This window comes from Scardinius erythrophthalmus (genome assembly GCF_964197995.2).
Source record: "Scardinius erythrophthalmus genome assembly, chromosome: 3".
Taxonomy (NCBI): domain Eukaryota; kingdom Metazoa; phylum Chordata; class Actinopteri; order Cypriniformes; family Leuciscidae; genus Scardinius; species Scardinius erythrophthalmus.
The window spans coordinates 52,878,344-53,022,522 of NC_138223.1; the positions used below are offsets into that span (position 1 = coordinate 52,878,344).

Below are 144,179 nucleotides of genomic sequence, written 5' to 3' on the forward strand. Positions count from 1 at the left end.
TCACTCACTCACTCACACACACACACTCAAACACTCAAACACTCTCTCTCACTCACTCACTCACTCACTCACTCACTCACTCACTCACTCACTCACTCAAACACTCTCTCACTCACTCTCTCACTCACTCACTCACTCAAACACTCTCTCACTCAAACACTCACTCACTCACTCATTCACTATAAAAATGTATCTTTTATATCTTGTTTCTTTTTACACAGCTGACCCAGACCTGTCAGCCCAACCCTCTAGATCTGCAGAAGGCTTTGCACTACAACAGGGTAACAAATTCAAATTTTTGCATGATTTCTGACTCACTCACTCACTCAAACACTCTCTGACTCACTCTCTCACTCAAACACTCTCTCACTCAAACACTCTCACTCACTCACTCACTCACTCACTCACTCACTCACTCACTCACTCACTCACTCAAACACTCTCTCACTCAAACACTCTCACTCACTCACTCACTCACTCATTCACTATAAAAATGTATCTTTTATATCTTGTTTCTTTTTACACAGCTGACCCAGACCTGTCAGCCCAACCCTCTAGATCTGCAGAAGGCTTTGCACTACAACAGGGTAACAAATTCAAATTTTTGCATGATTTCTGACTCACTCACTCACTCACTCACTCAAACACTCTCTGACTCACTCTCTCACTCAAACACTCTCTCACTCAAACACTCTCACTCACTCACTCACTCACTCACTCACTCACTCACTCACTCACTCACTCACTCACTCACTCACTCAAACACTCTCTCACTCAAACACTCTCACTCACTCACTCATTCACTATAAAAATGTATCTTTTATATCTTGTTTCTTTTTACACAGCTGACCCAGACCTGTCAGCCCAACCCTCTAGATCTGCAGAAGGCTTTGCACTACAACAGGGTAACAAATTCAAATTTTTGCATGATTTCTGACTCACTCACTCACTCACTCACTCACTCACTCACTCACTCACTCACTCACTCACTCACTCACTCACTCACTCACTCACTCACTCAAACACTCACTCAAACATTCTCTCACTCAAACACTCTCTCACTCAAACACTCTCTCACTCACTCAAACACTCTCTCACTCACTCTCTCACTCACTCTCTCACTCAAACACTCTCAAACACTCACTCATTCACCATAAAAATGTATCTTTTATATCTTGTTTCTTTTTACACAGCTGATCCAGACCTGTCAGCCCAACCCTCTAGATCTGCAGAAGGCTTTGCACTACAACAGGGTAACAAATTCAAATTTTTGCATGCTTTCTGACTTGACTTAACTGAACTTTGGCTGTATCTCATTTACACTACCATAGTCACTTCACCTGGGACAGCCAATTTGTTTTTTTAAGTATTCCATTCATAAATTATGTTGGTCAGTGCACTGTAAAGCCAAGAGAAAGCAGGTCAAAGCAAAGCCAAACTTTGCCCTGGTTCTCAAATATGGTCTATACAGACTGCGTCTCGTTTACTGTAGCTTAAAGACAATATGTTGCCTAACTATGCTGTTTCTAACAACATTATTCACCTTAAACAAAAATCTGTTATTTTGACCAAATCTATTAGCTCTATAAACTTTCTCTATTTAATTGTACATTTAATTCAACATTTATATAGTTTAGTTTGCTGCAATGATGTGCATGTTTGATAATGTCTGGAACACCTAGGAGGGTCTGAGTTCAGTTTGTTTATATATTAGAAACAAGTATTGTTTACTTGCTCTGCCCTGGGACATAGAAAGAACAAACATGTATTTCAATTATTATAAAGGCGTGACATTCCTCTTCAATTGATGGAAAGGTTTAAACATTGTAAACATTGTAAACCTGTGATGTTGACATGAGTTCTGACATATTTTTTGAACAGAAGAGACTGTTATGTCCATGTTGGAGGCCATAGGAAAACCTATGGCCATTTGCAGTGAGGAAGAAATGGAGGAGGACAAGGAGGAAGAGATGCATGAGCAACACAACAAAGAAAGACATAGGGAAGATGAGGGTGTGGAGGAAAAAGAAAGGAAAGTGTACAAAGTTTTAGGAAGGCTAACAGCGCAAGGAAAGAGCTACCAGGTAGATGAAGATGAGTTGAGGAGGAGGGTCAAAGGAGAAAACATGTCTACAAACATGTTCCGAATGTTAATAAGGGTTTGTATTTCTATTATATGCATACATTTAAGTTTAAAAGAAGATAGAAAGTCATATGGGGTTTTCCACTCTGCCCCTCATGGCTATTGATAGGCATGGTGCAGTACAGTACATGATTGATATTTAGAAAGCCCTGCTCTCATGCTTTACATCTGTGACACTGTACTTGTTCATACATAGGTTGGCAAAAAAGATGTTCCACCCAATGTGCTGCAGCAGCCTAGAAAGGCAAAGACAAAGCTGACAATATTCAGCACTTTAACAGAGGGAGAGGCGGAAGACCTAGCCAAGGGGTTTGGCATGGCACTGGCCAAACATGTGCCAAAAGAGAAACTACTTGCTGGTATACCCGAAGAGGACATCCCAGCAACACTGTAAGTGTGTCAACATGTTTATGACATCAAAGTAACACGAGAGCAATTCAAAAGCATACGGAGCCGTCTGCTCTCGGTCATTCACTGATCGGCCTGTGCAGCGCCGGTTCAAGTCGAACAAGCCTTTCACATGACACATCGATATTACATGTCTTTACGGGATCTTTACGGGTTGTGTGAACGCACGCACAGATTCCGGAAAAATACTGGCAGTGAATGAACCAAAATCCAACAATCCCGGGACAAATCCCAGGTCACATTATCCGTGTATTTTCCGGAATCTCTGTGTGAGAGGGGCTATATATAGTGTATAGGATTGCTGGCCTCTGAGGTCATATTAGGATATTATGGTAGGTAGCAGCGTGGATCAGGACAGATCTTAAAGTACAAATGTAGGGTGCATTGACGTTCTAGAACTGTTTGGTTGACAGAAAATATAATCTTTTTGGAGATGTCTTTGACCTTTGTTAAACTTAATTGGCCTAATATGCATTTTATTCTAACATTACCATTGTACAAATTTTTCGGCCTGCTGTCTGACCCTGTATCAAGAGGTCAATTAATCAACATGAGAATAATAATGTCATGCGTATTGCAATTCCATAATGTCCTCAAGTCTAGGTCACCTTCCTTCATTTATATAGCACTTTTAACAATATGGGGCTATGGCTATGATGCAACAGAGTAACAATCCCAGGTAGTAACATGAACATTTTAATTTATTTACAGGAGGAGCATTGAACAAATGAGAATTAATGTGAAAAACCTTGGTCCTGAATCAGAGCTGGATTTGGCCACCCATCGCTTTGGGCCTACAGCGGCTGAGGTTTTCTTTTCCTTTTTAGAGGACTCTTTAAAATGAACAGTACCCATGTTCCTGCACACATGTTATTTGACAAATATATTTGGTATTATTTGATATTTTATTTTATTTTCGTAGTCAATTGTTTTGTAGTAACTTTTACTGGAGGACTCATAGTGTAGAACAAGTACTGCATTTGAATAAAAAGTACTTTTCAAACCTAATTTGTATTATCTTTTTGGACCACTGATTGCTCTGTGTTTTCTTCTTGATTTAATAGGAAAACTTGATGTGACATCTGTCCTCGTCTCTGAGGCAGTGTTTCTGTCAGTCTTTCTTTTTCTGTTTGCAAATAGTGGGCGTATTTTACGTGACTTGTCCTCATCACAAACTCGCACAAATCTTTTAAAGTTTATATTTTCTTCCTTTGTTTGCACTTCTAGTTCATTGACTTTATGGGCAATGTCCTCAGGAATTCTCCCCCATGTCTGTAGAGTCTTCAATATGCTTTCCAGTTTCCTGATAGTTGTACTACGCCTATCTTCATCTGCAATTTCATCCTGTATAAGCTCCACCGAAATGTTAATTGCATTTTTTGATGTTGTCTCACTCATCTCATTTAAAAGTCCCTTTGCAAGTAGTAGACAAGCACATTTTTTATGATATGAAAAAGTACAGCAGTCACATACATTCGTCACTATACATGGTTTTGATACTGCTCTTCCAAATAAGCTTTCAACCTCTACTGTTTTGTTAGGCTTTGTAGAAATGCTATACTTATTCTTTTGAATCAAGTTGTTGGCATGGGCTTGCAGTTGTGTGTCCATATCTGGAAAGGTCTCACCATCACCACAAGTGAGAAGACTTAATAAAATGAGATGTTTACATGTACGTCCCCTTGTGCCAGCAAGACAACTGCAGAACTGCTCTGCGGGGCATACACAGTAAACTACATGTGGATTATTTTCTGATGGAACATTGTATACGTATGTTTCTGTTGAAGCTGCAGTTACTGCTGTGGCCCAACCATTGTCTAGCATCCTCTGGGCAGACTTCTTTATTTCTTCCATTTTACATTCCAGAGGGTTATAGACCCTACCAGCAGACTGCAAATCCTGTATTATGTTGAAGTACTTGTCAGTCTTGTTCAGTAGCACATCAATCAAATGATCCAATCTTCGATTCCGGATGCCACAGAGGAATTGGTATTTTAAACGGTGGAAGAAGCTATAAGGAAATAAAAGCAGAGAGATCAGTATGTTGAATGAGGAGCAGCAACAGGTTTAAAAAAATTACAATGTACTCTTTAACAAATTTAAAAAATATGCAAAACACCATGCTAGCTTTCAGCTAGCCCACTAATAAATAAATAATGAGGTGAACATGCATAAAAATGTATACCGTTCTATTAGATTGTTTGTTTCAGAGTCTCCATGCTTATAACATCTTCCGAAGTTAGACCACAGATGACCAATTGGTTCCCAGTGGTTCCGAAAGTACTTGCAGACATCTTTTAAGTTCTTAAACTGGCAGTAAAACATCTCAGCTTTTTTCTTGAATTCATGTTCCTGTAAAAATGGACAAGGACAATCATGTTGTTTAGTGTTATTAGTGTAAGAACTAAATTTATAGATCATAAAGGTAATCCTCGACATAGACCTCAACCCTAGTGTGTGCAGTTAGTGTACTGAGAATGTCATGTTCTTGATTGATTATACTAAAGCCATTTAGCCTATAGACCCCTTTTACGCCGACGTCACAGTTACATCACGGCGCTAGCTGAAGGCAAAACATAGTGAAACTGGAGGCGGTCAATACAAACCAGCACAGATTCGGCTACATAATAAGGAGCTTAAATAACTATTATTATTATTAAATATCATCCTGTTGTGTTGTTGGGTTCTAGAATCGACGGAGTACAGGCTCCAATTTTACATTTTATCGCATAATGTTTTCTAAATGATTGTGATTATTTGTGAATCATCTATGATTGTTGTTTTGATTGATTGGGACTAGACTTTATGAAGAACCTAGTAAGAAAGGGTAATCAAATACATAGTTAAAAAATGAATATGCTGTATCTGGAATTTTTATATCAAGAAAATATTCAAATAGGAAAATTGCACCGTAATGTCACTCTTTACATTGTCGTCTTCTGGCCTTGGCGCTGGCTAGGCAGAACTGCGGATCGTACCACACAAGTCAGTAACACTTTATTTTGATGGTCCCTTTTGAACATTCTACTAACTATAAGTAACTTTTCAACTACATATCAACTAACTCTCATTAAAGTTTTAGTAGACTGTCTGCTTAATATCTGATAACTATTTCTTGTGTTGGTCCTCCAACAGACACTCTACTGACTATAAGTAACTTTTCAAGTGCATGTCAACTAACTCTCATTTAAGTTTTAGTAGACTGTCTGCTTAATATCTGATAACTATTTCTTGTGTTGGTCCTCCAACAGACACTCTACTGACTATAAGTAACTTTTCAAGTGCATGTCAACTTATTCTAACCATAACCCTACCACTCTACTAATACTCTACTAATACTCTAGTGAGAGTTAGTAGACATGTTGGTGCAACATTAATTATAGTCAACAGAACGTGTTAAAGGGACCATCAAAATAAAGTGAAACCCACAAGGCTTGTATGTGGCCATTCAGCACATATTTATAGGCATCTAAAGATGTATATGCCCTCAGTTTCTCTTTACGTTTAGTTTCTCTGTCGGGCAGGTGTAGAGCAGGCTTCTCAACCGGAGGTTGCGTTAATGTTAATCCTGTCAGATCGTCCATTCATTAACTGAATGTACGGGTCGGCCAATCTGGTTCGTCCGTTAAAATTAACTTTTGCAAATAACAATCGCGACCCTGGACAGTGAGTGACCTTGCACATTAATATAAAATTGTATTTTCTCCAGTCATTGTTAAAAAAACAAGCTAACAAAACTGGCAAACTAGTTTTAGTGAAGCAGCCAGAGGGATCTTTCTGCCTCCAGCTAAGCTGCGCCCACACAAATATGTCACAATGTTTACAAACTGTAAAAGGGTCTATATGAAAGATACTAGAATAAACAAACATACTGATTCTATTTGCAGTAAATAAAACAATGATCCACCTCAAAGTATAGGCTGAAATAATTAATGTTTGTATATTATAACAAAAAATGCAAGGGTACTTATATAAACTTTTGAACCGGGTCATTATTATAAATTTAGCTATTATTTTGTGTTAAGAACTATATGTAAATATCTGTTATGTGAAATATCTTATTCAGGACAGAGCTAAAATAAAAAAAATGTATGATCCCTCTTATTCTCTTTTATATCCCATTCAATCTCGAAATTAAATTTCGTGGTTAGAGAGCACGTAACACAGGGTCGCGCAGGGATGGTAATATGGAACGGAAACTTTTACAGAGGGAGTGCAAATGGATTTTTGACCTAAAATGTCAATCATATGATGTGCGTATTTATATTGTTAGAGTCAGATTCCAGTATATTACATTTATTACATAATAAGCTTATAAATGACTGCAGATGTAGGCTTGGATAAACAAGGCAACGATGAAGGGTTGAATCTGAAAACGTTTTGCGCACCTTGCACGAAAACTGAAAGCTCACAGGATTTTATGGTCCAGAGGTCACAAATAAAGTGTGGCAAATCTTTTATCCTATATTTTGTTTTGTTTTCTTGGATCTACACTCTGCAATAAGTTTTTTATTCATCTGTTTGTGGACTACTGTTTGGCGCTACGCTTTTCCATTCTTTTTTTTCCTCTTATTCTGTTAAAATAATAACATTTTGTAGATACTGCAAGGTGCATGGCCACATATAGATAGCTTGCTACCATTGAAAAAAAACAACAACAACACTACAAGCTATAATTGCTCTATAAAACAAATGAAAAGTAACACACCGTGGAACAGGATTTTAGCTCTGACATTAACTGCATGATGTGTGCTCGCGAATCTGCCTTTTCAGGTCCACTCACACCAGATTCAGATCTTGACAGCCAACGAGTTACTGCCTGTGTGTAATAAATGGTGGGGAAATATAAAATTATTTAGTTAAACTGGTGAGACCTTCAAATAGTCTAATGCATTTGGCAAGTACTATTGTGATCAATTGATGGCAACAATTGTCTACAGTTACAGTGATCTCAAACCACATTAAAAATTAAAATATGTTATTGCTTTAGCAATCCCATATGTTTATAATTCCAAAAATACATTAAAATAATATGGCAAACAATACCAGTTTACAATATCAAGTAGCATTAACATGCTGTTTTGTACATCTAAAAATAACTGGAAGCGGATGACACAAGAAGTCTTGCACCTTTAAATTAAAAACGACTGTTTAAGATTTACAACAAAATGACCTTCATTTTTTGTCCATTCATATTCTCACTAAAACTTATGTGTCATCCAGTAACCAAAAAAATTAACTGTTGTTTTTGATTGAAATTTTAGCACAACAATAATAGATTTATATTGCAAAATGAGCAAAAATCAAAGCAGTCTCCATTTAAATGTTAACTTAGTACTTACTTGGGTTACATGGTACCAACAAAGGAGAACATGTGACTCGTTGAATACCTTACGTATAGCATTGATTTCAGCCTGGTCTTTATCAACCATAAAGCACCTAATGAAAATAAGGTAACACTTAACAATAAGGTTCATTAGTTAACATGTAGATGACACCTACTGTAGGCTAATCATAGAATGTGGTTAAGAAATCAATACAAGTTGGTTCTGGTTCATAGAAGAAAAAAATAATAATAATTCAAGTTGAATTCATAAATTGAATAATGAACCTGAAATAAAGGCATGCATAAAAAGTTTAATTTTAAGGAACTGCGTACCAAAACTTTATGTACCGGTAATAATATTCATTTAATTTGTTTATATCTGTTTGTATTACCTTGGAGCTACAGGAAATGTTGGTTTCAGCTTTTCCAGTGCCAACTGAAGCATGGCCTGCTTTTCATTTCCCAAGATGATATAGGCAATGGGTATGCCATGACCATGACTGTCCCTGACAACTAATGTAAATAAAGGAAAGCCATACTGGTTGACGCCATGTGTTGCATCCATAAAAACAATATCTCTTCCATATTCTTGAAGGTTGTCTCTCATGGATGGTGTTTGTAGAACTATGACAAGATCTGTTTGTGGACTGTAAGGCTGATAAAAAATAACACAGTCTCTGAAAGCGCCCTCAAGAAGTTGTGTTGTACTATTGGCATCATCTTTGTGTTGCTGATTTTTTCGCATCATACATGTTCGAATATTTTCAATGTCTTTTGGGGTAACAAAATATGCTCGGTTGTTGAGATCAGTATGCCCTTGTTCCTTTGACCATTCATGTGATTTTAAGAGAATTGTACCTGGCTTAACACCAAGAGATATTAAATCTTGAATATGCTTGACTAGCTCTTGATTAATTTTTTCTGAGTGGCCCTCAGAAGGACTTGTTGGGTCATGTCCTGAATGAATGCTGTAAATCCTTTCAACTACGACAAGTTTGTTCAGCCAGTCTGTCCTCTTTTTAAAAGAAACATAGGCCTTACATCCTTTGGCCTTTCGACTTTGAGGTGTGCATGTTCCAGAGCGTTTGCATGTAAACAAGAAATATCCATTTTTCTGATTTTGCAGACTTGCAGAATTCACACTCCTGAAGTTGGCATCTTTGGATGTGTTTATGGTAGTGAGCCTTTCTTGAATAAATTCACAAGCATCCAAATCCTTTTCTAAAACATGGACTGTTATATCTGTCTCTTTTCTGTTTCCTTTACATCTCTCCTCTTTGTATACAGATGTCTTTATAAATTCATCCATATTTGATGTACAAAACCTAAAAAGCAAAGACACAAAAAGTTAGATAAAACATAAATAATGTAAAGACCTAAAAATCCATGATAATCTCATGAAAGTTCAGTAAGCTATTTCTTTAAACATAGGAGTAAAACCAAGATGTTAAGTACGTTTGAGGACGACATCATGTAACAGAATAAACCAGTGATGACTTGAGGTCAACATATTCATATGATGGTCAGAGGACGACATCATGTAACAAAATAAACCTTTGATGACTTGAGGTCAACATATTCATATGATGGTCTGAGGACGACATCATGTAACAGAATAAACCAGTGATGACTTGAGGTCAACATATTCATATGATGGTCTGAGGACAACATCATGTAACAGAATAAACCAGTGATGACTTGAGGTCAACATATTCATATGATGGTCAGAGGACGACATCATGTAACAGAATAAACCAGTGATGACTTGAGGTCAACATATTCATATGATGGTCTGAGGACGACATCATGTAACAGAATAAACCAGTGATGACTTGAGGTCAACATATTCATATGATGGTCAGAGGACGACATCATGTAACAGAATAAACCAGTGATGACTTGAGGTCAACATATTCATATGATGGTCTGAGGACAACATCATGTAACAGAATAAACCAGTGATGACTTGAGGTCAACATATTCATATGATGGTCTGAGGACGACATCATGTAACAGAATAAACCAATGATGACTTGAGGTCAACATATTCATATGATGGTCAGAGGACGACATCATGTAACAGAATAAACCAGTGATGACTTGAGGTCAACATATTCATATGATGGTCTGAGGACGACATCATGTAACAGAATAAACCAATGATGACTTGAGGTCAACATATTCATATGATGGTCTGAGGACGACATCATGTAACAGAATAAACCAGTGATGACTTGAGGTCAACATATTCATATGATGGTCAGAGGACGACATCATGTAACAGAATAAACCAGTGATGACTTGAGGTCAACATATTCATATGATGGTCAGAGGACGACATCATGTAACAGAATAAACCAGTGATGACTTGAGGTCAACATATTCATATGATGGTTTGAGGACAACATCATGTAACAGAATAAACCAGTGATGACTTGAGGTCAACATATTCATATGATGGTCTGAGGACGACATCATGTAACAGAATAAACCAGTGATGACTTGAGGTCAACATATTCATATGATGGTCAGAGGACGACATCATGTAACAGAATAAACCAGTGATGACTTGAGGTCAACATATTCATATGATGGTTTGAGGACAACATCATGTAACAGAATAAACCAGTGATGACTTGAGGTCAACATATTCATATGATGGTTTGAGGACGACATCATGTAACAGAATAAACCAGTGATGACTTGAGGTCAACATATTCATATGATGGTCAGAGGACGACATCATGTAACAGAATAAACCAGTGATGACTTGAGGTCAACATATTCATATGATGGTCAGAGGACGACATCATGTAACAGAATAAACCAGTGATGACTTGAGGTCAACATATTCATATGATGGTCAGAGGACAACATCATGTAACAGAATAAACCAGTGATGACTTGAGGTCAACATATTCATATGATGGTCTGAGGACGACATCATGTAACAGAATAAACCAGTGATGACTTGAGGTCAACATATTCATATGATGGTCTGAGGACGACATCATGTAACAGAATAAACCAGTGATGACTTGAGGTCAACATATTCATATGATGGTCAGAGGACGACATCATGTAACAGAATAAACCAGTGATGACTTGAGGTCAACATATTCATATGATGGTTTGAGGACGACATCATGTAACAGAATAAACCAGTGATGACTTGAGGTCAACATATTCATATGATGGTCAGAGGACGACATCATGTAACAGAATAAACCAGTGATGACTTGAGGTCAACATATTCATATGATGGTTTGAGGACGACATCATGTAACAGAATAAACCAGTGATGACTTGAGGTCAACATATTCATATGATGGTCAGAGGACGACATCATGTAACAGAATAAACCAGTGATGACTTGAGGTCAACATATTCATATGATGGTCTGAGGACGACATCATGTAACAGAATAAACCAGTGATGACTTGAGGTCAACATATTCATATGATGGTCAGAGGACGACATCATGTAACAGAATAAACCAGTGATGACTTGAGGTCAACATATTCATATGATGGTCAGAGGACAACATCATGTAACAGAATAAACCAGTGATGACTTGAGGTCAACATATTCATATGATGGTCTGAGGACGACATCATGTAACAGAATAAACCAATGATGACTTGAGGTCAACATATTCATATGATGGTCTGAGGACGACATCATGTAACAGAATAAACCAGTGATGACTTGAGGTCAACATATTCATATGATGGTCAGAGGACGACATCATGTAACAGAATAAACCAGGGATGACTTGATGTCAACATATTCATATGATGGTCTGAGGACGACATCATGTAACAGAATAAACCAGTGATGACTTGAGGTCAACATATTCATATGATGGTTTGAGGACGACATCATGTAACAGAATAAACCAATGATGACTTGAGGTCAACATATTCATATGATGGTCTGAGGACGACATCATGTAACAGAATAAACCAGTGATGACTTGAGGTCAACATATTCATATGATGGTCAGAGGACGACATCATGTAACAGAATAAACCAGGGATGACTTGATGTCAACATATTCATATGATGGTCTGAGGACGACATCATGTAACAGAATAAACCAGTGATGACTTGAGGTCAACATATTCATATGATGGTCAGAGGACGACATCATGTAACAGAATAAACCAGTGATGACTTGAGGTCAACATATTCATATGATGGTTTGAGGACGACATCATGTAACAGAATAAACCAGTGATGACTTGAGGTCAACATATTCATATGATGGTTTGAGGACGACATCATGTAACAGAATAAACCAGTGATGACTTGAGGTCAACATATTCATATGATGGTCAGAGGACGACATCATGTAACAGAATAAACCAGTGATGACTTGAGGTCAACATATTCATATGATGGTTTGAGGACGACATCATGTAACAGAATAAACCAGTGATGACTTGAGGTCAACATATTCATATGATGGTCTGAGGACGACATCATGTAACAGAATAAACCAGTGATGACTTGAGGTCAACATATTCATATGATGGTCAGAGGACGACATCATGTAACAGAATAAACCAGTGATGACTTGAGGTCAACATATTCATATGATGGTCAGAGGACGACATCATGTAACAGAATAAACCAATGATGACTTGAGGTCAACATATTCATATGATGGTCTGAGGACAACATCATGTAACAGAATAAACCAGTGATGACTTGAGGTCAACATATTCATATGATGGTTTGAGGACGACATCATGTAACAGAATAAACCAGTGATGACTTGAGGTCAACATATTCATATGATGGTCTGAGGACAACATCATGTAACAGAATAAACCAGTGATGACTTGAGGTCAACATATTCATATGATGGTTTGAGGACGACATCATGTAACAGAATAAACCAGTGATGACTTGAGGTCAACATATTCATATGATGGTTTGAGGACAACATCATGTAACAGAATAAACCAGTGATGACTTGAGGTCAACATATTCATATGATGGTTTGAGGACAACATCATGTAACAGAATAAACCAGTGATGACTTGAGGTCAACATATTCATATGATGGTTTGAGGACAACATCATGTAACAGAATAAACCAGTGATGACTTGAGGTCAACATATTCATATGATGGTTTGAGGACGACATCATGTAAGAGAATAAACCAGTGATGACTTGAGGTCAACATATTCATATGATGGTTTGAGGACGACATCATGTAAGAGAATAAACCAGTGATGACTTGAGGTCAACATATTCATATGATGGTCTGAGGACAACATCATGTAAGAGAATAAACCAGTGATGACTTGAGGTCAACATATTCATATGATGGTCTGAGGACGACATCATGTAACAGAATAAACCAGTGATGACTTGAGGTCAACATATTCATATGATGGTCAGAGGACAACATCATGTAACAGAATAAACCAGTGAGGACTTGAGGTCAACATATTCATATGATGGTCAGAGGACAACATCATGTAACAGAATAAACCAGTGATGACTTGAGGTCAACATATTCATATGATGGTCTGAGGACGACATCATGTAACAGAATAAACCAATGATGAATTGAGGTCAATATTCATATGATGGTTTGAGTACAACATCAGAATAAATAAGCTAATTCAAACGTTTCTCCCTGTATCTCGCAGCGAATCACACTGTACTGTCTGACCATGCTGAATGGTCAGTGTGACGCAACATACAGAAATTTTAGGAAACTTTTCTGTGGCACCAGTGCGAGGCGAGTGCTAACAAATTGTCGCACCGGCAGAAAATGAGCTCGGTGTAGTTTTTTTCTTTTCTTTTTTTTTTTTGCTAGACACAGTACTATAAAAAATATAAACATCTAAACAGTATTTTCATCTTTTATTGTTTTAATTTTTTTTGAGCCAGAACGTCAGCAATGCTGATTAATTTTGGCTGGCAATTTTACTATTAAGGTTAAATTGAAGTTATTAGCATTACTTCATGGGTGGAAAAATGCTGTTCTAAAAACACATAGCCTATGTTTATCCGTAGTAGAAGACTGATGTTAATTATTAGGAGAATATAAAAAGCCTTTGGTCTTACCTTGTAACTTGTGCGCTTGTTGGCAGCTGGTGGTTTTTTTTTTTTAAATTTGGCGGACTCGACGGGGGGCACACGGTGATGACATCATAAACGTTGATTGGCTGAGGCAGTTGTTGTCCCAGGGTCATCACAAAGATATTGGTCTCAGGACAGCTCCCACTTGGCAAAATCAGGACGTGCTTACGTCCCAGGGCGTAATAATTATGTGTACAATGTTTTGGTGTTTTTTTTTGTTGTTGTTGTTGTGCTCTCTCTCTCTCTCTCTCTCTCTCTCTCTCTCTCTCTCTCTCTCTCTCTCTCTCTCTCTCTCTCTCTCTCTTTCCCCCTCCTGAGTGCAAATGAAGACCAGCTGACACCAATTACAATCATCTCCTGGTTGTCAGTGATTGGCTCTTGATTGAGAAGGCTTGTGGATAAAGCTGGAGAGGAAAACCCAGTTTGCTGAGCTCCTTTGTGACTCCAGGCTGCCAAGACTGTCTTCTCCTGCCTCACAGTTGTAGCATGTGTGCTAGGATTGTCATTGTTGATTGTAACCTGTTGATTACTTGTTGTTGGTGTTGACCTAAGCAGACTTGGACTGCAGTTGAGCTAAGTTTTCTTAACTTCATTTGATTACTGTAAGAGCCTTGAGTTTAAAACATTTACAATTTTGACTTTGATTATACAATTTTGGTTTAGTTAATTTGGGAAGCCGTAGGGAGGTGGATGCCATTTTTGTTCATGTCCATGTTTTCTCCTGTGTTTGGTTAGAGAGGGAGTAAGGTAAGAACTTTGTCATTTATTTTGAATCTTGCTTCGAAAGGTTAAGAAATAATACCCCCTAAAAGGCTAGAACTTTGTTTATTGTTTTGGCCTTGTCCCCTCCTGAAGCCTATTGATGCTTCCCCTTTTTTGTACTTTGGACTAAATAAAGTCATTCTTGAGTGTTACAAAAATCAGTTTTTTTTTTTTTTTTTTTCTCTGTAGAGTGGTGGGACAGGAGATGAGAGTTTTTGGTTGCCTACTCTTTAGTAATTTCCTTGTTACTGCCTCCCTGACCCCCTAGACTGGGAGGCACGTAACAATTGGGGGCTCGTCCATGTTCTACCGATTCGGAATTGTTTTGTTGTAAAAGCATAATTTTGTTTGGCTGCTTTAAACTTTGGTGGGTGAGGAAGTCGCATATTGTTGATAAATATGGATTTCGATTTGATCAAATTTACGCTGTCTCCTACGTTGGAGGAATTCAATCGTTGTAGAAAGAAAGACCTGCTTGTAATTGCTGACTTTTATAACGTAACGGTTGCTAGGACAGCACAGAAACAGGTGATAAAAGATGAATTGTACAAGAAATTGGCAGAGGTAGGTATTTTTCCAAAACTGGTAGTAGAGCATATGGTCGACACTGAAATTAACACAGAAATTGCGTCCAGTGATTCTAGTTCAGGAAGTAGTGTTAAAAAAGAATCTTATCAAGATCCTCAAGTGGTGCTTAAATTAAAAGAGCTTGATCTGGCATTAAGAAAGCAGAAGCATAAGACACAGCTGCTTCGTCTGAGAGCTCTTGAAATTAAAGCTGACCACGACATTCAACTGCGTAAGCTTGATCTTGAGGCGCAAACCTTTCGTGATCGACAAGTTCCTATTCCTCCTTCCTCTACTGATCTTGTTGAGTCTAAATCTGACTTTGAAATGGGCAAGTACATCAAGTTGGTACCTCCTTTTCGTGAAGCAGAAGTAGATTCTTATTTCGTCGCTTTTAAACGTGTCGCCTTTAAATTGAAGTGGCCGAAGGACATGTGGGCTCTACTGCTTCAGTGTAACCTGGTTGGCAAAGCACAGGAGGTGTGTGCGCCTTTGCCAATTGAGGAGTCATTGGACTATGACACTGTGAAAACAGCAGTCTTAACCTGTTAAGCTGCAAGCCCACTTTTGAAAAATCCCCAGAAATGACATACCCACACTGAAACAGATACAGTTCATGAACCCTTTGCACTAAAAGCACAAGTATGATCTCATTTGAAAGCTGACACCTGGCAGTTTATTGTAAATGTAGAATTAATTATTGTCATAATGATTTTTTTTTATAAATAGCTTTAAAGTTTTGTAAAGTTATTAGAAATTTATTTTTATGAAACATCTTCATGAAAATAAAATTGAAGTTGACCCTGTAGCAATCTAGAAATGCACTACAGCTAAAGCCACATGTCTAAACATTTTATGTTTAAAATCTGAAGATGATAAGTCTAAAACTCTGTATTTAGTTCATTTTTTTTCAAGATAGAAGCACCTAGAGCTAGCTAGCATATTAGCTTAGCACACCATCAATACATGACAATTTATGAGATTAAAACCATGTTTGTGCTTCAAACTTACTTTAAAACGCAAGTGAAGTGTTTTAAATAATCTTCTGTGATCTAATTTGACATCAGATAAAAAAAATCTGACAGAAAATATTCTATTTGATCATATTCTGCACAATGATGGTCTATAGATGTCCAATCTAATTGTCAATCTATTATTATTAAAATACCTGGCGTGGCTTGAAAAACACAGGTAACTCGAATATCATTGCAATTATGTTTATTGTCTTCAAAATATCTGTATCTGCATGATACAGCGCTATCTCTTGTTAGCTTTGTGTGTATCTCTGGTATCAGTGACGTCCTGGAATGTCACATGATTATGGCTCTTCTTCATGTCCCATATATGGGTTATTATTGTGCTTATAGCGCCCTCAGGCTTCTGGTATGAATTGAAAACCCAGTAAATGAGAGTGCCAAACGCTCATAAAGATTACATCGACGCATTTGGGTATAAATTCAATAAATATTATTCCTGTCAATAGAAATCTGATGTAAACCTATGAGAATCTATCAATATTTCTCCAAATCTGCACATTTTTGAGCTAAAAGCCCTGAGGGACGTTGTTTTGTGTATCGCTGTCATGACGACAGCACGGGAGTTTTTTATGAATGAAAGCGGCTGACGCGCATAATTCATATTAAAGGTATCGACTCATTTTTTCATTTCATAACTCCTGACAGAAATTTAGAAATAACTGTCGCTATAAGTTTCTCAGAATACAATAGTGGTCAAATACTGAAACTTGAGTATTATATCTTTTTAATGATGTATAGTTTGTCAAGGCATAACATTAAATCTGATAGTAAATTTGAACTAAATAAAAAAAAAAAACGCTTCAGTGCGCGGGCGCACTGGCAAAGGTTAACAGGTTAAGGGCATACGAGTTAGTGCCGGAGGCGTATCGGCAAAAATTTAGAGCATGTTCAAAGCAAGCCAAACAAACCTATGTCGAATTCGCTAGAGAAAAGAAATCACTTTTTGAAAAGTTGTGTCTTGCCAGTAAGACTTCAACTTATGAAGAGTTGCAAGAGTTGGTCTTACTGGAAGACTTCAAGAATTGTGTACCGGAAGGTGTTGTAGTTCATTTGAATGAACAAAAAGTATCAAAGCTTTCAGATGCCGCGGTATTTGCAGATGAGTTTGCGATCACCCACCGAACCGTCTCTTCCACTGGTCGTCAAACAAAAACTTCCTTAGCTACGGAGTCTGTGGTTCAGGACACAGCCCGTGGTAGTGTCAGTAAGCTTAGTGGGGGTAAAACCGTCTCAAAAGATGTGGAAAGAAAGAGAGTCTGCTTTTACTGTCTTGATCCTGGCCATATAATCTCGGACTGTCGGGCTTGGAAACAGAAGACTGCAAATGCAAGACCTAAAAATGTTGCACTCGTACAATCTGTTCCCGACTTATTTGCTACTGACACCGAGTCCTATTCACCATTTCTTGCGGATTTTAAGAGATACTGGGTCGGCTCAGTCCTTCATTCTGGATGGCGTTTTGCCTTTCTCTGATGCTTCATACACTGGTGAAAATGTCCTTGTTCGTGGCATCGAAATGGGCTGTGTTAGTATTCTATTACACACTGTTAACTTAAAGTCTGACCTTGTTACGGGCTTGGTTCAGTTGGGTGTATGTAAAAAAATTGCCAGTAGACAACGTCAGTCTTATATTGGGAAATGATCTTGCAGGTGGTAATGTCTTTCCCAATCCAATTGTTGTCAGTGAGCCAGTTGTGTGCAGCTCAGTTGATCTTTCTGGAAAATTTCCCCTAGCTTTTCCTGCATGTGCTGTTACTAGGTCCCAGTCACGAAAGTTTCAAGATGTTGATGGTCTTTCTGACTCTTTCCTAGCTGTGCAGCCTAATCCAGTAAAATGTGAGTTGTCAGTCGAGACTGAAATGTTGCCTAGTCATGAGTCCCAGCCCATCACTGATCCTCCTCCTGTGTTCGGTAAGGAACATCTGGTTGTTGCGCAGAAATCGGACCCTACTCTCGCAAAGTGCATTAGTGCTGCAGTTGACAATTGTGATCTCTTGATAGCGCGGGTAGGATACTTTTGGGATGATGGGGTTTTAATGCGTAAGTGGGAACCAAAGTCTTCAGAAAGGTATGATTGGCAAACAGTTTTCCAGATCATTCTACCTTCCAGTTATCGTTCCCAAGTGTTAAAATTGGCACATGAAAATGTTCTCGCTGGACACCTCGGTGTCACTAAAACGTTTCAGTGGATCACTAAGCATTTCTACTGGCCTGGGGTAAAATCCAGTGTGTCTAATTTCTGCCATTCATGTGATGTCTGCCAGCGTGCAGGCAAACCAAACTGTCCCAAAAGCTCCTCTTAATCCAATACCTGTTATAGGAGGGCCCTTTGAAAAACTGCTAATTGACTGTGTAGGACCTCTTCCGAAGTCAAAACATGGGCATCAGTATATTTTAACAATAATGTGTACTGCAACCCGTTACCCAGAAGCTGTACCGTTGCGTTCGTTGAAAGCACAGATGGTGCTGAAGGAGGTCGTAAAGTTTTGCACCACATTTGGTTTGCCCAGAGTAATTCAAACTGACCAGGTGTCAAATTTCATTTCAAAGGTTTTTGGACAGATGTTGAAAGAGTTGGGAATAAAGCATCACATGTCTAGTGCTTATCACCCCGAGTCGCAGGGGGCGATAGAACGCTTTCACCAGACCCTGAAGTCTATGATCCGTATCTTTTGTGTTGAAACTGGAAAGGATTGGGTAGATGGCTTACCGCTCCTCATGTTTGCTGCAAGAGAGTCTGTTCAAGAGTCACTAGGGTTTAGTCCTTCTGAGCTTGTGTTTGCTCACACTGTTCAAGGCCCCTTAAAGTTGTTAAAAGAACAGTTAGTAGGTAAGAGTGATGCATCAGTCTCTGTTCTAGACTATGTCAGTTCTTTTCGTGACCGTCTGCACAAGGCTTGTGAACTGGCAAAGACCCATTTAGCCACGACACAGTCTAAGATAAAATCTTGCTTTGACAAAAACACAGTACAGCGCAATTTCCAGCCGGGTGAGTCTGTACTTGTGTTACTTCCTGTTCCTGGCTCAGCTTTTCAAGCTAAGTTTTCTGGGCCATATGCCTTTGAACAGAAACTTAGTGACACAGATTATGTCGTGAGTACTCCTGATCGCAGACGAAAGAAGACAGTATGCCATGTTAATATGTTGAAGCATTATGTTGCACGTGAGGTAATTAAACCATCTCTTCCCTCTGCATCGGTGTCTAAACCCTCTGTTTCAGTAGAGAGTACAGTAGGTCCTGCGAAGAATCGTTGCTGGCTGAAACGCAAACTCCTGAAGTGCGTTTGAACAATTCTGCTATAATGGCTAGTCTAGATTCACATTTGTCCTATCTGCCTAAATTTCACAGAATGGATGTTGTTAGGTTGTTACAAAAACATCCTGTCCTGTTCTCTGATGTTCCTGGAAGAACCCACGTGTTGTCTCATGACATTGATGTAGGTTGTGCTGTTCCCATCAAACAGCATCCATACAGAGTGAACCCTGCAAAGCGAGAAATCATGAAAGCCGAAGTAGATAACCTGCTTAAAAATTCACTGGCGGAACCTAGTCAAAGCCCTGGAGTTCTCCTTGTCTGTTAGTACCAAAGTCGGATGCTTCCTTTCGCTTTTGTACAGACTACCGAAAGGTAAATAGCGTCACCAAGCCTGATTCCTTTCCCCTACCACGAATAGAAGATTGCGTGGATAGAGTTGGTGCTTCAAAGTTTGTCTCCAAGTTAGATCTGCTAAAGGGCTATTGGCAGGTTCCGTTAACAGCACGTGCACGTGAGATCTCTGCATTTGTAACCCCGGACAACTTTCTGCAGTACAATTGTATGGCCTTTGGGATGTGAAATGCTCCAGCAACATTCCAACGTCTAATGCAAAAAGTTTTATCAGGTTTACCTAATTGTGAAGCTTACCTGGATGACATTGTAGTCTATTCAAGTGAATGGAAGACCACCTCTGTAGTTTGGAAAGTCTGTTTAACAGATTAAGTGATGCTCAGCTAACCCTGAATCTGGCCAAGTGTGAATTTGCTAAAGGTGTGGTAACTTACCTTGGTAAAAAAGTGGGTCAGGGTTACGTAAAACCTGTTACAGCTAAAGTAACTGCCATTGTTGAATTTCCTACCCCTAGTACCAAGCGTCAGTTACGCCGGTTTTTAGGCATGGCCGTGTACTATAGAGGTTTTTGTAAAAACTTTGCAACATTAGTGTCTCCCCTTACTGACCTGCTTAGTACTGTGAAGAAATTTGTTTGGACTCCTCAGTGTAAATGTGCTTTTGTTGCTCCTATCAGCTCCAAACTTTTCTCTTCCATTTAAACTACAAGTAGATGCAAGTGCTGTGGGAGCGGGCGCAGTCCTGCTGCAGGAAGACGGTGCTTGGGTCGAACATCCCGTCTGTTACTTCTCTAAGAAGTTCTCCAAATGTCAACGCAACTACAGTACCATCGAGAAGGAAGCTCTGGCGCTAGTGATGGCACTTAAACATTTTGAAGTGTATGTGGGAGGTAGTTGGATTCCTCTGGTTGTCTATACTGACCATTACCCTCACCTTCTTTCTCGCATGTGCAACCAGAATCAGCGTTTGATGCGCTGGTCACTCTACCTGCAAGAGTTTAACTTGGACATTCAATACAAGAAAGGCTCAGAGAACCTGCTGGCAGATGCACTCTCCAGAGCCTGTGACGGAGATTAACGTGTTACGGTACCTGTGAAAGAAACTGTACATGTAAAGTATTTACAAGCCATTGGTTGTAAATTTGGTGATGGGGGTGTTACGTCCCAGGGCGTAATTATTATGTGTACAATGTTTTGTTGTTTTTTTTGTTGTTGTTGTTCTCTCTCTCTCTCTCTCTCTCTCTCTCTCTCTCTCTCTCTCTCTCTCTCTCTCTCTCTCTCTCTCTCTCTCTCTCTCTCTCTCTCTCTCTCTCTCTCTCTCTCTCACAGTGCAAATGAAGACCAGCTGACACCAATTACAATCATCTCCTGGTTGTCAGTGATTGGCTCTTGATTGAGAAGGCTTGTGGATAAAGCTGGAGAGGAAAACCCAGTTTGCTGAGCTCCTTTGTGACTCCAGGCTACCAAGACTGTCTTCTCCTGCCTCACAGTTGTAGCATGTGTGCTAGGATTGTCATTGTTGATTGTAACTAGGGCTGGGCGATATATCGCGCGATATTGTTATGCGCATCTCGTCAGTAAAGCCGGTTCTTTGATTAGTAGTAAATCGCCATCACCTGCTTTCAGATGGAGCGGCATTTACTACAAAGAGCCGTAATTAACTGACAAGCTGAGCCATATCGCATTAATATCGCGGACGTATCGCCAGCGATATTTAATGCGATATGGCTCAGCTTGTCAGTTAACTACGGCTCTTTGTACACAGCGAAACATCCAGTGATAAATTAACACTCCTGGGAGTGTATGAGTCCACACTCAAGAGTGTTTAAGTTAATGAGATAACTAAGTGATTAATTTAGTGATGATTGACTATTATTGAAGACACCTGATGTTAACAAGCAGAATCACAGAAGGAGAAAATCACAAATTGTAAGTTACCATTGTGGTGATGGGTGTTTGCTTTAGTTGGTCTCTTGAGCCTTATGTGTTTAGTTTAGACTTTGTTTGGCTGTTGTATCTGAGTTATAACTGCCAGATGAGCAAAGAAAAAAAAGTGACTTGATGGTGTTGGTTATATTATGACATTCATCAATTGAACTTGATCATTAAACTTAAGATCCTTCTTTCTGACTTCGATGTATGTTGTTGGTTTCAGCATTACTGTGAATCTGCATAAATGCCCAGAATTTTTAATATAATATAAAAGATTTCTTAAAAGTTGTTTTAATTTTTTTTTTTTTTTAGGCACACACAGACGTCAAGATTCAGTCAATGTATCTCAACAATGGTGACGAGCAGAATATTCAATTAGGAAAAGTAAATTACATAGACAATTCTGATCATAATTTAATCATATCGCAATGCATGATGGGAGCCATTAATGAGTTGTGATTGGTGGCAGCCACTGCAACATGCTTTATTATTGTCACCATTGTTGAGATTCACAGGCTGATTATTGATGTCTGTGTTTCTAAATAAATTCATTTGAAAGTCTTTTGATCAGGACAATGTTTATTAAATATTTTTGAATTACAAGTAAACTACTGATAATCGTAAGCTGAAGAATCACAAAACTGCAGCTAACAAATCAAACCAAACTATCGCAATAAATTTCTTTTCCAGATCACAGCATGATTATGTCAAAACATAACCAATACTATCAGATCACACTTTACTTTGTTCATTTAACTAATATAAATCAATAACAGCAGACAAACAACAGTATAAATTAAAGTAAACATGTAATGGTCTAGAGTCCAACTAAAGCAAACACCCATCACAATAATGGTAACTTACAATTTGTGATTTTCTTCTTCAGTGATTCTGCTTGCTAACATCAGGTGTCTTCGATAATGTTCAATCATCACTAAATTAATCACTTAATTATCTCATTACCTTTAACAGTCTTGAGTGTTAATTTAACACTCTTATTTTAACACTTTACACTCTTGAGTGTGGACTCATATACACTCACAGCCCCAGGAGTGTTAATTTAACACCGCTCCATCTGAAAGCAGGTGATGGTGATTTACTAGTAATCAAGGGAACCGGCTTTACTGATGAGATGCGCATAACAATATCGCGCGATATATCGCCCAGCCCTAATTGTAACCTGTTGATTACTTGTTGTTGGTGTTGACCTAAGCAGACTTGGATTGCAGTTGAGCTAAGTTTTCTTAACTTCATTTGATTACTTTAAGAGCCTTGAGTTTAAAACATTTACAATTTTGACTTTGATTATAAAATTTTGGTTTAGTTAATTTGGGAAGCCGTAGGGAGGTGGATGCCATTTTTGTTCATGTCCATGTTTTCTCCTGTGTTTGGTTAGAGAGGGAGTAAGGTAAGAACTTTGTCATTTATTTTGAATCTTGCTTCGAAAGGTTAAGAAAGAATACCCCCTAAAAGGCTAGAACTTTGTTTATTGTTTTGGCCTTGTCCCCTCCTGAAGCCTATTGATGCTTCCCCTTTTTTTTGTACTTTGGACTAAATAAAGTAATTCTTGAGTGTTACAAAAATCAGTGTGATTTTTTTTATTTTATTTTTCTCTGTAGTGTGGTGGGACAGGAGATGAGAGTTCTTGGTTGTCTAATCTTTAGTAATTTCCTTAACGAATTTTCATGGCTAAAGTCTAATTACACTGTATTCAGCAAAAACTCTGCTACAATAATATATCAGCAGCATGTGTGTAAAAGTTTGTTGTTTTGAGATAGACATTTATGCGTGGTTTGTGAAAATACAAAACAAAATTCTCACTGAAATAAGGTCATGAAACCCATACTGATTATTTCTTCACAAGACTTTTGAAAATTGTATGACGTAGCCTAGAATATTTGCTCTAAAACTGTGAAAATCACCCTGACTGTTCATTCAGATAAGACAATATATTTATTTAAAAATTTTACGACGTGTTTTGTGTGAAAAAGCTTTATGGGAGCTCATTAATATGTAAGCTTTTCACACCTGAGAAAGACAAAGACCCTCCCCTAACGGCCCTATTAGGAGCTATCAGGCCCTATCATTCTGAGCAACGTTGCACAAAGAATGAGGAGATTTAAAAAAGAATGGCTTTTAGATTTTTTGGATTTATTTACAACACAAAATAATCCAAAGATACAAAACAAATGACAAAAAAGCACTCATTGAAAACAATTATTCAAAGACAGAGACCTTTGTGCCATTCCTTAAAACATTGCACATACCTTTCATTTCCAAGGTGTTTGATTTTCACTTTACCATGTTCATGTACAGAGACTCATGTGAATGTTGAAGTCAGCAGGACTCAGTGGCATCTGGGCCCTGAAAGAAAAAGAAAAAAAAGTGAACGTGCTGATATCAAGAGAAACTATAGGCCTGCACGATTTTGGGAATAAATTTTTGATTTTTCTGGTTAAAATTGCTTTTTAAAATTCACAGAATACACACATACACACACACATAAATGTTTCCAACATTATAATATAATATAATGAACACCAGGTTTGTTGTGCCTTATAGGCATTGGCTATGCGCAGTGCAATAATAACAATAACCATAGCAGCCTATAAATCTTCCAAAATATTTCAGTAACAACTAAGCTAGAGAAAATATATTGATTATCATGTTACTTCAAATGTTTTCATTTGTTATGATGATATGAAATGAGATAATAGTAAAAACATGAAGCCGTTTGGTGCTTTTCTACGGTGACGCATTGCTGCCACATACATATTATTTTTTTCCCCCAATTATGTCGTAATAACGAGATCTTATGTCGTTTTAACGACATCTTTTTCTCGTAATAACGAGATCTTATGTCGTTAAAATGACATCTTTTTCTCGTAATAACGTGATCTTATGTCGTTAAAACGACATCTTTTTTTGCCCTTATAAGGACATGTCATGTACAAAATATCCACATACAATTGAAAGCCTATCGCGCCTTTATCACACATTCAAAAAGCTTAAGCAAATAGTAGCAGTCCCCAATCATGCAAAATTAATCAATGAGGCCCTTTTTAAAAATATATTTTATATAGGCTAAGTTTTTTTTAATATGATATATTATATAGGCCTAATAAGATTTATTTTTGTTAATAGGCTATATCTTCATTACCTAGAGATATAATTAAACAAAAAGTATTCAAAACACATCTAACAGAACATAGCCTGAGTTGTTTATTTTTTACAACATTGTGTTCTTATTTTGTTTAATTAACGAAATGTCAATCTTCGTCTTTATAAGAAGATACAATAAAATACAAAAATCTTCAAGATGTATAACGGATTGTCACCTTATAAACAGTCCTTTTTTAATGGAATAATACACCCTTATAATAAAGAAAACGCTTCAGTTATAAAGAATATGAACGCAATGCATTTAATTATACATTAAGCGTTTTCTATATTTCCTTTATTATAAAGAAAATAGGTGGCTCTTAACGTGTCTTTCTATGGGAGGGTGGTATTGCGGTGCACAGCGAATATTCAATGCATTCAATGAAAATATTCAATGGTATTCAATGCAAAACAAAAATGAAAAATACAATTAGCCAATAAAATAAACAAATTATTGTGGCATTAATTAGCCCATAAACAATATTTATTTTAAAGTCTAAACGAATTTGTTTAAAGAAAAACACCAGCGTTGGGCGTTTATCTGTAGGCTAAGTGTTTCAGCCACCCTTTTCAAACTGGCGCAATAAAATGCAACAGAATTTGATTAGTTAAACATGAAGAGGATTATCTGTCTGGCATGACCGCTCGCTCTAACGTTAACCTAGATAAATGTTTGCTATTATGAAGCGCATATCCAGTGTTTGTGCGGAGTGTGGAGCGCGCACTAGACATGGATGAAGGCGCCGGTGCCATCACTCGCATTTTCCTATCAACAGTGGAAACAACTTAAAATAGGCTACTTCATTTCTGGTCATACAGAAAATAATAATACATCAGTCGCAACTACTTTTATTTGTGTACTGTAAACTCACAACAACAAGAAAACGGTGTGCCTTTGTAAAACAAAATAAAACGAACAGGGCGCGCTTTCATGATCTCTGTGAATTGGAGCGCGCCTCAAAAATGAACTGAAAAACAGTGTATAGACAAGCCTCACAGACATGAGAAATATAACTATAAAGTTAATAAAAAAAAATGCCCACCAACGAAAAAAAAAAAATCCAATCGAAAGCAAATACTGTAGCTACTATCTGATTAAGTAATCCTGTCCGTAGTAAAGGCGCATCTAGGCTACATTACAGCGGAGATGTATGGAGATATGTATGCAGGCAGCCTACACTGATTTAGAAAAGACTAGTTAATTAATAAACAATTAAAATGCTTCGTTATTTTTTTCAGATACATTTATTATATCATTAGGCTACTTTTGCTGGTGCTTTGCGGCAAGTTTTATGCATGCGCTTGAGCGCGGAATATAGGCTATATAGCCTACATGCACCCAGGATTGAATATAAACGTGCGATTAGTCCTAATTGCTTAAATTAATGACTAGAAAAATCCTTTAGTCTATGGCAACTCTAATCAATAGCCTACATTTAATATTTGACATTATTTCATTAGTAAGTATCCAGCTCGTCACATTTAATTGGCTGAGTTAGCATAATTAATGAACTAAAAAAATAATAAAATAAAATTTAAATTAAGATACTAACCATATATTTCTATATAGCATTGCTTATTCCACCACACAAAGGACTGTTTATAAGGTGACAATCCGTTATACATGTGAAGATTGTAGGCTGTATCTTGAAGATTTTTGTATTGTATTGTATCTTCTGTTATAAAGGCGAAGATTGACATTTCGTTAATTAAACAAAATAAGAACACAATGTTGTAAAATTTTCTTGTTTTGACTACTTTTTGTTTAATTATATCTCTAGGTAATGAATGAAGATATATATAGCCTATTAACAAAAATAAATCTTATTATAATATATTATATTAAAAAAAAAACTTACAGGCATATTTAAAATATATTTTCAAAAAGAGCCTCATTGATTAATTTTGCATGATTGGGGGCTGCTACTATTTGCTTAAGCTTTTTGAATGTGTGATAAAGGCGCGATAGGCTGTCAATTTTATGTGGATAAAGGCATATTTTGTACATGACTACACATGTCCTTATAAGGGCAAAAAATGATGTCGTTTTAACGACATAACATCTCGTTATTACGAGAAAAAGATGTCGTTTTAACGACATAAGATCTCGTTATTACGAGAAAAAGATGTCGTTAAAACGACATAAGATCTCGTTATTACGAGAAAAGATGTCGTTAAAACGACATAAGATCTCGTTATTACGACATAATTGAGGGGAAAAAATAATAAGTATGTGGCAGCAATGCGTCACCGTACTTTTCAAATGCGATCGCGATCCAAAATATGATACATTCAAATGCGATCGCGCTCAAATATAAAACATTATGGTTAACATATCTACATTTGAGCAGATATCCACAAACACAGTAACAGTAAACATGGGTCTAAATATTATAATATTCACCATATATCTAGCAACAGTTCAACTGCAATGTGAAATTTATGCAACAATAACAAACTAATATGTAAGAATTTCTTACCTTACATCTTTCTTGTCTTCAAATCGCGTTCTTCTTCTTCTGAGGTAATTCCAATGTAAGCTCACGGCGCGTCTTTCAAACTCGACGAAAAGCAGAGACTTGTGAAGTTTTTTTGTGCTTTGTTTTTGAGGTAACGAGCGCTTTCGCGTTCCATGTGGAGATTTGCATGTGAATATCTTTTGCGCGAGTGGGCGTGGTCAAATTAAAAAATAATTAGGAAGCGTTTGAGAAGCTGGACATCTTGTTGGTTTTATACAAATTACTTAAACAGAGAATATTTGTTTTCAGTTTGAATCCGATAATTTAAAGGTACACACTTAAATGTTTATAAAGGTATATGGCTCATAAATGTGTGACAAGTATTCGCTGAGTTTTGTTTCAGTTTATAGACGTGCTCAAGAAAAAAAAAGTTCACCAAGACGGAGAGGCAGAACGGACACCCTGTTTCTTTATTTTACAAAAGCACAATGTTTTGATTTGATTGTAAGTGGACACCTACAAAAGTAAAAATATCACAGATTCTTTTTTTATATTTCTTTTTTCTGTATGACCATAAATGACAGAGTAATTTAAGTTTATAGTGCTACAATGTGAAGAAAATCCTCAGAGGGTTAAAAAAACCTCAGAGGGTTAAATACTAGAAACAATAGATTTTTTTTTTTCCTAATAGTTCATAATCATTAAAGCCCCACTAGGTAAGAATTCCATTTTGGTCAAACAACGACCCCTAGAGTCGCTGTGGACTACTTGTATTTAACGTTACTGTCGTAAATACCACTCACGCAGAGCAGTCTCTTCACTCACGGCCTGATCCCCTCCCCCCTGTATACCGGTCCCTGTTCAGTCGGATGGAAGCTGTAAGGAGTGGAAATAAGGTGTGGCCCCTTTAAGAGCTGCGCGCGCCCTGTTGAATGTTGCATTCTGTATTGTATGTGCGCCTCGAACACCCCGTTAGCAGGTTGTTTCTGTTTGATGCTCATTCTTGTCCTATTTTTGTCTATCAGGTAATGCTGTGGACGGTAGAACGTGTGACAGACAGTTACACGAGTTCGATTGGGGAATAAACACAACGCGTTATAAATCGTCGGGCATCGAACAAGCACAGCTAGCCTCCAAAGATGTCTACTAATCAATCAACAAGAACGCCAGGTGCTTTTAAGCTCACACCAACAAATGAAAGCTTGTCCGAGTGATATATATAAGCAATATAACGTTACTTACAAGTCCATCAGCATGTGAGGACGTGTTGAGGGAAGTGAGGTAGCCTATGCCGTAAAGCAGTCGAATTTTGTAGTTCTTTTTGTTCTCGGGTTACTACCCGAAACCCGAAGTTTAAAAGTACGATTGAAAGCGATACAGACCCCGTCAGGCTATGGCAGACGTGTCATTCAACCTATTGTAAGTCGATGTACCATCACAAGAGTCTTGGACAGGCACGTGCACAGGTAGGGCTCAACCTGTGCAGAGCACATGCCCTTTTGCCCTGACACTCCGAAGTGCCCTTTTCTGGGTGGTGTTTTTTTTATTTATTTTTTTATCAATGCTATTGGTTACCATTTACGTCCGTCTGTCTGTTTTACAAATATTTAGCCAATGAAAGTTCTTAAAATGAACTTGTGTAAATCGTATTCAATCCTCAAGCTGTCAGTATGCTGATAACTCCGCCCCCTCTATATTCACTGAATCAACTGAAGTTCCACAGCAGCCGCACAGTAGACGGCAGCTGAACGAAGTTTTGCGAAGGGTAAATAAATATCTTGTTGTTTGAATAAATAGGCTACTACTAAACACTGTCTATAAAGGCTAATATTTTATTTATTTGATGTCTGACTCACTGAGACATGTGGGACGTCGCCTGAGACTGAGAGGTATGGCTAGCATTTGCCATCTAGTCATAGCCAATACATAGACACTTAAATAGCCTGTGCATACAGTAGCCTTTCATCTTTTATAAAATGCGATTTTGGCCAAATGTATTTTACAGAAGGAAAAACTGAGCGCCCATATAGGTACAACAAACTAGTTGGTTATAACCTGTTGATGAAAATGTAATGTGATGCCGCCGGCGCCGTTTTAATGACGGACAAAAAATGCACATTTTCACACATTCGCTTGTAAAAAACTAGATACTGATAAGTAATACAACAACATATAATTTGTTTTTACCATCGGAAAAATAACAGGTGCGCCCCCGCGCTGTTTCGTACTGGAACTTACACAAAGCGACGAGTGATCCTCGTCACCTAGGTAACATATATTTCTAAGAAGTAAGACATTTCTTCTTTGATTTATGATTGCTGATATACACCTAATTTATTAACATTTAGACTAATCATGTTATGGTTAATTCAAGGCTGTTAATATGCACGTATTATCTAGCTAATTTTTTAATCTATAGTATTCTATACTCTCCGCTCGTCCTCGCATGGTTTTACTACAGTAATATTGTAGTAGTGACTTACATTTTTTTTTACAGAAGATCACTGAAATCTTCATATTTTATCATGCAGAATGTAATTCATGATTTAATTCATTCCAAGGCTTCATTTATTTGATCCAAAATACAGCAAAAACAGTAATATTGTGAAATATTTTTACAATTTAAAATAACTGTTTTCTATTTGAATATATTTTAAAATGTAATTTATTTCTGTGATCAAAGCTGCATTTTCAGCATCATTACTCCAGTTCAGTACTCTTCAGTGTTACGTGATCCTTCAGAAATGCTTTTCACTGCAACTGTACTTTTCACACTATTTTTTTTTTTTCATTGCTTTTCATTTTCAGACCTTCAAGAGACCAACATCCCTGGCCCACTGAAGGTTGCTGTTAGGTTTAAAGAAGCCCTTAAAACCATGTTTATCTATATTATTATCATGATGATTGTTATTAATCGTGAATAAATCTAAAGCTTTTGAGACTATTATTTTGTGTTATTGAAAATGGGAGGGGTGTGCCCATGTTTTAGTTTCAGCACATGCCCCTCAAAAAGTCTGTGCACGGCCCTGGTCTTGGAAATATATTATGAAGGTTGAAAAGTTACCTAGTGCTGCTTTAATGTTACCAATACGTCAAATCTGTCAGGAAGGTTATTTTTTCTCTCTTTTATAGTCAATTTAAAAGTGCCGTATTAACTTTAGACTGACTCACATCCAGTCTGTGTGTGTGTGTGTGTGTGTGTGTTTGTGTGGAAGTTTTAAGGTTTGCATCTGACACCTTGGTGTGGAAGAACAGAGGTCCGTTCCTGGCGGTTCTGTTTGTGCCTAAATAGGGTATATTTGTACAAAGTTTGTTTGCAGTGGGTTGGACCCTGGCATATACATATTTCAATATTCAGTAAAAACAAATTAAAAGCTGATGCCATTTCCTCAATGTACTTTATAAGGTCCACTATGCCTTCCTTTTTGCATTAATTTATTTTGTTTCCTATATTGAATGATAGGTATTCTAGTAACCATATATTGATGGTGTTTTGTCTGTGCTACTCACAAATTTGGATGTATTATTGTGCCTCTGTCATTACTTCGCTTTAGAAGACTAGAAGTCCCATTCAGATGACGTTCTCTCTTTTACAGTCAATTTAGCACTTTGTTAACTTAAGTAATAATAATAATAATTCGTTACATTTATATAGCGCTTTTCTCGACACTCAAAGCGCTTTACATAGAAGGGGGGAATCTCCTCAACCACCACCAATGTGCAGCATCCACCTGGATGATTTGACGGCAGCCATATTGCGCCAGAACGCCCACCACACACCAGCTTACTGGTGGAGAGGAGACAGTGATGAAGCCAATCAGTATATATGGGGAGGATTAGGAGGCCATGATGGACAGAGGCCACTGGGCAAATTTGGCCAGGATGCCGGGGTTTCACCCCTACTCTTTCGAAGGACATCCTGGGATTTTTAATGACCACAGAGAGTCAGGACCTCGGTTTAACGTCTACAGGGTTTAAGTGCCTTACAGTGTCTGACATCTGTATTGTAGAAGTTTTAAGATTTACATCTGATACCTTAGTATGAAAAACAGAGGTCCGTGCCTGGTGGTTCTGTTTGTGCATATAGTGTATATTTTAGTTTATTTGCAATGGGTTGGAATGTTTTTTTGTATATACACTAATTTTATATGTTTGCTATATTGATTTGCTGATAGATGTTCTATTAAACATGACTATTAGTGTCTATTAGTGTATATTTGTGTATAGTTTGTTTGCAATAGGTTGGATCCTGAAATATTCAGTAAATACAGGGCTCAACAATAAGGAATGCCCACTGGCCCAGGGCAAGCGTAAAAGACACTCGGGACAGTTGAGGGAACTGTCATTTGCCCAATCTGGCCAGTGCTGCACACCCAAAGCGCGTGTCCAGAATGTCACGTCTCACAGTATGCGAGTACTCTTTCACGTCTTCCTGAGCTTGAACGGACATATTCACACTAAATTATTTCAAAATGCTTGTCTTGTTGAGTATTATCGTAAATATAGTGGTTATATCTTATCTGAATATAAACGTGAGATTAGATGCATGTGTAACAGTATATTGGATCCTTGCAGCTCGTAAAAAGTGACAGTAGCCTAATATTCCTGCTGTTGTCTGTTTTTATGTTAATCAAACAAAAGACAATAAAATCGCTCACTGCTCTTGACTGAATCATTTTAATAAGGGTTAATCTATAGTTATACAGTGAAGACTATGCAGTGATATTTTACAGTTGATTACTATTTCTGTACCTGAGAATCTAGACTTGATCTGAAGAGAACAGGTTTTTTTTATGTTTGATCTTGTGTATTTATTTGTGCCTATTGCTCATATTCTGATTATTTGTTCTTATTTTATTTTATTACTGACTGTCCTTAACCATTTTTTTTTTTACTTTAGACTGGTAGAGTTAGACTAGTAAGTTTTGCTGTCATAACCTTATTTATTAAGGTTACATGGATCAGAAACAACTAAAACAATAACTAGGCCTATTTTATTTATTTATTTATTTACATCCAGAATTTGAGGGATATTTTTTGCATATTGATAATTAATGGGAATCGGCCTAATTATTCTATTATTTTTAATAGAATAATATATTCTATTAATTATTCTAATCGGCCCCACATGCATTATTGGGTGTTTTCCTTTATAGTTTTTGAATTATTTTGCAGAATTCAGTGTGTAGGGCTTCTGTTGGATGCCTGTCCCATCTAGTGTAGCTCTGATCACTGAGTGGACCCCAAACCTCACTTCCATACAGCGCAATGGGCTCAATTACACTATCACAGATTATACACCAGATTGGAATCGGTAATTCAATGTTTTGGAATCATCTTAATTGCGTATAGAGCTCTTCGAGCTTTATCTTTGAGAGCATTCACTGCCACACTGAAACTCCCCGATGCAGTGTTGACCAGGCCGAGGTAAGTGTGTGTGTGTGCAGTGATGACCAGGCTGAGGTAAGTGTGTGTGTGCAGTGATGACCAGGCCGAGGTAAGTGTGTGATTGATTTTATAGTGTCATAAACTTTACCCTCTACACCACTTTGTAAAAGTTTGTAATACAATCTGTTGTGCCAAATAGAATCAAATGCTTTTTTGAAATCGACAAAGCATGCAAATATTGTTCCGTTTTTGGTCTGTTTTACGTGTTTATTGATTAGGGTGTGTAGGGTGTAAATGTGGTCAGTAGTTCTGTGATTTGGAACGAAGCCAATCTGACTCGAGCTCAGGACATTGTGTTCGTAAAGGAAGCTTACAATTCTATTGTTTAAAATACTGCTAAATAACTTCCCCAGATTACTGCTCACACAAATGCCTCTGAAATTATTAGGGTCCAATTTATCTCCACTCTTATGAATTGGGGTATTAAGTCCTTGGCTCCAGATGTCAAGAAAACAGCCTGAACCGAGTACAGTGTTGAACAGTTTGAGCACGGCCGCCTGCAGCTCAGGTGTGCTGTGTTTCAGCATCTCTCCTAGAATGCCGTCAGGACCACAAGATTTCTTTCCTTTTTGGCTTTTTAGTTTGTTTGTCAATTCGTCATGTGTAATTGGGAAGTCAAGTGGATTTTGATTATTTTTAATTGTCTCTTCAAGAGTTTGTAGATTTTGTTTTATCAGATTATAATTATCATTGAGTTGGTTTGATGGGATTTCTTTATATAAGTTTTCAAAATGATTTTTCCAGATTTCTCCATCTTGTATTGGCAGGTCTTGTGGTTTCGTTGTGCTCAGATTGTTCCACATATCCCAGAACGGATTCTGATTTATAGAATGCTCTAATTCTTCTATACTTTTGGTAAGATGGTGTTTCTTTTTCACTCTTTGCCTTTGTATATTTTTAGTTTTGAAAAGTATTCAGTTCTTATCTCAGTGTTGTTTGGTTCTTTATGTTTCAGATTTGATAATTTTCTAAGTTGTTTTCTTAATGTTTTGCATTCTGAGTCAAACCATTTTTCATCTTTTGGAGTATTTTTAGTGTATTTTTTGCCTTTCTTTTTCAATTCACTTTTATGTGCTGCTTTTTTAAATATGTAATTGATTTCATTTGTTGCCGAATTAACACCATCTTTAGTTGTTTCGAATTTCTTAGAAATAAATGTATTTATTAGATTTTTTAGTTCTTCAGAACTGAGGGCTTGGACAAATTTGTCTGCGCTGTCTGAAGCCCATCTGTACCTCTGCTGGACCGGATACATTTGGCAGGTTTCCGGCCTGTTTTGTTCTGGTGTGTGATGTGTTTTGATATAGATGTTAGTTTGGTTATGGTCAGAAAGCGGAGTTTGCTGTTTGACAGTGAATACATTTAAGGAGGAAGGGTCCATGTCAGTGATGGCATAGTCAACTACACTAGCTCCAAGACCTGAACAACACGTGAACCTCCCTAAAGAGTCCCCTCTGATCCGGCCGTTCAGTATGTAAAGGCCTGAGGCTCGGCAGAGCTGCACCAACTCTCTACCGCTTTTATTCACTGTTTGAACCTCCCTAAAGAGTCCCCTCTGATCCGGCCGTTCAGTATGTACAGGCCTGAGGCTCGGCAGAGCTGCACCAACTCTCTACCGCTTTTATTCACTGTTTGATCAAGGTTGTTTCTCGGTGGAAGTTTTCTTGTGAGACTCGGGGGGTTTTGGCCAAACATATATTCATTGCCCTTTGGATCTACTGTATGACATCAGGTTCAGATCCAGTTCTGGCATTAAAGTCTCCACACAGCAGCACGTTTCCCTGGGCCTGGAAACGGCTGATTTCTGTGTGGACGTTGTTGAGGTATTCCTCATCATGGTTAGGGGACTCCGCTGAGGGAATGTAGATGGCACAGAGATATGTGTCTGTAGCTGAAATGCCAATTTGGTTTAATTTTAACCAGCAATGAAATTTCCCAACTCTAATGGTAGAAATGTGTTTGGCCAGATCCTCCCTGTACCACACCAGGATTCCTCCCGAGTCTTGTCCATGATGGACTGTACTTATTTTAACTGAGGGCACAATTACTTCATAATAGCCTGAGGGACAGTAGGTGAGCGCATCATTTCGACACCAGGTTTCAGTGAGGATTATGATATCAACATCATCTATATTTTTTAGAAATTCTGGGTCTGTGCTTTTAGAACCAAATGTTGAAGAGTGAAGACCCTGAATATTCCAGCAACTTATCTGAAATGAACGCATTTGTATTCTAAAAGAAAAACCTATTTGGTGAGACAGAGAGAAGATAAGGTGAAGCTACATGTGAAAACATACATGTGAAACATTTTACATTAGTGCATTTTTTTTTTCTCAGTAGAGCACTGTGTGTGTTCTTATCTGTTCAGGAGCTGGTTGCACAGTGTGTGCAGCATCTCTCGGATCTGGCTCAGCTCGCTGGCAGGCGTGGAGCTGGAGCTGGAGGGTGGAGCGGGGGGCCGGGCTAAAGCTTCAGCGTAGCTCTGTGCTCTCGGATGGAGGAGTTCATCTGGGTGTGGGGGGTTTCTTGGTCTCTTCTTGCTAATGGGGACTTGATGGCCAGCAGGTGGACGTGGGGTTGGTGACTGCAGGCTTACAGGTGTGTAGTGAGCCATAGGTGGGTGGGGATGTGGAGGATGATGTGAGAAGCTCGTCCGGCCGACGTCTCTCCTCGCCGGGGTCGGGGGGTTGTGTCTCGGTGGCGATGGGGTGCGGCCCAGGGCTGCATCTCTAAGGGTCCTTGCAAAAATGCGCACTGCATCTCTGTGCAGGTGGAGTCCATCATACAGGTGCTGGAGGCCGATGTGGTGGTGGTGGACCAGGTGCACGTTTGGCAGTGCAGAGCATCTACGGGAGATTTCAGTGTTGATGTTGTGGATGATGTGTGGTGGTGTGTCATGTTGTGGGAGAAGTGTGGATATAATGATCCGGGATTCTGGGAACTTTTTGCTGGTGATTTCTGCCATTTTTCTGACAGCATCAGCAGTGTTGTTGCACAGCGAGTGAAGGTGTGGTCCCGGTGTGGATTATGACGCATGAGGAGTGTCCTGTGAAGTCTCTGATGATCTGCTGGGCGTGGCCAGTTGTGCTGCATCGTTTTGCAGAGACTTTCTGATGTGGGAAGAGTTTCTGTGGGTCCATGAACTTCCCATTAGAGTCCATGAGGAGGAGAACATCTCGGTCAGGTTCTGGAGGGTGGGCGGGGGAGGGTTGTGTTTCTGCAGGGGTCTGTGTGTGTGTGGCAGGCTCGCTGTCTGTGTTTGTGTAGTCTGTAGTAGGAGCTGTACTGTGGTGAAGTGTGTTGTCTTCTGTGTTTTTCTGGAACTGCTCTCTCATTTCTTGCAGCTGTCTGGAGATGTTCTCTTCTTTTCTCTCGTTGTCCTCCTCTAGCTTGCATATATGTGCGCGGAGAGTTTGGTTTTCTCCTTGCAGTTCTCTGAGAGCTCTGTTGAGTTCAGTGATGGAGGAGTTGGTGTCTTTCTTCAGCTGCCTGAGCTCATCTTTGAGCTCTTGGATGGAGATGTTTGTGTTGCGTGTGTCTGAGAGTTTGACTTGAGTGTGTTCTCTGAATTCAGTGAAGTCCAGTTCCAGCAAAGCTAAACTGTCTCTCAGTCGACGGTCCGATGATGAAGGTGAAATAATGGCTGGGCCTTCCTCCTCAGAGTCTGTGCTGTTTGCGTGAGGCTCGTCTCTCTCCTCCTCTACTTTGGCCTTCAGCAGGGGGAAGATCTCCTCGAATGAGTTCAGGCTTGCCTCATTGCCTTGCAGAAGGAAGGTGCCTTTGGTATAGTAGGTTATGGTGAGGATTGGGTTGTCTGTGTCCAGCATTTCATCTTTGCATATAGTTAATCTTCCACCTCGACCAATTCCTTCTTTAAAAATGTTCTTAAATTCCTCACAGATGGCTGATTTCCATGCATTTATCAAGGTGGTGTAGAAGACAAGGTTGTTCTTGATTCTTCTCCCATTGAGTTGAATGTAGTCAGCATACAGAAGATCAGGGTTGTCTCTTAGAGTTTTCTCTTTGTGTTTTTTTTCGGGCCTGTACACTTCTGCACTTCTCTGGGTAAAGCACCTCCCTGCACTCTGCCTGCGCCGGGGTTGCCATGGTGATCGGGCTGGGGGCTCGGCACGTTTTGGAGGGAAAACTCCAGTTAGCTGTTAGAGTGGAGATCCAGTAGCCAGATGCTAATCCACAGGTTCAAGTCTTCTTTCTTTTATTAAAATGTATTTTCTAGTAAAAAAAATCTGTATTTACCCGAATCCAAGTTGTTCCTCTCTCTCTCTCCCTCTCTCTCCCACTCTCTCCCTCTCTCTCTCTCTTCTCTCTCTGTCTCTCTCTTCTCTCTCTCTCTCTCTCTCTCTCTCTCTCTCTCTCTCTCTCTCTCTCTCTGTGTCCCCAGAGTGTGTATGTGAAGTTTTAGCTCAAAATACCCCACAGATATTTTTATATAGCATGTTAAAATTGTCACTTTTTGAGTGTTCCTTTAAATGCAAATGAGCTGCTTCTCCCGGCACAGGGGGCGGAGCTTCAAGAGCTTGTGTCCTTTTACCTCACACACACATGCACTGAACATTTCAAAAACTTTTAGCCTTTTATGTTCAAACCGGAGTCAGACAATGATGGAGAGACTCAAGAAGAAGTGACAACATGTAGAAGCAACAGGACATTTCTGAATGGTTAGTTGATGAATTTATGCAGCTTATGTGTAGTTATCTTCTAGTCATTAATTATAATTTTCTGTCTTGATAATCTTTAAATCGTGTTCCAGGGCGGGGTTTATGTAAATTTTGTGTTGTGTAGTTCCTACCAGCCGTTTGTTGTAGTCCTTAAAAAGCGATTTCTTTAAAATAAAATATATCCCTTTTCTTTGAACTTTGAGTGTCATAACTTGGCAGATGTTGATTATCATTACACACTAACTCAAGTTAGAAAAGTGAAATCATATTCAACCACCCCTTTAAAGTGTTTTAATGCTGGTTTGTTGTAGGTGTCGTGAGCTCCATGAGTGTGACAGGATATTCAGGAGGAGGAGTCACGATCAAATGCACATATGAGGCAAAATATACAGAGAATGCAAAGTGTAAAGGACAGTGGTCAGAATGCACAGCCAGAATCAGGACTAATAAGAAAGATAAATGGTTTGATGCTGGAAGATTTTCTCTGTATGACAACACAAGTTCACAGCAGTCACAACACAGCAGTCTTCACTGTGACCATCATAGATCTGAGAGAAGAGGATTATGGGACGTACCAGTGTGGAGTTGATATAACTATCATTAAAGATCCCTCCACTGAAGTCAATCTGAAGGTTTTAACAGGTGAGTAACTGAGACCCTCAAACTCATGAAGATCTCTACAACATCACGATACTCAACACTGACTGTAATAACAGACGTTCACATGTGAAACTCATAAAAGATGCAATTTTTAACTCCTGATGTACGATTTACACTCATAATCTTGACCTGCAATGATAAATGTTGCAGCAAAGTGAGCAAAAATGTGTTTATATTGAGAACAAAATGATAAATGATCTGGGTTTGTGTTCAACAGGTCAACAAATCAGGACAGTGAGAGGATATTCAGGAGGAAACGTCATTATAAACTACAAATATGAGATTCAAGAAGAGAATCCTGTGATAGACGTCTGTAAAACTGCAGATCAGTGTTTTACTGTAATAAACACTAACAGAAGAGCTGAATGGAAACATGACAGACGATTCTCTGTTTATAATGACAGATCTGCAGGACTCTTACTTCTGTTTATCAGAGATCTGAATGAGAACGACTCTGGAGAATATAAGATTATAGTCAAAGTTTCTGAAGATTACAGTTTCTTCTCTGAGTTTAATCTGGACATTAAGAAGGGTGAGCTGCTTTCAGTCATTTATGCATTATTTGACAGAATCCATGAATATATCTGGTGATTGTAACATTGCTGCACTTTATCTGGATCTTAAACAGAGGATTGTTGTGTGAAGAGCATCAGTCTATCAGCTTCTGCAGGAGGATCTGTGAACATCAGCTGCAAATACCCACAATCCCACATTCGTGATGTGAAGTTTCTGTGCTGGAGATCTGGAGCTGATCTCTGTGCTAAAGAGACGTCTGTGAAGGAGAGCAGAAGATGGAGGGATGAGGGAAAGATCCGGCTGTATGATGACAGAGAACAGCAGCTCCTGACGGGAAGCATCAGTCATGTGACTGAAGAAGATTCAGAATACTGGTGTGGAGTTCAGTCTGATCAAGGACACAAGATCTTCATCACACGAGTCCTGATCAATGTTACAGGTACAGATGCAGATCACTGTGTGTCATGTGTCATGTTTGCGGCTGATTCTGTTTAAGCAGGTTTAACCACAGGTTTTAATTTGGATGTTATTTCTGTTTAACAAAGCAAAACCACAAACAGAAAGAGGAAGTATAAAAATAAACTACAGTTTGTATGTTTGCAGTTTATGAAGGTGAAAGTGCAGCTTTGTGTAAAACAATGATTCTGTTCTGAACAATGAGAAACTGCACAGTCCTTTTACCACACTTTTACTTTAGTTAACTCCAGTTTAACAGTGTTCATCAGTCACTCTGATATACTGTATTATTCAGTGTGAAACATGTAATGGAAATTTTTATTTTAACCAGCTTAAAACCATATATGGTGTTAAAGAAACTGCAAGTTGCATATCATCTTCTTCCCTACTGCTGAAAAACGAGGTTAAAAGAACATTTGCAGAAAGAACAGTTTGTTCTTTCTAAAAACAGATAAGCTTGCTTGCACTAAGAATGAAAATATATACTTTGGAGTTTTTAGAATGACCTGTGTGTGTATGTGCGTATAGCAAAGGGGTGTTAGACTATGTGTGAAAATAGAAGTAAAGATTAACAACGGTACACCGGGTCAAACACTAGAAAAAGAAGCTCTGGTACTAGGAGAATAAGAAAGGGAGGGGTATATGGTGAGGTTTGGTGTTTAAACTGGGCAAAAAGGAGAAGTCAGCGCGCTTCTCATTTCAGACTCTGCCTATTGTGTGAACTGCCTTTCTTGCAAGAAATAAACTTATACTTGTTAAACTTTTGAGATTTCCGGCTGTCTTCCAATTATTGTTTAAAGTCTAGAAAGAATTTCCACCACAAACCACAGGCTTCAGTTCTGGAAACTCAAACTAACAGCTCGCGATCCTGTGTCTGTGTGTCAGCAAACATGAATTCTGGGTAATGAGTGTGTGATAGACATCAGTAACACGTATCATGAGAAAAGAGATGTCAAGTTCTGTGTGTGAAAAAAAACATCCTTTAGAAATTCATTGTTTTATTGTTTTATATGCAGATGTTTTAGAAACATCACCACCATCCTCATCCTCATCCTCCTCATAATCATCCTCATCATCATCCTCCACCTCCTCCTACAGTATATATATATTTAGGATATGAAGCAACTGTACAAAAAAATTAAAGTCGACTCGAAAAATGGAAGTGGATAATCCCAAATATGTCATATAGAGGTCGAACTTAAGTTATAAATAATTTAGTAGCTTCCTCTTTATGGCATAAGTTAACCTGCATTGATCCTCCTTTGCGTCTCTTAGCAGAGATTCAAGCGATTTTAGTCGATTTTTTTTTCTGGGACAAGTTACATTGGGTTCCTCAGAGTGCATTGTTTTTACCCAAAGAAGAAGGAGGACAAGGATTGGTACATCTTGAAAGTAGAGCAGCAGCTTTTCGTTTACAGTTTTTGCAGAGACTTCTTAATGGTAAAGATGTAAAATACTACAAAATCTTGGAAATTTGAAAATGGACAGAAATCTTTCCTTTATGGACTTGTCAAAACTGAACCTCAATGGAATGTCTATTTTTTATCGGAATGTTTTTAAAGTGTGGAACATGTTCAAAGTACAAAGAGAAGGACATTATGCATCCCTTCACTGGCTCCTTGAAGAACCGCTAATATATGGAGCATGCTTTGATTTAACACACAATAACTGTACGACTCACAGAAACAATTGTGGTTTCCAAAATATGTACAATGGGGAGTCTAGTTAAAGGTGAACTAAGTAACTTTTTTTTACCTTAACTGAACAGCTTCGGAGTCATTGGAATGGTTATATTACTTATTTCAGGTTGAATGGTGGTCGTTTCGCACCCCCCTGGTGCCCGTGAGCGGAAAATACGCACTTGCAACTTTGAGCCGGCGGGCCGCCGGCCGCCTCGTCAGGAAGTCTCGCGTGATATCAGGTCTCGCGATGTAAACAATTCCTTTACGGCCAAAAGAAATCTGCTAAAATGCTGTCATTATTGCGCTCCCTCATGCTGTTCGAACCCGAATGAAGAAGACGTTTTAAAGAATGTCCCATCTGCTTTGATGTCGTTGATCTACTAGCCTCTGGTGTCTGAGAATCGCCAAAGAGTTTTTACAACAGTGTTGTCAAATATCTATTCCGAAGCTGTGGGGGGAGCTCTAGAGAGAAACATGCGAGCAAAAAGCGAGAATACAGCGAAGAAATCCCGAAACTACTGAGTGCTGCTTTAACTTGACAGGACCAGACTTTGAGAATATGGAAGAAGTTGCTTTGAGTCTAAACAATTAAGTCAAGATGATTTGTTTTTCATTTATTAGAAAAATGGAAACAAAGACTCACTTCTGATGAACTGAGACTTTTATCAGACTACTGTGAAAGCAAAAATGTTCCTAGATGTATTATCTGATTTTTTTTTTTATCTTATTTTCCTGTGTTAGATGATGTTTCAGGAATGTTTTTAAGCTCTGGAAAATCTCTGTCTTATTTTTTTATTAATTTTTTTTTTTTTCAAGTACTGGTAAAATCTATTTAAAAAGCTTGTGTTCAGTTTTTCATGCTTATATGGATTGTTTTAGACTGAAAATGTTTAGTTTATTACATAATTTATTTTATAGTTTTAAATTAATCTTTTTCTATAGACACATTTATTGTTGGTTTTAACTATGTTAGGAGAAATAGGTTTATTTGTCAGTGTTTAAATTTTTTTGTAGGTCAAGCAAAGTTGGCAATCTATACAAGTAGAAAAAACAAGATAGAAATGGGAGCAGATCAATATTTTAATACTGTTTTTAGCCACAGTTAAATCCAGAATACTCATTGACTTTCATTTTTATAGTTACATGGATGACGTTATCACATGTGAAATTAAATGGTGTAAGAATGAGGCTCTGTTATTGATTGCTCTGTCTTCTATACTAATGTAGAAAAGGGATTTTATTTTATTACTATTATATATATATATATATATATATATATTTTTTTTTTTTTTTGTAAAAAATGGTAAATGTTGACTTGTTTATTAAAATTTCATGTGAAAAATTGTAATAGTCTTTTTCAAAATTCTAATTGCTATTTTGCAATTTGCAATAATTGCTATTTTATTTTATTTTATTCCATTTCTAAGTTTATGAATGTTTGTTTGTTTGTTTTTTAAAAATAAACATTTTGTGAGTGTTTGTGAGTTTTTGAGGCGGCATCGGGATGGCGTCTATCCCAGCGGGGGTAGCGTCAAAGCCACAGGTGTCGCTCCGCCATGGAATCAGGTGTGTACCGGCCCAAGGCGTCACTGTTGAAGATGTGTTGCTGGCAATCGGGGAGAAAGTTGGGTATGAAAACATTACTACAGCATCCAGGATGAATAAAGCAGTGGTGTTTTTTGTCGAGAAGTAAGACATACTAAATCAGCTCATAAGCGACGGAATTGTGGTAAGTGGAGATTTTCTTATTAGCTCACCGCTTGTTACTCTGACAACTAGAGTTACGATATCAAATGTGCCGCATTTTATTTGAAATGCCGAAATTGAGAAGGCTTTGACGCGATATGGAAAAATGGCTAGTGAGATTATGATGATCCCGCTGGGGTGTAAAAACCCTGCTCTAAAACACGTTATGTCTTTCAGACGGCAGGTGTTTATGTTCTTAAATCAACCAGAGGTGGCTATTTCGTTCAGAGTCATGCATGAAGGGAAAGCGTATTTTATTTACACGAACACTAGTAGTATGAAATGTCTTGAGTGTGGGGACATGTCCACACAAGGCCCAGGTTAGTGAAGTGGAAGTTAGGCCTAGTACTTCTGCTGCTGGTGAGAGTAGTAAGTCCGCCTCTCAGGATGTGCAGCCTCAAGCTGGATTTTTTTCCTGTATATATTCATTGAAATTATGGGTATGTCATATTAAGCATAAATCTGTGTATCTACAAAATGAAATCAAAATGTAATCATGTCTTCTGAAAAATAACAATCATATAGTGCATTCAATTTTATTTTACTTCTGCTTGACTCAGACACACACAGATATCAACAATCAGCACATGAATCTCAACAATGGTGAGAAGTTTCATGTCGCAATGCATGCTGGGTTCCAGGATAATATAAAACTCCCAGCATGCACTGCTGCATGAATAATAATAAAAAGAAATATTGCCACCATTGTTGAGATTAATGTGCTAAATTGTGATATCTCTGTGTTTCTAAAACATAGTGTAGCTTTTTTTTTTTGGTTTATGCATGATGTGTTAAAAAAAATGAGTCATAGTAATTTATTGCTGTAGTTTCACAGTAGTGCTAATGTAACACGTTTGATCGAGGATAAAACTCTGAATGAATAAGAATTAATTCCTTAGTGAATGAACCGGCAATATGATGAATTTGTCACCATAAGTATTACAACCGCAATCATTCACAGAGGAACATCGACAGTGGTGGATTGGTTGAAAGTCAGACTGAGAACGTTCATGAAATGGTTGATTCTGGTAGAAATCATGATGTCTCTGAACTGGATGACGATAGTGTAATGAATGATGATGCAGCTACGGTTAGTGTTGAAAGGGTTTCTAATGAAAATTCTCAAATGTCTAATCCTGGTGAAATGAGAACTGATGCTGATTTGGGGATGAGAGATGATGACGCTTTCTCTGATAAATCTGACATTGTATCACAGTGTGGAAGTGTGGATGATGTGTATACATCACTATTGAACTACTGAAGATTTTTTTCCTGATGAAAATAAATGCATTCATTCGTGAAATTGTTGCAGAGAAATGTTAGTCATGAGGCTTTAAATAAACAAAAAAGGTTCAGGTTGAAGAAGATGTTAACAAAGCTAAGAAGGGATAAAGTGAATGCCTCACAAAACAAATCAAATGTTTCTCAATGGAATTTGTCTGAGATCCTCCGGCCTTGCTTCTTCTTGGTGGAGACTCTCTGAGAACTGCTCGAGAGATCCTCCGGCCGTGATTAAAGCATTTGAAGGACATTTGCTGAGGTCTGTTTGACGATTATTCCTGCGCAGGAAGTAAGCTAGTTACGGGAACAGGTATTAGCACCCAGCCGACGTCGATGTGTAGACGCGCTAGAGTATAAATATTATATTCCCAGGTAGACTTAGGTCAGATGAGATAGGACTAAGTTAGGTTTAGGGAAAAATCTACGATCTGTTTAAACCATAACCGCATACTGTCCACTCAAGCGGACATCTGAAAATCTCTTTGAAAAATTTGTAAAAAATAAAAAATAAAAATCAATTCTTGTTTTCCATGCCCTAAGAGCAATAAAAACACATAGGAAAAAAACCTGACTGAGGTTATCATAATTCATGCATGAAAGGGTTAAATAGAATATCTCAATCTGGCTGCCTCAACTTTATGGCACAGACTCATTGTAATGGAACCGCCCGAAGAATTGATTTGCAAAATACAGAGGACATTTGTGGAGTTTTTTTTTTGAGTGGAGAACATTGGATTCAAACAGCAGCTCTCTACCTTCCCGTTTACGAGGGAGGTCAAGGTCTGGTGGATGTGTGGAGTAAGATCTGTGCTTTTAGAAAACAAGCAGCACAGAGATTCCTGTATTATAAGGACTTAACTTGGACTGAGACTGCATGGAGATGGAGATGGACATGGTTTTTTGGATGGACTTCCAAAAAAATATACTCATTGACTCCCATTATAAAGCTTGGAAGAGCCAGGACATTTTTTCAATATAACTGTATTCCTCTGAAAGAATAATGTCATTTACACCTAGGATGACTTCAGGGTGAGTAAATCATGGGTTAAAAAAAATAATTTTGGGGTGATCTATCTCTTACAACCCAAGGCTTTGAAATAATAATATAATCATTATGTTAAAATATCTGTAAAATAGATATTTTTAAATACGAATAAAATGTGAGTATAAATAGTTTTATCTGCACTTTCTGTGTAAGGACCATCCATTGGCTCAACGACAGAATCCAGCGGCCTGGGTGAAGGTATAATGCGTGTATGTCTTTTCAGCGCTCCAGTGAAGTTCACTTAATTTATTGGAATTTAGTTTTAATATTACTTTAGCTCTACGCTTAATCTGACTCCAATTTCAAATGATAATCAAATTTAGATTGTGTTTCTGATTAGAATGCAGAGGGATGCAGAGATAAGGAAGAAGAACAGTTTGGACAGGCGATGTCCTGTGCTCTGTCTTTGCCATCTTCTGTCCAGGGTGCATTTTATGGCTTTATTGCAGGGTGAGTTTTGTCTTATCATGAAAATTAGTTCTTACATCTGTTCTGCATCTGTGTGTTCATTAACCATGTGTGAAGCATTTGTTTCACTTCTCGGTTTTTCTCGGTTTATCTCTCTCTCTCTCTCTCTCTCTCTCTCTCTCTCTCTCTCTCTCTCTCTCTCTCTCTCTCTCTCTCTCTCTCTCTCTCTCTCTCTCTCTCTCTCTCTCTCTAAGGGCGTCTCTGTGACGTTCAGCTCTTCATGTTAAACATGTAACCAGGAAAGAAACACTCAAAACTCTTCTGAACACACATCGAGAGCTTCAGAAGAACTGAATCTACTAACAACAGAGAAGATCATTTAATAAGAGAGAAGAATGAAGATCATCTGGACTTTCACTCTGCTGATGATTCCTGGTAAGAATCACATCCACCAATAATCACATCACAGAAGAACAGAGATTAAATAATGAATACAAGTCTTTATTTTCAACTAATATGGGGACATTTCCTTTAAAAACACTTTAAAATGAATCTCAGTTCAGTGTGTATTAGTGTTGCATTAAGATGCTGGTTTGTTGTAGGTGTCGTGAGCTCCATCAGTGTGACAGGATATTCAGGAGGCGGAGTCAAGTTCACATGCAAATTTGAGGAAAACTATAAGACACATGCAAAGCATTTCTGTAAAGGTGATCAGTGGCCAGGATGTTCTGACCTTATCAGGACTAATGAAACAGATAAATGGGTTAATTCTGGAAGATTCTCTCTGTATGACAACAGAAGTGCATCAGTCTTGAAAGTGACCATCAGAGATCTGAGTGAAGAGGATTCTGGGACGTACCAGTGTGCAGTTGATATGACTATAGGAAGAGATCCCTCCACTGAAGTGAATCTGAAGGTTTTAACAGGTGAGTAACTGAGACCCTCAAACTCATGATGATCTCCACAACATCACGATACTGATACTGTTATTACTGACGTTTACACGTGAAACTCATTACAGATGCCATCTAGGGTGACCACCCGTCTCGCGTAGCGCGTGCGCGCACAGCGTTTGAAGCCCAATTCACGCGTCACGCAAATTGAGACCGTGTCACGCATAATCATAGTCATAATCTATGCTTGCTCAAAAAAAAGTTGGTCGCTCTATATACTCGAGCCCGAAGCAGACAAACAAACATTACTTGACATTTCAGCACGCTATTGTTGCCACACCCACCCCTCAGTTGAACTGCTGACTAGGTTGTTGTCAACTTTTTCGTTGTTGTCATGACAGCGCACGCACGCGCATACCAGACACACTGGGAAGGAACTTTTAGATGTGCGCTTTCCAATTCGAAAAATTCGAGAAAGAGACTGTCTGAGAGCCAACGCCATCATCAATTAAAAAGAGAAGGTGTAAGTACAAGAAACAAGAATGGGGAAATTAATATTTGTGGCTTAAAAAGGTGTTGAGGGGGATACCGAGAGGGCTTTTTGTGACCTTTGCAAAACGTCCTTCTCAATCGGACATGGAGGGAGGGGAATACGAGGTCAATCGTTCAATTTTTTTAAATACTTTTTTTTTTAACTGTTCCTGTGGTGTTGAGCAACTACAATTCCGTTAATCCTATAAATTTATATTATAATTTATTCATTTATTTAAAGTAAATAAATTGTAATGAAAAATAAATAAAATTAAATAGTAAATCTTAAGTGGAAGTACATCTGTCAATTCATTGAATGTTCAAAATATTATGAGTCTTTATTTAGAAAAAAATACATTGGTTGGCCTATTCATGAGCATACATCAGAAGTTACACGTTTAGGAGAATAGGGCATTATTAATACTATGCAAGGTGGTATGTGCTAGAAATGGCTAAACCACTATCAGTGAGTCTGCCAGTGGGGCACCGCCGCGCCAGACAGTGTCCCACATTGTCCCTCAAAAACATACCCCTTGTCCCCCCTTGGGCTTATTAGCAGGTGGTCACCCTAATGCCATCAACATTTTTATCTCCTGATGTAAGATTTACACATAATCTTGAATTACAGTATATTCATAAATGTTGCAGCAAAGTGAGCAGAAATGTGTTTATATTGAGAACAAACTGACAAATTATCTGGGTTTGTGTTCAACAGGTCAACAAATCAAATCTTTGAGAGGATATTCAGGAGGAAACATCAATATAAGCTTTAAATATGAGAAGAAAGACAAGAACAATGTGAAAGTCTGTAAATATGATAAAACATATCAGTGTTTTACTGTAATAAACACTAACAGAAGAGCAGAATGGAAACATGATGGACGATTCTCCGTTCATGATGACAGATCTGCAGGACTCTTACTTCTGTTTATCAGAGATCTGAATAAGAATGACTCTGGAAAATACAGAATTACAGTCACAGTTTCTGAAAACTACAGTTTCTTCTCTGAGTTTAATCTGGACATCAGCGACGGTGAGCTGCTTTCAGTCATTTATGCATTTGTTTATGTGTTAGAATTCATGAATGTTGTTTAATTTTAGCATTAATGCACTCGTGAAGAGCATCAGTCTATCTGACCGTTTATTCTTCATTTCATTTTTAAATATCCAGTAACTGGACATCTGGACCCAGTTTTAAAGCAGCATTTCTGTGTGGTCATTTCCTATTACTGCAGTGTTTGGTACTGCAGCATTAGTGTGGTAATTCGGACAGAGTATTACCGCTTTTAACATTAGTACAGGTGTGGTCATCTGAATGCTGTAGAAGTGCAGCTTTTAGCACTGCCGTGAGTCCTTTTACCACACTTTTACTACAGTTAACTCCAGTTTAACAGCTCATCAGTCACTCTGATATACTGTATTATTCAGTGTGAAACCACAGGCTTCAGTTCTGGAAACTCAAACTAACAGCTCACGATTCTGTTTGCTGCAGTAGCCTAAGTGTCTGTGTTTCAGAAAACATGAATTCTGGGTAGTGAATGTGTGATAGACATCAGTAACATTTTACTAATTTACCAGTAGTCACATGATGTCTAGTTCTCTGTATGAAAAAAAAAAAAAAAAAAACACTTCCTTTAGACATTCATTATTTTATTGTTTTAAATAAAGTTCCAGAAACACCACCATCATCATCATCATCATCATCATCATCACCTACTTCTTCTGTCTCATCAGTCAAAACTTCACCGTTCACAGGCTTTTCCAGAGCTTCTAGCATCCTATCAGCATCTCCAAAAACATCAGCAGGTGTTCTTTTGCTAAAATAAAAACATGTCGTCCATGGTCGTACATTTCTGAAGCTAATTTAATATATTTTAAATAGTCAATATGGTGAAACTAAAATAAAATCAAAATAATTTTCAGTTATTTTATAATAATTTTAATTTGTTTTCAGCCTCTGAAAACAAATGTTGCTATCTGAGATACGGTGCGGAACGATGAAGTGTTTAAATAATATCAGCCAATTGTTTAGCAACAAACAAATTAACAGTGACTGCCTAATTAAATATTCACTTGCTTTGTACAGTGGCACAACAGCAGCGCCAGGCATCAGACCGGTGTTGGGGTGGAGCTTATAGCATCATTAAAGGGATAGTTCACCCAAAAATGAAAATTATGTCATCATTTACTCAGCCTCAAGTTGTTTCAAACCTGTATGAATTTCTTTTTTTCTGCTGAACGCAAAAGAAGATATTTTGAAAAATGTTGGTAACCAAGCGGTTGATGGACCCCATTGAAAATAAAAATACTCCATGATCTGTTTGATATTTAATGATGATCAGATTCTCTGATTATTTCTCCTGTGTTTTCAGGCTCTCCTCTGATCGTTCCTCTGGTTCTGGTTCTTCTGGTTCTGATCTTCGCTGGACTCTTATTAGTGTTTCTCTGTAAGAAGCGTCATTCTCAAGGTAGAACTCATTATTAACTTCTTTAAATGCAAAAACTCCTTTTATAATGAGATTAAAAGATAGGGCCCAATTTTAAGTATCTAAGCGCATGGTCAAAAGCGTACGGTGCATGTGCACTTAGGGTGTGTCCGAATCCACTTTTGCTAGTTTAACGATGGGAAAAATGGTCGGTGCGCCCGGTGCTTGGTCTAAAAGGGTTGTCCTTTCAGTTTCCTCAAAATAGCAATGCACCAACAATGCGCCTGAACACTCCTCTTTTTCAGACCAGCAGCCCATGGGCGCACAAATCGATACAAATTAAATAGCAAATAAAGGTTCTAAGAGGGATAAGGGCAGGGAATGAAAATGATAACTGCATTAGGCTGAAACTAGAAAAAAATACTTGGCACATTGTGAGGGGTGTATAGATTTCTTGATTTGTTTTCCCACTTTCTGTCGCCACCTATAGGCTGCAATAAGACACAAGCAAAAGACAGATATTTGATGTGTGAAAACATTTACACAAGACACCAGTTGAAATGTGATATTCAGTAATGTCATTAATTTAGGATGCTTGTTATTGGCAGGTGGTGATTCGTCATCTCAGACTGGACCAGGAAAACATGAAGTGGTGAGTCCAGTTACTGTATAAAATAATAAAATAGATCTTCAGAGAGGTAAAAAATGTATCTGTCTCTCCTCAGTTTTCTCACACTGGTTGCGCTCACAAAGAATTACCCACAAACCCCTCTGATTCTTCTGACACTGTTTATGCCACTGCCCAATTACCCACAAGCCCCTCTGTTTTTTCGAACTGTGTTTACGCTACAGTTGAGAAAGGCACTGGTGACTCTCAGTGCTGCATCACATCTGCTGAGGATCTGAATTACGCAGTGGTGCATTTCCACAAGGAATCTGACTGTCCTGACAGTGTCAGTTTCAGGAATAATCAGGATTACAGTGAATACGCTGCTGTCAATCATCTCAGTGCTTGATGAGCCACAGCAGAGGGTATAAATCAGCTGAATGTTGTGTTTTGGGGATTAGGCTTCCATGGTTGGCATTTGTGTTATTTTTGTGATGCTCTTCTGCTGTATATTTCATGTTTACAGTATTCTTGCGAATCAGACTTTTGACTGTTGGCATATTGGTTCAATGTTATAAAGCTCATAGACTTTAGCAAATACAGCAACTATTTTTTTTTTCCTTTTTTTTTTTCAGTGCTCATTTTAACATAATTTAAAAACCCCAGATGAGTTTATAATATGATAGGCATTGACTAATGAAAGAAAAAAATACAGCTTCTGACCATTTGAGAGTGCCTGATGTCTCTTTATTTTTTGCTACAATGTTTATTTCATAAAATTGACTCCCCACTGACACAAAAAAGTCTGTTTGATTATATAAGTTACACAATTTCTGTGCATGTTGTTCTATATTCATTTGATATATATTGACCACGATTAGAGCTTAATAAACTTATATTTGCATCTAACCCACGTTTATTAGATCCAAAACCCACTAAATTACTGAGAGTTGTTACCTGTAGCAGAAGAGCCTCTTCTCAATATTTTTAACTCTTTATCTATACAGTATTTTCCAAGATCGTTCAAGCTGGCAGTTAGTAAGCATCCTATAAAGAAACCACAATTAGATCCAAATGAATTAGCAAATTACAGACCCATTTCAAATCTTCCATTTATTTCTAAAATAGTAGAAAAAGTTGTGTCCCCACAACTGTGCTTCTTCTTGCAAAAACAAAATATATATATATATATCTGGAAAATTGCAGTCCAGATTCAGGCCCCATCATAGAACAGAAACTGCACGTTAAAATTACAAAATACCTAGTTTACTGGATTTTAGTGCTGCGTTCGACAAATTTTACAACAAAAGACTACAACATTAAACAGGCAACTGTAATATTATAAGAAATCAAATAATTAATGTCCTCTGTTATGCCGATGATACTCAGTTTCTGATCTAAGAAAAGTTAGTTCATGCATTCATGACATCTAGACTAGATCACTATGCATTACTAGCTGGTTGTTCTGCATCCTCAATAAACAAGATACAATTAGTCCACCCCTCCTTGAACTGCCACCTTACTGTGGTGGAGGGGTTTGAGTACCCGAATGACCCTAGGTGCTATGTTGTCGGGGGCTATATGCCCCTGGTAGGGTCTCCCAAGGCAAACAGGTCCTAGGTGACGGGTCAGACTAAGAGCAGTTCAAATCCCTTTATGATGACTACAAATTCGAGGACCGTGACGTCGCCCGGCATGGCGCAGCTGGGGCCCCACCCTGGAGCCAGGCCCGGGGTTGGGGCTCGTATGCGAGCGCCTGGTGGTCGGGCCTCCCCCCATGTGGTCCGGCCGGGCTCAGCCTGAAGGAGCGACGTGGGGCCACCCTCCCGTGGACCCACCACCTGCAGGAGGGACCGCAAGGGGCCGGTGCTAAGTGGATCGGGCGGCAGTCAAAGGCGGGGGCCTAGACAACCCGATCCCTGGACGCGGAATCTAGCTCTAGGGACATGGAATGTTACCTCTCTGGCGGGGAAGGAGCCTGAGATTGTGCGTGAGGTTCAGAGATTCCGACTAGAGATAGTTGGGATCACCTCCACGCACGGCTTGGGCTCTGGAACCACACTCCTCGAGAGAGGATGGACTCTTCACCACTCTGGAGTTGCCCATGGTGAGAGGCGGCGGGCTGGTGTGGGTTTGCTTATAGCCCCCCAGCTCAGCCGCCATGTGTTGGAGTTTACCCCGGTGAACGAGAGGGTCGCTTCCCTGCGCCTTCGGGTCAGGGATAGGTCTCTCACTCTCACTCACACTGTGCCTACGGGCCAAACGGCAGTGCAGAGTACCCGGCCTTCTTGGAGTCTCTGGGAGGGGTGCTGGAAAGTGCTCCGACTGGGGACTCCATCGTTCTACTGGGAGACTTCAACGCCCACGTGGGCAGCGACAGTGACACCTGGAGGGGCGTGATTGGGAGGAACGGCCCCCTGATCTGAACCCGAGTGGTGTTCTGTTATTGGACTTCTGTGCTAGTTACAGCTTGTCCATAACGAACACCATGTTCAAGCATAAGGGTGTCCATCAGTCCACATGGCACCAGGACACCCTAGGCCGGAGGTCGATGATCGTCTTTGTGGTTGTTTCATCTGACCTCCGGCCGTATGTCTTGGACACTCGGGTGAAGAGAGGGGCGGAGCTGTCAACTGATCACCACCTGGTGGTGAGTTGGATCCGATGGCGGGGGAGGAAACTGGACAGACTCGGCAGACCCAAACGTACTGTGAGGGTCTGTTGGGAACGTTTGGCCGAATCCCCTGTCAGAGAGATCTTCAACTCCCACCTCCGACAGAGCTTCGACCAGATCCCGAGGGAGTCTGGAGATATTGAGTCCGAGTGGGCCATGTTCCCCACCTCCTTTGTCAACGCAGCCACTCGGAGCTGTGGCCGTAAGGTCTCCGGTGCCTGTCGAGGCGGCAATCCCCGAACCCGGTGGTGGACACCGGAAGTAAGGGCTGCCGTCAAGCTGAAGAAGGAGTCCTATCGGGCCTGGCTGGCTTGTGGGACTCCTGAGGCAGCTGACAGGTACCGACGGGCCAAGTGGACTGCAGCCCGGGTGGTTGTGGAGGCAAAAACTCGGCCTGGGAAGAGTTCGGTGGGGCCATGGAGAAGGACTATCGGTCAGCCTCGAAGAGATTCTGGCAAACCGTCCGGCGCCTCAGGAGGGGGAAGCAGTGCCCTACCAACGCTGTTTACAGTGGAGGTGGGCAGCTGTTGACCTCGACTGGGGATATCACCGGATGGTGGAAGGAATAACTTCGAGGATCTCCTCAATCCCGCCGTCACGTCTTCCATTGAGGAAGCAGAGGCTAAGGGCTCGGAGGCAGACTCGTCCATCACCCAAGCTGAAGTCACCGAGGTAGTCAAGAAACTCCTCGGTGGCAAGGCACCGGGGGTGGATGAGATCCGCCCTGAGTACCTCAAGTCTCTGGATGTTGTGGGGCTGTCTTGGCTGACACGCCTCTACAGCATCAAGAAACTCCTCGGTGGCAAGGCACCGGGGGTGGATGAGATCCGCCCTGAGTACCTCAAGTCTCTGGATGTTGTGGGGCTGTCTTGGCTGACACGCCTCTACAGCATCGCGTGGCGGTCGGGGACAGTACCTTTGGACTGGCAGATCGGGGTGGTGGTCCCTCTTTTTAAGAAGGGGGACCGGAGGATGTGCTCCAACTATAGGGGGATCACACTTCTCAGCCTCCCCGGGAAAGTCTATGCCAGGGTACTGGAGAGGAGAATCCGGCCGATAGTAGAACCTCGGATTCAGGAGGAACAGTGTGGTTTTCGTCCCGGTCGTGGAACACTGGATCAGCTCTATACCCTCTACAGGGTGCTGGAGGGTTCATGGGAGTTCGCCCAAACAATCCACATGTGCTTTGTGGATTTGGAGAAGGCATTCGACTGTGTCCCTCGCGGCATCTTGTGGAGGGTGCTCCGGGAGTATGGGGTCCGGGGTCCTTTGCTAAGGGCTGTCCGGTCCCTGTGCGACCGGAGCAGGAGCTTGGCTCGCATTGCCGGCAGTAAGTCAGACTTGTTCCCAGTGCATGTTGGACTCCGGCAGGGCTGCCCTTTGTCGCCGGTTCTGTTCATAATTTTTATGGACAGAATTTCTAGGCGCAGCCAGGGGCCGGAGGGGGTCAGGTTTGGGGACCACACGATTTCATCTCTGCTCTTTGCGGATGATGTTGTTGTGCTGGCCCCATCAGACCAGGACCTTCAGCATGCACTGGGACGGTTTGCAGCCGAGTGTGAAGCGGCTGGGATGAGAATCAGCACCTCCAAATCCGAGGCCATGGTCCTCAGTCGGAAAAGAGTGGTTTGCTCACTTCAGGTTGGTGGAGAGTTCCTGCCTCAAGTGGAGGAGTTCAAGTATCTTGGGGTATTGTTCACGAGTGAGGGAAGGATGGAACGGGAGATTGACAGACGGATCGGTGCAGCTTCTGCAGTAATGCAGTTGCTGTATCGATCTGTCGTGGTGAAGAAGGAGCTGAGCCGCAAGGCGAAGCTCTCGATTTACCGGTCAATCTACGTTCCTACTCTCACCTATGGTCATGAGCTTTGGGTTGTAAGAATTAATAAATTAGGAAATTCCAAACAGTCTGTTTTGGGGGTGACCAGGCCCTGAGAGGACAAAAGGACCTCTCTGGAGATTAGCATTTGAACTGGCTCTCATGCACCATCGAGACGAAAGTCTCACCTCCGAGTCATCTAATCTACATCTCCTTCCCTCTCCCCTCACCCCTCTCTCAAGCTCAGACGATCACCTGAAATCACCCAAGAAAATGTATAGTTTAATGTGAATGATTCTCACAGAGTATTTTCATGTTTGGTATCATTTAAAATGTCACAGTGCGACTGGTACAGATATCTCATATCCAGATAGATAAAACAAAAGGTAATAAGGTTTTTAAGAGCTTATGGATAACTGATTTACAAAGGAAGGTGGTCTCTAAGCAAATGGTCCCACACCCCCATGAAGATGCGACCACTGCATGCAAATTTCTATTGTTACATGTTTCCAGGTAAAAGGTTTGTCTATTTAAGGAATTGCAGCAGGGGGATCGAGGCCTTTTCTGTATTTCAGATCGGTCCGTTAGGCTGGGAGATGTAGATCTCTCAGCCTAATGTATTTCTTAAATGTTGGGTATGCATCTCTTTTCTTTATTCCAGAGAATTTGATGTTTTGTATCGATTATCTTTGAATTGATTATGAAATTGGCATGATACATTTACCTGACATAATAAATTGTTACATTTGATTATTCTAACTGACTTTGATATTATTTTCATTGAAGAGTTAAACGGAATAGTCAAACATTCACCCATGATTAATGATCCACAGATATCATTAAAACCCTTTCATTTATGGAGTCAGATGAATTAACGAGAGAATACATAACTAAATGTATTGTAAATTTAACCAACCAATACTCTGCACGAGTAAGGACAGAACACGTGAGACCTTCCCTGTGTTATTGGAAAACCTCCATTGGACCAATTTCACGGGCCTTACAGGGTCATGACCGAAAGGACAAGATCCCGGATACAGGCGGCCAAAATGAGCTTTCTCCGCAGGGTAGCTGGGCGATCCCTTAGAGATAGGGTGAGAAGCTCGGTCACTCGGGACGAGATCAGAGTAGAGCCGCTGCTCCTCCACATCGAGAGGGGCCAGTTGAGGTGGCTCGGGCATCTTTTCCGGATGCCTCCTGGACGCCTTCCCGGGAAGGTGTTCCGGGCATGTCCCACCGGGAGGAGACCCCGGGGAAGACCTAGGACACGCTGGAGGGACTATGTCTCCCGGCTGGCCTGGGAACGCCTCGGAGTCCCCCCGGAAGAGCTGGAGGAAGTGTCTATGGAGAGGGAAGTCTGGGCATCCCTGCTTAGACTGCTGCCCCCGCGACCCGGCCCCGGATAAGTGGAAGAAGATGGATGGATGGATGGATGGACAATTAGTCCAAAACAGCTGCTCTCTTACTAGGTCAAGAAAATATGATCATATAACACCTATTTTATCATCTCTACTAAGTTCCATATCAATTATAAAGTATTCTGACATATAAGGCCCTAAATGGTTTAGCTCCTGTGTATTTAACCAATCTACTTTCGCCCAACAATCCAGCACGTTCTTTAACCTGTTAAGCTTCACCAGTGCGCGGACGCACTGAAGCGTTTTTTTGTTTTTTTTTTTGTTGTTTTTTAGTTCAAAGTTACAATCAGATTTAATGTTATACCTTGACAAACTATACATCATTAAAAATAAATAAGACTCAAGTTTCAGTATTTGACCACTATTGTATTCTGAGAAACTTATAGTGACAGTTATGTCTTAATTTGTGTCAGGAGCTATGAAATGAAAAAAATGAGTCGATAACTTTAATATAAATTATGACCGTCAGCCTCACCCATTCAGAAAAAAATCCTGTGCTGTCGTCATGACAGCGCTTGACAAAACAACGTCCCTCGGGCCTTTTATCTAAAAAATTTACAGATTTGGAGAAATATTGATAGATTCTCATAGGTTTACATCAGATTTCTATAGACAGGAATCATATTTATTGAATTTATACCCAAATGCATCGATGCAATCATTATGAACATTTGATACTCTGATGTACTGTGTTTTCAATCCATACCAGCAGCCAGAGGGCGCCCTATGCACAGTATCACAAAACTCTGGGCTGTTGATAGTAGTCCAACCAAAGGAGGGAGAACATTTTCTCATTTGGCTTCCTGAAATGCATAACTTGGACTCTAATAAACGAGTATCTACTCACAAATCAGGTAACCAATTGGACCTTATTTACACACGCTATACTGCTCCATTGACCATACACTGGTCACTCCACTGCACACCTCAGATCACTTGCTCCTCACTCTCCACCTCAACCTGCCTCAGGACACAACACACACTCATCCACAGGTCACCTTTCGGAGAAACCTACTCAATCCCTCCTCTCTTCCTTCTCTGCTAATATCTATCCTATGCCTAGGACTCTGCTAATATCTCTAAATGACTTACTATCACAACAAAATTAACAATTCTTCAGACTCTCGCATGCTTCTCAAAAGCTTCTCCTCTCTTCCCAACCCTCCTCCTCCTTCATCAACCCTAACAGCTGACGATTTTGCCTCATTCTCAGTTTCCGCTGGCATCAAATTCAAATTCCCTTTTACCTGAACTTATTACTTCAAACTTTTGTGCCATCCAGAAACTTGCGCTTTGCAAGCAAACGTCGTCTTGTGGTGCATCATCTCAAAGAGGTACAAAATCTCTTTCTCTGACCTTTACCTTGACTGTTCCCTGCTGATGGAATGATCTGCCTAACTCAAACAGAGCTGCTGAGTCCGTAACCCTTTTCAAGAAGCGACTGAAGACACATCTTTTTCGGCAGCACTTGAATCCAGTAATACTAACACTTTTTGAGTGCAGGTGAGGACACCTTCGAGCTGCATTCTGTGCAGTTAGAGCTGGAATCCGTGGAGAAGCAGACCCGCGACCTACTAGAGAGACAGGCCGAGCTACGAGATCGACGATTCGCGCTTGAAACATCACGTGCCGATGCTCACAAGTCAGTGGTTAGTAACCTTTTGACTCCGACCTCGTCTACTCCATGTGTTTCTCTGCCCAGGATGCGATCATCCCTGGTTTCATTCACTCCGGCACTGACACAACAACATGGACCCTGGGTGATTCCACAGCGGAAGACGCGGGCCAGGACCAGAGCTAGGACCTCTCCACCCCTCCCGGCCTTCGAGATTTCCACCCGGAACCGCTTCTCCCCTCTTCGCGAGACGGAACGCGACGCTGTAATCATCGGCAGTTCCATCGTCCAGCATGTCCATGCTTCCATAGGTAAAGGTAAGGTGCGCACTCACTGCTTTCCTGGTGCTCGTGTTCTCGATATCGCTGCACAGGTTCCCGGGATTCTGAATGGTGACGAGCCCGTCGGAGCTGTCGTGCTGCACGCGGGAACGAACGACATCAGGTTGCGGCAGACGGAGGTTTTGAAGAAGGACTACAGGAGCCTGATCGAGACGGTACGCAGCACATCGCCTGAAACAATGATCATCGTGTCTGGACCGCTTCCCACTTACCGACTAGGACACGAAAGGTTCAGTAGATTATTTGCTCTAAATGAATGGTTAATGTCATGGTGTAATGAACAGAGACTGCTCTTTGTAAATAATTGGAATCTGTTTTGGGAGCGACCTAGGCTCTTCCGTGCTGATGGCCTTCACCCCAGCAGAATCGGAGCGGCTCTTCTGTCGGACAACATCTCCAAGACGCTACACACCATATGACTAGTAAGTCAAAGTCCAAATCACACTCTTTGCTGTCCAAACTTAATTGATATAAGTACCATTGTAGAACATTATATTGAAACTGTGTCTATTCCTCGTTTAGTGAGATCAAATAATAAATCTACTGCAGGATCTAAGAAAAATCTAATTGTGATTAAACCAGAAAATCTCAATATTAGTGAACAAAAACAATTTATAAAGCTAGGTCTTTTAAACATCAGATCGCTTACACCTAAGGCGGTTATTGTAAATGAAATGGTCACAGATAATAGTTTCGATGTACTTTGCCTTACTGAAACCTGGCTTAAACCAAATGATTATTTCGGTCTTAATGAGTCTACACCTCCTGGATACTGTTACAAGCATGAGCCCCGTCTGATTGGTCGTGGCGGTGGTGTTGCTATAATCTATAAAGATATTCTTACTGTTACTCAGAAAACAGGTCACAGGTTTAATTCGTTTGAAATAATTGTGCTAAATGTTACTCTCTTAGATGTAAGAAAGAAATCCCTGTTATCTTTAGCCTTGGCTACCGTATATAGACCACCAGGGCCTTACGCTGATTTCCTAAAAGAGTTTGCAGACTTTCTCTCAGATCTTTTGGTCAATGTCGATAAAGCATTAATTGTTGGAGATTTTAACATACACGTAGATAATTCAAATGATGCGTTAGGGGCTGCGTTTACAGATTTATTAAAATTCTTTGGGGTCAAGCAAAACGTAACTGGTCCCACTCGTCGTCTTAATCATACGCTAGATTTAAACATGTTCACTTGCATACTACGTACCGCTGAAATTTGTCATGTTGCGCCACGTTATCGACCAGGCAGAACAAAATTCTTCCAACAACTATAGATAATTTCTCAAATAGCTTACCTGATCTATCTCAGCTGCTCAGTGAACCCAAACAAACAGATGAATTAGAAGAACTAACTAGCACTATGAGCACCATTTTCTCTAGTACATTAGACATCGTTGCACCAATTAGATTAAAAAAGGTTAGAGAGAAAACTAAAGCACCATGGTACAACAGTGCTACGCATGTTCTAAAGAGAGAAACCCATAATTTAGAGCGTAAATGGAAACAAACTAATTTAGAGGTCTTTAGAATCGCATGGAAAGACAGTATGTCACGTTATAAAAAGGCCCTAAAAGCAGCCAGGGCTGAGCATCTCCGCAAACTAATAGAAAATAACCAAAATAATCCTAGGTTTTTATTTAACACCGTCGCTAGACTAACAAATAAACAGACGTTACCGGAGCAAAATATTCCGTTACAGTGTAGTAGTAATGATTTTATGAATTTCTTCACTGAGAAAATAGAAAGCATCAGAAACACAATTGTAAATGTACAATCTTTAATGGTGTCTTATGATTCAGCCTCAATTATTACCCCGCAAGAACAATTACAGCGCTTTGCAACTATAGGACAGGAAGAGCTAAATAAACTTATCATTGCATCTAAACCAACAACGTGTTTATTAGATCCAATACCAACTAAACTACTGAAACAAGTGTTACCTGTAGTGGAAGAGCCTCTTCTCAATATTATTAACTCGTCTTTATCTTTAGGTCATGTTCCAAGAATATTCAAGTTGGCAGTTATAAAACCTCTCATTAAGAAACCACAATTAGATCATAATAACCTAGCAAATTACAGACCCATTTCAAATCTTCCATTTATGTCTAAAATACTAGAAAAAGTTGTGTCCGCTCAACTGTGCTCTTTCTTGCAAGAAAATGATATCTATGAAAAATTTCAGTCAGGATTCAGACCGCATCATAGTACAGAAACTGCGCTCATTAAAATTACAAATGATTTACTTATAGCTTCTGACCAAGGCTTTATCTCAATACTAGTTTTACCCGATCTTAGTGCTGCGTTCGACACTATAGATCACAAAATACTCTTAGACTGACTACAAAACTACACTGGTGTTCAGGGACAGGCATTAAACTGGTTTAGATCGTACTTATCAGACCGTTACCATTTTGTCTAGGTAGATGGGGAAAAATCGAAGATAACTTCAGTAAACTACGGATCTGTGTAAGGCCCTCTGCTATTCTCAATATATATGTTGCCACTTGGTAATATTATAAGAAAACATGGAATTAATTTCCACTTTTATGCTGATGACACTCAATTATATATTTCATCACGACCAGATGAAAACAATAAATTATCTAAATTAACAGAGTGTGTTAAAGATACAAAATACTGGATGACATGTAATTTTCTGCTATTAAATTCAGATAAAACGGAGGTATTACTTATTAGTCCAAAAAACTGCCCACAAAATCTCTTACAATACAACTTTAACATAGTAGGGTGTCCTGTTACTTTATCCTCTACAGTAAAAGACCTGGGTGTTATATTAGACCGCAACTTGTCTTTTGAAAATCATATTTCATATGTTACAAGAACAGCCTTTTTCCACCTTAGAAACATTGCTAAGCTACGTAATATGCTATCTGTTTCTGATGCAGAAAAGTTAGTTCATGCATTCATGACCTCGAGACTAGATTACTGTAATGCTTTATTAGCCGGTTGTCCTGCATCCTCAATAAACAAGCTACAGTTAGTCCAAAATGCAGCCGCTAGAGTTCTTACTAGATCAAGAAAATACGATCATATAACACCAATTCTGTCGTCTCTACATTGGTTACCTATAAAGTTCCGTATCAATTACAAAGTATTACTACTGACCTATAAAGCCCTAAATGGTTTAGCTCCCGTGTATTTAACGGATCTTCTATCGCCCTACAATCCATTGTGCTCTTTAAGACCACTAAATTTGAGGCTTCTGGTCATTCCTAGGATATCTAAGTCCACTAAAGGAGGGAGGGCATTTTCACATTTAGCTCCTAAACTCTGGAATGGCCTTCCTGATATTGTTCGAGGCTCAGACTCGCTGTCCCAGTTTAAAACTAGATTAAAGACGCATCTCTTTAGCCAAGCATTCACATAATACTTACCTTTTATACTACAGTTGAATCAGATTGAATGCTTTAATATTGCGAACAGCAGCTACGCTAATTATTTCCCATATGCTTTTCTGTTGTTATCTCGGGACGCTAGTCCCGAGGTAAATACAGATCGTCAGCTCCAGTTTGTATCCAGCCTCTCATGGAAACTACAGATTCTCCAACACCCGTGCAGAGACGACTCGGCGCCTGTGAAGAGAAGACTCGACGCTGGCGATATGTTTATGCCCTAAATCAATACATGATTAACTAACTGTATTTCTCTATGTACATTTCTGAAATGCACTTTCTGTAAAGCTGCTTTGAAACAATATGTATTGTGAAAATCGCTATACAAATAAATTTGAATTGAATTGAATTGAATTTCTCTTCTATTCTATGTATTATTAAAATAATAAAAATAATAATTACTTGTACTGCGTTAGATTAAACTGAGAAGGGTCATAGCACTTGCATATTGATGTCCTAGTTTAACTGCTATTGTTCTCATTTGTAAGTCGCTTTGGATAAAAGCGTCTGCCAAATGAAAAAAAATGTAAATAACAGATCATTCTAAATTAAAATGTAGGCATAGATCTTCTGTATAGCTGCTTTGAAACAATAGATATTGTTAAAAGCGCTATACAAATAAATGTGAATTAAATTGAATTAGTGCTTGTGTGGTTAACATGAGAACTGCTGCTGCTTGCGCGATTGTCCACTAGATGTCACTCTCCATTTCTAGTCTTTTAGATTCTAGTCTAGTCTTCGTCATGAGGCCTCTCAAAGGTTTAATTCGTTGCTGGTATTCATACTTTTAGACAAAGAAATGGCCCAAATCTGTCATAAAATGTTTTTACTGACACACAATACAAGCAAAAATCTATCTGACATGTTGAAGTTTCTTACATTCATTATAATTTCTGCATAAAAACAAGACACACATCAAAATCAGCTACTGTAACTTCAGCCAGATGGCGCTCTTTCTCAGTTTAGCACAGAGTCAAAGGAGAACTGTCTATATGATGTCAAACTATAAAATCCCCTACTAACAGCCCTCTTGCGCACAGAGAACATTCAGCATAAAGAAGACTGAACTCAACTCACAATGAAGATCCTCCTCATCTTCTTCACTTTCTCCCTGATCTCAGGTCAGAGCTTTTCTCTTTCATCACTGCAGTAATGATGCTGTTTTCTGTTCATGAGGTTTCTGATCACAGTATCAATCTGATTGACAGGTGCAGTGAGATGCGTCAGTGTCACTGGATATTCTGGAGGAAGTCTTCTTGTTGATTCTGGGAAACTTTGGTTCAGTGACTCCGCTAAATACATGGTTAAACATGACCCATGGAGAACCATAATAAATTACAAGAAACACAATGAATGGACTAGTGAAGGAAGATTTATTCTTTTTAGCAACAAATATGGAAACCTCATGATATTTATCATAGAATTGAACACAAAGGATACTGGAAAATACAGAATCAGGGTTCTTGACAAATGGTATATAGATCTAACTTTGAATGTGAAAAAAGGTAAGTAATTCAAGTGTGTAATGAAAATCCTCATTTTAAATGTATGGATAATTGTGGAGTTTATTTCTTTATTATGTGATTCATGAGATTATTAAATTACAGATTCATGTTGTAAAGGGTCAAAGACAGTTTTGGCAAATGGTGGAGAAACTGCAACCTTCAGCTGTGAATATTCACATAATCATATTAATGATGCAAAAGCCATATTCAAAGAACGACAAAACTCCATTGAAAAGTTGATACACGCCACTGACACATTGAATAAGGAAGGAAGATTTAGTATTTCTGATGACAGACATATAAACTTCTTCACCGTGAGAATTACTGATGTGACTCCAGATGATGGAGGAGTTTATTTATGTGGAGTTTGGATCAACCGACTCTTCTACTCCATTAGTGCTAAAGTTAATCTGCACATTATGAGTGAGTAGAACAAACTCCCAGTGTCATCTAAGTTGATATATCAGTATTTTCGTATTCAGTATTTGCTAGATGTTGCATTCGATGAAGACTGATTCAGTCAGATATTTGTGATTGGCAGCTAAAGTGGGCGTGTCTAGAGCAACTGGCCACTCAGGAGGTCGTATGATGATCAAGTGTGAACATCCTCAACACAAAACCAAGCCAAAATACTTCTGTAAAGAATCAGATGGATGTTCAGAGAGGAAGAACCCAGGAGTTCAGGATGAATGGATGGAGATTGGAGATGTTTCTTTATATGACGACACCAGAGCAGGAGTCTTGATGGTGTTTTTTAGAGAGCTGAAAGCTGCAGATGCAGGAACATACAGATGTGGAGTGAATGTGTCTCACTATACTGAGAGCTTCACTGAACTTCAGCTGCTCGTCAACCTTGTTGATTCTTGAAAGAAGCCTTCTCGCCGTTGAAGAAGTCAGGCAGCGGAACGAGTGCTCTCCTGCAATCAAGCAGAGCAGCGACCAGCAGACTTTGATCAGCGTGTGCTTCAGCTGACTTCAACGTCTCCAATTTGGCTATCCTGCGAATATATTATACATGGATTCAGCATCTTTCCCCCTGAGACAGAAGGGATATGCGCATCCTGGCTCATCTTGGCCCAGTTGGAGGAAGAATCTGTGAAGGAAGGAATCTGTGGTCCTCAGCCATTTGAAATGCCTAGGACTCAGACTCAATCCAGCCAAGAGATCAAGAGATCTGAGGTCCTGACTCTCTCTGGTCATTAAAAATCCCAGGATGCCCTTCGAAAAAGAGTAGGGGTGTAACCCCGGCATCCTGGCCAAATTTGCACCTTGGCCTCTGTCCATCATGGCCTCCTAATCATCCCCATATACTGATTGGCTTCATCACTGTCTCTCTCCACCAATAAGCTGGTGTGTGGTGGGCGCTCTGGCACAATATGGCTGCTGTCGCATCATCCAAGTGGATGCTGCACATCAGTGGTGGTTGAGGAGATTCCCCCCTTCTATGTAAAGCGCTTTGAGGTCTCAGATAAAGCTCTATATAAATGTAACGAATTATTATTATTTATTATTATCACCCTGACAGAAAATCTCTTTCCTTGAAGCGCTTCTAGACTCAGCCCAGAATGAGGCCGTGGCTAACCCACGAGCGCGCTTAGACTGTTCAGCGGCTCGTCATTTCGTTCAGAGCAGGAGCCCTTATCCCTCTCAGAACCGTTCAGAGGATGCTAGGCCAGTTAATAAAAGCTGTCCATCTAAACCTCACTCCCCTGATCTCAAGAGGCGCACAAGCGACTGACACTAGAGAGTGCAGTTCTTAGTGTCCTACTCAAATGGGTTGAGTAGGACCGGTTACATATTCGCCATGAATGCTTCATTCTTATTCTATATATACTCTATATATTATTATAATTATTATAATTTTTTTTTTTTTCATACATGTGATTACACCTCCGTTTCCATTTTCAGATTTCTCTTTGATCAACATTATTTCTTTGTGTTTGACTCTGCTGCTGATTGGAGGATTCACTGTGACTGAGTGTTTATTGAGATGAGGTGATGCTGTCCTTCACACACACACGCGCACACACACACACACACAGTCAGATGTCAGATGCATCTCACTGTTGTTCATTGCTGACGTTGTGTTGAGATCTGCGGATGATCTCAGCATCGGACGAGACACAGTGAAACAGTGAGTCTGAGTCTTCATTCACTGAAGTTCTTGTGTTTCATTTGTAAGTTTCATTCTGCACATCATGTTTTTCTCTTTTTATTCTCAGATCGCATATTCTTGAGCAGATTCATGAGTAGATCCACTTTATTCCTCTACTCACCTTCCCACAATCCCCTCTGATGGCTTTACATCTGTGAATGTGTGATTTTTAGACTAACAGTTTGGTCGACAAGGCCTTGATTTTAAAATAAAATTAAAAAAAAATTAACAACATGTTTTGTCATGAGCTGTTTCATGAACTCTGTGGTGTTTGTGTTTGCGTGATGAACAGGCCATTTTCCGTCCATCTCAAAGCCACAGAGAACAGGTGAAGGTTCCACTAACTCTAATTATAGTTATTTTTCTATGAACAAACTGACATATTCAGGAAACCCACAGAGAGACACATGAGACTGAACAAGAGACAGAAGATGAACAGAAGACAATAAAGAGCTGACAGTAATTCACCTTCAACATTTACTGTGTTTAATGAGGAAAAAGCTGAAAAACATTTATGATTTACAAATGATCCATGTGTGGTTTAAAAATGGTACTTTTAAAAACTGATCAAATTAAATAAATACAATGAGCCACAAATCAATGACAGAATATCTGTAAACATCCTATAAATGTTGAAAGAGTGGAAACCACGTTCACGGTGAATCATGTTTTTACATCATAAAAATACTTTATGCATATTGAGTTCAACACATTACTCTTAAACTTCAAAATGTCTATTATCTAATAGATCAAACTAGATTCTACATGATCTAGAGAGAGTGTGAGTTGGTTTGCTGTGCTGAAATGTGTTTGTAAGGTTTTGCAGGATATATGTGGTCAGTGAGCTGAAGAGAAACGGTTTCTCTTGTGGTTTTCTTTGGCTCTTGCTCTTTATATTATTTTACTCGAACCGAGATGCGCTTCAGGCTCTTGTGTATGTCATAAAAAAAGGAAATGGTCTCTGTAGAAACGATGGACACACACTTTACACTCCTTAAAGAGATCCTGTGAATTTGTGTAATATTATCAAAAATATTTGTATTCGGGTTTATTGAAATATAGATATCACAAATGCTTCTGTTGAATGTGGAATGACTGTGGATGTGACAGTATCAAAGGGAAGCACAAGCTCAGTGTGTGCTATAAAATGTATTTGTGTTCAAATGTAATTTTTCCCTGCTGGATTTATTCTCTGGTAAAGAGTTTTTTTTTTTTTTATTATTTGTTTTATTAGCTTTATTATTTGATTAGTATTTTATTAATCTAGGTATTAAATGAATTAAGTCTCTTTGAATCTCTTTAGAGTTTGTGTTTGTAGTTTCCTGTTCGTCCTGTTCATCAGATGAGTCATTTAAACCTTCGGCTCCATCTAGTGGCAAAGGTAATGTTCTGTTAAATGTCTTGGGTTTTATTGAAATGAGCATTGTGTAGTGTTATGATAGCTGACAGGGTGGGTCGGCTCTAATTAATATGACTTTAATTGATTATATATTACACTGATTTATGTGCCTCCTGTGTGTTTAACACGAAAGAGTGAATCTGGAGGAATGAGGGTTTTCAAATAATGGGCAGCTTTATAATTACATGGACTCATCGCTCGTGCTGATGTTTTAAGATTAAAATAAGAGAAGCAGATAAAAACATTTCTCAGCATTCCCTCTTTGTCCAGTGTGTGTAGTTAATCTGTCATCAGTGATGCTGAAGTTTGATTGACAGCTGCTGTCCGTGGTGCTGAATCCAGAACTGCCTGTTAAAGTGACAGAAGCATCAATCAGACTCAGACGTCAGCCGATGATCCTCTGATGATCTGAGGAGAGACAGAGAACAAACACTGCAGATGTTCAGATTAGAAAGCGTTTGCCTTCTTACACGGGTCTGAGAGACTCGGTACCTCAACATGTAAACTTCCTGATGTATCAATTATGGTGGTTGTATGTATATCTTACATTTTTAACATTTTCACTTGACTTTATGTTAAGCTTTTACTTTGAATTGTTTAATTTTAATTGTTTGCATTGAATCTGCTTGTAGGTTGACTGAGAGTTCATGTACATCCCGAATTACAGAAAAGTTGGGACGTTTTTTTTAAATTTGAAGAAAATGAAAACTAAAAGACTTTCAAATCACATGAGCCAATATTTTATTCACAATAGACCATAGATAGCATAGAAAATGTTTGAAGATATTTTACACTTGTATCCACTAAATGAGCTCATTTCAAATTTGATGCCACTTCAGATTCAGTGAAAAGAGTGTCACTCTTTCATGGTTTGTGGTTTCCAGCAGGTTTTATCTGATGTGTTTCATATGTGGAGATCAGATTCACTGAAGGAGACGCTAAAAGAGTCATTCAAACAAAGATACGCTGGAAAACACAACAGACGGTGAGTTTTATGAATGTGAATTCATTTAAATCATATTTGATGATATTATATTTAACTTAAAGACATAAAAGAAGTGTGTTGAGTCTTAAATTTTTGTCCACGTTAATAATGTTTGCATGATTATTAAAAATCCAATCTTAAAGTGTAATTGTTATTTTCACTGGTAATATACAGTATGATAATTAATCAATCAGAAACATGGATTTATAGGAGACTGTGTGAACCGCTGCTGTTTGTGTGTGTGTCCATCAGTGTCTTACTTTCACTTCCCGTTTTATTAACTTCTCTCTCTCTCTCTCTTCCCCCTCTCTCTCTCTCTCTCTTTCTCTCCTCTCTGTCTCTCTCTGTCTCTCTCTTCTCTCTCTATCTCTCTCTCTATCTCTCCTCTCTGTCTCTCTCTCTCTCTCTTCTCTCTCTGTCTCTCTCTGCTCTCTCTCTCTTCTCTCTCTCTCTCTCTCTCTCCTCTCTGTCTCTCTCTCCTCTCTCTCTGTCTCTCTCTCTTCTCTCTGTATCTATGTCTCTCTCTCCTCTCTCCTCTCTGTTTCTCTCTCTCTGTCTCTCTCTTCTCTCTCTCTCTCTCTCTCTCTCTCTCTCTCTCTCTGTCTCTCTCTCTCTCTCTCTCTCTCTCTCTCAGGGGAAGTGGGCGTCTCTGTCACGTTCAGCTCTTCATGTTAAACATGTAACCAGGAAAGAAACACTCAAAACTCTTCTAAACACACATCGAGAGCTTCAGAAGAACTGAATCTACTAACAACAGAGAAGATCATTTAATAAGAGAGAAGAATGAAGATCATCTGGACTTTCACTCTGCTGATGATTCCTGGTAAGAATCTGAACTCAAGTTCAAGGTTTGTTGTAGGTGTCGTGAGGTGTCAATCTCCATGAGTGTGACACTCATTAAATCACTAAAGATAGCACAGATTTGGTCTTTTCAGTCTTTTACTTCAGTTCATGCTGTTTTATTGACTGTTGAAGAAATCTAATTTCTCTGTATTTTAAAGGGGTGGTATAATGCACTTTTCAAAAGATGTAAAATAAGTCTCTGATGTCCCCAGAGTGTGTGTGTGAAGTCTTAGCTCAAAAATACCCCACAGATATTTTTATATAGCATGTAAAAATTTTGTGTCTGTTCCTTTAAATGCAAATGAGCTGCTGCTCCCGGCACAGGGGGCGGAGCTTCAAGAGCTCGTGTCCCTTTACCTCACACACACATACACTGAACATTTCAAACACTTTTAGCCTTTTATGTTCAAACCGGAGTCTGACAATAGCCGCGTTTCCATTACCCTTCAAATTGCGCAAATTGAAATTGCGAATTAAAAATACGCTCAATGGAAACACGTCAATTTCGCAAAAACTCCCGTTTATCGCAAAAAAGTTTTTACGCTCTCATGAGGTGGTTTTTCAGGCAATTCGAAAAAGGAATATTTCGCAAAACTGCAATGGAAACAGTTTTTGCGCATTTACAGTCACCTGACTTAGAAGACGCGGTGTGTTTGAGGTCCATGTATAGCTACGCAAATAGGCCTAATAATTATTTTATATTATTTTATTTTAACATTTAATAGGCTATATTTAGAAGACGCTTTTATGCAAAAAAAGAACAAAGCGTGAGGAGCGCGCACTGCATGGCACAGAGGCGCGGGCGTGAACACTTGCATTTTCCTATCAACAGTGGAAACAACTTAAAAAATACTCTATCATTTCTGGCCATACAGAAAATAATAATACATTATTCTCAACTACTTTTATTTGTGTAAACTCACAATAACAAAATAAAACGTTGTGCTTTTGTAAAGTAAAAGAAAACAATCAGACGCACTTTCATGATCTCCGTAAACTGGGGCGCGAGAACTGAAACAAAATATAGGATAAAGCTTGAAATGTCCACTTTAAAACAAACAAATTCGAATCGAAAGCTAATACCTTCTGATTTTGTAATTCGTATGAAAGGTGCATTTCTCTCTAAAGCGCATCTGCTTAACAGCGGAGATGGAGATGTGATTTTAGCCAAAACAATAGTTTATTAATAATATTAATGGCTCTTCTCATTCAGCACTGCGGGAAAACATCAATTCCAGGTTCTAATTTGGCCTTAGAAAACCAGTAAAATCGAGATGTTTTCCATATTAATTTGTGACTATTTTAAATGTTTAATAAAGGGGCAAAAAGTCCTAAACAAAAATCTGAAAATTCTTCGATATTTACTTTTTTTTTGCGCAGCAGTTGGTGTAGCCAGTTCAAATTAAAATTTTGGTGTTCAACTTTGCGTTTTAAAAAGACAACAACCGTTCATTTTTCGTTTTTCAACTACGGGTTAAAAAAGGAAAAACGAATGGACACAAAATAGCCTACATGGATCGTTTGGACAGAATACGAGACAGAGTTCTTTATTAAATTCATTAAAAAAAAATAATAATTAGACTATACACTGTAAAAATAAAAGGTGCCTGGAGGAACCTTTTGGGGTTCTTCACTTCGCCACACCGGCGGAACCGTCTGTAGATCCTCTAGGCACCCTTTAAAAAGGGGCGGTTCTCTGAGGAACCACACAGGTTTCCTGAGGAACTCTGATATTAGGCACTGTGTGGAACCACTTTGGGTGCCTCCAGGAACCAAATTTCATTTTTTTTTTAATATTTAATTTCATGTTGTTACTATGGTTACCTTTGACTTCTATTATAATAAACAAATTGAACCAAATACAAAATAAGAATTGTTTATTACATATTTGATATTCATGTTTATACATACACTTCCATGCACATGGGGAAAAAAGCTAACTACAGATTAATATTAATGACTACACAAAAAAATAGTATAATACATAAGCAACATGAATAATCAACCATGTATATACAATAGATAAACAAGAAAAGACATCTCAACAAAATGCATGGAAACACATAATGTTCCACGAAATAAATCAATGTAAAAAAACTACATTTGAACTAATTAAAAATGTCCATCATACTTAACTTTAAAACATTTGTGTTTCAGTCCGATGGTTAGTCTGACATCACTGTTTCCAAGTCCAAAAGCTCTATCAGATGCCAAAAACAAACAAACAGTGCTAATATACACTAATTGTGCTGTAACCTTTATCTCTATACTGAAATCTCTGATGGTTAGTTATTCAGCTATTTTGAATCATAAAATGTTTAAGTCTGGGATGCCGTTAGACTGGAGACTGTAATGTACACTATGGCTTTTGAAAAGCTTAAATGTGTGACTTGAATCAACAGTATTCATAAATGGTTGTTGAGTATTCTCATGAAACAAGATAGAGGAAGTAGTAGAGGCTTCGACCCGAAACAGAGTTAAGGTGCAGTAAAATTATCTGTTGTTCTGTGAATGTTCACTGGTGAATTCAGTCATTTCAATATGAATTCACACGATCAGCAATTTCGTTTGTGGTCATAAATGTCACTATGGGACCAAGTTGGTGTGAGGTACTTAAAGAGTTAGAAAAGTGAAAAGGTACAGCATCGTTTTCCGTGTTTTTCCTCTTTTCTGGTGGATGGTCCAGGCACTTCGATGATTTTCAGGTCTACAGGAGGATTTTTATTCTTGATCAAACTTGTATTTCAGCTTACCGAGATCCCTGCAAAGTACAAAATTTACTGTTAGTAATGTTATTAAAGTGATAGTTGTGAAATTTAAATAATTTCCTCAGCCTTGTGACGTTCCAAACCTGTTTGACTTTCTGTCTGTGGAACCCAAAAGCAGATCTCAGGCATAATGCAACCCCAGTCACCGATCGCTGACACTGCATGAAACACAAGCAGAAAACAATTGTGTAAATCATTCATGAAACCATTCTTATGCACACTTGTCTAGTTCAATTCAATGCAACAATTTATGTAAAAATGGTTAAGCTCCAAAAATGTCCCAGAAAAGATCCTAAAAATAATCAATGAGTTCACAACTCATGTGTTATGGGTTGTGTTGCAAGTCTTCTGAAGCCTAATTGCTTTTTCCTATTTATTTATTTTTTTGTTGAAAAAGACTAAACTTGAAGTTATAATTCAGAGTTAAAATGTCTATAGCATTTTTTGTGAATCAAACCTGTGATATTATTTTTCTGAGTAACATGAATGAGATTTGAGATCATGAGAAAAGATTTTCAGAGAGTAACTGATTAAAAAACACAAGTACACAGTCAAACAATACACTTTCACACAGAGAAAGTTCATAGTAATAAAGTACTTGCATGTGGTGCAGGTAACTTACTGTAATTCAATGTTGCCACTGAAATGTTCAGATTATTTTAGAAATGTAATGGTTGTTCTGGGGAAACAAAAGAACAAAGCTGATTATTCACAACATAATATTTATTGACCAGTAAATGGCTTTAAAATGGTATTTGAGAGAATGAGGGCACCTGTAGTAAAGTTAGGCTAAACAAAAACAGAGCAAACTATAACCTGTTTTTGTTATTCATAACAAACGCCAAGAATCAGAGAATTTTCTAAATTAGTTAGGCTATATCAGCAATTTGAAGACACAGTTGTACAAAATATGTTGAATTGAATGACTAAATCAATCTAAGACAATAAGTCAATCATTTCCATTTGTTCATTAGATCAACGTAACGTTAGTTAGCATCGCGGCTAAAACCTTCATACCAGATACTGTGCAATAAACGAGTGGTAAACACTGTAAAAACGTAGTAATGTATAATAAATTTAGTTTAGATATATGTGTGTTTAAATATATAGTGAGTAGACTCTGTATTTATATTTATTTGGCGAGTTTACAAACCTTGTAATGGAGAGCCGAATAAACGGCGGAAGCTTTGATGAGGAGAGCCGTTACTTTCCTGATGACGATCAGCTGAGCTTTGTTGCGCGCGAGCAGCGCGAGCATCACTGAAGCGACGACAGCAGAGGAATAGGCTAGCAGCAGTTTCGTGACAGAATAATACTTTTCTCCTCCTGCTTCTTCTTCTTCATATAATATTATTATTATTTAGTGTTGTTGTTTAAGGTTTAAATGACTTAATAAAATAGGCCTATACTAAATATATGTAAGCTACCCAAGTGAAAAAGACTATAGTTACTGTTAAATGTATTAAAAATGCATTAAAGTATATTTGTATTGTAGGTCTACTAAAAACACACTCAAGTACATTTTTAATACATTTAATAGTACATCTTTTTCACCTGGGTATGTATACTGAATCAAACTTGCCTATAATAATAATAATAATAAAAATGCATTAAAGTAGGCTATATTTGTATTGTAGGTCTACTAAAAACACACTCAAGTACATTTTTAATACATTTAATAGTACGTCTTTTTCACGAGGGTATGTATTCTGAATCAAACTTAAGTAGCCTATAATAATAATAATAATAATAATAATAATAATAATAATAATAATAGGATAATAATAATAATAATAGAATAATAATCTAATTCGGGCCTCACTGAACCATTGGGTTCCTCTAGATGCTGGCTTTAACATAAGAGATCTTCCAGGAACCACTTAAATGTTAAAAGATCTTCCAATAACCCTTTTATCGCATTTAAGTTCCTCTATTTTCCCCCAAAGCACTTCGAGGTCTCATGGTAATGAAAAGGTGACTCCAGAACCTCTGAAGTAAATACAAAGTGCTTAAAGGATCCCATAAGTTCCAGCAAGAACCTCAAAGATTGTCAATGCTCCTCCAGTAACCCTACTATAGGAAAAAGAGCTTTGAGGCACCAAAATTACATTTTGAAGTTCCTTGAGTATCCAACAGGATACTTGAGGCTCCTTTAGTTTTTACAGTGTAGGAATACTGGATTCTAAATCTCAAAGAAATGCCACAATCAAAACCTCGGAGCAGAAATGAGGGCGAAACACCCAGAAACTCCATGTGTCGTTCGCATTATAAGGTCTTTCCCTGATGCTTGGATAACACGCCACGTACTCCTTCCATTAATAATAATAATGTCTAATGCGTTGGCTGTGATATGTTATAAACCAACGTCAGTTGCCGTGATTTTTGGAATGACTTATATCGCGAGAGAAAAAAGGACGTTTTAGTCGCATAACATCGGTTAATGGAAACGCCGTCATTTCGCAATAGTTTTTTATCGATATTTAGATAATAGCGCAAAACATTTGCGCAAATCTGTAATGGAAACGCGGCTAATGATGGAGAGACTCAAGAAGAAGTGACAACATGTAGAAGCAACAGGACGTTTCTGAATGGTTAGTTGGTGGATTAAGATAGTTTATGTGTAGTTATCTTCTAGTCATTAATTAGCATATTCTGTCTTGATAATCTATAAATCATTTTCCAGGGCGGGGTTTATGTAAATTCTGTGTTGTGTAGTTCCTACCAGCCGTTTGTTTTAGTCCTTAAAAAGCGATTTCTTTAAAATAAAATATCTCCCTTTTCTTTGAACGTTGAGCATCGTAACTTTGTAGATGTTGTTTATCATTACACACTAACTCAAGTTAGAAAAGTGAAATCATATTCAACCACCCCTTTAAAGTGTTTTAATGCTGGTTTGTTGTAGGTGTCGTGAGCTCCATGAGTGTGACAGGATATTCAGGAGGAGAAGTCAACATCACATGCAGATATGATAAAGGATATACAGAGAATAAAAAGTATTTTTGTAAAGGACAGGGGTCAAAGTGCACAGACCAAATCAAGACTGATATTAAAGATAAATGGTTTGATGCTGGAAGATTCTCTCTGTATGACGACACAAGATCATCAGTCTTCACTGTGACCATCAGAGATCTGAGAGAAGAGGATTCTGGGACGTACTACTGTGCAGTTGATATATATGCAATTAAAGATTCCTACACTGAAGTGAATCTGAAGGTTTTAACAGGTGAGTAACTGAGACCCATGATGATCTCCACAACATCAAGATACTCAACACTGACGTAATTACTGACGTTCACATGTGAAACGCATAACAGATGTGTTTGTTATTAAATTAAGATGAAATATCATTACTGACTTGATTTTTTAAACAATAATACTGGGTTTGTTTTTAACAGGTCAACAAATCAGGACTGTAAGAGGATATTCAGGAGGAAACGTCATTATAAACTTCAAATATGAGATTCAAGAAGAGAATCCTGTGATAGACGTCTGTAAAACTGCAGATCAGTGTTTTACTGTAATAAACACTAACAGAACAGCAGAATGGAAACATGACAGACGATTCTCCATTTATGATGACGGATCTGCAGGACTCTTACTTCTGTTTATCAGAGATCTGAATGAGAATGACTCTGGAGAATATAAGATTATAGTCAAAGTTTCTGAAGATTACAGTTTCTTCTCTGAGTTTAATCTGGACATTAAGAAGGGTGAGCTGCTTTCAGTCATTTATGCATTATTTGACAGAATCCATGAATATATCTGGTGATTGTAACATTGCTGCACTTTATCTGGATCTTAAACAGAGGATTGTTGTGTGAAGAGCATCAGTCTATCAGCTTCTGCAGGAGGATCTGTGAACATCAGCTGCAAATACCCACAATCCCACATTCGTGATGTGAAGTTTCTGTGCTGGAGATCTGGAGCTGATCTCTGTGCTAAAGAGACGTCTGTGAATGAGAGCAGAAGATGGAGGGATGAGGGAAAGATCCGGCTGTATGATGACAGAGAACAGCAGCTCCTGACGGGAAGCATCAGTCATGTGACTGAAGAAGATTCAGAATACTGGTGTGGAGTTCAGTCTGATCAAGGACACAAGATCTTCATCACACGAGTCCTGATCAGCATTACAGGTACGGATGATTTTCTCAGTGATGTGTGTCTTGCATCATGTTGCTTGAATGTGGAAATAGAATGAAGAACCAGGTTTATTCTGTTCTTGTAGATTTGCACACAGGATTATTTTAATGTAGAAGTAACATGATGTCTAATAGAACAAATTCACAAACCACAGTTACAAAAGAGGAAGTGTCCTCACTAATCTGAGCTGCAGTCAGTATTACTTCAGTCTCTGCAGTTAAAAGTGTTTAGATCTATGGTGCTGTTCTGCAAATTCACTGGTCACGTGTTTGTGATAGTTTTATTCGTCATGTCACTCTTTATATGTATAATGTAATCGGTTCATTTGAAACATCAGTTGATGTTCAGATGTTTTTGTCCTGGTACATTCATATTCTTATATTTTCATTTCCTACCGTTTGGGGAAACCCTGTTATAGATTGTGTTGTAGATATAGATCAGGGAAACATGTCATGTTCGTGGGATGAGCTACAGCAGTGTGTGAACTCAGGAATTGGACATCTGAACAAAGTGTGAACGTTTGTGTGGTTATTTGGTGTTACAACAGAGTTTGGTGTTGCAGCAATTTGAACACCGTATCACAATTGTCTTTTTACTTTAGTAGTAGTGTTGTAATTTTAGTGCAGTTTTCAGTATTTCTGTTAGTCCACTTTACCACACTTGCACCACAGTTAAAACTGAAGTTAAGGGTGCGTACGGATAAGAAAATGGTCATTTTTATCCTTTGGTTGTGCTGTTTTGTTTTATTCACCATGAGAAAATATATGTGTTTATTTATAAGTTCATCAAACTTAAATGAACAGCTTGCGGTTGTGTTTTCTGTGCATCAGCAAACATGAATTATGGGTAGGGGAATTACATCAGTAACCATTAAAAGACATGATGTCAAGATCTGTGTCTGGGGCGAAAGAAAGAAAGAAAGAAAGAAAGAAAGAAAGAAAGAAAGAAAGAAAGAAAGAAAGAAAGAAAGAAAGAAAGAAAGAAAGAAAGAAAGAAAAAGAAAATCCTTTCGAAAAACAGTTTAGTTATCTATCCATTTTATTAATGTTTTGGATACAGATGTTCTAAAAACGACATCATCACCATCATCATCATCGGCTTCTGTTTTCAAAACTTCTACATCTAACTTCACATCAGTGTCTCCTAACATGTCAACAGGTGCCCTTGTGCTGAAATATAAACATACAATCTAATATTTGGCTCAAAGTGATCCGATTCTCTTATTATTATCTCTAGTTTTTTCAGGCTCTTCTCTGATCGTTCCTCTGGTTCTGGTTCTTCTGGTTCTGATCATCGCTGGACTCTTATTACTGTTTCTCTGTAAGAAGTATCAGTCTCAAGGTAAAACTCCTTCCTAACTACTTTAGATATAGAAACTCTCCATTTATACTGAGATTAAAACAAAGATTTGTTTTTCCAATTTGAATCTGTCGCCACCTATTGGCTACAAATACAAAATGCAGATATTTGATGATGTTTTAAAAAACATTTACAAAAGACATAATTGTTAAAACATGATGTATGATGTCATTAATTAAAGGACGCTTGTTTTTGGCGGGTGGTGATTTGTCATCTCAGACTGGACCAGGGAAACATGAAGTTGTGAGTCCAGTTACTGTATAAAATGTTTAATTAAATGTCTAATGCCTTCCATCCTGATGATATTCACAGCTGTAAATAATTTATCTGTCTCTCCTCAGGTTTCTCACACTGGTTGTGATAATGAGGACATTAAAAAGACTCACAAACAATTACCCACAAGCCCCTCTGATTCTTCTAACTGTGTTTACGCTACAGTTGAGAAAGGCACTGGTGACTCTCAGCGCTGCATCACATCTGCTGAGGATCTGAATTACGCAGTGGTGAATTTCCACAAGAAATCTGACTGTCCTGACAGTGTCAGTTTTAGGAAGAATCAGGATTACAGTGAATACGCTACTCTCAATTATCTCACTGCTTGACAAGCCACAGTAGAATATAAATGAGCTGAATGTTTTTTTTATCACCTAGTGTTTGGTATGAAATTTCTATGTTTGATATTTTTATTACCAATACTAATAGGTCATGTACGCCCCAGAGCCTGCTGCCATGTCAATCCCGGAGCAAGCACTTATTGATCTGGATACCTTAGAATGGACTCCCATCCCTGGGCTCTCTCCTTCCTCATGGGTCACACCCAGCTTGTTGTAATCTCTTGTTTCTTGGCCCTTCCTCTTCCGCTGGTGCAGTCCAGTCTCGTAGCACCGCCTCCTCTGTTGGTCCCGTCCAGTTCCCAGGCTCTGCCTCCTTCACTTGTTCCCCCTAGTTCCTTAGCTATGCCTCTTTTTCTGGTTCTGTCTGGCTTCCTGGATGTACCCCTGCATCCACACTCCGCCTGGCTCCACCTTGGTCTTCAAAGCCTCCTGCTCCACCTCAGTCCTCAAATCCTCTGGCTCAACCTTGGCCATCTGGTCCAGTGGCATCACCCTGATTCTCCAGTCCTCTGGCTCCACCTGCGTCCTCACTCCCACTGGCTGCACCTCGGTCCTCCAAGCCCCAAGCTCCACTTCAGTCCTCAAATCCTCCGGCTCAACCCTGGCCTTCCGGTCCAGTGGCATCACCCTCATTCTCCAGCCTCTTGGCTTCCTTGACTGTAGAACAAGGGAGATCTTGCCCCTCACCAGCTCTGCCCTGGACTGCAACTGCCTAAGGCTCTGAGGGTCTTCATCCCTCTGGCTCCATCAAGGCATCCCACTCTGCCCATTCCATCAGGGCCTTCTCCACCCCCATCTCGTACGGTCAAATTTATGTAGATTTCTTTTCAAGGGCTCTTGTTTCATTCTATGTATCCTGTGTCCTTAGTGTCTGTTTCCTTGGTGATCATGAGGGGCTTTCGCACCAGGTAGTTATAGGAACACTGTTATAGGAACTAGCCAACAGGCTAACACCGGAACCGTTGTCTTTAATAAAACTGCTGCAGTATACATCCTCATCTCTACTTGTCCCTGCTTAAACTTAACACCTTTAGTGTAACAGAAAATGTGAGAGATATTCTGACAAATACAGGAAGAGAGGAAGTTAAAAGTTGTCAAATTCTTCTATAGAAAATTTTTTTGGGAAACGTTTTACCAGAGATAAAGAGCAAAGACTGAGAAGAAAGAACATCTTTACATTCACTCTGCTGATGATTCCTGGCAAGAATCTCAGTGCTCCTCTGTGATCTTCATTTCTGAGGTTTTGGTTTTGCTCCTAATTGGTGTTCCAATGTTTCTAGTGGCTGTAAGAAAGAATAAACAGACTCATGGCGATTACATTTTCATATCTTGGGTATTTCCATTAGTTCATACTAATGCTGAATGACGGTCTACAAGAGATTCAGATTAATCACATACAGTTCTAGTGTGTTGAAGTTGAAAGTAAATGTCATCATCGCCCTCTATTGGCCTCCACTACATAGACATTGAGAGTATTTACGTAATTCCAGTCAAATCTGAGGGATGCTAACAACCTTCCAGTCTTCCTTCCCAAAGGTCATTTTTTTGTAAATTTGGAGTGCTGTCAGTACAGAGATCAACGACAAAAATCGGTGTTGCCTACACCGTGTTATCCTCTTTTTTAAAATTTGCACCCTGTTGACTTCAATGGGGCAAGTTTTAAACCTGCTTTTAGCCTCTTAACATCCTTGATGTGTCATTACAAGTGCACAGGTCATGTGAGTGATTCCTTCAGAGTGAACACGGGTGAATCTGACTGCAGTAGATGTGAAAGATATGAATAAAAGTGATATTAATTCAGCCAGCGCACATACCTGTATTTACATCCTGTTTTCGGCTGAAGTCCACAGTAGTCGATTGTCGAGTTCACGCGCGTGATCATAGGTAACTAAACCTATGCGCGTGAACTCGACAATCGACTACTGTGGACTTCAGCCGAAAACAGGATGTAAACACAGGTATGTGCGCTGGCTGAATTAATATCACTTTTATTTATATCTTTCACATCTACTGCAAGAAAAAAAATTCCTCGGTTTCCCCTGATCTCCGTTTGTATAACATGTATTGAAATACAAAAATACTTTCAATAAACATCATCTTTTAACTCTGACTGTTTTTTTTTTTTTCATTCACTATACACTAACACATAAACTCACCAGAGTTCGCAGAAGTAATGTTTCTCAATCAACATCAATTGGAATTCCTTTTGAAACCCATGAACATACTTCAGCAATTTTATATGAAAAGTTCAAACATATTTTGTCAGAAAATCGTGCATTAGTAACACTTCAAATGCAGTGCTTGATCACCTCCTGTCTCAGCTAAGAACAGTCTTCTTCTCTCAATATCTACGTCTCAGTCAACCAGTTTATATAGCGGCCCCTACAGGGAAACTACGGTACTGCGTATTGTAAGATATTTGTAATTTGTAGTGATTACAATTTAGCTCAAAGGAATTATTAATTAATTTATAGGGAATTCAAAAGAGTCACTTATTACAACCGAGCAAATGACTCGTTCGCGGTTCATTTGAACTGGCTGCAATTATCAACTCTGCAACGGATATAAATATCCGAACTATAGTGAAACACTATATAGTTAGCAAGGTAACTTAGATCAGAAGTTTAAGACATTAAATTTGTAAGCACAATAACACAAGTAATATTTCTCTTTAAAATACAAACAAGACTTTATTGATTATTCTAACACATACAACTAATATCTAACACAGACACACACATTCACACATTCATACGAGTTGCAGAAAGGAAGAGAGTGAGGAAAGAGTGGGTTTAAGAGTGAAATGATGAAATCTCATGATTCCATATGCACTTAGACATGACCTGAACGAACCATCAAACATTAATTTAACCCTTCTATCGTTTTAGGCAGGTTATTAAAGTTATATAAATACACCAGTTGAGTTTTAGTCTGGAGGTACTTGCGTCTTTGCTTTTGCGTTCCTTTTGGGAATTCCTTTGGTCAGCGTCAAAGGGGTTCGTTCGTTGGTTGTCTCCTCGTGCCTGGGTCTGCGGCGTTCCAGTCACGTGTTGTGCTGGCGGATGAATTGAAAGTCTTTGTCTGAAGCTGGCTTTGCAGAAGAAACGTGGTCGGAATCTTGTCGCAAAACTTAACTTAGAACCGAGACTCACAACGGAAAATAAAGGAAATGATAACTCAGAAAAGAAAAGAAAATTTAGACGAGAGTAGTAAGATGGCTTGAATAAATCGAACCCGTCTGATCTTAATTTGGGTTGGTCTGCTCCTCAGTTACATGGTTACTCTGGTTCAGACCTTCATCTTTTCCTGCCCATCTCTCTTGAGAGTGATAGCAGAGCGTTTCTTGAGGGTGAACCCAGAGAGCGAGAGCACAGAGAGAGCTTCGAGAGCAGCGAGAGAGAGAGAAGAGTGGGTTTAAGAGTTTTAACTAAAAGTTTTGTCCCCCCTCTTGAAGAGATCGGACCAATTAGACACTGCCTTTGTTTGCAAAGTCATAAATCATGTCTTCCCTGGGGGTTTAAAGACCAGATGCACCGTTTAGGCATGATTTCTAATTAAAAAGAAGATCAAAACATATTACATAGATATCATTCAAGCCATCTTTTGAGTCATGAGCATACGATCACATCGAAATTAAACAGTACACATTTTCATTCACACACACCTAATGATTATAACATTTACATGAATTATATGGGATCACAACATATCTTATTAGAATATGCATATAAGTGGTGGAAACAACCCAGGATTAGGTAGTTGCATGATTGTTTGATCATGAGTCCATTGAAAATTGTTCTTGAATGATTTTATGTATAGTTATTGATAAGAATCAGTTCTCTGGTGAAGAGACAGAACTCTGTTTGTTCAGAGGTCTTAAGGAGGAGGTGTTCAGGAATGTTGTCGGGGGTTTCTGAACCAATCTGTCTTTTAACAACCCCACACATTGACAAGCTTTTCCGTTAGTTTGGTCATTAGAAGGGTCTTTTGCAGACTCTCTGGCGCCGGGATGGGTGACTTATGGCTCTGGTCTTGGTGATTTGACTCTGGAATGTGCGGACACTGTCTTTATCTTAACCAGTCCGTAGTAGGCCACAAAGCTAGCCATTGACCAGTTATGTGTTAGTGCTGGGGGCTCCTTCAATTAGTAAGACCGGTGATGATCATGAGACGTTCTGAACAAATCTTCCCCCCCCAGTCATCGAGAAGTAGAGAATTTGAATTAATATTCAAAAAGAAGATTAGTTGGTGGTTGCTTTCTACCCATTGTCGCTACAGTATCTAACAAAAGTGTAGAACAGTGTACAACTCTAGTCTAGGGCAGTGGTTCCCAAACCTGTCCTGCCGGCACCCCAACACTGCACGTTTTCTTTGTCTCCCTTATCAAACACACCTGATTCAACTCATCAGCTCATTATCACATGGGTTAATGAGCTGATGAGTTGAATCAGGTGTGTTTGTTTAGGGAGACAAAGAAAATGTGCAGTGTTGGGGTGCCGGCAGGACAGGTTTGGGAACCACTGGTCTAGGGGGTTACATGATGAAACTCATAACTGTGAGAATTTCTGCTGTGACTCCAGATGATGGAGGAGACACTCGTACAGTTACTACATTATTAATACTGTTCATCTGCACAAAATTGGAGAGTAGAACAAACTATCAGCGTCATCTATTAAGTTTCAGTATTTGTTAAATGTCACATTCAAACTGATGAAGACAGTGATTCAGTCAGATATTTGTGATTGACAGCTAAAGTGGGCGTGTCTAGAGCGACTGGCCACTCAGGAGGCCACATTTTACTCTTGAACATATGCTCAGCTGTTTTTCTCTGGATGCTGACAGTGTTTTATGATTTATGGAGTGATGAAAAAGAGAAATCCAAAACACCCTCTCTAAAAAAAAACTTTAATAAGTGAACAAAATTAAACAAGAGTTCTAATGTTCAGATTTCTGTTTTAGAAATGCTCCTATAAAATACTCCATTTGCATATTTAAACATACCATTTCAGAAAACTTGTAATACAAAATAATCGTATTGTACTGTTATTAATCATGGCCTTTGTTCTGTGTTTGTCCTTGGACTTTGTTACACTCTAAAAAGAGATGTGTTAAAAATGACACATGTTGTGTCAGTTTTAACACATGTAGTGAGTGTGCTCAGGGACAACACATGTTGTGTCAAATTTAGTCATTTAAGTAATTTTAACACACAAATTGTGTCATTTTAAAAAATAAAGCGAAAGCGGCCAGATGCAAAAATATGAACCGTTTAATCAATAGTCCAGTACAGAATGCATGTGCACACAAAGTACAACACAATGTTTCAAGCTCAATGACTGGACAGACTCACTGTACTGGACATTATTCAGTTATTCACACTTCAACCCCTGACTGATAATGCTGCTTTTGACAAAAGTTCATGAAGAGAAACAGTTAACTGAGTTTGCACTTTGAATTTAATTAAAATGTAACAACTGACACAATATTGTATATTAATAACTTGTATTTTCACTGGTCTGTTTGTTTGAGAACAGCAAACACTGCATACCATTCTCAGTGATGGTGAGTGTCGGCGCTCAAAATGATGAGTTAAAACAACACAACCTGTAGAAAGAGATGTTAAAAATGACACATGTTGTGTAGATTTTAACACATGTAGTGTGTGTGCTCAGGGACAACACATGTTGTGTAGATTTTAACACATGTTGTGTAGATTTTAACACATGTTGTGTAGATTTTAACACATGTAGTGTGTGTGCTCAGGGACAACACATGTTGTGTCAAATTTAACACACAACCTGTGTCGATTCTTAACACATCTCTGTGTTTATAAGGACTACACATTTTGTATTACCTTTAACACAACTAATGTGTTATTCCTCTTACACAGAAGTGTGTTGAAACCTTTTACACACTAATGTGTTATAGTTACACAACTTGTGTCAGATATGTGTCACATGTGACTGTAGTCGGTGTGTATTTGCCAGAGTCAATTCCTGTATTTTTACAACTGAGTGTTTGGACGAACACTGAAATGTATTGTTCCCTTACGAGAACGTTCTCTCGTACTGCGTTGCAAACGCTGTGGGAAAACTCCTTTTCTCGAGAATATTGAAGCCTTTATTTTAAAACGCATTGCATGCAGCACAGGCGAGAGCATCAAGCTCGCGCGAGCGAGCTGATAGGCTGTGCTGTGGGCAACTGCACGAACCAATGGCGGATCGGCAGAGGCGCGCGAACCAATCAGGGAGCTTGGCACACTGCCAGTGTCAAGCGCGCGAAACTGCACGTGACCAAAGCATATAAATATAGACAATATTCCGCCATTTGACAGATTTTATCTCCTTCAGCTCGACTCACCTCGTCGCTGATCTTCTCCGGATAAAGAAGCCGCTCGTCGTTGAACAGCTGTCCAGCGGAACAGCTTCGCATCCCGGCATCTGCCAGCTGAGCGTTTCCCTGTGGCATCCGACGAGTATCCTTTTTCTCTATCTCTCTCTTTCTAAAAGAGCTAAATCGCTGTTTTCACAGCGCGCGGCGTTGTTTCAAATGCCGCTCTCTATTTGTGAATCCTGCGGGGTTCCTCTGCATGTGTCTGACAGACACACACAGTGTGCTGCCTGTCTCGGCCCTGAGCACGCCGAGTCAGCGCTCACTAAAGGCGGCTGCCTTCTCTGCGACGGGATGCCTGTTTCTACTCTCCGCTCGCGGCTCGTGCACGCTTCGTCGGTGAGTGATTCCGCCCATCTTCCATCTTCGGCGCCCCGCGAGCCCCGTAGGAAGAAGCGGCGCGATCAGAGGCTTCCTGAACGCGGTGAGTTCAGCGAATGCATGCCGGGCCTCTCTCCACGTGCTTCGCCCACGCCCTCTTCGCCTGTTCTATTCTCTCAGAGCGACCAACGCCCCTCATCTGAAGCGGCTGGGCTCGTCTCTTTCGGCGGATCTGCTGATGATATGGATGACGCAGTTTCCGTGGCGGCATCTGAGAGTGAGGATTGGTCGGGCTCCGCGGACCCCGCCCCCCCCTCTCAGTTAGATCCTTCTGACACTCGAGCGAACATCGACGCCGAACTCTTCCGTGTCATGTCTCGCGCTGTTGACGAGTTGGGACTCGACTGGCTCTCCCCAGCTGAGCCTGCCAGAAGCCGCCTCGACGAGTGGTACCTGCCGGGGCGCCAACAGGCCCCTCGTCAGCGCTCCGCCCCTTTTCTGCCTGAGGTCCACGAAGAGCTCACAAAAAGCTGGCGCGCGCCCTTTTCAGCGCGAACGCGCTCATCTGCCTCTTCAACACTCTCCACTGTTGACGGCGCTGAAGAGAAAGGTTATGTGTGTCTCCCCCCACTGGAGGAAGCGGTCGCTGCACACTTATGCCCTCCCACTGCAGGAAGTTGGAGGTCTAAGACTGTGCACCCATCTAGGCCGTGCAGAACTACTTCGGCCTTTGCCAGCCGCGCTTATGCTGCCGCCGGTCAAGCCGCCTCTGCTCTCCACGCCATGGCGACCCTCCAAGTGTTTCAGGCGAAGCTCCTCCGCTCCATGGATGAGTCAGGCCCTGACCCAGACACTTTTAAGGACCTCAGAAGTGCGACAGATCTAGCGCTACGGGCCACTAAGACTACCGCTCAAGCACTGGGCCGCAACATGGCCAGCCTAGTAGTTTTAGAGCGCCACCTTTGGCTGACATTGACCGAAATCAGGGACGCAGACAAAACCGCCTTCCTCGATTCTCCGGTCACAGCATCTGGTCTCTTTGGCCCATCTGTCAGCGGCTTCGCAGAACGCTTCACTGAGGCTCAGTAAGCCTCCAGCGCCATGAAGCATCTCCTCTCCAAACGCTCCAGTTCAGTCCAACGGCGCCCCAAGAGCACGCCGCGACCTGAGAGGGTAGCTTCACAAGTCCTCCAGCCCCGCCCAGTGGCTGAGACTAGCCAGCGCATGAAGCCTGCAAAACGGTTCCCGTTCCCTAAGCGCCAGGGCCCGCGGCCGAAGCTCACGCTCGATCACGAGCCCAAGAAGCCGTCCTAACCGGCTTAAAAAGGGGTCATTGTCCCGCCGCGGCCGGACCAGCCCCGAAGATCGCTCGAGTGCTACTCTCAGCCTCCTCTTCAGTTCAGGCGGTTGGAGCAGTATTAAATGCAGAACATGGGCCCGTCACCTGTCACGCACCCCTGCACACAAACGCTGTTTTAACAGCGACCCACAAAAAGCACAAATCGAGCAAAATTTCTCCCTCACATACATGTCAGTTCGAACCCCCAACACTGGGCGTTCCAGATATGATAATGTCTCTGTCTCTGCGGGCTCTAGCTTGGCAAGCTATCCCCGGAGTTTCAGAATGGGTAATGAACATCATAAAGCGCGGTTACTCGCTTCAGTTCGCCCGCAGACCACCGCGTTTCCGTGCGGTTATACAAACCACGGTAATGAGCACACTGAGTCATGTCCTCCGCACCGAAGTGTTAAGTCTGCTGGCCAAAGGGGCCATCGAAAAGATCCCCCTTTCTCAGAGCGAGTCAGGTCTTTACAGCCGTTACTTTCTTGTTCCAAAGAAAGACGGCGGCCTGAGACCCATTTTAGATCTGAGACATCTGAACAAGGCTCTCATGTCACGGCCGTTCAGAATGCTCACGACCAGACACATCCTGGCGCAAATTCGCCCAGGCGACTGGTTTTTCTCAATAGATCTAAAAGACGCTTACTTTCACATTCAAGTGAACCCCCACCACAGGCCATTCCTAAGATTCGCCTTCGAGGGGCAGACATACCAGTACACAGTCCTACCATTTGGACTGGCACTGGCACCTCGTACATTCACGAAGTGCATGGATGCAGCTCTCTCCCCCCTGAGACAGCGGGGAATGCGCATCCTGAACTACCTCGACGACTGGCTCATATTGACCCAGTCAGAGGCGGAGTCACATACTCACAGAGCCTGGCTCCTCAGACATCTAGAATGTCTAGGGCTCAAGGTCAATTTTGCCAAGAGTATTCTGTTGCCCAGCCAACGTATCACGTTCCTGGGAACAGTTCTCGACTCCGTACTTATGAGAGCATGGCCCACACCGGCCCGTGCTCTAACGATTCAGCAGCTCGCAGCATCGTTCACAGAGGGCTCTTATGTACCCCTCAGAACGTTCCAGAGGATCCTTGGCCTCATGGCCTCCGCATCATCAGTACTCCAACTTGGCCTACTGCGTATGCGTCCTCTTCAGCTGTGGCTAGCACCTCTGGTGCCACCCCACGCCTGGCATTCAGGCCACTTGGTTATCAAGGTAAACCAGCGCTGTGTTCAAGCCCTGGCCCCTTGGAAAGACGCCAGCTGGTACCAGCAGGGCGTAAGCATGGGGGTGGTCTCAGAGAGGAGGGTGATTTCAACAGACGCTTCCAACTCAGGTTGGGGAGCGCTGTACGAGGGCAGGCCTGCCTCCGGCCTCTGGTCGAGCTCGGAGAAACGCCTACACATCAACTGCCTCGAAATGAGAGCAGTTTTTCTAGCCCTAAAAACCTTCCTTCCTCACCTGGCTGGACACCACGTGCTGGTCCGAACGGACAATATGTCAGTGGTCTCCTACATAAATCGCCAGGGCGGCCTCAGGTCCCACAACCTGCTTGCCATAGCCACGCAGCTCCTGCTATGGGCTCACACCAACCTGCGCTCGCTCAGGGCAGCTCACGTGCCAGGCACGTTGAACACAGGAGCAGACATGCTCTCTCGGGGCAGAGTTCCCCCAGAGGAATGGTCTCTCCACCCTCAGACGGTTATCCTGCTTTGGGAGGTCTTCGGGAAGGCAGAAGTAGATCTTTTCGCCTCAGAAGACAACTGTCACTGCCCAATATTCTTTTCAAAGAACAGGGATGCGTTGGCCCACGACTGGCCCAACCTCCCTCTCTATGCGTTTCCTCCGGTCTCGATGCTCCCTCAGGTCATCGAACGGATCAGGAACACCAAAAGCGTGGTCCTCTTGGTGGCTCCTCTCTGGCGGACCCAGATTTGGTTCCCAGAGTTGATGCAACTGTCTGTAACAGACCCTTGGCCAATTCCACTGAGGTGCGACCTTCTGGCTCAGGCCAACAGGACAATCTGGCATCCTCGTCCCGACTTGTGGGCCCTACATGTATGGCCACTCAACGGGTACCCCAGGATCTCCCAGAAGGTGTCCTAAACACTATTATGGAGGCTAGAGCTCCGTCTACTAGACGCCTCTATCTCCTAAAATGGTCAGTGTTTTCCAGCTGGTGTTTAGCTCGAAACCTCGACCCACACACTTGTGAAGTGCCAAATGTGCTTTCTTTTCTACAGGAGATGTTGGATGCGGGTCGCTCCCCCTCCACTCTCAAAGTGTACGTGGCAGCCATCGCTGCTTTTCACGTATTGGAAGCCGGAGCCTCCTTAGGTAAAAACGACCTTATAGTTCGTTTCCTTAAGGGTGCCAGAAGGCTTAACCCGCCTCGGCCACCGTCTGTGCCGGCCTGGGACCTTTCACTGGTCCTGCGGGCTCTTAGGGGACCTCCCTTTGAACCACTTCAGTCGGCAGATCTCAAGCCCCTCTCTCTGAAGACCGCCCTGCTTCTGGCACTGGCGTCAGTTAAAAGAGTAGGGGACTTGCAGGCGCTCTCTACTACTGTCTGGAGTTTGGCCCTAATGACTCCAAGGTCATCCTTAGGCCAAGACATGGATACATTCCTAAGGTGCTCTCAACTCCGTTCAGAGCCCAGGTTATTTCTCTGTCAGCTCTTCCCTCCTCCGAAGAGGACAGTGATTCTCTCACGCTTTGCCCCGTCAGAGCTTTGAGAATTTATCTGGAGCGTTCAGCCTCTTTCAGACAGTCTGAACAGCTCTTTGTTTGTTTCGGGGGCCGAACCAAGGGTCTTCCTGTTACTAAGCCCACGCTGTCCAGGTGGATAGTTGACGCCATTGCTCTGGCTTACACTTCACTGGGCCTTTCCTGTCCCATAGGTGTTAGAGCTCACTCCACGAGAGGTGTCGCCTCTTCGTGGGCCTGGTCGAGTGGTGTTCCTATCGAGGACATTTGTGCGGCAGCCGGCTGGTCCGTTCCGTCCACATTTGTCAGATTCTATAACCTAGACGTTCCTGCCCTGCAGGCACGAGTTCTTTCTGTCTAAACCCTGGCTTTGCGGACCCAGGCTGACTTTAGGACTCAGACACATGAGTGTTCTTATCCGGACATTTGTGCGGCGGCCGGTTGGTCCGTTCCGTCCACATTTGTTAGATTCTATAGCTTGGATGTTCCTGCTCTGCCGGCACGAGCTCTTTTCTGTTCAGAACCTGGCTCTGCGGACTCAGTCTGACTTCAGACCTGAACACGTGAGTGTTCCTATACAGGATATTTGTGTGGCGGCCGGCTAAGTCCACTCCGTCCACATTTGTGAGTTTTTTCAACTTATATGTTTCTGCTTTGCAGACACAATTTTAGACTTTGGCTCTGTGGACCCAGACTAGTTGTGAAATTGGACACTCAGTTGTCACTGGACTTGTGATAAAGTTAATCTGGCCCTTCGCCCAGATCTTTATTATTGGATATTTTCTGGGCCCGAAATTCGGTCTCGTTTTATCCTGGCTATTCTGTAACTTCCCGGAACTTCTGGTGAGTCAGAGCGGCCATAAGAGATTAATTGCACGGCGTTTTGAATAAGCGTTCCCACAGCGTTTGCAACGCAGTACGAGAGAACGTTCTCTTAAGGGAACGTACTTGGTTACTTACGTAACCTCGGTTCCCTTAGAGATAAGGGAACGAGTACTGCGTTGCCTTGCCGTGCAATCTCTCTTATGTCAGGTGTTTTCGCTTCAGTCAATTATATCTGTCAAATGGCGGAATATTGTCTATATTTATATGCTTTGGTCACGTGCAGTTTCGCGCGCTTGACACTGGCAGTGTGCCAAGCTCCCTGATTGGTTCGCGCGCCTCTGCCGATCCGCCATTGGTTCGTGCAGTTGCCCACAGCACAGCCTATCAGCTCGCTCGCGCGAGCTTGATGCTCTCGCCTGTGCTGCATGCAATGCGTTTTAAAATAAAGGCTTCAATATTCTCGAGAAAAGGAGTTTTCCCACAGCGTTTGCAACGCAGTACTCGTTCCCTTATCTCTAAGGGAACCGAGGTTACGTAAGTAACCAAGTACGTTAACTTGTTTTTATGGAGTCCAGTGACGTTTAATAAAGAGTTTGTTTGAACGTTTGGATGGTTTAGACATCATGAATCTACATAGACAAGCTCTTATTGAGAATTAACAGAGGTTTAGATGTTGATGTTTCACTGAATGTTTTATTTGAAGTCACCAGAATCGTGATTAATGGCTCCTTTATTTGAGCTCTTGACCCTTTACTCTTCTTTTAGTGTTTCTCTGGCTGCTTTAACTGAATTTTAAGAAAATACACTTGTTATGGCGAGAGAAAATATGATCAGATTTTTCTTGATGATGTCATAATCAACAAGTGCTGATCTGATCAAGTTTATGAGTATATGGATGGTGTGCATTTAATTTATTTATGTGCTGTTAGTTATAATGATCTTGTGACACTACATCATGCTATCCAGCAGTGCAGAATAAAAAAAAAAATGTTTTCTGAAAATATTAATCTGCAGCAGAAACTAGTCAAACACAGACATCAAGAATCAGCGCATGAATCTCAACAATGGTGACAAACAAAAAGCTTCATGCCGCAGTGCATGCTGGGAGTCATGGATGAGATTTGCACTATGGTGGCACCCAGCATGCATTGCGGCATGAAGCTTTTTGTTTGTCACCATTGTTGAGATTCATACGCTGATTCTTGATGTCTGTTTGATTCCTTAGACTGAAAGATTCTGTACGAACTGTGTATTTAAAAATTAATTTTAAGCTAAGTGCATTATGCTAATCTTTGATGTGTTACACTCATCTTTCAAATATTAAACTCTTTCTGAGCTCCATTTGAATAATCTTACATGTCCATGATGATAATATTATCATCTGAGCATATTTTTCTCATGATTATTTCTGCTTTTTCAAATGCGCAGATTAAATACACATTTACAGCAATCAGAGAAAACTAATGTTAATGAGTCAATAGCCCAAATAAAGCTGACACTAATCACGATTCTGTTGACTTTAAATGAAACATTCAATGAATCTTCAACACCAAAACCTGTTAATTCTCAATAAGAGCTTCTGTAGAGTCTGACAGAAATAAAGTTAATCTGGTTATTAATAACAAGTGAAAGCAGCATTTGAAAAAGACATTGAAAAAGAGGCATGATGTGATTGGCTGAAAAAAAACACCCGTTAAGTTTTCATTAATTAAGATTTAATTTATTTATTTTAAATTTTTTTTTTTTCATAAAAACAAACTCTCCTCCACCCAGTGCTATTCTATCCAGAGTTACATTTTAACACACAGTGTGTTAAAAATCTACACAACATGTGTCAAATTCCATCAACACATCTTGTGTGTTGTTTTTAACACATCTCTTTTTACAGTGTATACTTCCTGTTTCCTGTTCTGTCTGCCATGTTTGTAGTCCTTGTAATGGATTTTTCCCTAAATCTATCTATAATAAATAAATCTGTTGTGTCTACTGATCGACACAGAGCGTCTACAAATCGACACTTAATAACTCTTATATTCCAGCTCTTTGCGTCTTCCGTCGACAACTGGCCGAGTCTCTTATCCTAACTTCTTTGCTGCGCAGCATAAATAACAAAAGAGACAGACTTCAGTAAATGTCTCTCAGATGGTTTATTCAAACGGCCAGGAGTTCTCGAGCAATACTCAGAGAATCTCGGCCCAACAGAAGAATACAACAGGCTTTATAGAGTAAAGCCAGACACATCAAAATAGAATCATCATGACTAACATGTCCCGCTCTATCAATATGATTGGTTAAATTATGTAAAGCAACCCCCCCCCCCCCCCGCCAAATATAAAAAACATTGTTAGGGGTTAATATTTTAGTCAATCATTTCACAATACAGTCAAAATAAACAGGACATTGAGTCCATTTTCAAAGTTCCATATGACCAAGGTTACATTGAGTCAAAAGTTTGTTAGAAGGTTAGATCATATCGAAAGTTCGTCTGGTGACTATATCCTAAATAAAAGGAAGTATGTTTTTTTTATTTTTTATTGTTAGATCTGGAATGGAAAGTTAGTCACCATCAGACATAAAAATGGGAAGTGTGATAAAAGTTTATCATAAGTTTAAAATCTAAAGTCAGATTTCCATGGTTAGTAACATAATTAATCTTATCTATAAAAGATCCACCACATCCTCTTGTAGTTTCTCATGTTGGTTTCAGGTGTGTCGCTAGCTTGATTTCTTGTTAAGCTTGTTAGCCCCTGTGTATATAAATGTTTGGAGTTGGAGGGCTATAGAAGTCTTCCCACTGTCTACCTCTCAGTCTTCAGGCCCTCTTCTTTTTGTGGAGCGTCTAGAATCCTGTCCTTAAGAGGGGCTCTTTCATGTGTTCTCTGTGTTCTCAGTCATATCTCACTGTGATATGAATCATGTTGATCAATCAGAAACCTGCACTTATAGTCGTAATGTGAACCGCTGCTGTTTGTGAATGTTTCCATCAGATGTCACTGTCAGATGAAGCACATGTGAAGCATTAGTTTCACCTCCCACTTTATTAATCTCTCTCTCTCTCTCTCTCTCTCTCTCTCTCTCTCTCTCTCTCTCTCAGGGGAAGTGGGCAACTCGTCATATTCAGCTCTTCATGTTAAACATGTAACCAGGAAAGAAACACTCAAAACTCTTCTGAACACACACCGAGAGCTTCAGAAGAACTGAATCTACTAACAACAGAGAAGATCATTTAATAAGAGAGAAGAATGAAGATCATCTGGACTTTCACTCTGCTGATGATTCCTGGTAAGAATCTGAACTCAAAGTAAATCATGAAAAACAGCACAGAATTAATGAGGAGAGTCTATAACTTCAGTTCATGTTGTGGAATTTAAGAAGCGGTCCTATGTTGTAGGTGTCGTGAGCTCTACGAGTGTGACAGGATATTCTGGAGGAGTCGTCAACATCACATGCAGATATAAAAAAGGATCTACAGCAAATACAAAGTATTTTTGTAAAGGAAAGAGGCCAGCTAAACCAAAGTCCAAGTGGTGCTCTGAACTCATCAGGACTAATGAGAAAAATAAATGGGTTCAGAAGGATAGATTCTCTCTGTATGACGACACAAGTGCTTTAGTCTTCACTGTGACCATCAGAGATCTGAGAGAAGAGGATTCTGGGACACATCAGTGTGCAGTTGATACAATTAGAGAAAAGGATTCCTACACTGAAGTGAAGCTGAAGATCATAACAGGTGAGTTACTGAGACCCTCAAACTCATGATGATCTCCACAACATCACACATAATTACAGTAATAATAATGAACACCTCTAGATGCTAATAGACCAGATAACATCAATAACCAGACTCTTCAAAATAAAGGTTCCACAAGTTTTTTCCCCAGGTTCTTCATGGAAGGTTCTTTATGGATAGAAAAGATTTAAATGTCCGCAACACTGCTTACTCCCATATTTTAATAAAAAAAGCAACGTTTCGACCCTACTGGGTCTTCTTCAGGCAAATGGTAAAACACATTTGATACAGAGATATATAGGCCTTACAATCAACTGACCCACCCTGTGATTGCAATCAGCTTGATTGGGTCTGAACAAGCCTAATGACCCCACTCATTATTGAATTAAGAGAACAATTGCCTGAAGAAGACCCAGTAGGGTCCAAACGTTGCTTTTTTTATTAAAATATGGGAGTAAGCAGTGTTGCGGACATTTCAATCTTTTCTATTCAGTAGTCCTTTTTGTCCAGCACCTGCCAGATGGTGGGATGTGCACACAATAATCTTAACAGGTTCTTTATGGAACCATAAATGAAAATAAAGAACCTTTATTTTTAGTGCAGAGCAAACATGAGATCTTTATCATTATAATGTCACTTGGACTCTGAGTTTTTGAACTCAAGTTAAAAATTATTCAATATGTTCCTTATTTCATTTCCTGTGCTTATGTTATGTTTCCATTGGTTTCCTTGGTTTTTGATTATTCCCACATCACTTTCAATTTTAGTTTGTCACAATCATTGTGATTATAAAAATTGCTTGCACATTCATCTTCACCTCAAATGTATTCTTTACTGGACCGAACAGTGAGATTTATTACCGTATATAACCGAATATAAGACGACCCTGAACATAAGACGACCATTAACACCATTCAGTAAATATTTGGATTAATTTGTCACAAAATAAAGTGCACTCTGTCAATGAGTTCAGAAATGAATGAATGAGTGACAAAAAGGAATAACCTTTTCACAAAAATGCAATAATTATGTAGGCCTATGTATGTATGGAATTGTGGTACTGTGAAGATAGATATAAAATAGCCATCTGCTTTTAATCAAACACATCTGACGTTAAAGTCTTGAAACAACTGAGTTTGCGGAATGCATCCAAAACGAGCATATTTCTCTTCTTATGAAGCGCACCACAGCGCCTGCCCCACACTACACAGTAAAATCCCCAGTGTTAAATCAACACTGCTCAGAGCACATATGGTCCCACTCTACAGAGTGTTAAAATTAACACTGAAGCAGTGTTGGAGTTAATGAGATAATTAAGTTAACACTGAAGCAGTGTTGAAGTTAATGAGATAATTAAGTGATTAATTAAGTGATTGGCCATTAGTGGTGACACCTGATGATAATAAGCAGAATCATTGACGGAAAGAGAAAAAACAATAACAGAAAAAAAGAGAAACACAAGAACTACTGACTTCGAGTCATTACACATTGTTACATTTATTATTACCAGTTTGACTTTATTTCTGTCATACATCGACAAAAGGTCTTGAGATTTAACAGAAGTTTAGATGGTAATGTTTAATGGACTGTTACCATTTTGGTGGTAAGTGTTTGCTTTAGTTGGGCTCTTGACTCTTTTCATTTTGTTAATAGTAGTTTTTATCTGACTGTTCCATCATTGTGTTTATAAAGCACATTTGTTACTGCAAGAGAAAACATGACCTGTTGACAATATGTTTTGATGATAAATATCATCATATAGTGACCTGGTTTACTGATGTCATTCAGAGTCTAAATCTTTGACTATATGCTTGATGACTCATTTTAGTATTGGTGATTGTAGCTCTGAGATTCTACAGTTTGAGATCCAACAGCAATATGAAAAATATTGAACATATTTTGTGCAAAGACGGTTTTTGTGTTAAAACACACAGACATAGAGTATCAGCATATGAATCTCAACAATGGTGACAATAAACAAACTAGTGATGAACAGATCAACTCTGAACATCACAAAACAAGCTACTAAAGTCAGAACAAAACAATAGCAAAATAAAAGCCAACAGAAAAAACAATGAAAATTACAGGACAATTCAGCTGCATAATTTATTCATGCTGCAATGCATGATGTGAGTCATTGATGCGTTCTGATTGGTGGCTCCCATCATGCACTGCAACATTAAGCATTTGTTTGATTGTCACCATTGTTGAGATTCATATTTAGATTCTTGATGTCTGTGTGGGATTTCAATACTTTCAGATCATTAAAATATTGCTGGAAGTAAATACTGTAGTGAAAAATTAATAAAACTTTTGGATAATCAGTTTATAATGATGGGTGCAATTATTGAATCAGGTCACTAGTAATTTCATCATCAAAACATAACCAGGGCTGCATTTGCAAAAGCATCTAAAGCCTAACTTGATTGCAGACCAACTGCAACAAATGGTCTGTATGATTAAATAAGGCTTGCGATGCTTTCAGAAAACACAGCCCAAATCATAGTTTCTCTTACCACAACACATATGCTCTATAAACACAGAGTTGGAGCAGCCAGAGAAATACTAATGTTTAAAAGTAAAGGGTCAAGAGCCCAACTAAAGCAACCACTGGTCACTATAATGGTGACATGAAACAAAACATTCCATCAAACATTACCATCTAAACTTCTGTTAAATCTAAATAAGACCGTGTGTAGATGTATGACAGAAATAAAGTCAAACTGGTAAAATAATAAGTGCAATAATGGCTCGAAGTCAGTAGTTCTTGTGTTTCTCTTTTTTCTGTTCTTGTTTCTCTTTCCTTCAGTGAGTCTGCTTGTTATCATCAGGTGTCACCACTAATGGCCAATCATCACTTAATTAATCACTTAATTATCTCATTAACTTCAACACTGCTTCAGTGTTAACTTAATTATCTCATTAACTTCAACACTGCTTCAGTGTTAATTTTAACACTCTGTAGAGTGGGACCATATGTGCTCTGAGCAGTGTTAATTTAACACTGGGGATTTTACCTTGAGCCAGTCCACTACCAGGTCAGTGTCCATCCAGCCCTTTTCCTGGGCACGTACGATAATGCCAGCTGGCATCGTCTCCTTTGGCATAGTCTTGCGTTTCAAAATCACATATGGGGGAGTTTGGTCCCATCAGCGAGACACGCCAACATTACAGTGATTCGGTTTCCAGTAGATCGCACAATAACTGATTTGTCCCCTTTCTTGGCAACAGTGACAGATGTTGGCATGTCAAAAAACACCGGTGTTTGGTCAGCATTCCCTATCTGATCCAGTGGGTATGAGTGAGTTTTCCTCAGTTTAAGCACATATCGCTGAAAAGACAGCAACTTCTCCTCGAAGTCTGAGGGCAGGCGCTGGGCCAGACGTGTTCTACGACGCAGTGTCAGCCCTTTGCGCCGCATCATTCGTGTACACCACCCAGTGCTAGCTTTGAATTCATGTGTCGGTATGTTCAGCTCCTTGGCTATCTCCAGAGCCCTCAGCCGAATGATTTCTCTTGTGATTGGCATCGCATCCCAACGTTTTTCTATCACATATTCATAGATTATATAATCAAGTTCTGCAAACTTGCCACTTTGAGGTCCACGGAAAGCTTTCCTTTGGCTGTTGGTATTTTTTAGTCATTCTTTTTGTGCTCGTCACCTCAGAATTTTTGTGACTCCAAATTTTTTGGCAGCTTTGCAATCATTAGATGATTCCGCCTCATTCACGACCATAAGTTTAAAGTTGACGTCATAACTGTTTCGAACATGTTGGTTTATTTGACCAACTTTTGAAGCGCTTTTCTCAAGATGATTTCTTGACCTCTCCATGGCGGCACTTTACTGTTTATTTAATTCATAACACTGTCACTAAGAATTAGCCTATGGTGTTGGCGCCCTCTACTGTTTCCCCCTGCTTTCTCCCTTTCCCCCCGTGATTTTGTCTATATCGCAAATATAAGACGACCCCCCATTTTTCAGCCTATTTTTAGGACAAAAACCTTGTCTTATATTCGGGTATATACGGTAATCATTGTTTTGCTGATAGCAATGCTTTCTGTTATCAGCAAAACAATGATTAATAAAGTTGTCAGTGTTGTTTCAGTAAATAATGTCAGCACAACATTTTCTTCTGACTGTACTGCAAATCTGCAAATCAAATGCTTATTATAATATTTAAATGAGCACAATAACAATTTATTATATTCATAATGATATTTATTGCCAGCATTTGTTAGATTTTTATTCACACACTGTAAAAAAAAACAATGTTGGTTGTCAGCCAGCCTGTAAATCATCAACTACAATAAAACTGTAAAAACAGCAAATCAGGAGCAGCTGTGAAACAGATCTTTACTGTAATCTACTTTACAGTGTTACTGTAATAATATCATGCACTGAATTAAAAACTGTTAACTCGTTTTATTTGAGGAAACTGATTGTCAACTGCCATTTAATATTTATACTGTGTTAGTAATGTACATTAGTGAGTATATTAGTATTAGACATATTTAAGTCCACTAAAAAAAGAATGTCTCTTAAAATGTCAATTTAACTCAAACCTGTTGCAGATTACTGTTGTGCAACAACCGCATGTGCTAAAGTCCTTAGCAAAGAGATCATCACATCAGCAACACTTTAAATCCTGCAAACAGTTTAGAGGCGCTCAGAAGTCGGCACTGTGTGGTTTTGTGTGTGAAACATGTCTGATGGTTGAATAATGTGTGAAAGACATCAGCGTCTGTGAGAAAGGGGAAGTGAAGGATCTGTGAGTGGAGAAAGTAAAAAAACACTGTTTGTGACACTGAGTTTTCTGTGTTTTAGAGACAAACAGTCACAGAACATCATCATCATCGTTTAATTCTCCAGCGATCACATCTGCGTCTCCTGTAACAGGTACAAACACACTCTGAAACACACTCATCTGTGTCTGTGGTTGAGATGGTGACTCTCTGGTGTTTTCAGGCTCTCCTCTGACGGTCAGTGTGAGTGTGTGTGTGGTTCTGCTTCTGATCACCACTGGACTCGTGTTAGTGACCGTGACTCTCGTCAGGAGGCGTCGCTCTCACAGTAAAACTCATTCTTCCATCTTTACTCTCTTTAAAAGGACTTTTTGAACTGATACATTTACATAGACCTTTTTATTTCCCCTTTTGTTCATACAATAACTCCAGCTTGTTTGTTCAATTGTTCTTGTCTTTGACAGATCCGTCTTCCAAAAGATCTCAAGTCACACCAGGAAACAATGAAGAGGTTTGTAGAATTACTGTGATTGAGAAAAAAAAAAAGAGGTTTTGATCATTAATGAGAATGAATTATAATACCTGATCTCCAGAGCTGTATTAAATATTCTAATTATTATTAAATACATAAATGTTTTGTCTCCCTTCAGGTTTCTCACGCTGGTTGTGATCACAAAGAGATTAAAGACGCCCAGAGAGATTTACCCACAAGCCCCTCTGATTCCTCTGCTACAGTTGAGAAAGGCACTGGTGACTCTCAGTGCTTCATCACATCTGCTGAGGATCTGAATTACGCAGTGGTGAATTTCCACAAGGAATCTGACTGTCCTGACAGTGTCAGTTTCAGGAATAATCAGGATTACAGTGAATACGCTGCTGTCAATCATCTCACGACAGCAGATAAACTGATGCATTTACAGTAAATATACAGACTGATTCACAGTAAACAGGGTCAAAACTGAGCACCATATGAGACACGTACTGTATAAACAGATTGTATTTATCATATGTTGATTTCCCAGTTTGTCTGATTAATGATCCCATTGACCTGTTCTGTTCATTATCTCATTAGTTCTCCATGTTATTTAAGCCCGGTGTTCCCTGTGTTCATTGTTCGGTGTCGTCACAGTTATGTGTTTGTGTTTTCCCGTTATTCTCCTGTATTCGTTGGACTTTTAGATTAAAGACTATTTTGTTTGAATCTTCGTCATAGTCCTTCAAACAAGTTTCAAATACTCTTACTCCATTTCATTAGAAAAAAAGATTGATTCTATTAATGTTTTTTTGTCGAACCAAGGCTGCTCAAATAATTAATTTATACTTTCATTTGAGTTTGAACTTACTCCATGACCATTAAAAAAATGTTTGTATGAAAAAAAAATGTATGTATCACCATCATCGTCGCTTCACTATCATTCATAAATCCTCTCCTGCGGCCTCATGGGTAAAGTGTCCATCACATTCACACTTCAGAATCTCACTGGAAGTAGTAGGTCATCTGGAGACTTTTCACCTACTGGTTTTTAGAATATTTAATCAACAAACTTTTTTGCAACAATCAACAAACGCTGGAGGTGTTTTTGTGTGTTTGCGTGATGAACAGACATTTTTTCCGTCCAGCTCAAAGCCACAGAAAACATGTGAAGGTTGAGGGTCTCAGTTCAGTTTAATTAAACACACTTACTCAGGAAACCCACAGAGAGACACATGAGACTGAACAGAGAGACAGAAGATGAACAGAAGACAATAAAGACTAACAGCTGATCATTCAGTAATTCACCTTCAACATTTAATGAGTGATGAATTGAGGAAAAGACTAAAAAATGTTTATGATCTACAAATTATCTGTATGATTTGACAATTTTACTTTTCAGATCAAACTAAATAAAAACAATGAGTTCACAAATCAATGACATAGATTGACAGACATTTGTATTGTTTATGTTGGTGAATTTTTCACCAATACCACTTTAAACAAGCGACAACTCCGGGTTTTAATGTAGTTTTGCTGTATTTTATTTGGATGCACATTATCATCATTACATTCATTCAAGTATCACAGTGTCATCTTTATATGGCAGTAAGAGTAATATATAGTTCGCTTTTCTGAATTGCATCTCACGCTACGCCCCGCAGCGCGGGTATAAATATGGAAGTGGATGTACGCACCAGTTGTTTTTCGTGGAGGAGCAGAGTGGACCCCGGTCAGCGGTGGTCCAGCAATAGTGGCGACGGGTCTACATCTCTGTTCCCTCCTTCAGGGAATGAGAGTTACATACGTAACCGAGACGTTCGTCTTTCAGTCGTTCGTCGACTGATTGGGATCCCTTTTAAAACGCCATTAGTGCTGCCACCTTCCAGTGCCTTGACAAAAGGCTCCTGACCCTCCTGCATATTGAGGCGGAGATAGGACAGGGCTTAGGCCAGGAAAGTCACTGCTGTTCCACAAGACCACTGGGAAAGCGTTAACCTTTCGTTGGAAGGCATACGCTGCAGAAGCCACATCCTGCCCGTAAGGAGGTAACGTGGAGAAAACAGTTAACCGGTTTCGTCACCCCCCTGTTATCGGCTGGAGCCACCTCAGTGACATTCCATATGTCGTACTACATACTGTATGTCCATACCCTTTCTCACTTCTATGTAGCACAGAGCAGACACGTCCTGGTGAGAAACGTGTAGATCAAGCCCACCTCCAAACCGGAAAAGAGACCTTCAGTCCATGGACGAGTTTACTCTTCTCCATTTGACCTGAAGACCCAACTGGCTCGAAGGGAGGGACTTGTACTGAGACTTCGACCCCTCAACGCAAGGGCACAGGTTGGCCTGCGTTGCAGAAGGGTAGAGATCTGAAGTACGCGTCCTTCAGATCGAATGCTGCAGACCAATCTTGGGGACGGAGCACTGGGAATGAGTTTCTGGGCCCTATCTTGCACCCAGCGCAAATTACTTTGTACACCGACGCATGTATCATTCCTATTTTGCACCCGCGCAAAGCGGACTTTTCCCTCCACAGATGCACGTCGGTAAGTTAGGAAATACACTTGCGCTCCCCAGGGGGGTTCAGCGCAAAGAGGAGGGGTGATCCGGCGCAAACGTTCCTTCATGCTATTTTGCAGGTTTAGAAAACAATTGCGCCACTAACCAGGAAAAAATAGTTTAAAGTCAGTGGCGCATTGCGCATGTTATTCATATGCTATTTTAAGAGCGCATGCTTGGCCATAATCAATGTAGCGTGTGCACAACGCGCATACACTTTGATTCTCTCATCTACACAGAAGCAGCAGTTTTCATTTTTGCAAATCATACATTATTACGATAGATAGATAGATAGATAGATAGATAGATAGATAGATAGATAGATAGACAATTTATTATAAAAGCATATATCTAGCTTACACATTTACCCAAATTATCATACGCCTGTTTAACCGAAGTTAATATGGGTGGGTTTCTCCATTTCAATGTAACTTCTCTCTTTTACGGCCGTGACGAGAGCGTTGCTCTCCTCGGCTGTGAACCGCTCCTGGCAAATCCGCCGTTACAATAGCAATCCGCCATGGAACAAGCACGCCTGCTCTTAAAGGGGATGTGAGATGACGCTCTGATTGGTTTATTTCACGTTACGCCCAAACCACACCTATGAATAATGAAGCTACTTCAGACCAACCCCTTTTAGATCTGCGCCGGGCGCAGGAGTCACTTATTTATTAAAATAGGGCCCTCTGTGTTTGTAACCTGAATGGAAGCTTAAAAAAGGGCCCGAATCAAGAGAAACAGAACCAAGATGGTTGTAACTCACCTTTACTTGAGTACAATGAAGTGCGGGCAACGTTCAGAAGCCGGATTTCATATCGGCTGGAGGGACGGCTCAATCGCATCCTTCGCCAGTAGGAATGCGATGACCGTGCGCACGACAGATGCACATTCGGAAACACTGAAGTGTAACAAATAGCGCTGAGCATGGGCGGCGCCTGACGAATTAAATCGTATAGCCGAGTCTGCTGGCACGGAGGAACCGGCTGGATCGGTCGGGAATACCATCTAATGCTTCAACGGACGGACGCAGGGGGACCAGGAGTACCATAGACATACTCAGAGTAATCCGGCTCGGAAGGCCCGAAGGCGGCCCTAAGCGGGGTCTGAGTGTGTAGTGCAACACTTATCTGTCTCTACATGGCAGCAGAGAGCGCATGAGAAGGCGTGACCGGGTCCTCGAACTGCACTAACTGACTGGTGACACAAGAGGTAACTGAGGGGTGCAAGGCTTTACAGGGTCGCACACCGCCAGACTGGCCCTCTTGGGACTCAGGAACAGAGTAACTGCTCTTTCTTTGAAGTGTGGATACCGCCAGCTCCGCTGTTTTGGGAGCTAGCGGCGGAACAGACACACACAAACAAAGGAACTTTTTCGCTATCGCTTGTCACCTGGCTTGGCAGGGCCTGGAGCGGGCTGGGCGTCCCTACTGCGGCCGGCTCTATGCTGAGGCCTGGCTGGAGGCTGCTGCGGAGGCCCAGCGGTAGCGGCGGCAGGGGGACGCCCTCGGCGACGAGAAGGTGGAGGAACTGCAAATGGCAGCAGGGTGGAGGCAGCAGCGAGCCGCCGGAGCAGGATGTGCCGGATGGCCTCCATCTGCACTTGGGTGGCAGAGAACAGTTGGGCGCAGCTCTCCAACTCGTCGCCGATCAGCCCAACCTGGGAAATTGGGGAGACCAGGAACTAAACCTTGTCCGCATCCTCCATATCAACCAGGCTGAGCCAATGATAGCGCTCCTGGACCACTAATGTAGACATCGCCAGACCGATCGGCTGGAACGGCATCCTTTTTTTTTTTTATGCAAACACACCCGTGTTGCTCTTTCAGGAAATGGGACCCATCACCAGTGCCGGAGCACACAGGGGAATGACCACGGCAACACTGAACAGTGAACTGAAACAGTGAAGCACTCACTTTTCCGCCCTCTAACCAGCCATCAACAAACACAAAAAATGTATGCTGTTAAAACAGCAGTTGAGAGCTCAAAGCTCGCGATCACCGCTGCACTCGCTCCTAGAAGAACACCGACACACTCACTCGTTGTAAACTACAGCACTCTTCAGAGAAATCGACGCCGATCGGAACCGAAGCGAAAGACAAGTGGTGTGTGCATCCGCTTCCGTGTTTATACCCGCGTGCAATTCACGCCAATGCAATTCACTGTATGTAATTCACGCACGCCAATGTACATTGGCTCATTTAAACAATACTCGAAGATGACAGGCTCCCTAAACGTAATCCCAATCAGTTGACACGTCAACTTTTTGTTAGTAAAAATCAAAAGTGTGTATTTCAGAAACATGCTCTTTAGCCCAGTATTTTTTCTTTACTTATATAAAGAGACTTGTTTGTAAATGTCTTTGTGTTTGCAGGGTTGTTTAAAACTGTGGTCAGTTAAAGATCAACAGCATGAGATGTTCTCCAGCTTGTGGTTTTCTTTTGCTCTATTTATCTTCTGTGGGTCAAACCCTGAAACCCTTCAGCCTCCTGTATGTATGATAAGAACAGGATGTTTATCTCAGTATCGATGGGCACAGACTTTCCACTCCATAAAACATAATGTGCATTTGTTTAGTATATGAAAAATAAAAAAATAAAAATACTTATAATATATCCCAGCTCTCCCTTCAAAATGATTTAATCAGGTCATCTGTAATATTTGCTAGAGGGAAGTGGAATCTCAAAACTATTTTTGCTAATAAGTTCAACCAAATGCAGTCATAAACTGAGCGCAGCGTTAGTTCAGGAAGGCAGCGTGTCGTGTGTGTATGGGCAGTAGCAAGTGTCTGTACTTGCTCTACAGCAGAAGCAGTGTAGCAGATCTGTTCCACTAAGGCCAAACATATTAATACTGTCATATCCATTACCATGCCAATCACTCCGAGAGTTATCATGACAGAAGTACAGTTCTGACCTGCTTAACTTGCTTCATAAATAAAGCTGACTTCACTAGACTGCTGATAAAGATGTCAAAAACCAAATGCATTTTTTCCAGAGTCTCAGGAAGATGAAACTGTTTCATAAAGACATGTAATCAATCACAATGTTTCTGTATATTAGAGTGAATCAGCCTTTGTAACTCAACGTATCCTGATGTACGAATTATGTCAGTTGTATGTGGTATATTCTGCACTATATCTTGCATTTTTAGCATTTTCATTATGCTGTGTTATTTTAACCTTTTTTTTTATTCATTTTAATCTTGAAAGTGTCTTGTAAGTTTACTGAGGCCACCCATAGACACATTACATGTAGATTATACTGTCGCCCTCTAGAGGAAGATTTAAATAATGCAGATTAATTATGTTCAGTGTCATTTGTCCTCCTTATAGAGAAGATGAAGCCTGTATGAGCTCTCAGTCTCAGACACTGTAACCTCCACTAGGTGGCGCTCTTTCAGTGTGATTAATGTAATATTCAGTCAGTGCTGATGGTGGGAGGAGCCAGTAAAGCTGATCATTACTGATAAAGAGCTGAAGAAAGAGGAAGGAACTAAAGCAGACAGATGTAGAGACAGAGAGATTCACACAGAGAACATTCAGCATAAAGAAGACTGAACTCAACTCACAATGAAGATCCTCCTCATCTTCTTCACTTTCTCCCTGATCTCAGGTCAGAGCTTTTCTCTTTCATCACTGCAGTAATGATGCTGTTTTCTGTTCATGAGGTTTCTGATCACAGTATCAATCTGATTGACAGGTGCAGTGAGATGCGTCAGTGTCACTGGATATTCTGGAGGAAGTCTTCTTGTTAGATCAGGGATTCCTTGGCACAAAGATAACCCAACATACATGAGAAAGCAACAGAGTACAACAATAAAAAATTATAGAAACCATGATCTATGGATTAATGACGGAAGATTTACTTTATTTTGCAATAATTTTGGAAACCTCATGATCTACATTAGAGATCTGATCACACAAGATGCTGGAACTTACCGGATTGGTGTTCATGGCAAATGGTTTATCGATATGACTTTGACTGTGAAAGAAGGTCAGTCATTTAAGATCAAAGTTTGCGCAGAAAAAGTTATGATAATTTCAAAGCCTAATATATACATATACTGTACATAGATATGTGTGTGTTTGTGTGTGTGTGTGTGTGTGTGTGTGTGTGTGTGTGTGTGTGTTTGTTTGTGTGTGTGTAGAATAATTTTTTATGTGAATTACAGATTCATGTTGTAATGTGTCAAAGAAATTGATGTTGAAAAGTGGAGAAACTGCAACCTTCAGCTGTGAATATTCACAGAATCATATTAATGATCCCAAGATCATATTCAAAGAAGGAAAAGACTCAATTGAGACGATTTACAGCACCTTGAAGAAGACCGAAAGATTCAGTGTTTCTGATGACAAACATAAAAACCTCTTCAGTGTGAGAATTACTGCTGTGACTCCAGATGATGGAGGAGTTTATTTATGTGGAGTTTGGATCAACAGACACTCGTACAGTTACTTCATTATTAATACTGTTCATTTACACATTATGGGTGAGTAGAGCAAACTAGTCAGATACATTTTTCAATGTTTTTTCTTTGTCATATTTGTATGTAGTTTTCCTAGTTCATAAACAAAACCTTGAATGTTGACAGATTTGTGTTGTGGAGTGTCAAAGACGGAGATAGTAAAGACTGGGGAAACTGCTGCTTTCATCTGTACATATTCATGGAATCAAAGGGATGCTAGAAAGATCATATTCAAAACAGGAAATGAAATCATTGATGAGATGATCTTCACTACTGACACCTGGACTCAGAAAGAAAGATTCAGCATCTCTGATGACAGATATAACGTCTCACATAAACTCATGACTGTGAGAATTACTGCTGTGACTCCAGATGATGGAGGAGTTTATTTATGTGGAGTTTTAGACTACAGACACTCGTACAGTTACTCCATTATTAATACTGTGCATCTACATATTATGGATAAGTATAAAGTGGGCGTGTCTAGAGTGACTGGCCACTCAGGAGGTCGTATGATGATCAAGTGTGAACATCCTCAACACAAAACCAAGCCAAAATACATCTGTAAAGAACCAGATGGATGTTCAGAGAGGAAGAATCCAGGAGTTCAGGATGAATGGATGGAGAATGGAGATGTTTCTTTATATGACGACACCAGAGCAGGAGTCTTGATGGTGTTTTTTAGAGAGCTGAAAGCTGCAGATGCAGGAACATACAGATGTGGAGTGAATGTGTCTCACTATACTGAGAGCTTCACTGAACTTCAGCTGGACGTCAGAGACGGTGAGGAACCAGAAATACTTGATCTGGCATAGAGGTCTTCACGGGTCCAAAAATTCGTGCCCGAACCCGAAAGAGACCCGTAATGTGCTACAACGAACCGACCCGGACCCATCTATTATTTAAAAAACTGGACCCGGACACGTGCAGATCCGAGAAATGCCTAACCGGACCCGACCCGGACCCATCTATTATTTCAAAGCTGGACCCGAAACCGTCGGGAAGACACAGACCCGACTGGACCTGATTGTCACATATTCCACCTTAAACTGCTATTACAAGTCAATAAACCTGTTGCGAAAAATACAACTATTACTCTCGTTATTCCAAGTCCAAGCTTAATCCACTCATTATTTCAGCTTCAAAAGTCCACTTGATGTCACGGTGACGGATGACAAATGCAACTTTGCACATGTAACTTACATTCTGACTCGAGTTAACTCGCATAATAACTTTGACTGTTTGCCCTTTTGAACTATAATAACGATTGCTCGTTTAGTGCCATGGCCGCTGACTTTATTTATTTGCTATCATCTCCGTGCTCTCTGCTCTGCATCGAGTCTGAATCTGAACACTAAAACTTTAAGATTAAGCAAGACGGTTAATTTATATTGTAAAACCTAAAGCGCGGTTTGGCGGTCCCTCACATAGACAGTAGGTCCCTCACTGAAGCGGTAACTGGTTGCCATAGAAAAATGACACGCGCTTGAGACTGCACATGCATGAGTTGTGTGACTCAACCTAAAATATTCTTTTTAACACAATTTATTTTGAGTGTCCTAATTTTACAAGTTGCAAGTTACAAAAAAACACAAGCAGTGTCTAATCACGGCCGGGTTTTCTCCGAGTCTGATCTGATGACTCCGATCGCACGGGTATTACACACAATGTTAAACAGACCCGGGACCCGAAGTAATAGATTCGGACCCGACCCGGACCCGGCTGATCATTTAAATATAGACCTGAACCCGTACGGGTCCCGGGTCGGGTCCCGGGTCGACAGGTCTCGGGTTCACTGTGAAGACCTCTAATCTGGCATACATAAAATGTCTGTTACAATGTTTAATGTAATTTATCTTGGCTTAGATGTTAAATATCCAAAGACGAAGACTGAATCTGTTCATCTTGGTGAAGAAGTCAACATCACCTGTCAGATCCCAGAGGAACATAAAGTTCATTTCTGCAAAGAGGATGATGATCACATCTGTCAAAACATCAGCACATCTGCAGTGACAGAAATGAGTCCTTCATCTGAGAGAAATGAAGAGAGAGTTTTTACAGTGAGCATCAGTAATGTGAGCGTGAGAGATGCTGGAGTTTACTGGTGTGGAGCAGAAACCAGAGACACACATTTGACTTTCATCTCCCTGACCACCAAAATTCAGCTCAACCTCTTCAGTGAGTGAATTCAGATGATTTCATTGTAGTAAATACAGTATATTCAGAATCATGTGTGTTAAATGTCTGTGTTTGTTTGCAGTGGCTCCAGTAGTGAGACGTGAAGGAGAATCTGCTGAGATCTTCTGCCCTTATGATTCAATCTATAAATCTAAGTCAAAGTCTCTCTGTAAGGGGAAGTGCTCCACTAGAGATAGAAATACTCTCAATGAGACAGTGAGAGAAGAGAAAGAGACCAAGACTGACAGATTGACTCTGAATGATGACGTCACTGCAAGTGTCTTCACTGGGACCATCACTGGACTGACAGCAGAGGATGCTGGGAAATACTGGTGTGCAGTGACATTAGAGAGAGACGTGAATTATCTTTACACTCATCTGATCGTCATCATGAACGAGGGTGAGGAAGGTTTATACATCTGAATATGTGAAACTATGGCTGAGACACATGAAACTCAACAGATGCATATAAAGTAGAATGTAGTTATGTGTAAGTATGCAGAGATTAACAAACTGTACTGTATCGCTACTAGTACACAGCAAAATCTCTAGAGTTAAATCAACACTGCTCAGAGCACATATGGTCCCACTCTACAGAGTGTTAAAGTAACTCTGCATCAGTGTTAAAGTTAATGAGATAATTAAGTGATTAATTAAGTGATGATCGAGCATGAACACCTGCTGTTAACAAGAATCACTGAAAGAAAGAGAAACACAAGAACTACAACTGACTTCAGACACAGCCTTAGATGAAATCAACTGAAGAGAAAAGAAGACATTAAATCTGTGAAGATCTCAGCAGAGGAGGATTAAACAACTCCACAAATAGCATTACCAGCTTCACTTATTACTAACCAGACTGACTTTATTTCTGTCAGACGTCTACAGAAGTTCTTATTGAGAATTAACAGAGGTTTAGATGTTGATGGTTTGCTTGGTCACTATTATGGTGATCAGTGTTTCCTTTAGTTGGGCATCTTGACTTTTTATGTGAGCTTGTGGTCTTTGTAACAGTGTTGACAAAAACAGGAAAAGTGGCTGAGTGTGTGGGGTGTTTAGGGAAGCGTAGCGCTGAAACCTTGTTGTAATTGTTAGGATTTTCAGAAATCAGCTTTCTGTTCTAAAAGCGTCTTCGTGTTTTTCAGGTGCGTAAAGTTCTGTTTATTATTCAATGTCCACGACAGTCATACCATATGGTAGAACTCATTCTGAACAACTTTGCCTTCAGGACCGCCACTGTCAATCAAATCGTTAGTTAAAAATTGAGTTTATATCAGAAATCTACTTTTGTGAACTGGAAGTTTTTTTTTCCACTCAACCATAGCAGGTTCATGCAGATAATGGGCATGGCCAAGTCTACCCAAAAGCCTATCTTTCCTAAATGAAAGCTCAGAACTTTGTGTCATTAGGTGAGCACATGATGCGACTTAAGAGATAAAGAAGCATGCACACTTTTACATTTATGCAAACTTATACCACTCTTAGGTGGTGGTATATCTGTTCAAAACCTTTAAAAAATATGTATTTCTTTAGTAGATTGTCTATATTGGCTGTAAATGCTTTCCATGATAGGTGATTACAGGATTGCTAAAGAAAACAAAATACCTTTTTACGCATGTGCTTAAAGGCCTTAAAGTGCTTGAATCCTGGTAATTGCTGCTATATTTTATAATGTTTTTACTCACACTTGTTTAAAATGTATTTACAACCCATGTTTAAACAGACATTTATGTTACATAGAAAAGTGATGAAAATTATTTGAATAAATTTGAATATTTGTGTAGATATTAAGTTATTTGTGTTTCTCTTGATTTCTCTTCAGTGCCTTTGTGTTTTATTTTCAGGTTTCTCCATGATCATCATTATTTGTGTGTGTGTGAGTCTGCTGCTGATTGGTGGATTCACTCTGACTGTGTGTAAATTAAGACACAAGAGACAAGGTTTGATAATTTATTCTGTTCATTTATTTTATTCTGTTGATAGAAATTAATAACTAGTTATTTGATTGTCTCTGAGCTGCTTCAATCTGCAATAGTAAAATCTCAATGAGTTTCGGTCTCAGATGCTGCTGTTCATCTCCAGTTTAACACTTGATGTTGATCTGATTCACTCACAGATCCTGGATCAGCTCAGATCAACAGTCATGATGAACTACCCACAATCCTCTCTGATGAGCTCCTGTACGCGTCTGTCAGTTTCCAGAAGCATGAAGAGTCTCTCAGTGAAGCTTCAGTCACTGTCAGTAAGAACGAGCTTTACTCTGATTACGCCACGGTCATTTACCACACAAGACTCAACTAACTCACTTATAACAGATCAGCACACATTACACCAGTATTTTCTTATGTTTACAGTTAGTTGATACAGTTCTCCTTATAATCCATAGTTTAGCGTAGTGTTTAATTGACCAGGGTCATTCAGTCTGTTAAATCATGAGACACTTTAAAGTTTCCACTGCCGAACATGTTGCTTCTTTCACACGTTCAAAATGTGTCAGATGTTGATTGATGTGCATAAAGAGTTTGTCTCAGTTCATCTCAGTTTATGTGTGATAAAAACAGGAAATACAAACCTGAAGTGACACAAAACGAAATGTAAAGTTTCCACTCCAGATGCAAAGATGTGTATTTTAAATGCAGCTCTTGGCGCCTCTTTAACAGCAGCTCAAGTACAAGAAGGTTCACAGCAAATGCCCCAGTGTTAAATTACACTGATCAGTGTTTATATGAGTCCACACTCAGAGTGTTATAAGTGTCACTGAATCAGTGTTGAAGACAACTGATGTCTTTTATTGAAGACAACTGATGTTAACAAGCAGAATCACTGAAGGAAAGAGAAACACAAGAACTGACTTCAGCCACAGTCTTAGGGTAGCTTTACACGACACCGATGTGCTTAAAGGAGAACTCCGGTCAATTTTAACATTGAGCTCATTTTTTTGTACATTTGGAGTGCTGTCAATACAGAGAACAACAACAAAAATCGGTGTTGCCTACACCGTGTTATCCTCTTTTTAAAATTTGCACCCTGTTGACTTCAATGGGGCAAGTTTAAAACCTGCTTTTAGCCTCTTAACATCCTTGATGTGTCATTACAAGTGCACAGAAAATGTGAGTGATTCCTTCAGAGTGAACACGGTGAATCTGACTGCAGTAGATGTGAAAGATATGTATAAAAATGATGTTATTTAAGCCAGCGCAAATACCTGTGTTTACATCCTGTTTTCGGTTGAAGTCCAAAGTAATCGATTGTCGAGTTCACCCGCATAGGTTTAGTTACCTATGATCACGCGCGTGAACTCGACAATCGACTACTTTGGACTTCAACCGAAAACAGGATGTAAACACAGGTATTTGCGCTGGCTTAAATAACATCATTTTTATACATATCTTTCACATCTACTGCAGTCAGATCCACTCGTGTTCACTCTGAAGGAATCACTCACATTTTCTGTGCACTTGTAATGACACATCAAGGATGTTAAGAGGCTAAAAGCAGGTTTAATACTTGCCACATTGAAGTCAACAGGGTGCAAATTTTAAAAATAGAATAACTCGGTGTAGGCAACACCGATTTTTGTCGTTGTTCTCTGTATTGACAGCACTCCAAATGTACAAAAAAATGAGCTCAATGTTAAAATTGACCGGAGTTCTACTTTAAAACGGAGAAGTTTTTCCTTTGAGTTTTCCACGTACAGACGACAAAAACGCTCTATTCTGCTTCCAGGCCACTAGATGGCTATAGACTGAACATGAAATACACATGCATTACCTCATCATCTTCACAGATTCGCCTTTTTGTTGTTTACACAGAGACCGGTTTCAAACCTTTGGCGTTTTCAGGCAACCAAAAAACAAATGGCCAAAACACGTTTTTTTTTTTTTTTACATTGTTAGTTGAAAACGGTGTTGTGTAAACAGCACTATAGATGAAATCAACTGAAGAGAAAAGAAGACATTAAATCTGTGAAGATCTCAGCAGAGGAGGATTAAACAACTCCACAAACAGCATTACCAGCTTCACTTATTACTAACCAGACTGACTTTATTTCTGTCAGACATCTACAGAATAATAGTAATAATAGTTTGGTTTGTACTCACCGTTGTGGCACCCAGTCTTTGCTTTAGTTGGGCTTTTGACTCTGGGCATTTACATGTTTATTTGTGGTCTTTTAAAAAAAGAAATATTTCACGAATGCAGGTGTTTTTTTGGGGGGGAGGGGGGATATTGGAAGAATATTTTAAAGAACAAACATAATTTTGATTCTGTTAGCAATTAATGATTATGATAAAGGTTCTAGGATAAAGAGACTTGCTTTCTAGATTGGTGTGCTTTAAATCAACTGCAAGAAATGCTCTTCAGCTTGTGGTTTTCTTTTGCTCAATGTATTGAGTTTTTCACGCCTGCAGGTGTGATAAAAAAAAAAAAAAGTGTAATTAAAGGACAAGTTCGGTATTTTACACTTAAAGCCCTGTTTACAGATTGTTTCTGATGAAATAGAACGGTTAAGATTAAAATTTGGACACATGCTGCTGGCCCGAGAATTTTAGGTTTATTTCGCTTTCCCCAAAACTTCTAGAATGGGTGTATAGGTGCACTGGAACACTCCTTCATAAAACACATTAAACTTTCGTTTACAAAGACGTGAAACTCACCGAGTGGTCAGGGGTGTTCACTGATATGCTCACACAAAAATCGCTGCAAAAGATGCTTTCCAACAGGTTTTATCGTAGTTTTTGTCCAACTCCATTGACTTGTATTGGATGAGCTGTGTGAGGTACGGTATTACTCCGCCGCTTCTTCTTCTGCTTCTTCTGTGTATTCAATGAAATGCCAGTGGTTTGCTTGCAATTGGCAAAGGTGCATTATCGCCACCAACTGGGCTGGAGTGTCTATTATTCAAGCTCTCAACGGAAGGATGTACGAGTGTGAGACGTTTGGAAAAATAGATCCACAGTTTTACAACGAATGGTAAAACACCTGTTGGAAAGCATCTTTTGCAGCGATTTTTGTTTGAGCATATCAGTGAACACCCCTGACCACTCGGTGAGTTTCAGGTCTTTGTAAACAAAAGTGTAATGCGTTTTATGAAGTATTGTTCCAGTGCACCTATACACCCATTCTAGAGGTTTTGGGGAAAGCGAAATAAACCTAAAATTCTCGGGACAGCAGCATGTGTCCACATTTTAATCTTAACCGTTCTATTTCATCAGAAACAATCTGTAAACAGGGCTTTAAGTGTAAAATACCGAACTTACCCTTTAACGATGGACACAAACTTTCCACTCCAAAAAAAAAGATGATGTGAATTTGTTTGTTGTATGAACAATTATAACAATTATGTATAACATTAACATTCTCTTTCTCCAATACACTGTTAAAAAAAAACTTGAAATTTACGGTAAAAAACCGGCAGCTGTGGTTGCCAGTATTTTACCGTAAAAAATAAGGTAGCAACCTTTTATGTTTTACGGGATTTAAATTTACGGGCAAAAAAACACAATGTAAAAAAAACCCTGTGAAATTTACGGTAAAAAACGTTAGCTTGGTTGCCAGTATTTAACCGTAAAAAATATGGTAGCAACCTTACTTTGAAAAAAAAAAAAAAAAAACCTTCAGCTGGATTTAAATGTATGGTAAAAAAAAAAACATCAGCTGTGGTTCTCAGTACTTTACCATAAAAAATACAGTAGGAACCTTTTAGTTTTCACGGGACAACCATTATATTACATAAACAAATAAATGTTATCATTAAATTTCACTAAAGTATTGAAGTCTGCTTTATATCAGTTTTCCACAAACTGAGGCACATGTTAATATTAAGAAGGTGCACAGTGTCATACACACAAACACAAAAAACCATCATGGTGACACACACACATGACTCCAAATAATGCCATAAACATTCATTAAACAATATATGATGTAATATAAACCCCAAATGTATAAAACTGATAACAAAAACCAAGAAGAAACATGATTATTTAAATGAAATAGCATCAAATGTGAAGTGTCACACAGCGAATTCTGGGAATGTCCATTTAGAGAAACAACAGGAACAGAAAAAAGAGACGAGCAGAAACACAAGAACTACAACTGACTTCAGCCACAGCCTCAGATGAAATCAACGGAAGAGAAAAGAAGACATTAAATCTGTGAATATCTCAGCAGAGGAGGATTAAACAACTCCACAAACAGCTTTACCAGCTTCACTTATTACTAACCTGGGGTGCGTTTCCCGAAAGCATCGTTGACCAACTATGGTCGCAAGTTCCGTCGTTACCAATAGAGTTCAATGGACATTGCGATGAACTTGCGACCATAGTTGGCCAACGATGCTTTCGGGAAACGCACCCCAGACTGACTTTATTTCTGTCAGACGTCTACAGTTCTGTTTGAGAATTAACAGAGGTTTAGATGTTGATGATTTATTGTTTCATTTGAAGTCACCATGATGGAGATCAGTGACTGCTTTAGTTGGGCTCTTGACCCTTGACTTTCTAACTTCAGTTTTTCTCTGCCTGCTGTAACTCTGTGTTTATAAGACATGTTGATTATGGCTAGTAAATCAGAGAGAAAATGAATCGTGTGATGGCAGTTGCGAATCAATGATGGCACACACAGATGTCACTGAACTCATTAAAATTCTGCTTTCTGACTTCAATTTATGTTGTTGGTTAGTGAAGCTGCAAAAATGCCCAGAATTTTTGATATAATATAAAGGATTTCTTAAAAGTTGTTTACAAAAAAAAAAATCATTCTTTTAGGCACACACAGATGTCAAGATTCAGTCTATGCATCTCAACAATGGTGAGGAGCAGAATATTCAATTAGGAAAAGTAAATTACATAGACAATTCAGATCATAATTTATTCATACCGCAATGCATGATGGGAGCCATTAATGAGTTGTGATTGGTGGCAGCCACTGCAACATGCTTTATTATTGTCACCATTGTTGAGATTCACAGGCTGATTATTGATGTCTGTGTTTTAAATTAATTTATCTGAATGTCTTTTGATCAGAACAATGTTTATTAAATATTTTGATTTATAAGTAAAGTACTGATAATCACAGGCTGAAGAATCACTAAACTGCTGCTAACAAGTTAAACCAAACTATCTCAATAAGTTTCTTTTTTCAGATCACAGCATGATTATGTCAAAACATAACCAACACTATAAGATAACATTTTACTTTGTTTATTTAACTGTTATAAAACAACAGCAAATATTAAAGTAAACATATAATGGTCTAGAGCCCAACTAAAGCAAACACCCATCACCTTAATGGTAACTTATAATTTGTGATTTTCTTCTTCAGTGATTCTGCTTGTTAACATCAGGTGTCTTCAATAATGCTCAATAATCACTAAATTAATCACTTAATTATCTCCTCAGCCCTAAATGCCGCTCCATCTGAAAGCAGGTGATGGTGATTTACTACTAATCAAGGAACCGGCTTTACTGACGAGATGCGCATAACAATATCGCCTCCAATCAAAACTCATCAGTATCTCCCAGCATGCATTGCAGCAGGAATACATTATGCTGAATTGCCTTAGTATTTTCTTTTATTATTATATCTGCTTTTATTTTTGATGTTGTTTTTGTTGCAGCTTTTTAGTAGCTTGTTTTGTGATGTTCAGAGTTTTATCTGATTATTGTGTTGATTGTCACCGTTGTTGAGATTCATACGCTGATTCTTGATGTCTGTGTTGGTTTAAATCATGCAGTAGTTCAAAATCTATTTTCTACACCATGTATTTAAAAAATTCTTCAGATTATCTGTTGCTCATTTACAGAAATATTATACTCAATAATATGAAATATTTATTTTAAATATTATAATCAATATTTTCACTTTGCTCAAAGTGAGAAATAAGACTCTTTATGAGATCAGTGAATCAGGCCACAATATGACGATTATCTCATCATTACCCTGCCATCATCACCTGGTCACATTTTCTCTCTGATTTTCATGCCATAACATTTGTGTCACATAACCACACAGTTAAGGCAGTCAGAGTAAATCTAAACTTAAAAAGTCAGAGAGCCCAACTAAAGCAAACACTCATCTCCATAATGGTAACTTCAAACTTTATTATTTTCAATAAAACATCAACGTCTAAACCTCTGGTAATTCTCAATAATTAGATTACAGGAAACCACAGCTGGAAGGTTTTTATTTTTTATATAAAAGTTCAGTTCAATGTTCAATGCCATAAAACCTAAAATATTACTACCGTATTTTACCGTATAAACTTTAGTTCAGTGCCGTAAAAGCAAAAACAATTCTACCGTATGTTTTACGGTAAAGAACTGGCAACCACAGCTGCCAGTTTTTTTCCGTAATATTTAGATCACTGCCGTAAAACCTAAAATATTACTACCGTATTTTTTACGGTAAATCTCTTTCAACCAGCTGCCCGTTTTTTACCGTAAACTTTAGTTCAATGCCGTAAAACATAAATATTTATACCGTATTTTTTACGGTAAAGTACTGGCAACCAGCTGGCAGTTTTTCACCGTAATTTTTAGTTTGATGATGTAAAACTTTGTAAAATTAGTAAACATTTGCTACCGTATTTTTTACGATAAGATACGGTAAATGCAACGGTAAGTTTTTTTTTACAGTGTACTTCCAAAATCCGTATATTTAACAGTATATTAATGTACAATTACATGAAATGTCCCGTGAGAGCTATTACAGTTTTTCACTGTATATAGTAAGGGTACATACCGTTAAGGAATTAACATTTTTTTTCCGTTGCTTTTTTACAGTTTATTACTGTTAAAATTACGAACATTTTTAACAGTGTACGTTTTAGTCAGGTTATCTAAAATTGTTTTTATGTTGGAATATAATTTAATGTAAACATTGTCTGTAAACAACAGTCTGAATAAACAATGCCTATTTGCATCTGGTTTTCGCGTGACTTGGTCTATTTCACCCACGGTTGCATATAGAGCCTTCAGTTCTTATTCTAGATTCTGAATATTCAAATATGGAACGACAAAGACGTGAGCCAATGAGTTTAAGGTGCAGTTTCAACTCCTCCATTTTCTCCTTATATGGCGCTGATAGTCTGTTTGAATGTAAACAAAGTTGAATGGTGAATCATCATATGAACAGATCAGAGAGAGGAATATGAAAAATCTAATAAATGTAGACCTGTTTTTTTTTTTTACATAAAGCTGTTGTATGTCTTTAGAAGACTTGAATTACGCACCATAAAGCGTATGATTTACTTTTATGGTACTTTATTTGATTTTTTTAAATGTGATTTTATTTGTGCTGAGGCTCATGAATGTCACAGTATCTTCACAAATTCAAGAAACATTGTTAAATGACTGATAAATGATGAAATGCCTCTTTATAAAATATATACAGTACTATATTAAACATTTGTTGTGACAAAGTTGTATTGTACTCTGAAACTTAAAAAATTAAAAATCAAAATTACACAAACATTGACAGTAGGCCTATATCACACTAGGCTATGTGTACAAATTATGAGAGAAAAAGTTATTATTATTATTCCTTTAGGAAGAGTGTAATAGCCTATTTTATATGTCAATAATGTGTATATTAGTATTGTTTGCTTAAAGTGTTGATTTAGCAAGTAATAACTGAAAGTTACTTTCTTTGAGAGTTCTGATTTTTCCTGTGATTATATATATTTCAGTATTATTTCCCATGTTTTCTGATGTATAATTTCTGTTCTGTTTCTTTAATGGTTTACGCACACTTGTTGTGACGCAAGATTGAACTCGAACAGGTTTGGGCAAAGGAAATACAGGAGGAACAGTTTTCTTACCGTCTTGTCTGTCATTTATGGTTAACACAAGATAAAGGTTTAACAAGTGTAATACTGAAACAGGAGCCAACACGGTTTTGACTGACTTCTGTGACGAATAAGAGCAAATTTTTATATACAAGCTTCTATAATACAAGTGAAGTGAACTTTGCATCTACAGAGAGTATCATTTAAGTAGAGACAACAACGGCACTGAACTAGCAGTCTGTGAAAAGATTGTTTAAGAGAAAAAAAAAGATACAGTAAAAGCAAACACAAATGTCTTATTCAAACCTCTGGCTCCATCTAGCGGCAATATGTGTTATTGACTGTTAAACACTGTCTTGGTTTTAGGTATTGTAAAGGTTTATAGTATGGTAGTTGATAGAGTAGATGCAAAATAAGATGCATTGCATGTAGAGAAGAAGGAAAGGAAGCAGATAAACTGAAGTCTCAGCATTTCACTCTTTGTCCAGTGTGTGTAGTTAATCTGTCATCAGTGATGCTGAAGTTTGATTGACAGCTGCTGTCCGCGGTGCTGAATCCAGAACTGCCTGTTAAAGTCACAGAAGCATCAATCAGACTCAGACTTCAGCTGATGATCTTCTGATGATCTGAGGAGTCAATTATGCATCTGATGTATCAATTATGGTGGTTGTATGTATCTTTTTTTTTTTTTTTACATTGTCGTTATGTTAACCTTTTACTTTGAATTGTTTTGTTTTAATCGTTTGCATTGAATCTGCCTTGTTGGTTGACTGAGAGTCCTAATGTATGTCACTACTGGAGTCTTTACTGTAAACATCACTGATCTGAGAGAAGAGGATTCTGGGAAATACTGGTGTGGATCTCACATCACCACTAAAGTCTCAGTGTTTAAACAGGTAAGATTTGTTTTGTCATGAACATTAAGATAACTGGTTTTACTGGTTGCAGAGCTTGCCGTAAAAGATGTGTCTTTTGACAATGTTCAATATGCCACAAAATCAACTGAGAACAGTAATTATCATTGTATGAATCTCAACAACGGTGACAAACAGCATATTCAGATAAACAGATCAACTCTGAACATTAGAAAACAAGCTACTAAAAAGTCACACAACACAGCAAAAAGATTAAAGGAAGAGTAAAGGAAATTACTTAGACACTGATCAGAACCATGAATGAGTTTTGATTTGTGGCACCCAGAATGCACTGCAAAATGCTTTTTGATGGTCACCGCTGTTGAGATTGAGAGGCTGATGTGTCTAAATAAACCTTTTCTTTTTTTTTTTAACAGAACAACTTTTAAGAAATCCTAAGAATTATATTGAAATGCTGGATCTTATGCTGTAAAATCACAGTGCTGCTGTAGTCAATAAGGTAAATCTAACTCAAAACACAACCAGCATAATCAGATAACCTTTTCTATTTGCTTGTCTGGCTGTTATAACTTTGTTACAACAGCCCATACAAAATCCAATATTAAAAGGTCAAGGGTCAAGAGCCCAACTAAAGCAAACACCGATCACCATAACGGTGACTTTAAAATTGTGATTTTTCTCCTTTGGTGATTCTGCTTGTTAACATGGGTGAACTCATTTCTGCCCACAGGTCTGGCTGTAATGACAGCAACTTGAAGTAAAGCCATGGGCATCAACCCATTGGAAGTCATGACAATATGAGTGATAAAAACTTCCCCGGCAGAACTGGGGTTTCTAATGCTCATGACACAGTGAACTGTGAAGGCTCAAATGCAAGATCATGTCACGGTTGGTAGATCCACTGTCTAATTCTGGTCTTGTGTGTTTGTGTATGTGTGTGTGTCTCGTTTGCACTGATTGTTTCATGTGGGCGTTACCGCTCATTATCATCATCAGCGGCAGCTGCAGACCATCTAGTCAGCCTATTTAATGCCCTGTCTTTCGTCTTGTGTTTGTCAGATCGTTGTTTGAAGCTTCTTGTGTTCGTGCCTGTTCCAGTCTTCCTCGTGTTTCCTGTGCACTGGATACGGATTGCTTCACTCCGTTCGCACCACTGGATCACCTGCACCACCTCACTCACTTCTGGATTGCCCATCTCAATCCCTGCGTCCCGCTCTCCTGCTGTCTGTGTTCTGGATCTGACCCTGGGCTTGGATTGTTCCTCATCGGATCTTCTGCATTCTACCTGAGACTTATTATGTGTGGTGTTTTGAGTGAACTTGCAGTTCAATAAACCTTTTACTTGCAATTGCTTCCGTCCTGTTTATCATTACAGATCAGCTTTAGGTGTCACATCTGGGATTGAAATTGTAATAGACTTGATAATGGTGCAATTAAAATGACTCCACATGTCTAAATGTGATGCCTTTAAAAACATCAGAATTAACCGTGGTTCTCTCTCACTCTAAAAAGAGATGTGATAAAAATGAAACATGTTGTGTCAGTTTTAACACATGTAGTGAGTGTGCTCAGGGACAACACATTAGTCAACTGCCTTTTTTTTATAATATTACTAATCTGGAATATTAAGAATCACAATAGTAACTGGGCTGCACATTTACATTGTGATTCCCCTTTCTGTTCACATAATCCCCTTCATTGAGGCCTTGATGGCAGTCTATGGTCTAGCCTGTAGTCTATGGTACCAATCATGTTAGTGAAGCCTGAGTGACATATACTGTAATCGACATGGTCAAAAAAAAAAAAAATGCTTTACAACATTGGGTCTTAAGTGGCTTGGAAATGCCACAAAAAAACCTAAACCTGTTTTTTAAACCTAAAAGCGCCAGGTAAACTCCGAATGACACGACAGACAGCACTTTCCATCAAGTTCTCCGCATCTCCAATAGTGTAAAGGAAAGAGCCACTCGCAAATAATCATAGGGCGATGCAAACAGTTTGTGCTGTAGTTAAAGCCGACTCCGACAAGTCGAAAATAAATGTGCGTTTCCGACAAATTAATAAAGGAAAAATATATATCTCTGAAACTTCCCGTATCAGCTCCGCTTATAAAGCCGGGATCTAATCCTGTTTACATGAAATAAGCTGCTCCCGAGCAGGTTTAAGCTTGCACACATGTTGCTATGACAGCAAGTCCAGGATGAGCGTCGAAGAACCAAACAATCCAAGATCATGCCAAATCGCCAACAATCAAATCCAGCTAAGTGAGTTAGCGACGTACGAAGAACGGGCCCCTGGTCTGTTTCCTCCTAAAAAAGATGTTAATGTTTCTTACTAGTGATAAAAAAATGTTAAGAACCCAAAGTATCAGATGCATTTTGTTATTTTTTGCATTTCAAAGTTTTTTTTTAATTGTTTTATACAGGCTCTAGGGATTTTTCATCAATTAATTTCTTAAATTATCCTTTGACTATGTTCTGGCCGCCATCTAGTGGCGAAAACATTTTTTGGCCTGATGCCAACCACCCCTGTTGTATGAGCTCTCAGTCTCAGACACTGTATCCTCCACTAGGTGGCGCTCTTTCAGTGTGATTAATGTAATATTCAGTCAGTGCTGATGGTGGGAGGAGCCAGTAAAGCTGATCATTACTGATAAAGAGCTGAAGAAAGAGGAAGGAACTAAAGCAGACAGATGTAGAGACAGAGAGATTCACACAGAGAACATTCAGCATAAAGAAGACTGAACTCAACTCACAATGAAGATCCTCCTCATCTTCTTCACTTCCTCCCTGATCTCAGGTCAGAGCTTTTCTCTTTCATCACTGCAGTAATGATGCTGTTTTCTGTTCATGAGGTTTCTGATCACAGTATCAATCTGATTGACAGGTGCAGTGAGATGCGTCAGTGTCACTGGATATTCTGGAGGAAGTCTTCTTGTTGATTCACAGAAGACTTGGTTCAGTGCAAATACTAAAAGCTTTAATAAATTACCTGAGTGGAGAAGTATATTGAATGATATGAAACATGATAAATGGATCAATAATGGAAAATTCACATTGTTTAGAAATAATGAGGGAAACCTTATGATCTACATTAGAGGTTTGAATGAACATGACGCTGGAGAATACTGGATTGGTGTTCTTTACAAGTGGGGTATAGATATGACTTTAAATGTGGAAGAAGGTCAGTCATTTTAAGATCAAAATCTTGGTGTAGTAAAATTTCTGATCTTTTTAAAACCTGTATAAATTATTATTATTATTATTTTTTGTAAACAACAGATTCCGGTTGTAAGGAGTCGAAGAGAGTGATGGTGAATATTGGAGAAACTGCAACCTTTAGCTGCGAATATTCACAGAATCATATTAATGATCCCAAGATCATATTCAAAGAAGGAAAAGACTCTATTGAGATGATTTACAGCACCTTGAAGAAGACCGAAAGATTCAGTGTTTCTGATGACAGACATAAAAACCTCTTCAGTGTGAGAATTACTGCTGTGACTCCAGATGATGGAGGAGTTTATTTATGTGGAGTTTGGATCAACAGACACTCGTACAGTTACTCAATTATTAATACTGTTCATTTAGATATTGGTAGTAAGTAAAACAACCTTTCATTCAAATCTCACATAAAAGTTTCTAAAATCAGTGTGTGTTGTAGAATTGATCAGACATGATATTGGTGATGAACCTGAGCAGTTGCAGACAGTATTATTGTTTACATCACATACCAAATAAAGAAATATTGTATGAGAACCATAATTAATGTAAAATATTACTGTTCTTTGTTTGCAGTGCCTCCAGTAGTGAGACGTGAAGGAGAATCTGCTGAGATCTTCTGCCCTTATGATTCAATCTATAAATCAAAGTCAAAGTCTCTCTGTAAGGGAAAGTGCTCCACAAGAGATGGAAATACTCTCAATGAGACTGTGAGAGAAGAGAAAGAGACCAAGACTGACAGATTGACTCTGAATGATGACGTCACTGCAAGTGTCTTCACTGGGACCATCACTGGACTGACAGCAGAGGATGCTGGGAAATACTGGTGTGCAGTGACATTAGAGAGAGACGTGAATTATCTTTACACTCATCTGATCGTCATCATGAACGAGGGTGAGGAAGGTTTATACATCTGAATATGTGAAACTATGGCTGTGAATTGATGTTCTTATATTTCTAATATTTCCAGAGCTGAACTTGACTAAGTATGAAGGAGACGACGTGTCAATCCAGTGCAAACATCATGATGAACATCAGAAATGCTTCTGCAAAGCACATGAACCCTCCATGTGTGTGAAGGATGGAGTTTCATTGGAGACGATCAGAGATGATCGATTCTCTTTCAGTGATGAAGCTTCTACTGGAGTCTTTACTGTAAACATCACTGATCTGAGAGAAGAGGATTCTGGGATATACTGGTGTGGATCGCACATCATCACTAAAGTAAACCTCACTGTAAAACAGGGTAAGTAATATTATTGAATTATTTTGTATTTAAAATTAAGTTAATTAAGTTGTTTTTTGGTTGTGGAAACTGGGTAAAACGTGTCTTAAGGACAATGAACAGAACACACACCTGTTAGTGTCACAGTGTCTGGTTTGTGTTTCCCCGGGTGTCCACTAGAGGTCTCTTCCCCATACTGTCACCATTCACTCTGGAACTGCATTTCCCATAATTATTTGTCTGTTCTCATAACTCGTGATTGCACTCAACTGTTCCCTATCACATTGTTAGTTTCTGTGTATACCCTGTCTGGTTAGTGTTTGTCACGGAGTCGTTGTTATATTGTCACCACACTTCAGAGGTCTGTGTTTCTAGTTTTGTTTATTTGGATTGCTAACATGGATTTTGAACCCTGCCTGGATGACTACAAGTTGGATTGCCCTTTAATAAACAACTATTATACTGCTTTTGGATCTACCTGTTTTCCCGTGTGTTCCCGTGACAGAACGACTCCGTCAAAACATAGATCCAGCGGTATGGATTTTTGTGGCTCTTTCCCAACCACAAAGACAGAGAGGAGGCAGCAGTGGAAGAGGTCCCTCCCCGTATGAACATTTTTCAATGCTTTGCATTATGGGCCTGCCAGACTGAGGAGGCCATGGTGGTCAATTCCCCTGAGCACCCTTCCACTGATGACAGAGAGTCTTTTAGGGGAACCCATCTGGCCAGGTTTTTGGGGACTCGTGGAGGCCGCAGGGGAGGAGGTGCTAGAGGTGAGCCCCGGACCCACTCTCCACTTCGGTCTTTCTTCAACCATGGGCTGGTGATGCTCAGCCCAGTGCTCCCTTCGCCACTGGTCCTGTCCAGCCTGGAAGCCTGCACCTCGCCATAAGAAACGGCGGAGGAGGAGGAAGACTTCCCGTCTCCTAATGTCCCGGAGATCATCCCCGTGCAACCTGCTGTCGTCCCGGAGGTCGTCCCCGTGCAGCCCGCTGTCGTCCCAGAGATCATCCCCGTGCAGCCCGCTGTCGTCCTGGAGGTCGTCCCCGTGCAGCCCACTGTCATCCCGGAGGTCGTTCCCGTGCAGCCCGCTGTCATCTCGGAGATCGTCTCGGAGCTGCCCACCATCAGTCCTGCCACGGCAAGGAGGGCTGTCTTCCTCTTTTATGCAGTGGTAGTACTGCATGCATGGAGGAGACACAGCACGTCTGCTGATCCAGAGACTGTTTAGGTCACGTCTGTCGATCCAGAGACTGCTCAGGTCCCGTCTGCCGATCCAGAGACTGCTCAGGTCCCGTCTGCTGATCCAGAGACTGTTCAGGTCCCGTCTGCCGATCCAGAGAATGTTCAGGTTACGTCTGCCGAGCCAGTGTCTCCGGACAAGATGGCCGCCGCCGAGCCTGTATCTCCTGACAAGATGGCCACTGCCGAGCCTGCATCTGTTCCTGAGCCGGTGTCTGTTCCCGAGCCGGTGTCTGTTCCTGAGCCGGTGTCTGTTCCTGAGCCGGTGTCTGTTCCTGAGCCGGTGTCTGTTCCTGAGCCAGTGTCTGTTCCTGAGCCAGTGTCTGTATCTGTTCCTGTGCCTGAGCCGGTGTCTGTTCCTGTTCCTGAGCCGGTGTCTGTTCCTGTTCCTGAGCCGGTGTCTGTGTCTGTTCCTGAGCCGGTGTCTGTTCCTGTTCCTGATCCGGTGTCTGTTCCTGTTTCTGAGCCGGTGTCTATTCCTGAGCTAGTGTCTGTTCCTGAGCCAGTGTCTGTATCTGTTCCTGTGCCTGAGCCGTAGTCTGTTCCTGAGCCTGTTCCTGAGCCTGTGTCTGTTCCTGAGCCGGTGTCTGTGTCTGTTCCTGAGCCAGTGTCTGTGTCTGTTCCTGTTCCTGAGCCAGTGTCTGTTCCTGTTTCTGAGCCGTTGCCTGTTCCTGAGCAGATTCCTGTTCCCTGGCCGCCCGAGGGGTCGTCTCCGCCCTGGCCGCCCGAGGGGTCGTCTTCGCCCTGGCCGCCCGAGGGGTCGTCTTCGCCATGGCCGCTGGAAGGGTCATCTCCGCCCTGGCCGCCAGATGGACTGTCTGCTCCGCCCTGGCAACCTGAAGGGTCGTCTCCACCCTGGCCGCCCAATGGACTGTCTGCTCCGCCCGGGCCGTCTGAAGGGTCGTCTTCGCCCTGGCCGCCCGATGGGTTGTCTGCTTCGCCCTGGCCACCCGATGGACTGTCGGCTTTGCCCTGGCCGCCGGCTAAACCATCACCCCCTGTTTCTGTTCCCTTCCATAGACCTGGCCCCCCATCCCTCCCCCTGATCCTCCACCATTCCACCTCCCTCCTGGACTCTTGTTTTGTTTGTTTTTTGTGGGTCTTGGAGCGTCTGGTAGCCGCTCCGTAGAGGGGGGGTTATGTCACAGTGTTTGGTTTGTGTTTCCCCGGGTGTCCACTAGAGGTCTCTTCCCCATACTGTCACCATTCACTCTGGAGCTGCATTTCCCATAATCCTTTGTCTGTTCTCATCACTCGTGATTGCACTCAGCTGTTCCCTATCACATTGTTAGTTTCTGTGTATATATACCCTGTCTGGTTAGTGTTTGTCACGGAGTCGTTGTTATATTGTCACTACACTTCAGAGGTCTGTGTTTCTAGTCTGTTTCTCGTTTTGTTTATTGTGTTTATTTGGATTGCTAACATGGATTTTGAACCCTGCCTGGATGACTACGAGTTGGATTGCCCTTTAACAAACAACTATTATACTGCTTTTGGATCTAACTGTTTTCCCGTGTGTTCCCGAGACAGTTAGAGCATGGGACCAGTGATGGGGAAAGTTACTTTTAAAAGGATTGTGTTACAATATTGTGTTACTCTCTTAAAAAGTAACTAATTCCATTACTTAGTTACTTTTTTATGGAAAGTAACGAGTGTGGTAGATTTTTTCTTCTTTCGCTCCTGACTTAAGTCTACCTGGGTCTCACCTACAATCGACGTCCACATTCAATAATATTTATACTATAGCGCGTCTCCTCATCGACGTTGGCCGAGTCCCCTAACCCTCACAGCAATAGCTAAACAGACTCCACACAATGCCTTCAAATATGACACGGATAGAGGATCTCAGACAAATATCAGAGAGAATCCCACCAGCAAAAATAATACAACAGTTTTTATAGAATAGGAGCATAGCAAAAGTGACATGATACATTAGGCTACATAATTTCCCTACAATATATATGCAAACCCTTCTGTTACTAGGTAGAAGCAAATCAGTTTTCTTGTTTGCTCTAAATCACTAGTTCTGTCTAGACGCACATATCTGTCTAGTTTCATTTCCTCTATGTGTTATATTTGGACACACACTCAGTCACAAGTTTTTCAGTAAAAGGGTTTGGAGACATTTAGCATTCAAAAGCATATGAATGTTATTCCTGCAAGAAATATAAATGTTAGTTATGATTAATTAAAAAATCCATCATATGAGTTACATTACATTTGGTTAACTTTTTCACACCTGGGCTAGGCTAGCTTTTATGAATTTATATAACAAAATAAAATAAATTTTTTATACAAAAGTGAACTGAATAAGCCTCAGGCTGAAGGGAATATAAACTCACGTCTGTACAGTAGAATGCGCAGCTCAAACAAACCTTACAGCTGTGCTTCCATTCTGGAATACAGAAAAATAGGACGCATGAGAAGAGAGTTCAATACTCTTAATTTAGCAATAAAAACAAAACAAAAAAAGTGAAAAAGTGAAAAGTGAAAAAATCAAACACAAATGTGAAGCTTATCTAAAGTATGGTTGAATTGAATAATTGACGGACAGCAGCAAAGACATTGGTCAATAAAGTGAGATGAAATACATAAAGTATTAATTATTATTGCAGGTTTGTGTAATATTTTGAGTTTGCATTGCACAGTTTTTATTAATTTAGAGGAATACTGTGTCTGATTTCGTGCCAGTGAAATGAGTAAATGCTCATATTTAGTCTAGAATTACAATAACCATCATGTTCACACACAGCGCACACAATGCCTCTGCACTTACTCACATTGAAAAAAGTAACTCAGATACTTTGTTATACATTTAAAAATAATGTGTTAATTTACTAGTTACTTGGAAAAAAAGTAATGATTATGAAACTCAAGTTCCCTTTCGAGGGAACTCGCGCTGCGTCGAGAATCGACACATTGGGGAACGCCTTCAGCGTGACGCGTCTGAAGCCTGTATGGAACTAGTCCAATCTTGATTGGTGCTACGTGATGACGTCACCCGTGACGTCGCATGTGACGGTGAAGCGGAAGCTATAAAAAGGACACCGGAACATAACAGCGCTAGCTTTCTGTTCTTCGGCAAGCGTTTTTGTGACTGTGTGTCTTATTTGGTGTTGTTTGTTCGGTAAAGGTATTTGATGGAGAAAGAGAAGCATTTCAGACAGTGTGCGTCCCCTTGCCCGCGCTATTTGAGCGAGGGTGACACACACGTGCTCTGTGTTGTTTGTCTCGGAGTGGAGCATGCACGGGCAGCGCTCGAGGGCGCTGTCTGTGCAAACTGTGATCTAATGCCCCTGAGAACGCTCCGCTCCCGCCTCGGTCTGTTCGATGAATCAGGCCAGGCACGCACTCCCCATGGATCAGGTCCCGCGTCTGTCGAGGCAGCGTGGCGCTTGCATTCATGGGGATCGCAAAAGGATCTGGCTGATAATGTTGAGACGGCCGCGGCCCTTTCCCAACATTCATCGGCCAGTTCCCACGGTCCTGCTCGCGAGGTGGAAGCCCGCCCAGCGGCTTCTTCCGCCCGCGAGGAGGACCCGATGTTCGAATTGTCTGGCTCTGAGGGGTCAGATAGTTTGAACATCGAGGCAGGAGAAAGTGAAGCTCCATCATCACATTCTCCTGCCTTTGAGGAGTTGCTGGAGGTTGTAACCCGGGCTGTGGGTAAATTAAAAATAGAATGGCCCCCAGATAAGCAGGAAGCGACGAAAAAAAGTATGCTTGATGAGCGCTTCCTGCAAGCCCGGACACAACCTTCGCGCCGGTCTCTCCCGTTTTTTCCCGATCTCCACACCGAGGTGTCGAGATCGTGGAATAAGCCCTTCTCTTCTCGTCGCTCCAGCCCCAATGTACATATATATTCCAGTATTGTGGGGTCGAAAGAGAAGGGTTATGGGACGATGCCCCGGGTTGAAGAGAATTTTGCATCTCATCTCTCGCCCGATGCTGCATCGTCCCTGAGAGCTCCGGCGCTTCCCTCCAAGCCCTGCCGTACCACTTCGGCGCTTGTTGGGAAGGCATATATGGCGGCAGGTTGGGCTGGTGCAGGCCTGCACACTATGGGGCTTTTGCAGGCGTACCAGGCCAACCTCCAAAAAGAGGTGGACAAAGGCGGGGAGGTTTCATTCGATGAGATTCGAGAAATGCGTCGAGCGGTCGATTTGTCTCTCCGTGCTACCAAAGAGACGGCCCGCACCATTGGCCGCTCTATGGCAGCACTGGTAGCCACGGAGAGACACCTATGGTTAAATCTGTCGGGCATCGGGGAGAAGGACAGGGCTTTCCTCCTCGATGCCCCGATTTCGTCTTCTGGCCTTTTCGGCGACGCAGTCAACACTGTCGTCGATCGGTTTCAGGAGACGAAACGACAATCGGCCGCTCTAAAGCATCTCATTCCCCGCCGTCGTTCCAAGTCTCATGGGTCTGCTGCCAGGGGGCAGTCCCAGGAGGCAGCCGCCAGCTCCTCACACCTGCAGCAGCAGAAGGAGAGTGTTGCTTCTCGTGCCCCCCCAAGGAAGGTCTGGGTCCGAGGGCAACACTCTCAGCTGAAGTCGTCTGGGCCTAGGACAGATCTGAGGACTGTCATTCAGGCGAGGAAGGCTTCGGCGAAGAGGTCCTGACGCATTGTGCAGGCCTCTGAGGGTGGTCCCCCCCCGTGATAGAGCAACAACATCAAGCTCCTTCACGGAGCCCTCAGGAAATCGATGTGTGCTCCCCGCCGCTACGTGCGCTTCGGGACACATCGGTTTTCAGCGAACGCAAATCGCAGTGTCCGCCCGAAACGATGCGGCTCTGTCGATTGCGTTCCCTCTCACGAGGCCTGCAACAGAATTATGTCGGTTAGTTCCTGCCAAACGAATGCTTCAGGCCACCGATATTTCAATTACAACAACCGAGGTCAGTCCCGAGAGACTGATCCCCCTAGTAGATTATCTAGACACCTGGAAGGGTCTTCGAAATATATCTCAGTGGGTCCTGCGCACAGTGGAAAAGGGGTACAGAATTCAGTTCGAGTATCGTCCACCAAGATTCAGTGGGGTGGTTCACACACTGGTCAGCCCAGAGCAGGGTCAGGTTATGGAGCAAGAGGTTCAGTCCCTCTTATCAAAGGAGGCCATAGAGCAAGTTCCTCTTCAGGAAAGGGAAGCCGGGTTCTACAGTCGGTATTTTATAGTTCCCAAAAAGGATGGGGGGTTATGACCTATAATAGATCTAAGGGTATTGAACCGGTCTCTGAGGAGATACAGGTTCAAAATGTTGACTATACCTCTTATCGTGGGTCAGATCAGGTCCGAGGACTGGTTTGTCACGATAGATCTGAAAGATGCCTACTTCCATATTTCCATCCTTCCCCAACACAGGAAGTTCCTAAGATTTGCTTTCGGGGGAAAGGCGTATCAGTACAGAGTTCTTCCATTCGGCCTAGCACTGTCTCCTCGCACCTTCACGAAATGCATGGATGCGGCCCTTGCTCCTCTGAGACTTCAAGGCATTCGCATCCTCAATTATATCGACGACTGGCTCATTTTGGCACAGTCGGTAGAGATGGCGGTTCAACATCGAGATGTTGTTCTGAACCATCTAAGGTGCTTAGGGTTAAGACTCAATGCCAAGAAAAGTTCCTTAATTCCTCTACAGAGAACCACTTTCCTGGGGGTAGTGTGGGATTCTATCACGATGCGGGCACAGTTGTCTCCTGCTCGGGTAGATACTATCTTGAACACAGTAACGAGTCTCAAGCTAGGCCAGGCCATCACTGTCAAACACTTTCAGAGGGTGTTGGGCCTTATGGCAGCAGCGTCCAACGTGATTCCTTTTGGCCTGCTGTACATGAGGGCCCTGCAGTGGTGGCTCAGGACCAGAGGGTTTTCCCCGAGGGGCAACCCTTTTCGCACGTTTAAAGTAGCGCGCAGATGCCTTCGTTCTTTGGTCATGTGGAAGAAATCAGGGTTCCTGTCCCTAGGTCCTGTGTTGGGGGCACCGTGTCAGAGAAAGATTCTAACCACGGATGCCTCCCTCACAGGCTGGGGTGCGGTTATGGAAGGCCGCTACACCAGGGGTACTTGGAAGGACCATCATCTTTCTTGGCACATCAATTGCTTGGAGATGATGGCAGTGTGTCTGGCCCTCAGATATTTCCTTCCGGATCTCAGAGGCCATCATGTTCTAGTGCGAACAGACAATATGTCGGTGGTGTCAAATATAAATCGATAGGGGGGCCTGAGATCGCGCCCTCTGTGCAGACTGGCGCATCTGGTTCTTCTATGGGCCCAGGGGAAACTTCTTTCACTCAGGGCAATGTTTATCCCTGGGGACAGCAATGTGGGGGCAAACATCCTGTCGAGGCAGGGGCTGAGGCCCGGGGAATGGAGACTCCACCCCAAGGTGGTGGAGTTGATATGGAGGGAATTTGGTCAGGCGGAAGTGGACCTGTTCGCCTCTCAAGAGAACACCCACTGTCCGCTCTGGTACACCCTCACGCTTCCAGCTCCTCTCGGACTGGATGCCATGGTGCAGACGTGGCAGAGGCTTCGTCTGTACGCATTTCCCCCAGTTGCTCTGCTTCCAGGGGTTCTAGAGAGAGTCCGGCGGTACAGGATCAGCCTGCTCCTAGTAGCCCCATACTGGCCGGCCCGAGTGTGGTTTTCGGACATTATGGTTCTCCTAGCAGGTCCTCCTTGGCAAATTCCGATCAGGAGAGACCTTCTGTCTCAGGCCGAGGGCACAATTTTCCACCCTCGACCAGAGCTATGGAAGCTGTGGGTTTGGCCCCTGAGGGGGACCAACTCTTAAATGTCGGTCTCTCAACCGAGGTTGTCGAGACCATTTTAAACTCTAGAGCCCCCTCCACGAGGAAACTGTATGCGTTAAAATGGAATGTATTCACTTTATGGTGCAGAGAACATCAAGTGGACCCAGTTAACTGCCCGGTGGCTTCAGTGCTGGAGTTCCTTCAGAGTCGTTTCTCGGACGGGCTCTCCCCGTCCACGCTTAAGGTCTATGTGGCGGCCTTAGCTGCCTTCCACACGCCTTTAGGGGTGGGCACTTTGGGGAGACACCCACTTATAGTACGTTTCCTTCATGGAGTTAGGAGGATGAGGCCTGTCATCCAGTCTAGGGTCCCCACGTGGGACCTGACAGTGGTTCTTGAGGGGTTATCTGTGGCACCCTTTGAACCTTTGGATGAGGTGACTGAGAAATTTATGTCTGCTGAAGTAGCGTTCCTGCTCGCCATCACGTCCCTAAAAAGAGTAGGGGACCTGCAGGCTCTATCTGTTGCTCCTTCCTGCCTCGAGTTCGCTCCCGGCAGAGTAAAGGCTATTCTCCACCCTAGACTTGGCTATGTGCCTAAGGTGCCGTCTAATGTGGCACGGTCCATAATTCTCCAGGCCTTTCATCCTCCGCCGCATGTGTCGGATGAGCAAGCTAAATTACATCTACTATGCCCGATCCGGGCCCTGGAAATCTATGTGCAAAGAACTTCGGGCTGGAGGAAATCGGATCAACTACTTGTGTGCTTTGGGTCCCCAAGGAAAGGGTCACCTGCTTCAAAACAAACTATTAGCAGATGGATAGTGGAAACAATTTCTTCAGCTTACGAGGTGCGTGGTTTGCCTTCACCTCTAGCGTTAACCCTCTGGGGTCTGAGCTGTTTTCTGGGCCCTGGAGGTGTTCTGACATGCTCTGACATTTGTGGTTATATCTGTTACTTGTGACATTTTCATGGCTAAAGTCTAATTACACTGTATTCAGCACAAACTCTGCTACAATAATATATCAGCAGCATGTATGTAAAAGTTTGTAGTTTTGAGATAATGACATTTATGCGTGGTTTGTGAAAATACAAAAATAAATTCTCACTGAAATAAGGTCATGAAAACCATACTGATTATTTCTTCACAAGACTTTTGAAAATTGTATGACGTAGCCTAGAATATTTGCTGCAAAACTATGTGAAAATCACCCTGACTGCTCATTCAGATAAGACAATATATTGATTTAAAAATTTTACGACGTGTTTTGTGTGATAAAGCAATATGCGAAGGGGCGGATCATCTCATTAATATGAAAGCTTTCCACACCTGAGAAAGACAAAGAACCTCCCTAATGGCCCTATTAGGAGCTTATCAGGGCCCATCATTCTGACCACCCTTGCACAAAGAATGAGGAGATTTAAAAAAGAATGGCTTTTAAAATTGTTTGGATTTATTTACAGCACAACATAATCCAAAGATACACAACAAAAAAGTACCATGTTCATGTACAGAGACATGTACTGTGAACGTTGAAGTCAGCAGGACTCAGTGGCATCTAGGCCCTGAAAAAAAAAAAGAAAAAAAAAGTGAACATACTGATATCAAGAGAAAGGCCTGCACGATTTTGGGAATACATTTTAGATTTTTCTTATTAAAATTGCTTTTTAAAATTCACAGAATACACACACACACTCACACAAATGTTTCAAACAATATATTATATAATGAACACCAGGTTTGTTGTGTCTATTATTATTTTATGCGCAGTGCTGCATAAAATAATAACAATATAGCAGCCTATATATATTTTCAAAAAGATTTCAGTAACAACTAAGCTAGAGAAAAATATATTGATTATCATGTTACTTCAAATGTTTCCATCCGTTATGATGATATGAAATGAGATAATAATAAAAACATGAAGCCGTTTGGTGCGTTTTGCTTTCATCCAAAATATGATGTGTACATTCAAACGCGATCGCGCAGGAAAATATGATACATTCAAATGCGATCGCACTCAAATATAAAACATTATGGTTACCATATACATATCTACGTTTGAGCAGATATCCACAAACACAGTAACAGTAAACACGGGTCTAAATATTATAATATTCCCCATATATCTAGCAACAGTTCAACTGCAACGTGACATTTATGCAACAATAACAAACTAATATGTAAGAATTTCTTACCTTACACCTTTCTTGCCTTCAAATCGCGTTCTTTTTCTTCTGAGGTAGCCTAAATCCAATGTAAGCTCAGGCACGTCTTTCAAACTCGACGAAAAGTGAAGTGAAGTGTTTTGTTGTTGAGGTAATGAGCGAGACGCGGTCCATGTGGAGATTTGTATGTGAATATCTTTTGCGCTAGTGGGCTTGGCCAAATTAAATGTAATGAGGAAGCGTTTGAGAAACTGGACATCTTGTTGGTTTTATACAAATTACTTAAACAGAGAATATTTGTTTTCGTTTTGAATCCGATCATTTAAAAGTACACACTTAAATGTTTATAAAGGTATATGGCTCATAAATGTGTGACAAGTATTCGCTGAGTTTTGTTTCAGTTTATAGACTTGCTCAAGAAAAAAAAGTTCACCGCGAAGGAGAGGCAGAACGCACACCCTGTTTATTTTCTTTATTTTACAAAAGCACAATGTTTTGATTTGATTGGAAGTGGACACATACAAAAGGAGAAATATCACAGATTCTTTTTTTATATTTCTTTTTTCTGTATGACTATAAATGACGGAGTAATTTAAGTTTATAGTGCTACAATGTGGAGAAAATCAAGCAAAACACGCCCGCGCATTTGTCGACGTCAGAGGGTTAAAAGCCCACTCCACTAGAGGGGTGGCTTCCTCTAAAGCTCTGCTAGCAGGAGTTTCCCTCCAAGAGGTCTGTGATGCTGCAGGCTGGGCTTCCCCTCACACTTTTATAAAACACTACAGTTTGGATCTGCCCTCTACACCGGGTTCACGGGTTCTCTCGTTTTGAGTATGCCAGATTGCTTCATACCAGGGCGTATTCTCTCAGTGTGGCGCAGTGGGCATTTCGTTCCCCAATGTGTCGATTCTCGACGCAGCGCGAGTTTCCTCGAAAGGGAACGTCTCGGGTTACGACTGTAACCCTCGTTCCCTTTGAACCACACTTTTTGCACTCCTGAGAAAGACTTGCTTCGACCAATTGAAAGCTAGCGCTATTATGTTCCGGTGTCCTTTTTATAGCTTCCGCTTCACCGTCACATGCGACGTCACGGGTGACGTCATCATGTAACACCAATCAAGATTGGACTAGTTCCATACAGGCTTCAGACGCGTCACGCTGAAGGCGTTCCCTAATGTGTCGATTCTCAACGCAGCGTCTCGTTCCCTTCTCAGGGAACGAGGGTTACAGTTGTAACCCGAGACGTTACTTGTGTTAACCCTTAAACAAGAACAGAACAACCGGGGTATAACATGAGAAGAACTGACATAACTGAGAAGAAGACTAGAAAGAAACACAGGGCTTAAATACACAACCAAACCAATCAATGAAATGAATCAAAGGTGTAACCGAATCTGTAACCAAGGCAACAAATTATGTAATTAACACAGGTGGGAAAACTAGAGCAAAGCAAAACACAGGAAAATGTCTCAGGTTACGACTGTAAACTATGTTCCATGAGAACAGGGAACGAGAAACACAAAGGGTTCCTTTAAGGGAGTACGGCCCAGAGCCTATGGGCCCTGGCCTGCTACTTTCGGGGGGACCAAAGTCAACCCCCATACCAGGGAGGCTATTATGCTTAAAGCTGAAGCCAACAACCTGTTTAGACCTATGGGAAGTGGAGGCCTCAGCAGGATGACTCAGAGAGCAGAGGAAGCCTGCACACTTACAGCAACGTGGTCTCCAGAACTTATTCTCAAAATCTGAAAACTTCATAGTGCAGAGCTCAGACAGAGAAAGGCTAAAAACAGCTCTCCGTTATCGAGATGGCCCTTATTCTGTACTACTATCTAAAATGCTGTTTGCATGGAAGCCTCAGCAGGATGACTCTTGAAGGAGAGGAGGCCTGACACATGTTAGAGTACAGGTACAGCGCTCAGGGAGTGAGGGGGCCTAGGTGCTCTCCTTTAGAGAGAGGCCGCTCCCCCATCTCTACCTGACAGGCTGTGTGCCTGGAGGCCTCAGCAGGATGACCCTTGAAGTAGAGGAGGCCTGACACATATAGTTAGGAGAGCTAGCTCGACTACCACCAGAGCTCAGGGAGAGACTGATCTAACAACTACTCAAGAAATGAGGAAGAACCCCTTCCGCGCTCTACCGGTTTTTATTTTTTATTTTTTATATAAAAGTTCAGTTCAATGTTCAATGCCATAAAACCTAAAATATTACTACCGTATTTTACCGTATAAACTTTAGTTCAGTGCCGTAAAAGCAAAAACAATTCTACCGTATTTTTTACGGTAAAGTACTGGCAACCACAGCTGCCAGTTTTTTTCCGTAATATTTAGATCACTGCCGTAAAAGCTAAAATACTACTACCGTATTTTTTACGGTAAATCGCTTTCAACCAGCTGCCAGTTTTTTACCGTAAACTTTAGTTCAATGCCGTAAAACATAAATATTTATACCGTATTTTTACGGTAAAGTACTGGCAACCAGCTGGCAGTTTTTCACCGTAATTTTTAGTTCGATGATGTAAAACTTTGTAAAATTAGTAAACATTTGCTACCGTATTTTTTACGGTAAGGTACGGTAAATGCAACTGTAAATTTTTTTTTACAGTGTACTTCCAAAATCTGTACATTTAACAGTATATTAATGTACAATTACATGAAATGTCCCGTGAGAGCTATTACAGTTTTTCACTGTATATAGTAAGGGTGCATACCGTTAAGGAATTAACATTTTTTTCCGTTGCTTTTTTACAGTTTTTTACTGTTAAAATTACGAAAATTTTTAACAGTGTAGGACATGTATATATGGAGGCCTCAGCAGGATGACTCTAGAAGGAGAGGAGACCTGACACATATAGTTAGGACATGTATATATGGAGGCCTCAGCAGGATGACTCTCGAAGGAGAGGAGACCTGACACATATAGTTAGGACATGTATATATGGAGGCCTCAGCAGGATGACTCTCGAAGGAGAGGAGACCTGACACATATAGTTAGGACATGTATATACACTGTAAAAAAAATCCTAATTTTACAGAAAATAACTGTGATTTTTTGACGATCATTTTCTTTCATTTTAAATTGTACTCAAAACACTGTAAAATTACAAATAATATATGTAAATTAAAAATTCAGCTGTTATTTTAGGTGACAAATTACAGTAATTCACATTTTTTATACAGAAAATTTATTGTATTTTTCATACAGTATTTTTTCTGTTTTCTTAAATTACATAAAAATGTATGTAAAATTACAAATATAATCTGTAATTTAACAGAAACAAAACCGTTGAATGATAAAATGGTCAAATGACTGTCAGCCCCCCAAAAAACTGTAAAACATCCTAAATTAAATAAACTGAAAAACACTGTTATTTTACAGGCATTTCCTGAATAATCACGATCAAATACCTTCATTGTAAAAAAAATCGTAAAAAAAGGGTCAAATGACTGGCAGCTGCGGCTGCCAAACAAAAACCTTAAAATTAAAGTAAAATATTCTAATTTAAATAAACCAAAAAAACACTGTTATTTCACAGGTATTTCCTGCATTATTATGATCAAATACCTTAATTGTAAGAAAATCGTAAAAAAAGGGTCAAATGACTGGCAGCTGCGGCTGCCAAACAAAAACCATAAAATTAAAGTAAAATATGCTAATTTAAATAAAGTGTAAAAAAACTTTAAAATAAATTTGATGTCACCATGATTGAGATCAGTGTCTGCTTTAGTTGGGCTCAGGACCCTTGTGTTTATAACTTTAGCTTTCTCTGGCTGCTTTAACTGTGTATTTGATACACTTTTGTGTTAGCATTAAATGCTAGAGAAAATATCAGATGATCTTGATCATTTATTGGTGATGTTATAATCATCAGATGATGATCTGATTCACTGATATGTTAGTCAGATCTCTGAATGTAATAGCTTAGATTATATAATTTGTAGATGGATTTTAGCTTTATGCAAAGTCTTTATTTAATGTTAAAGTTTATCACATGAACCCTTGAAATATTGTGGCATTGTATAATAACCATCTGTAATTGAAAAAAAATATACAGAAAAAGTTGAGTTTTTTTTTTTTTTTTTGTAATATAGAGACATCAAGAATCAACATATGAATCTCAACAATGGTGACAACCAACAAAGCCTTTAAGTGACTTTATAGTAGGTCAGATTTTTTTTTCATTGTCACCATTGTTGTGATTCATACGCTGATTCTTGATGTCTGAGTGAGCCGATATGAACCTTCAAAACATTTTCTGTGTAATGACATAAAATCTGAGTATCACAGCACTGCAGGGTCTGCTATAGCAGTTTTATCATGCAAAATGAACCACTAAAATTTAACAAGTTAAAACAGATATTACTCTTCAGATGGTATCAATGAAACAGGACATTACATGATGACTATTATCACTAGAAAGTGACCAACATCATCTGATCTGAGTTTCTCTTGGATTCCCACCATAACAAATATGCATCAGAGACACACAGTTAAAACAGCCAGAGAAAAACTTATGTTAAAGTAAAAAAGGTCAAGAGCCCAACTAAAGCAAACACCGATCTCCATCATGGTGACATCAAACTTTATTATTTTCAATAAAGCTTCAACTTCTAAACCACTGTTAATTCTCAATAAGAATGTTCGTATGAAAGAAATAAAGTCTGGATTGTAATAAGTGAAGATGCTGAGATCCTGTGAGACCTGGTAGTGTTTAATGTTCTGTTGGGGTTTAAAGTGTTTCTGTATGGTGTGTTTTGTGTGTCACCATTGTGTTGAAGAGTAGAGCCTGAGCTTCAGTCCAGGATGAGCAGAGAGACACCGATGATATGCTGTGTGTTGCTTTATTTAAAGGGGTCATATAATGCCATTTTTGTACAATCTAATATGATTCTTTAGGGTCTAAATTAAAAGTTTGTAATATACTTTAATTAAAAATTCTCATTAGTATTGTAAAAAAAACACTAATTTTACCTGGTCAAAAACAGCTCTGTTCTCAGCACGCCGTTTCAGTGCATGTGTCTTTAAATGATAATGAGCTTTGCTCACCCCGCCCCTCTGTTCTGTGCGTACACCGTTTCTAACACAATAACCACGCGTTGTTCATTATAAACGTGGGATTATAAATTATATTGAGAACGTCGTACATAGAAAACATGCCGTAATAGACCCGGAGTGTAAACCTTAGATGCATTCATCGTGAAGCCTGCAGCAAGGTTTGCAAATTTCGCAAAGATTAATATAAATACTAATATAAAGGTTAATAAAACATTACACTCACATCTTCTGGAGGTTCAGCAGTAACACGTTGGTACCGATCCGTTTTTTCTCGTTTGTAAAGCTGTCTGGTGTGAAATGATTCGCGCAAACATGAAAGCACAGACGATCGCGGGGAATCCCCGTGAGGGAATCCCCGCGTCAATCCTTTGGGCATATCGCTTCAAAAACAAAACTCAGCCACTGCTTCTTCAACGGCTCGGATTTAGAAACATCCAAATGACTGCTGTGTTCCTTATTACATCTAAGAAAAGAACACCACAATCGCGTAGACGCCATTCTACTCCAGCATATCAACAATGGCGGACTACTATGACGACAGCTGTCACAGCTCGCTCAGGGCGGGTCTTGTGTTGAAACATGGCTGTCACTCAGCAATCGCGGGAGGGGCGTTGGATATTATGACGTCACAATATCGAACGGCTTGATTTCAGAGAGGGTCAAACATATAAGGAGATTAAAACAAAACCACTGGATGGATTTTTATCATGATAGGATGGTTGTGTACAGGCACTGCCAACAGACATTTCAGTACAATCAACTTGTAAAAGTGCATGTACCATTATATGACCCCTTTAACAAACAGTAACTGTGTAGTTGCTGATGTAGTGATGTATAGTCACAGCAAATCATGCATGTAATTAACTGCATGTTTTACAGTAAAAAAATCAGAAAATAAATGTGAAATAACTGTGTTTTAACTGTGTGTTTCTGTTAAAAAAGATTAATGAAGATTTCTGTTAAAGTATTTTGCACTTATTTATATTAGGATATTTTACATTAATTTTACGGTTATTGTATGACAGCCTTTGCTGACAGTCATTTGACTGTTTTTTTATGGGATTCTTTTACAATGAAGGTGTTTGATCGTAATAATTCAGGAAATAGTTGTAAAATAACAGTGTTTTTCTATAAAACATTTAAGGAAAATTTCTGTAAACGTTTTTTGCACTTCATTTAAATTAGGATATTTTACTTTATTTTTACGGTTTTTGTTTGGCAGCCGTAGCTGACAGTCATTGACCGTTTTTTTACGATTTTTTTTTTTACAGTGTATGGAGGACTCAGAAGGATGACTCTCGAAGGAGAGGAGGCCTGACACATATAGTTAGGACATGTATATATGGAGGCCTCAGCAGGATGACTCTCGAAGGAGAGGAGGCCTGACACATATACCCACATAGCAACATTGTTTCGGCCCAGATCCAGCCCACATCTGGCACACGTGGAAAGATGATCTGGCCCACATGCAGCGTGGAATTACGGCACTTGGGTGGGCCACTCCTGTTTGCCAGATCTGGGCCACAAGCAGGCCATAGCAATGCCAAATCTCAGCCAAGAGCAAAGAAATAAACCAGAACTGGAGGATTAAACAACTCCACAAACAGCATTACCAGCTTCACTTATTACCAACCCGACTGACTTTATTTCTGTCAGACGTCTACAAAAGTTTTTATTGAGAATTAACAGAGGTTTAACTATAATGTGTTTCATTTAAAGTCACCATTACAGTGAATGGTGTTTCCATTAGTTGGGCTCTTAACTCTTATTATATCTATTGTCTTCTTTGGCTGCTGTGACAGAGTGTTTGTCAAACACATTTACAGCAGCAAAGAAAGCTAAAGTGAAATGAGATCAGGTGATGATGGTTACCTGTTGATGGTTTTGTAATCATCATGAAATAACCTGTTTCACTGGGATAATGTGAATCTCACAATTGTGTTGTACCATTAATATATTCTCATCACAAACCTTGCGTTACTGCAGCATGAGATCCAGCAATATTATAACAATCAGTTAGAAGAATGGTGTTTGTGGAGTTGTTTAATCCTCCAGTTCTGGTTTATTTCTTTGCTCTTGGCTGAGATGTGGCATTGCTATGGCCTGCTTGTGGCCCAGATCTGGCAAACAGGAGTGGCCCACCCAAGTGCCGTAAGTCCATGCTGCATGTGGGCCAGATCATCTTTCCATGTGTGCCAGATGTGGGCCGGATCTGGGCCGACACAATGTTGCTATGTGGGTAGTTAGGACATGTATATATGGAGGCCTCAGCAGGATGTCTCTACAAGGAGAGGAGACCTGACACATATAGTTAGGACATGTATATATGGAGGACTCAGAAGGATGACTCTCGAAGGAGAGGAGACCTGACACATATAGTTAGGACATGTATATATGGAGGCCTCAGCAGGAAGACTCTCGAAGGAGAGGAGACCTGACACATATAGTTACACAGCAAAAACTCCAGTGTTAAATTAACACTCCTGGGAGTGTATATGAGTCCACTCTCAAAAGTGTAAAGTGTTAAAATATGAGTGTTAAATTAACACTCAAGAGTGTTAAAGTTAATGAGCTAATTAAGTGATTAATTAAGTGATGATTGAGCATTATTGAAGACACCTGATGTTAACTAGCAGAATCACTGAAGGAGAAAATCTCAAATTGTAAGTTACCGTTATGGCGATCAATGTTTACTTTAGTTGGGCTCTTGACCCATATGTGTTTACTTTAGATTTTGCTTGTCTGCTGTTACTGATTTATATCAGTCAGATGAACAAAGAAACAACGTGATCTGATGGTGTTGGTTATATTATGACAATCATCATTTGAACTTGATCACTGAACTCATTAAGATCCTTCTTTCTGATTTAGATTTGGTTAAAGCATAACTGTGAATCTGCATAAATATCCACAATTTTAGAAATAATATAAAGGATTTCTTAAAAGTTGTTTTGAAAAAAAAAACTTTCTTTTAGGCACACACGGACGTCAAGATTCAGTCTATGCATCTCAACAATGGTGACGAGCAGAATATTCAATTAGTAATTAATAAGTATTCAATAAAGTAAATTACATAGACAATTCAGATTATAATTTATTCATAACGCAATGCATGATGGGAGCCATTAATGAGTTGTGATTGGTGGCAGCCACTGCAACATGCTTTATTATTGTCACCATTGTTGAGATTCACAGGCTGATTATTGAAGTCTGTGTTTCTAAATAAATTCATTTCAAAGTCTTTTGGTCAGAACAATGTTTATGAAATATTTTTGATTATATGAAATATACTGAAAATCATATGCTGTAGAATCACAGAGCTGTTGTAATTAACTAGAAACCAAACCAAACTATCTCAGTAAGTTTAGTTAGTTTTTCAGATCACGACATGATTATGTCAAAACATAACCAACACCATCAGATCACGTTTTTTATTTGTTCATCTGACTGTTATAAATCAATAACAGCAGACAAGCAAAATATAAAGTAAACATAAAAGGTTCAAGAGCCCAACTAAAGCAAACATTGAATGCCATAACGGTGGCTTACAATTTGAGATTTTCTCCTTCAGTGATTCTGCTTGTTAACATCAGGTGTCTTCAATAATGCTCAATCATCACTAAATTAATCTCTTAATTATCTCATTAACTTTAACACTCTTGAGTGTTAATTTAACACTCATATTTTAACACTTTACACTCTTGAGTGTGGACTCATATACACTCCCAGGAGTGTTAATTTAACACTGGAGTTTTTGCTGTGTAGGACATGTATATATGGAGACCTCAGCAGGATGACTCTCGAAGGAGAGGAGGCCTGACACATATAGTTAGGGAATGTATATATGGAGGCCTCAGCAGGATGACTCTCGAAGGAGAGGAGACCTGACACATATAGTTAGGACATGTATATATGGAGGCCTCAGCAGGATGACTCTAGAAGGAGAGGAGACCTGACACATATAGTTAGGACATGTATATATGGAGGCCTCAGCAGGATGACTCTCGAAGGAGAGGAGACCTGACACATATAGTTAGGACATGTATATATGGAGGCCTCAGCAGGATGTCTCTACAAGGAGAGGAGGCCTGACACATTACACTTCTCATTTATTCACAATTGTGTATATTTGCCATGATTTTTCCATTTGCTTGCTGTTTAAATTTATACATCCCAATTTCTCTCTAATCATCACTGTATGTGTTTATATATTTTCAGATTTCTCTGCTTCTGATTGGAGGATTTGCTGTGACTGAGTGTTTATTAAGATAAGGTGATGCTCTCCTTCATACACACACATAAATGTTTATCTAAATGAGAACATATCATTGACTGCTGTTTAATATGATTCTGATTATAACTACAGACTAACCCGTTAGTTTTTTTTTTCTTTAAAGGGACGTGTTGTCAGATGCATCTCACTGTTGTTCATCGCTGATGTTGAAATGTGATCGTAGGCATGAGTTCATCATCAAACGAGACACAGTGAAGCAGTGAGTCTGGGTCATTCACTGAAGTTCTGTTGTGTTTTTGTCTGTAAGTTTAACTCTGCACATCATGTTTTTCTCTTGTTTAATCTCAGATTGCACATTCTTGAGCAAATCAAAATGAGTCCTCTGCACACTTACCCATAATCCCCTCTGATCTACACCTGCCACTATACTCTACTGGACACTTACCCATAATCCCCTCTGATGGCGTCACACTAGAAGCATGAAGATCCTGCAGACACCTTCAGAAAGATGGAGGTTTCCTCTGACTCCAGCGCTGTCAGTTACTGCAGACTGAATCCACTCGCTGACAGCAGAGATCACACATCATTACATGACCAGCAGTTCAGCTCGACCTTTGACAAACAAAGAATTGTTCTTCAAACCACACATTCAATTACTTGGTTATCAATTATTGAATAAGAAGTTTATTTTAATCTTGATATTAATCTTCAAAGCAACAGTCTTTGAATTTCTTTGCCATACACAGCAAAATCCCCAGTGTTAAATTAACACTGAAAAGTGTGAATTATATAAACTCTGAGCAGAGTGTTAAATGAACACTGAAGCAGTGTTAAATTTAATGAGCTAATTAAGTGATTAATTGAGTTATGATTGACCATTATTGAAGACACCTGATGTTAACAAACAGAATCACTGAAGGAGAAAATCACACATTGTAAGTTACCACTATGGTGATGGGTGTTTGCTTTAGTTGGGCTATTGACCCTTATATGTTTACTTTAGATTTTGCTTGGCTGCTGTTAGTGAATTATAACAGTCAGATGAACAAAGAAAAAAAAAGTGATCTGATGATTATGTTATGGCAATCATCATTTGAACTTGATTAGCTTCACTGAACTCATTGAGACCCTTATTTCTGACATAGATTTATGTTGATGATTACAGCATAACCGAGATTCTACATATCTAGAATTTTAGATATAGTACAAAGGATTACTGTTTGAAAAATAAAATATATATATTTCTTTTAGGCACACACAGACATCAAGATCCAGTGTAGGCTATGCATCTCAACAATGGTGACGAGCAGAATATACAATTAGGAAAAGGAAATCACTAAGATAATTCAGTTCATAATTTATTCATACTGCAATGCATGATGGGAGCCATTAATGAGTTGTGATTGGTGGCAGCCAGAGGAAAAGTTATTATTACCATTGTTGAGATTCACAGGCTGATTATTGATGTCTGTGTTTCTAAATAAATTTATTTAAAAGTCTTTTGATCAGAACAATGTTTATTAAATATTTTGGATTTTATTAAAAATACTGAAAATCATAGATAGAAGATTCACAGAATTGCAGTAATTATAAAGTTAAAACACATTTCTCAATAAGTTTGATTTTTCAGATCACAACATGATTGCACATCATAACAGCAGACAAACAAAATTTAAAGTAAACATATAAAGGTCAAGAGCACAACTAAAGCAAACACCCATCACCACAATGGTAACTTACAATTTGTGATTTTCTCCTTCAGTGATTCTACTTGTTAACATCAGGTGTCTTCAATAATGCTCAATCATAACTCAATTAATCACTTAATTATCTCATTAACTTTAACACTGCTTCAGTGTTCATTTAACACTCTGCTCAGAGTTTATATAATTCACACTTTTCAGTGTTAATTTAACACTGGGGATTTTGCTGTGTAAAGTCTTTATGTTTTTCCTTTTTAGAAAGATTTTTTAATGCAAAATAGTTTTTTTTATTTTTGGCGTTACTTCAGGAAACCCACAGTTAGTTACATGAGACTGAACATAGAGGGACAGACGCTGAGCATGGTGTGTGGGTAAAGACTAAAGCTGTTCACACTGCCAGTGAGTCTGAAGCTGCATGTCTCCAGTGGCTTGCGGTCGCTACTGGGCGTTCCAACTACTGGTTGCCTAGTAACATCTGTGAATGACATTCACAGATATTATTCCATATTATGGTCGAATCAGTTTTCTTGCAGCTAAAAAGTAATATTTTAGAGAGAAAAAAACTAAATATAAATAAAATCAGATATTATTCCATGTTATGGACTGTTATGGGAAATTTTGATTTTCATTGATTAACAGTATTGATTTTCATTTACTTTCAGTAAGACATTGAAATGACTCTTTGCTGGACTGTACGTAGTCTGCCAACATATGACTAATGTGTGTGTGTTTTTAAACACTGGGAAACAGGTGAGACATCAGGAGGAGGCAGATTGAAAAGGGGCTCTGACCCCTAGGGTCAGAGGCCGTCCAATTTAGAACTTGTGAGTTTATAAGAATAAACTCAGCAGGATTAGATGACTAGCAGAGAAACCTTCCCTGGTTTAGATAACGCCTGTAAGCAGAAGACCTTGAAAGCAGTATAAAGGCTCCTCTGCCCTCCCTCTCATCGTCGCACTTGTTTCACAGACTGTACTGGTGACTTCTGTGTGGCAACTGGGCCTTCTTGCAAGAATAAATACTTTTGAAAGACAATTTGACTCAGAAATGTCTCCTAAGCAGGTGATGATTGTTTAATGAATATTTTTGCCACAACATGGACGAATCAGTTTTTTTGCTGCTAAAAAATAATATTTTAGAGAGAAAAGACTAAATATAAATAGAATCAGTTAATAAATTCTTAATATTAAAGATGAACGAGAAACAGCGAGTGCTCTTTGCCATCATTGGCTATTTATCTGGGT

General features: G+C 40.0%; 6 protein-coding genes and 1 long non-coding RNA gene across 9 annotated transcripts in view; 5 read left to right on the plus strand and 2 right to left on the minus strand.

The window, feature by feature from the left end:
• The window catches only part of LOC308687958 (uncharacterized protein), a gene marked incomplete at its 3' end in the record, with an annotated part of 14,414 nt that extends 13,217 nt beyond the window's left edge, over positions 1–1,197 (plus strand). Inside the window, exons 20-23 of the mRNA XM_081360777.1 lie at positions 222–281; positions 528–587; positions 846–892; positions 1,194–1,197. Of these exons, the coding sequence (XP_081216903.1) occupies positions 222–281; positions 528–587; positions 846–892; positions 1,194–1,197 (171 nt within the window). The remainder of the gene's footprint in view (positions 1–221; positions 282–527; positions 588–845; positions 893–1,193) is intronic.
• A 3,020-nt stretch (positions 1,198–4,217) lies between these two features.
• Positions 4,218–7,983, minus strand: LOC308687959 (uncharacterized protein; the record flags this gene model as incomplete). The annotated part of the gene is made up of 4 exons (XM_081360778.1): positions 4,218–4,263; positions 4,737–4,903; positions 7,260–7,370; positions 7,894–7,983. 4 exons carry the CDS (start codon positions 7,981–7,983, stop codon positions 4,218–4,220), a joined length of 414 nt encoding a protein of 137 aa, XP_081216904.1.
• Positions 7,984–38,120: 30,137 nt separating this feature from the next.
• LOC308687960 (polymeric immunoglobulin receptor-like) lies at positions 38,121–77,148 on the plus strand (the record flags this gene model as incomplete). Its single annotated transcript, XM_081360779.1, has 7 exons — positions 38,121–38,274; positions 38,510–38,824; positions 38,921–39,247; positions 76,195–76,299; positions 76,499–76,560; positions 76,659–76,856; positions 77,020–77,148. 7 exons carry the CDS (start codon positions 38,121–38,123, stop codon positions 77,146–77,148), a joined length of 1,290 nt encoding a protein of 429 aa, XP_081216905.1.
• Positions 45,672–50,790, plus strand: LOC308688684 (polymeric immunoglobulin receptor-like). 3 transcript variants are annotated; one of them, XM_081361921.1, is made up of 7 exons: positions 45,681–45,861; positions 46,029–46,352; positions 47,566–47,883; positions 48,519–48,656; positions 49,223–49,318; positions 49,885–49,928; positions 50,002–50,790. In XM_081361921.1, exons 1-7 carry the CDS (start codon positions 45,822–45,824, stop codon positions 50,290–50,292), a joined length of 1,251 nt encoding a protein of 416 aa, XP_081218047.1. In that variant the 5' UTR covers positions 45,681–45,821; the 3' UTR covers positions 50,293–50,790. The 3 variants fall into 3 exon arrangements, with proteins under 3 accessions (XP_081218048.1, XP_081218047.1, XP_081218049.1); XM_081361922.1 differs by lacking the exon at positions 48,519–48,656 and having other exon boundaries at positions 45,672–45,861; XM_081361923.1 differs by lacking the exon at positions 48,519–48,656 and having other exon boundaries at positions 50,129–50,611.
• On the minus strand, positions 70,680–72,032 carry LOC308687697. The gene is made up of 4 exons (XR_014029783.1): positions 71,972–72,032; positions 71,441–71,497; positions 70,902–70,976; positions 70,680–70,811 (listed from the first exon to the last, which is right to left on the minus strand). It is a non-coding gene; the product is annotated as an uncharacterized lncRNA (long non-coding RNA).
• Positions 77,149–91,646: 14,498 nt separating the features above from the next.
• LOC308687846 (uncharacterized protein) lies at positions 91,647–98,908 on the plus strand. The gene is made up of 6 exons (XM_081360674.1): positions 91,647–91,801; positions 91,911–92,249; positions 97,075–97,146; positions 97,216–97,320; positions 97,457–97,503; positions 97,643–98,908. The coding sequence occupies exons 1-6, from the start codon at positions 91,762–91,764 to the stop codon at positions 97,913–97,915; spliced, it is 876 nt and encodes a 291-aa protein (XP_081216800.1). The 5' UTR covers positions 91,647–91,761; the 3' UTR covers positions 97,916–98,908.
• A 21,180-nt stretch (positions 98,909–120,088) lies between these two features.
• Positions 120,089–141,272, plus strand: LOC308687961 (polymeric immunoglobulin receptor; the record flags this gene model as incomplete). Its single annotated transcript, XM_081360780.1, has 4 exons — positions 120,089–120,131; positions 121,130–121,447; positions 121,524–121,799; positions 141,217–141,272. 4 exons carry the CDS (start codon positions 120,089–120,091, stop codon positions 141,252–141,254), a joined length of 675 nt encoding a protein of 224 aa, XP_081216906.1. The 3' UTR covers positions 141,255–141,272.
• Between the last annotated feature and the right edge of the window lie 2,907 nt (positions 141,273–144,179).

Excerpts from the sequence above, each read along its gene's own strand:
- LOC308688684 (XM_081361921.1), top strand. The coding sequence starts at position 45,822 with ATGAAGATCATCTGGACTTTCACTCTGCTGATGATTCCTG. Across the intron at positions 45,862-46,028 it reads CACTCTGCTGATGATTCCTG|GTGTCGTGAGCTCCATCAGT; the intron begins GTAAGAATCACA and ends GGTTTGTTGTAG. Across the intron at positions 48,657-49,222 it reads ATCTCCAAAAACATCAGCAG|GCTCTCCTCTGATCGTTCCT; the intron begins GTGTTCTTTTGC and ends CTGTGTTTTCAG.
- LOC308687846 (XM_081360674.1), top strand. The coding sequence starts at position 91,762 with ATGAAGATCATCTGGACTTTCACTCTGCTGATGATTCCTG. Across the intron at positions 97,147-97,215 it reads ATCTGCGTCTCCTGTAACAG|GCTCTCCTCTGACGGTCAGT; the intron begins GTACAAACACAC and ends TGGTGTTTTCAG. Across the intron at positions 97,504-97,642 it reads CACCAGGAAACAATGAAGAG|GTTTCTCACGCTGGTTGTGA; the intron begins GTTTGTAGAATT and ends GTCTCCCTTCAG.